Source organism: Nipponia nippon, unplaced genomic scaffold (assembly GCF_047370975.1).
Source record: "Nipponia nippon isolate SJK-2023a ecotype South Korea unplaced genomic scaffold, ASM4737097v1 scaffold_11, whole genome shotgun sequence".
Lineage (NCBI taxonomy): Eukaryota > Metazoa > Chordata > Aves > Pelecaniformes > Threskiornithidae > Nipponia > Nipponia nippon.
Genome location: NW_028262302.1, coordinates 6,757,811 through 6,900,347, shown reverse-complemented (window position 1 = coordinate 6,900,347; position 142,537 = coordinate 6,757,811). Strand labels below are relative to the sequence as shown.

General features: G+C 44.6%; 3 protein-coding genes across 13 annotated transcripts; 1 reads left to right on the top strand and 2 right to left on the bottom strand.

The window, feature by feature from the left end:
- Positions 1-26,256: 26,256 nt before the first annotated feature.
- On the bottom strand, positions 26,257-47,302 carry LRRC74A (leucine rich repeat containing 74A). Its single transcript, XM_087747075.1, has 15 exons — positions 47,222-47,302; positions 45,510-45,606; positions 41,704-41,814; positions 40,293-40,468; positions 39,537-39,644; positions 38,704-38,800; positions 38,220-38,269; positions 37,333-37,414; positions 35,558-35,643; positions 35,017-35,211; positions 33,281-33,376; positions 29,585-29,728; positions 28,358-28,465; positions 27,622-27,707; positions 26,257-26,323 (listed from the first exon to the last, which is right to left on the bottom strand). The coding sequence occupies exons 1-15, from the start codon at positions 47,300-47,302 to the stop codon at positions 26,257-26,259; spliced, it is 1,584 nt and encodes a 527-aa protein (XP_087603201.1).
- A 681-nt stretch (positions 47,303-47,983) lies between these two features.
- Positions 47,984-140,193, top strand: ANGEL1 (angel homolog 1). Of its 10 annotated transcripts, XR_015702254.1 has the most exons (14): positions 48,162-48,328; positions 50,074-50,673; positions 51,205-51,431; positions 52,040-52,109; positions 52,528-52,961; positions 53,651-53,777; positions 54,668-54,778; positions 55,565-55,634; positions 56,065-56,228; positions 57,050-57,214; positions 86,021-86,088; positions 115,356-115,497; positions 131,701-131,781; positions 140,017-140,193. XR_015702254.1 is itself a non-coding variant. In XM_087747376.1 (11 exons), exons 2-11 carry the CDS (start codon positions 50,307-50,309, stop codon positions 77,316-77,318), a joined length of 1,830 nt encoding a protein of 609 aa, XP_087603502.1. In that variant the 5' UTR covers positions 47,984-48,121; positions 50,074-50,306; the 3' UTR covers positions 77,319-78,756. The 10 variants fall into 10 exon arrangements, 8 of the variants coding, with proteins under 8 accessions (XP_087603502.1, XP_087603495.1, XP_087603494.1 ...); XR_015702255.1 differs by lacking the exon at positions 86,021-86,088; XM_087747376.1 differs by lacking the exons at positions 48,162-48,328; positions 86,021-86,088; positions 115,356-115,497; positions 131,701-131,781; positions 140,017-140,193 and adding exons at positions 47,984-48,121; positions 77,224-78,756.
- On the bottom strand, positions 64,194-79,748 carry VASH1 (vasohibin 1). Of its 2 annotated transcripts, XR_015702256.1 has the most exons (8): positions 79,392-79,748; positions 74,250-74,338; positions 73,068-73,124; positions 71,907-71,981; positions 70,489-70,870; positions 69,978-70,090; positions 69,179-69,381; positions 64,194-68,962 (listed from the first exon to the last, which is right to left on the bottom strand). XR_015702256.1 is itself a non-coding variant. In XM_087747382.1 (7 exons), the coding sequence occupies exons 1-7, from the start codon at positions 79,659-79,661 to the stop codon at positions 69,309-69,311; spliced, it is 1,059 nt and encodes a 352-aa protein (XP_087603508.1). In that variant the 5' UTR covers positions 79,662-79,748; the 3' UTR covers positions 64,194-69,308. The 2 variants fall into 2 exon arrangements, 1 of the variants encoding a protein (XP_087603508.1); XM_087747382.1 differs by having other exon boundaries at positions 64,194-69,381.
- Positions 140,194-142,537: the final 2,344 nt, after the last annotated feature.

Below are 142,537 nucleotides of genomic sequence, written 5' to 3'. Positions count from 1 at the left end.
GTCCATAAACCACAGAAATACGCACTGCTCACAAGCGCAAATTGAAGTACTGTGCACACACAAAAGCTATTAAGATGTAGATGCAGCCTCATTAATCTGGGCTGTTTTACAAACCTTATTCCCTAGCTTTCATAGGGGATTTAGGTGATAAATGAGGCCATTTTGAAATCTGGCAAAATGCCGCCTTCCTCAGAGCATACTACAGAATAAAATTCTTATATAATGTGTAAAGCGCAAGGGGGAGGGGGCATCTCCAGGGAGAAACACATGTCTGGGCATGTGTTTGCATGTAAACTGTTAGCTTTATCTCCACTGCAGTGCTTTTGTGCAAGTATTCTGTGTGTCTGTGGTGTGTGCATGGGTATGGATGTACTGCTGAGGCTATGTGAACTGATTTGTGCATCAGATATAGGAAGAAAAGGGACCTTTGAATGTGGATCTCATACCTGCCCCCGTCCCCAGGCTGGAAAACTTGCAATGGCTGACCTTCAGGGTCTACTACAAAGGGTATGGGTTAAGCAGGAATAAGGGCCTTAATTTATCATGGGTGGGTTGGGGAGTTGTCTAGCAATAAAGATATCTTGTCAGCATCATGACCTTTGCTTTGTGTTTGTGACCTTCTACTACTGGTATGAGCAGATATATGGGTACCTGTATGATATGACTATCTTGTTCAATAATTGCGGAGCCGTGTGCTGAAAATATTTACATACATCTTTTCCTTTCCCCTCCTGCATTAATTTCAGAGTTATGGACACTCAGGAACTTAGTGATTAGTCTTTATCAAGGTTGCCTCTGGCAGTGCAGACCCTCAAGCAGCTTTGAACAGGTGCCGCTGACAGAATCTTCTGTAAGCGAGTGATGCTTCATCTCTCAGAAGACTCACGCCCTTCTCCCTAAATTGTACAGTAGCCCATGTCATCTCTACATCTTTAACAACACCCTGTTTGGGTAAGGAACTGTGCATAGGCAAGTTGCCTGGGTGCTGACTCGGCACCAGTACAGGCAGGCTGACTGGTCAGCTGGCTGCTACCAGAGTGTACCACAATTAGATTCTGCCCCCCTTCCCCTCTGTGGAGGCACTAATTTGGGTTGTAATGCTTTATCCATCCATTCATTTTCATGACACTTGCTGCATGAGATTTTTCCTGGGATTTAATTGCCTGAGAATTCTGCGAATTGGACTGCAACTCATCATGGTGTTAAAAAGGTAACAAAGGAGAGAGATGTGTAAGCAGCACACTCACATAAGCCTTCTTTTCTTGGGAAGAGAGTCTAAAGAAGAATATTTACTTCTCTCATGAAGCAGAATTTACCTGGCCTAAGATTGAAGTTAGGCAAGATTCAGACCTGTAACACCAACAGTCTTTGAGTCTGATATCTCCCTGCAGGGGGAAAAAAAAAGATAGCTTTATCCTATTGGAAAGCTATCACCAACGAATAGTGGTGGGGGAAAGACTTGATTTATTTCTTTAAGATTACCTCCCCCCACCCCAGTTTCAGATAATCATTTCCATGTCTGAAATAACTGACCTATATAGTACCATAGTCTGTCTTTCACCAGTTTTCTCTGGGCATACTCTCCTAACTGGATTTGTGGAGGGTATTTGCAGAATGCAGAGGCACACCCAAGGTAGATTTCCTTGGGTTAATTCAGGTTAACCCACTGCTGCTGTAGAAATGTGATCCATAGGTAGCTGCCTCAACAATTACCCCATTCCCAGGAATTCCCGCTGCCTCTGCAGCAACCCGTCCTGCTGCGCTTCCCTTGTCCTCCTCCCTACATGCACTAGGTTAAAATTAGGCCTCTCGCATTTCTCTCAGGCAGAAACGTGTTTGCCTGCAACTGCAGTTCCAGTTCTGCAGCTGCCAGGGCAGAAGGCAGAGTGCTGCGGCAGGGCGGGCACGTCGGGCACACGGGGCGCACAGAGGCCAGCGGCCCGGCCAGGCACGAGCCATCTTCCACGCACAGAACGATTGCACAAGGCCTGCGCTGGCCATCTGTGCGTGCACGGAGCGACGGCTCAGGGCACATGCTCTCCATCTGTGCGTGCCCGGAGTGAGCGCACAGGCACGCGCCTTCCACCTGCCTGTGGGTAAAGTGGCCGCTTTCTCGGGACCGCCTGGCATCAGGCGCATTGTCAGAGCTGTGGTGGGAAAGGGGGCTGCTCCCAGACAAACAGCCTCCATCCTCTTTTTTCACTTGTGCAAAATTTCTGGGTGAAGAAGAGTGTTGAGGAGCAGCCCCAAAGGTAGTTCAAGTGTGCAGATCTGTGATATGTTTATAGGTGCTGTTTACAGGATGAACTTGGTCCCCAGGTATATCAACAGCCTGGTTCCAGGAGGGACTGCAATACGGTGCAGAGATCCTACAGCCACTCTAACAGCCCGGCTTGGGTGCTGGGAGCAGTCTGGCTGCAGCGGCACCGAGCTCGACTCACAAGGATTTGCTGTGCTTGCTTTGTCATGTATAGGTTTGGTTTTGTTTTGAATCAGACTGTTCATCACACATCTCTTCATTTGAATTCAGTGTCCCCAGTGTAATGGCATCTGGATCCTGAATAGGTCCTTGAGGTGTCGCTACTGCGACAATAATGCCAATAATGATAACAACAGCAAGGGGAGGATCACAAGTGCAGCACAAAGTACTTGCTTCTAGCCTTCAGATGGATCAATACTCTGACCTTCAAAGTCAAGGCATATTTATCTACTGAAGATCTTTTTAATACTTATTTGGAATTTTAATGTGTTTTTATACTGCCCCTCTGCAACTTCAGCAATTCGGTTTGTGGTACCAGGGTATCTGTGAGGCTCAGTAGGTAGAGAGATTCAAAATAGCCTCTGTAAAAGGTGTCAGAAAGCTTCACACTCTTTCTAAAATGGCTGCTCTGTAGCACACATATCTTAGAAGGAATAAATGGCGATAGGTGGTTAGAGATTTGTCTGCAGTGACCTGAATGATTCATTGACAACAGGGGTGTGTGTGAGCAGGTGCAGAGAAAGCCACGCAGCTTGGCCTGCCTGTGAGCCTGCCGTCGGCCGGCGAGCGCCGCGCCATCCCCCTGTGCCCAAACCCTACTTGCAAAAGCCCCAGAGCGTGACTGTTCAAGCCTGCTTTATCCTCCCCGGCCCAGGTGTCAGCCAGGCTGGTGGGTGTCACGTAAGCAGGACCTCGTCTGGGATGCATCTCGGGCAGCTGGGCTGAGCTTCAGCTGGCCGTGACAGTGTGTCATGATCTGTGTCCCCCGGGTGCCTGATCTGCAGAGGACGCTGGTCTCTCTCTTCTGTCTGCTAGTTCAGCTCAAGCAGCTTTAGAGACTTGCACTTTACATTTTGGAGACAGGCATTGTAGTCCCGAGGGGGAGACAAAATGGCTGTCGTGGGTATTTGCGTATATCCCTATTTATATGAGGCGTTTTAGGCATGGATAATGTACGGTGCAATGCAACCTGTACGTGCATAAATGGAGCCTGCTTTCAGCTTCAGCACGCACAGCAGCACGCACTCAGCCTTTTCTTTACAATAGTGCTGGTCCCCGGCTCTGGCCAGTGTGCAGCGCATTCCAGCGAGGAGTGAGATTTCACAGCTGAACCCCCTGAGGTGGCCCTATTCTCCTGCCTCCTGTTGTTGCACAATAAGGGATGGGGTGTCTAACCAAGACTTCAGCTCTCATGTTGCTGGGAGGGGAGTGGAAACAGCAGCAGCGTGATTTCTAATAAAATGTACCCCATGACCTGTTCTGTCCAAAGCAGGAAGCCGTTCCCCAGCGGCCTCCTCCTGTCCCTGTGTCCCTGGGCTAGCAGGGGGACTCTTTGTGGTAGGCTTGGGACCCCCAAAGTGGATGGATTTTCCATGTTGTGTACACAGCCTGCTTCCTCCTTTTAGAGGATGCAAAACATGTGCCAGGGGCTGGGTCTGCAGCGTTCCCAGGAAGATGCCGTATGTGACTGCACGTGTGGTGGTGGGGTGGGGGGCAAGGAGATGGGGAGGGAGCAGAGGATAGACAAGAATCTCCTTTCTGCCATGCGAAATCTGTCCTCCTTCCTCCTCCCTCCCTGTCCTCCCCCCTTCCCTCATATTTTGGTATCTCCACATCTGTGCAGAATTTCAGGCACTTGGGGCTCCCAGGAGATAGCGTCATTTTTGTGTTAAAGATGCTTATTGAATTTGACAAACGATGATTTATGACAGGGCAACCCGCATGGGGCGCGGTGAGGAGTCTCAGCGCCTCGTCACGGACCGGGAATCTGTTTCATTCCCATCTCAGCTCCTCGCCTGCCTCTCATTGGAGCGCAGAGCAGATCAGACTCGACAGATGCTGGGAATGTATTGCTTAGCTGAGAGAGAGAGTGTGAGAGAGACCACGACAGAAACAAAGAGAGCAGAGTGAGGAGCTTGTCTCCCAGTGTCTCTCCCTTTAACCCATGACCACACCTCCAAGACCTTGTAGGACACTCAGAATAAATAAATTAGCTTTAATCTCCCTGGTAGCCTGGGTTTGAATCCAACTTCACTGAATTTTCTGCATGTCATGACAGTTTAAATTCAGTTTTCAGGCTTCGTTTACTGTCCTCTGCGCCAACTGAGGGCTGGATCTTCTGGATGCAGCTTACCCAGATCTGCAGCAGTCCCTCCTTGCTCCTGTCTCCTCTGGCCATTCCACTTCCACTGTGCACCTTTGTCCTCCAGCATCCTCGCTGTTCTGGTCCTTGGAGCCCACACACAGCTCTGCCTCTGCACTTCAGTCCTCACCGCAGATGCAGAGAAAGTTGAGCAAGGCCAGGTCTGGCAGGACTTGGAAACTGAGGCTTTGTGCTGCACTGTGCGACTATGGCTGTGCTGCTTCCAGCACCAGTTCAGGTCTCTGAGCGGCTTTGCCACTTTTGCAAAATGCAGAGTCCAGCCTGATGAACTCGCCCCAGGAAGAACCAGTGGGGTTGTTTCAGGACCACACTGCTGGAGCTGCGAGGGCTGGGAACTACCATGCAAAGACACCTGAGAGATTTCACACAAATCCTGCCGGATCCAGCAAGGCCTGTTAAGCCTGGCTTAGCACCGACCTGGCCAGACCTGGGCTCCCTTACAGCCAAACAGGTGTCTTTCCACTGTGCTCTGAGCACGGTGAAGCTCTCTTAGTTCAAGCACTATATAGATGCAGAAAGGCAGCTCATGTCTGGCAACATGCCCAAGCTAATAAACCCTCCCAAACCCAGAGTGCTGGGAAGAACAATGTGGAGACACTTGAGTGGTCCTGTTGGGAAGAAGCCCAGGTCCAGCAGGGTTGATGCTGAGCCAGAGCTAATAATCCGTGCTGGACTCAGGCTGAGCTTGTGCAGAATGACTGGGTGTCCCTGCACCGCATTTCCAGCACATCCTGTGGGCCCCACATTAATGGGGCTTTCCGCTGTCTGAGGTATATCCCAGCCCCCTTATCTTGGGTCATGGAAACTTGACAGTACTGTCTCGCGGGGAGATGGCGCATGCACCAGTCCTCTTGGTGACAGCAGCGTGTGAGAGGCAGGAGGGTGGGAAGGTCTGGAGGGAGACACTCCTCTGCTGGCAGGGACCTCAGCGTGGTGAGGGGGAGGCTGGGCAGCACATGGCTGCTCCAGATGGAAGCCATTAACTGGGAATGTCTGTGATGTGGTCTGGAGCAGTGTAAACAAGAGCCATGAATTATCCAGCACCTTGTAAGCAGGGCTGGAAAGGATCCCCTGCCATCCACTCCTTCCCTCCCTCTTTTCCTATCTCCCTCCTTCCTTTCATCTCCCCTCCCTTGATTCCCCATATTGCTGTAGACGTTTCTTTATTTCCATGTGTGGTTAAGTAAGGCTGTGCTTTCTTCAGTCCTGCTTTTAACCCGTGCCGCTATTCCTGAAAGAAGGGGGAAGGCTAGAGCTGGAGAGGGGCCAAGGTCTCCTGTACCACCTCTGAGCTAAATCAGCCCTCGGGTGAGCGAACACAGCTCGCTCGCTTGCTGGGTACATCCACCTCCCCAGACACTCCTGCCATCAGCAATGCCCTCCCAGTAGCCCTGCCAGCGACTACGACTGGTCCAGTTGCCTGTTATTGTTCAGTGGGCTGACTCTCAAGGAAGGGGAACATCATCAACCTGCTGAAGGTGTAAAACAACTCAATATTCTGTCACAGAGTCTAAAACACAGCTTACAACAGCGCTAGTGAAGTATCCTGTCGTCTTTAGGCTCCAGAGTAGTGTCTTTCAGGGCATCTGAATACAAAGATCAGTAGAAAGGGTTGAGGAGAGAGTGGCTGGGCAGAAATGTCCTTTACCTGGCAGGTGCTGGTGGAGTGGCTAAGCTGACCATACTGGATGCTCCTCCCTATTAACATAGGGATTAACATAGATTTATGTTTATACATCTCAGTGATCCCAGCTAGAAGCTCTAGAAACTATAAATACTAGGATCTCTTCACTCGCTATTGAAATGCAGCTATTTCTGGCAAGGAAGAAGGAAGTTATTTAACAGAGCATAGCAACGCTATGCAACATTTGAAGTAGCAGGATGCTGCATCCACCCATCTATGATATGGAAAATTTAGGAAGCAAAATGAAATTGGTCAAATTGGAATACCAGTTAGCACCACGGTTCTCCAGCGGAGCCATGCGTTATTTCAGGACCAGGAAAAGAATTCCAGTTTTGAAAACAAGATGAGTCTTCTAGCTATACCATGTGCCCAGCACAGCACTGGTTTGTGGGATCACTCCTCACCACCTGCTGAACTCTCAGCACCCATCCTGTAGCACCTCTTTACCTTGGACTCCTCTGAGAAGGTGTCGTCCAGTCAGACACCTCTGCGTCTGAGCCCCGATGAGAACACTGTCCTGAGTTAGATGGCTTCGGAGCAAATGTCACGAGTGTCTGCATTTCTAATTCTGCAATAGCAAATTATGAGTTTGTTCCATTTTAGCCAGCCAAATGCAGAGTATCTCCATGGGGGGGAGATCTTCAATGCTGTGAATAAAGGCATCGTAACCCACGCCAGTCTCTGCTGCTGGGGTGGATGTCATCTCTCCAGGACGATGGATGGGGCATGGTGGGCTCCCCGCAGCGACGCACGTCCCAGGAAGCTACACAGCTTGGTGGCAAAATGGCTTTTGACGGAATCTAATATGGATGGCAGTACCTCAGAAAGCAGATGTCAGGAGGAATAAGCCCTGGCCAGCTGGACTGCTGCATGATTTAGACAGCAGCCTAATGTCTGTTCCTTACCACCTCCAGGAGGGTGTCTCTGCTAATAGGGCTTCTTCCTGTCAACAGCCGTTCTCAGTTTCTTGAACAGTAATGAAGCAAAACTGCTTTCGGGAGAAAAGTGTAGACGAGAGTGGGCAACGCTCCAGACCTTTCCCAGGGTACTTGCGAGCACATCCAGAAGGTCACATCTACATCTACGCCATGGGGCCACCCACGACACGATTCTTCTAGCAATCCCATGGCCTAATCTTTATTAGTGGGGTTACTCTGTCCACTTTGTGGATCCCTGTCTTACCGCCCACTGCAGAGCCGAAGAGTCAGAGTAACGTTGTTACAATTCTAGCGATTTCTGTGAGTTCAATTAGGATGCACCATTTTACGCCAGGAATGAAAGTGGCCTGTTCATTAGATCTGGGCTGTGAAATGGTCTGGATAATCTCTGATCACTAGCAGTATCTACCTGGGAAAGGAGTGGTAGTCAGATATGGTAAACACAGTATACACTTAAAGCAGATAGAAGTTTCAGGTTTTAGAGATCACTCCCCTGGTTTAAGGAAATTTCATTCACTGTATACCACAACGTAGCCTTGGCCAGATGGATTACCTGCTATTCTCACTGTCCTCTGAGGCTTCGTCAAGTTGACAGCGTTAAGACTGGCCTTCATGAACAGGTATTCCCAGTCAATCTGGTAACCCTGTGCTCATGTTTTCAGGGATTTTAAGGACAGAACAGATCATCTACTCTGGCTTTTTACATAATGCAAGCCCTGATTTTAATTCAGCTGGGGCACACCCTATTCATTTTCACTTTCAAAGATAATAAGGATAAAGTATGTCTTTGCACAGTCCTAGTATTTAGAGCTGGAGAAGCCCTAATTGGTCTCATTTCATGTGTCTCCTGGGGACCGACAGAGGATCATTTCCTTTACCAAGTGCAGATATAAGTTCTAAATGATTCAAAAGATGGTGTTTCCACCACTTTCCTGGAAAAAAATCTCCTTCTGCAAAAAAGATCTTGCTTAGTTTCTCCACTATTCCTAGTATTATCTCTAGAAATACAATAATTCAAACATCTGAAAATGTTTTCATCTCAAAACAGGCTACCACCTTTCTTTGTGCACTGCATCTCGGGGGTTTGTACAGCTTGTGCCTGCCTCCAAATTCACCTCAGTCTCACTTTGACATCTTTTCAGGTGTAAAATCCCTAGATCCTTGGGTCCGCCACTTTCTAATTTTCTTGGCCAACTCGAGAAAGCCCTGCCTGTCATCCAAGCTGAACCCTCTGCTTCAGAGCGCACGCAGCAGTGAGGAGCTTGCACGCGTACCAGGCCTTGGGCGTCTCCGCAGCCAGGAAGCTGCTGCCGCCCACTGGGTACATCAGTGCCAGAGATACTGTCTCCATAGCAACGCAGGGCTTTTTGTTTTTCTGATGAACAGTTTCAAAGAATAGAAAAAGCACATCTGGAGTTGCCGTATCAGCTGCACCCCCCTCCCCAGCCTGCTAAAGTCAACAAGAGACAATACCTCGGGTTTAGCAGGCTTAGGGCTGAAAATCCCAGGAGGCAGAATGAGAGTGAGTGAGGTGTACAGGAGAGAGGAGAAGCATAGTGGGGTGTATTATTGATTTAAGGGTGGGTTTGCATTGGTTACCTTACTGCTGTCATATGAGGGGCTTTACATGGGAATAGCTTAACCACATCAGCCTGCTGTGTATTTTCTAGCTGCTACATGTGTTGCCGAACATCTGAGTAGGACTAATTTTTGCATCCCTCATTTGTAAAGCCAGAGTTTCTAAGTGCCTGTAGTTCAACTGCACATGTCTTAGAGGGTAGAAAATGATCATCTAACGGTTTTTGGTCAGTGCTTTAAAAAGGTTCTTTAGATATGTCATTATTTTTTCATTTTCTATGTCTAGTGCTAGCAGCAAGTGCGTTGCTGCTGTTGTCCACTGTGCAAGAAAGCCTCTTTTTGCAGCGCTTCATGGCTTATGGGGTATCAGGCAGGAAAGCTGTTACTGCCATGGGACCATCCATAGCCCATTCTGGACTGTACGCTGTTACTTTAACTTCTTTGACTCCTTATGGATCATCCTTCAGGTAAATTTTTGCTCTATTCTCAAAAGGGAGAGCAGATGATCCTGTTCCACACCACCTTCTGTTGCATACAGCAGTTTTAGCAGACAATTTAAAAAAGAGGTGATGCTGGCTGGCTGTGTCCAGCACAGGAAGAGGCAGAGGAATCAGGCTCCCTGCCATCAACCTCTAACTTGAGCAGGCGGGATGTGGGAAAAAGCAAAGCCCAACCCCAGCCAAATAAAGCTGGCCTGCAAAAGACCTTCATTCCTGAGGAATTTTTGAATTAAATACTGGCTACAGCCAGCCAGATTCCACTGAAAATTACTATGTCAACTGGTTTTAAATAACAGTCTTTCATGTATATGTTTTTTATGTTGCTTCCCATTGTCTGTTGATTTCCCTGTAGACACTGGGAAATTAAATCTTTTGCTCAACACATTTTTGTTCCTTCTTACTTGGCAAAGATGGATTTTTGAGTCTGACTGGAAACAAGATGGCTGCCTATGCATTGCTCACCGTCCGCTCCCCGAATGGCTGGCGGGAGGAGGTGACAGCTGCCCTTGGGCAGCTGACAAAATCAGTGCCTCCTTTGGGTTTTCTGGACGCCTACGACTCATTGCTGTAGCAGTCCCTGTTACTCTTTCTGTTATTTTAGCAGTACTGCTGGAGTCCCGCTGTACTCCTTATGGAACAAGCCAGTCCTGACTACACTGGGCTTCCTTTGTAAACAGGCAATTCATTTCTAAACCTTCTCCTAAGAGTGCCAGCTCCAGTGTGCAACAGTAGCCACCGACTGCAGAATTATTTTTGTAACTTACCTACCTTCAGCGTTGGGCCAGGAAATGAGAAGTGGTCCCTCCGGGGGACACAGTGCCCTTATTACACTGTATTAGAAGAAGTCCGATTTCTTTGGAAAAAAAATGGAACAACTAAAGCCACCTGAATCCCTCTGTCTGGAAGAAAGTCTGACAGAGACTTGGAAAAGGCAGCTACAGTATTCCTTGAAATTACTGAAAGCAAATGGTAATGAGGAGCAGCTGGAAAGAATGAAATCTTCCACATGGCTCTTTGTGCCATGCGTATTGGCCCAGATTGTAGGGCTATGGCCTGAAAATAAAAAGATGGATCCCTTACAAGCACCCTTGCGTTCCATACCATTGCTACAGTATGGATTTATTTTTAATGGCACCCAGAAGTGCCATGAGAAAGCACACAAGTCTGCCTCCCCACAGGACAGGTCTGTTGCTGTTGATGTTCCTGCAGCACCTAAGAGTTAGTGGCTCTCCTGTTGCCAGAGTAGGCTGCTGCTTCTCAGGGTCAGTAGCACATGGCGCTGTTATTCAAACATTTCTGTAATACTGTAGGTCTTGAACACTGTTGGTTGTCTTCCATCTGTGTCACTGCTTTGATCTATAACATCAGGTGAGCATAATGTCCCTCTGGCTTTTGACTGGCAAAGATAAAATAATATTCTACAGCCCAGCATTGTATAGAAAGACCTCCAGGGCAAATCTGAAACCTACCCTTAAACCTTGCCAGTATAGCTTCTGGCTTGGCCTGGGCCTCCTGTGCCTGGAGAAGGCGCCTCAGTCATGATCTGCCATTTGATCTGCTGATTCATTTCAGCATCTTGGATTTAAGGAGGAAGAGCAAGGAAGGGTTGACTGCATTACCTCTAGTGCCATAATCTGGCAGAAGTGGGCTTTTCTAATGGTTTCTAATCCCTGAACTTCTGGGTTTTTTTTTTCCAAAACTGCTTGATATCTAAACTGTTCCCTAGGGTGTGGAGTAAAGTCATCTGTAGCTACCATATCATACTTGGAGAGAGACACAAACCTAGGAATGTCACTTGTTTGAGTTTGTCTCACTTGCTAGGCCAAGTGTTTGTAAATACATAGGAAGTAATACAAAACATAGTGGGTTCACTATCTTTAAATCATTAGAGTTGGTATCTAATTCATAGAGACACCACGGCAAAGGGTGAGCTGAGAAGCAGTTTGAAGGAAGACAGGTTCATGGTACCCTCTTCGTAGCAAGAAAGAAGCATATCAATACTTGCCAGAAGGACACAAAGCACGAAGTGAGAGCTGTTCAGAGGAGTGAATGGACAATACAATAAAACCAAACCTTCCTCATGGGGTGAGAAGGTAGCTGGTCTTTCAAATCCAAAAGCAGTTTCTGTTTCTGCGAGGAATTAAGTATATGTCTTATATTCAGTTATGCCTTTGGGTACATAGTCTGGGCTCTGAGCAGGAGGAGGGAGACCATGGTTATGATCATTAGATTGTTTTTGCTTTACAGTGTAGTAGGGGTGGCATTAGCTAGTCATCTTTGGAGTCTGTCCTTTCTTCTTAACATCCTGACCTGTAGGAAAGAGCCAGGCAGCTGCTGCTGAGCACAGAGAAGTCGGTGCCAGGGGACAGCAAGGGCTGGTGGCTCCATGGGGACAGGGTGCAGGGAGTTGCAGGGAGCCCCGCAGGGTGGCAGGGCAGGGCCTGCCAGCCCAGGCTTGTCCCACCACCCCAGCCCTGGGCATCGTGCAGCTCCCTGGGGATGGGGACAGGCCAAGGCTGGGCTGCAATATCAGCTCCCCCATGGGGAGTTGGAGACCAGCATCCTATGGTGTCGCTGAGGCAGGGACTGATGGCCCTGAAGGGACTGAAATGGGGTCCTGGGCCATGGGCAGGGTTGGGGAAGCCCCAGGTGAGGGTACCAGCGCCCTGGCAGTCATTATTAAAACACCGTGAGCTGTTTAAAAACAGCATCAGAAAACTCATGCTGTTTTCCTGGTTTGGGGTCTTCAGGTGGCTGGGGCTGGATCTGGGCTCCCTGAGCTCTTCCTTTAGTGTGAGTGAGCTTGGTCTGAGTCAGTTAACTACATTTAAATCTTTTATCCACCAGTTTTGTGTAACTTCATTGTCAATCCAGAAGGAATTTGGCCTCTTCTAAGTGATTTCCATCTGTAAATAAAATGCGTTCCTGGCACCCTTCCAGTAGAGAGAGCTACTGGTGATGCCTGTGTAGCACCAAGCAGTATCATACAGAGATGCTCAAAATTAGATAGGAGAGCTAATTTGGGTCAGGAAAGAAACGTAGCTGTGTTAGGTGCATACATTTAAAAAAGAGTATAAGGAGCCCAGTGAGAGAGCTACATTAATGCGACTGCATTGCTTTGGGTACTAGGATTGACTTGGACATCTCTTAACTGCACTATATGGTGGACACCCCTTAGAGGCTTCAGTTTACATTTCTAGCTGCATACATCCCTCGGGTGCTTTAAAATGCTTCTGACGCAGAAGAAATACTCTCTACTGAGTCACCCCTTTCACTTCCATGGTGCCACAGCTCGGGCCCTGTGTGGGGACACCGGGGACTGACACAGACTCTTTAGCAGCAGCACCCCAGTAAATCACTCCTACGGAAACAGCCAGAAATTCTGCGTTTGACATTTGCAGAGCTTCCAAAGATGTAGCTCTAACTATATTCAGCCCAAGCCACGCACGTATCTGTGAGGTTTCCACTGTCTTCTGCCCATGGTGCCATGTGTGTGAAATTGTTCCGACTCCTGTTTTGACTAGAGGAGGCCTAGCCAGTTTCAAACTAAGAATAGCCAAAATATAACTGTCAGCATTAAAAAATATATATATACATAAAAAAATTAACTGCTAGTAAAAGAATGTAAAAAATGGAGCGTGTCAGTAAAATATTTTGGCATTTCATTGGTATAAATACCCAGACTCCCTAAGCACTTTCAATGCATAATCTAGATTTACTGCCTTTTCGAGATGGCTGAAGTGGTAGATTCTTTAAAGCTTGACGTGACTGACCATAAGCATGAATTGTACAAATCCAGAGTTACAATTTTACAGCCTGTGTGAACACTTTTAACTGTGTGCTTTAGAGATTTATTGAGGTTCTCTATGTTTGAAGTGTTTTTGTGAAGAAAATTAGAATGTCGGTTAAAAATGTGAAAATGACCAATAAATTCTCTTCAGTTTTGGGAGGTCGAAGGAAAAAATCCCTTGGTTTGCATCTCAAATAAAAGCCCCCCTCAAAGGAAAATATTTTTTTTCCCTCATCTTCTATCCTATTTTTTAAAGTTGATTCAACTTAATGAAGGTTACCAGGCCAAGAACTTTAGACCTGGAGGATGAAAAATGTCTAAGCTTCACATAGCCAGGAAAATACAAGTAGTGACAGGACAAGCTTCCCCTGTGTGCTGTTCCTCAGCCAATGTGTTGGTGCTTTTATGCAGTTCTCGGCTTCCTAGATTACTGCATGAAGTTAGCTAGTATTTGAATGGAAACCCTGTACCTCATTTCAAGAGAGCATATTACAGCCATCACCTTTCAGCATCAAGAAGACCTGAACTGGTGACTTAAACAGAAGCCACATCTACATCCTTCTAGTGCAAGGCACCATATTTCAGACTTGACTCAGCTCATCACCTCCCACCCTCATTGCCTCGGATTCCTGCTGAGACTGACTGCAGAATGATGAAAACAGCAAGACAAGGCATTTCTTGTTACATTTCTGATCTGTAAGGAAAAGCAAAGAATAAGAAATGTCAGGAATAAAGGAGCCTTAGGAGATATCCTCTTCCCAGACAAAAGAGATTTGGAAGCACAGTCATCTTTATTTTAATGCCTTTCTGAATAAAACCTCTGAATCTCTTGATGCATGGGCCACCACTAATGTGATCAAATCATACTTAGACTGTCTGTGGATTTCTAAAGCACCTATCACTGCCGCAGCTAGGTGACAGATTACAAGAATTAGAAGAGACATTGCTGCAGTTCCATTTATACCGTATTCTTTGTCCCCCCTAAGGCATTTTAAGATGGATTCTCTGGTCTCTGCTAAATTTGCTTTGCACTGGTTATGGAGCACAGAGAGAACTCAAACAGGCAGGAGAGTCCCACAGGAAAATTCCCTCAATACAAGGGAGGTCTGTGCCAGTTGTATAGCTGTCTCTTTTCTGCTGGCTGTCCCTCATCCCTCTACTCTCAGCAGGAACAGGATGAAGCAAAGTGCTATATTACAACAGATCTTTCTCTGGTATAAGGTCCATTATCTTGTTTGTGCTGGTGGTGTTAACTGGAGTATGTGATTTATTGTTATAGCTTCCAGTTGGATAAGGCGGCCAAGATTTGGACATCTGCCTCTCCAGCATGCCTTAGTCAAGGGTCAAGGTCTCTCTTATTCTAAGTGTTTTGCAGGATAGCCACAGGGAAAGACACCCGCTGTCTGTTTGGCAAATGACTTCATAGAGAAGGATTACTGCGTGCAGAGGCACCACGTATTGGTCTCAGCCTGAGGTCAGGCTGAGCTGTTACTCCACCGGAGAACATGACAAGATGTTCTCATAGCTGAAGGTTTTCTGGCTCATGAGATCTTTTTGCCTCTGAGGATGGCAAAACAGAACTATGGGCTTCCCAACCTCAACCTGCTCACAGGAAAACCAGTTGTTATTTCTTTTCTTCTTTTCTCTTGCCTCTGTTTTCACACGAACTAATCACAGACTCTTTTTCACTGACTGTTGTTGATAATCTCCTCCTGCCCCCACAATCCTCTCTAAACCAAGCCAGCCAGCCTAGTCATTGGGGAGGGGTTAGTTCAGGTTCCAGTTTTACCTGGACTGATAATCTGCCTGCTATGCAATGAAAGTGCAGGTTAAATTTCTCAGGTTTTATTAGTCTTCCAGTTCTTTCCCACCTTGCTCCTGCTGGGCCCTGCAGCTGGTTAGCCAAAACTCATCCTGTACTTACTGCAGCCCAGAGAACCTCAGGACATTCCTTCTGGGCTTCTCGAGTCCAGCTCCTTGATTGCACAGCCAGCCATTTCATACAATCAGTTGAGTAAATGTGTCTGCCTCTTAAAACCAACTTGGTTTTGGCCTTACTAAACCCATTGGGAGGCCTTCACAGAGCGTCAATGCTCTCAGCATTAGAAACCTGACAATCCCTAGCCTAAATGTATGCATGGCCAGTTTATACCCATTTGTTCTTGTGCCAGCATTGTCCTTTATCTTTAAATAGCTCTTTCCTCCTCCCCATGTGTTCACCCCCTGAAGTATTTATTTATAGATTGCAATTATATCCCCCTTTGCTAGGCTAAACAAGCCAGGCTCCTTAGTTAATTAAGCTCTGGTGAATGATGCAAGGCCAAGCATCGTGGATGCCCAAAATCTGCCTCAGTCAGGGCTACATTAACAGATCATCAGAAGCCAAAAAAGGACACACCTAATTTTTACCGGAGCTGATTCTAACTGCCCTCCCACTTAATGGGAAGCTTCTTAGTTCAAGCTGCGATCAAGTCTTCACTAGCCAGTCCTCCATTTCATCTTTAAGGTAAGGCAGATGTGAGCTGCCTTTGATGCACCCTGTTCCATCCTGCTTGACATATCCAAGCGGCTGGGTAATCCATACTACATTAATCACATCAGGGTTGATTTTTAAAATAGAATTAAGAAGTGAAAAATACGGGAACCTCGGTTGCTTGCTTGTTCAAAACATGTCCAGACAGAAACGGAGGAAATGTGTGAGAAGCAACAGTCCTGCATCAGCTCTGGGAGATGGGCTGGAGGAGTTAACAGGGCTTTTCCATCTCTAGCCTGTAGGACTGTTGTAATTCATCATTTATATAGCACCATAAATTAGACGGCACTTTGCAAGCACAGAGGCAGTTCTTGCTTCCCCGAAGTCTATAGTAGGACTCTCAGGACGGGGCGCCCGGCCGAGGCATGCTCTTCCCCAGAAAGGCTTCCACTGTGAATACCATGCCTACAGGACTATGTGACAATACTGCCCCATTGTCCCATTTGAAGTGGGAGTAAAAAAGCTGGGGAAGGCAGAGGGCTTTTTTCCCAACTCCCCCGTATCACAGCTGGACTTCTCGTCTCTCCACGGCCTGTTTTAGCATTGCCCGGGTGGAGAATAGGCTTCTTGGGGCTTTGATTCAGTCTGGCTGTCCTCCAGCAATATCCACAGTACTCCCTCCCCTCCCATATGCTCTCCATTAACATCCTCCTGTCTGCTGAATAAGGAAAGAATAACTCTCCCAGCCCCAGCCAGAGCCCCTGAGCCAGGGGAGTTCATCAGTCAGACTGGTTTCTCCTGAACCCAGAATAGGCCTCGTTAATGGGCCAGGAGGGGATTTTATTTTGCCTTTCAGCTAGTGGCTGCCCTGAGCCAGGAGTAGAGTCAAGTTACTGTGTCCGGGAATCTCAGCTATTCCAAGAGTAGGAGCAAGTGAGCTGCTGACTCAGGAGGTTTCCTAGTATTTTCAAGCAGGGCTCAGTCCTGTCAGAGCAAACTGAACTGTTGGTCTTGCTTTCTTCTAGCCCCAGGACAGGGATTAACAAAAGTCACAGCCGACTGGAACAGGCTGGGGAATGGAACTGGAGCAGGACTGTAGATCACACCCTTTCCTGGCATGGACACAGGCCCTTGCAAAGACTCGTATTAGTCCTTTCCCCTTTTTTACTCCTCTCCTTGGAGGGCTGTTTAGTATAGTACAGACATCCACAAGCTCTGAGGCAGCTCAGCTTTGTTTGCACAATTTTCTAAAAGGGAAGATAAAATCTGAGGGAGAAACAGACTTATGAGGCAACATGTTTAATTGCAAATCAGTGTCAAAAGGGAGACTGATGTTCAGGGATCCCTGCCTCCCTGCACCCTGCTGTCACCCAGAGACCACCTTGCTTCTGTTTTGTGCAGGGATGTGGGAGGATCCCTCCTGTGTAGCTAAATCTTCCTTTGGGCTTCCCAGAGCCTGGAATGGAGTCCCAGCCTGTGTCTGGGACAAGCAGTTAGAAGTCACGCTGAGTTCAGGATTCTTGTCCTCGATTTCAAGTCTGCCTACATGCTCTTATCTCTTCAAAAGGAACCAGCTTCTACAGGTTAGCAAAGAAGATGCAGCTACTAAAGCAGTCCTCCACACTCACCCCTCGTGAAGCAGCGCATACTCCTTTGCACAGAGAGTGAAGTCATTGGAGAGCATATGTTTGCACGTTTGCACCCCTCCATCTCCCAGCACCGCTGTGACTCCAGCCAGCCTGTTATAATGTGTCTCCTCTCAAAGGAGCCCCTGCAAAGTTCTGCCAGCAGAGAACCTCAGCTCTTTTCTTTCAGGTTGTGTTGGTCCCTTCTTTTTTGCTGCCTCTCTCCGTGGGCTGTTTTCTCTTGCTGTCCTAGTCCCTTCCTCAAACTCACTTCAGCAATGAATAACCAGCCTACTATGTAAAGGGCAGTGGGGTACAAGCTGGTATTTATAAAACAGAAGGTTTCTATCTGCCTGCAGCTATTGGCAAGTCTATCCCAGCCACGTCCCCTAAGACTAGGATCTGATATAGGGGCAAGGACAGGTAAGAGCTTCTTTTACTTTCCTTCGGTCTTGAAGATACGAAGGTCCTCATTTTGAACGGCTAAGGAGCTCTTGGATTGTGGCCCAAATGCCACCTGTCTCTGCAGTATGGCCAGATGGATAGGATGGCTCTCTTAGCTAGCATCTCACAGAGATTTCCCTATGTAAGGAGAATTTTCAGCTACCTTTTTGAAGGACTTAATATCCCTTTAGAGGTGCTCAACATTACAATGGTGACGAGCTGCAGACTAAGGCTCTGGCCCACTTACCTTTGGCGTGCTGCTTGCCTTAGATCACGAGTTCTGTAGAGGTCCACAGGTGGTGCCCGCGAGTTGTGATGGGTACAGGGAAGCAGCCAGGGAGGGAAGAGCATGGCCTGGGGCATTTTCTTTTCTGGAAAACTGACTAGTGCTGATTTTTCTCCATCACTTCTTAACATACCATTTGGATTAGGATGGGAGTCCCATCTACAGTTTGTCCATTGAACAATGACCCCAAGAAACCTAGGTGTCTTCCTCCCAAAATCTTTGAATCAGAGGGGACTGAATGGTTTTGTTCCAGCTAACCAGGGCATGAATTAAGTCTGTAGGACTGGAATAGAGTAAAAATGAACTGCAGAGAGCAGTGCCTGTAGGAATAGATTTCATTTGGCCTGCTTGCTACCTGTGAGACAGGGATCCCTGTAAAAAAGGCAGGACAAACCTGCTCCGATAAATATGACCAGGTGAAATACCATGTTACTTGGTCTGTCATCTAGTTCAGTGAGTCACATGTGGTATCTCTAGCAAGTTGGTAACACCCCAGAAGTCACTAACTTAATACATGTTTAACTGAGGTCTTGTCTCATATTTAATAACAACTCCAGCTGGGCTTGCGTGACAATCTAGAGAAGGGTGGGGATTGCCAACATGGGCCTGAAGAGAGCACTAATAACCCTTCAGTATCCAAGATGCCTAAGAAAAAAGTCAGCAAAACATTTGTATTTGTAGCCAAGGCTTATTTGCAAGAAGTGATAGAAATGTAATAAACAAGACACCATGCTATGGTTGTATTGGCTAAAAAGCAGGAATCCAAGCTGAGGGCAAAGGATGGACACAGAGAGATGGTGGGGATGCCTCGAGCAGGATGGCTCCCATCTGAGGGCAACGTTCAGAAGATGCTGTGAGCTCCAAATGTCCAGCTTCAGAGACAACGACTGTCTTGAGGGTGTCTGGATAAACACAGCTAAGCTATCAGGATGCTTCATCTCCTCGCAGGGAGGGAGCCCAAATGCTGCAGTGTTGCAGGCAGCCAGAATAACATGTGCTGTGTGACGTGAAATATTTAAGCACACATGGCTTTGTGGCGTTTCCTGCCAATCTGCGAAGTATCAGTGTGGTGACTTGTGCTGCAAGGAGCTGGGTTAGGGAGAGGAGTTCCCTGGTGGGCATAACCTAGCTGCCGTCCTACATGGGGCACGTGGCTGAAAGGCACAACTCGGCTATGGGGAAACCCTGAAATGTCACACTGTCCCTTCCAAAAAAAAAAAAAAAATATATCCGCCCCATCTCTGTCTTCCAGAGATTCCTGCTCCTCCTCCTTCTGTAGCTATATGCCCGAGGAAGCAGAAATACTTTCCAAGTTCCCCAACTTGCCCCAGCTGTGCAGAGCAGTGGCTGTGACAGGGGAGGAGCACAGCATGTAAGGGCTATGTTCTGTGCCCACGGACTGCCCTTCCCTCTGGATGACTTCTCCCCCATGCGCAGGGGTGGCTTCTGGTGAGGCAATCATCCAGCTGCTTCAGGCGATGCACATGTGCCCACTTGACTCTCTCCTGGAAAACCTCACGCCTTCCTTAAGCGTTGCTCACACCCATCCATATGCATACACATGTAAACAGCATGATACCACATTAACACAGTTGAGACCTATGATAATGGCAACGAAACATGAAAGCTTCTCCACTCATCCTTGTTTTTCTGGTTTGAAAGAGAAGGGTGTGAGTCCTTGAGTGGATGGGAGAGAGGTAGGTGCTCCTTCTGACAACTTTGCAGCCCTGCTCCAGCACTGGCAAGGCAGCTGCACTGCAACTGCTTGTATGCAACTCGAGAGCTTCAGGTCACTTCTGACCCGAGGTGGCATTTAGCGTGGCTGCTAATTGTTACTTCCTTACGCAAAGCAAACAAAAAGTCCTGCAGCACCAGCACAGTCACCTGCTGTGGTTTACCCAGGGGGAAAGGAATGGGCAGTGATGGCCCGGCAGCGCTCTGTGCTGCTCCGTGCCTTTGGGGGAGATTAGGGACATTCAAAATCTTCCAGAGTGCACATTAGCCAATTTTCCTCTCCCATGCGTGTACACTCCACCCTGAACATGGGAACTGTCTCCCTGCTAGTCTCGTGGAAGGAGGTAAATGGGAGGGCTTATAGGTGTGTGACTTGAAGTGCACAGGACAGGGACGTGCTGATGTCCCTTCCCTCCCAGGCCAGCCGGGAGGGGGCTGGAAGGGGCTGGGAGTGGGGAAGGGGAATTAGCCACAGAAATGACCAGGAACTGTAAGGGCACAAACCAGTGCCCCAAGGTTTTTGCAAATGGCTTCCTCCGCTCTGAACACGAGGAGCTTGCGAAGCGGACGGAGGTAAATGCCGTTTGCAGAAGAGAAGGGGTTTTTTCGCCTTGTTGCAGGCAGGACCAGCTGCGTTCCAAACCCATGACTGCAGCAGCCATGACCCCTCCGAAGGGAAATCTGAGCCCGCAAGCAGTTGTGCTGGGGAGGGCTAGCTCTCACGTTTCTCTGTTTTGTTTTGGAGCCTCTGATAAGTAGTGGGCTTGCTTTTTTCCTTCCTTTCTTTTCTTTCTTTCTCTCTCTCTTTTTTTTTTCCCTGAACGTATTTCCACAGCCTCAAGGAAGGAATTTTTTTTTTTTTTAAAAAATGGTTCTGGAATGGGAACAAGTATGTTTCAAATTACAGAAAGGATGTGAAAGGTTCAAGAATTTGAGCCCTGACTCCGCCTGTGTCTGTCTCCACCCCCCCAGAGAGCAGCTCGCATTGTGGCTTTTCCACCGCGCTGCACAATGCCGTGGCAGCGGGACCAGGCCGCCCGGCGGCCCCGGGGAGGCCGGCAGGGAGCGGGTGCCCGCTGCCAGGGCGGCAGCCGCCTCGCCGCCTTCCAGCGCCGCCTGCCCGCTGGGCCGCCCGGCCTCGCTGGCCGGCCCGCCGCCTCCCGCACCCCCCTGCCTCGCAAGCCGGTTGCCTGGTTGGATTTTCAAGGGTTTCAACAAACCTTTTCTCAGCGCGCAGTTTGTTTTGAGCTTGGGGGTTTTTGTCTCCTAGGGTGTGTATGTGTGTGTGTGTGTGTGTGTGTGTGTGTGTGTGTGTGTGCGCGCAGGACTTTTTCCTTCCAGTGGTTAAGCTCCATCCGAGGAATGTGCTGAGGAGCCACTTATGAGAGCGGAGCGCCCTCTGCTAGGTGGAAAGGGAGGAAAAGCAGGCAAAGGTGCAGGTCTGCGGTGGAAAAACAAGTTTCTTGCTGCTGTTGCTAAGGTGTAGGTCCTCCTTAGACACTTGCACACTGAGAGAAGCCAGTGCATGGTGCATCGGCACATCAGTGCCCTCACGGTGACTCAAGGGGAGGGCTGGTAGCTATGCTGAAAGCTGCACAACAGCGGTAAGGCTCTGATCCTAACTGCCCTGCTTGGACTTCTCAGCACACGTACCCGGTGTAACAGGCGCCCGTACCAGCTCCACAAAGATGAGATGGGGAGAAACCACTGGCAAAGTGGACTGTTGAAGTGGCTTGATCTTCCCTTACTGGGGAAGATCATGATTGGATCTGGTCTCAATCCCTTATGGAGGACCATGTTCTGGAGACCTGCTCCATCGTATGAACTCTTTATCCTATGACCCCAAATGCAAACATAGACCATCAGGGAATGCACATGCTCAGTTTCCTGGAAGGAGGATCCTGTGGCTAAGGTTATATGGTAGGACATTATTTCCTTGTCCTCCTGTGACATGATCAGATACCCCCTTCCCATGAGGCTGTGAAAGCTAGCATATTTGTCCCTTGAGAGATGCACAGCTAATAGCATGTCAGTGGAGGAACTAAGGTCCTCATGAAGTATCTGGAACAGAGAAGGCTACCAGAGAAATCTGTCCAGCCTGTGGCGTGTGTCTGGCTGCCATCCCATCTCAGCAGCCTGCAAGAAAGAGGGTGTCAAGGAACGAACTATGGGTTGATTGCATTCTTCTGGCGGGCCAAATTCAGAATGCAGTCCTTTGGCTGAGGTCTCTGGATTAAGAAACTATGAAATAGCTTCAGTATTGTTGATGGATAAGGCATCACCCACATAAGAAGAAAAGAACAGCTATAACATACATTTTCAAGAACTGAGATGTCCATTATGATCTTGACCTTTTCCAGTGTCTTTTAAAAACCATTAGCATCAGTCAATTGACCCAAATCCACTGCCTCCTGCTGAAAAAATTAAATGTTGTCCTTGCAAACTTTCACTCCATCATCTCTTCAGATTCTATAACATTGCTGTGACAGATCCAGGTGAGGTTTTACTCAGTGAATGAATGGACAGGGGACTTAAGTATCTCTGTTGCACTGACCAGCACATTGTGCACGGCGTGCTCCCAGTCCCATGATGCTTGATTTTGTGCATGGCTGCAGGATGCCCCTTTGTATAAAGCATGTGTCCACTGATATACACTGAACACCTTTTGATATACTCGTTATATGGATGGGAGGCCACTGGAACAAAGAACTATTGATGCAATTTTAAAAGATGAAGACTAGTGTCAGTGTACCTGTGAGATTTCTCCTTTGAAAGTAAAGCCAAAAACCTTTAGGCCAGTTCAGCTAGACAGATCAAAGATCTTCAGCGTGAACAAGCTGAGATAGTTTGGCATATAACGTTAGCCTTTATACTTACTCTGAGATTTCCAGAGATTCTGACTAGCAATGTCTTTTTTAATGCAATGATATGTTGTTGTAAGTGTAGGTGGCGCCTAGGAAATCAGTCTGAATTGGGTCTCATTCTGCTGGATGAGATCCACAACAAAAAGATGATTTCCCCTGCAAGAGATCCAAAGGTTCATCTAAACTAGCTAACACATTCAATACTCTGGTGTGCATGCTGTGTTTCAAAACATGTTACTTAAACAGTGTTATTTTGTTTCTAATATTGAAGAGATCTGACAATGTCACTCGGCTCTGTCACTCTCACAAGCCATGGAAGATGCAGAGATTATGTTTAGCCAGCTTTCTGCACTGTCTAATTTTGTGCTGGCAGGCTGAATTCCTGGGGTGTGTTAGATGAGTCTCAGAGCTGCCTTAATTTATGCTGGCCAAACCATTTCCTTCTGCAGCATTTCACAGGTGCGGGATCAGCAGAGCAATTCATGTTCCACTCCCCCCGCCCCTGCTCAGTATCTACCACAGTTTATCCCTGAATTTCCAGCAAGGGGACAAATGCTGCCACCAAGCTTAAAAAAGCTTTATTGATCTGAGAGTGCTCAGAGAGACTCGGCAACAATACAAACTGCGACTGCCTCCCTCTACCACACGGCTTGCATGTGAATTTGGAGAACTAAAATTTTCACTAGCACTCCCAGTTTTTTTGCTAGTATTTTAATTGCATCAGGCCACAGAGTAGGATGGAAGGTTGCATGTAGTTCCTTCCCAGAGATCCAATCTCTTTTGATTTTGTGTTTGGCAAAGTAGATGATTTTTATTTATCAGGCTCTTCTGGAATGGACATTTTGGCTCAAACTCTTCAGCTGAAAGAAACCAGCCTATCTCCCTGTAGGTTTTTCCTGGTGTAAAGGTACAATCTAGCTGCCACATCATTGTTGAGTCTGGAGTTTAAATGGACACTCAAATAAATAAAAGCCACACCTGCTGCAGGCCAGTACCCATCTCTATTTGATTATGATGTTTCCTTACAGAAGATTTTTGATGGCTGTAGCTAATCTAGAATCTTAAAGGTGATAATTGGACAAATCAGTTTAGTTGGGCAGCCGATTCTGTGCAAACCTAAACAGAATAGTAATGTGTGACTAATACACAACAGCACTCTGCGTAAGATAAAGATGCCTGGGTAACATATGCAACACAAACCCAAGACACAGTGGGAAGAAAAGACAAAGATATTTAACAGTATATCCATGCTACTCCTCCACTCCAAAGTGCACCCTTTTCTGCAGGACACAGTGCTGTAGGAACAGTGAAGCACGAGCTTCGCTCTCTGCCATCAGGTACCCTGGGATCCCATTGTTCTCTCTTAAACGTTTTCCAGTCTGGAAACAAGTGAGAAACTTCTCACCCGTGATCCAGCGTAACAAACTCATAGAGCATCTGCCTGCTGGTAAGCCAAGAGGCTCGTTTTTGAGGAAAATCTGGGATGCTGTAAATCTTGTTCTCTGTCAGGTAACAATAGTTGCTGGTCATGCCAAAAAACTCCACTCTTTTTTTGTGCAAATACAAAATCGTTGGGTGTTCCCAGCTCCCTGGCCTTAATTCTCAGCCTGCACATGTTGGAATTTACATTGTATGCCTCTTAAGCTGAAAAAAAAGACTCAGAAAAGGATTTCTTGGGGCTGAGAGGGAGAGCAAGGCATAGATATTTTAAACTGGCACGGCCACTGGATGGTGAACACTTGGTCAACAGACTTGGAGCCACTGAAGAACATCCTAGAAGATGACCTGTTTTAAACATCAGCCCCCTCCAGAAATGACAAGTAACTACACTCAGGTCTGTGGATCGTGTGCAGTAACTTCAGTGGATCCAAGAGGTACTAGAACTGTCCTGCAGCAGTGACACCGCTCCATGGTGTTGGCGAACATGGGCCAACAAGAGATGTCAGAGTTGCCACATGGGTAGGTACCAATTGTCAGGCATCTCCGGCCCCTCAGCCACCGAGCCAGTGAGTCTAGCACAAAATGTACCACACGCACTGCCTACCAACCCACCAGCCTCTGGAGCAGGATGGTGGAGGAATGTCTTACAACAGCTAAAATGATGCTCCTGCTGGTAGTACTTTTCAGAAAAGAAGCAACAAAGCCATTTTCAGAAGAGGAGCTGAAAGCAGGCTCCGGGCACAGCCGGCGGGCCCTTGCGCTGCGGCGGCTGGCCTGGCGCCTCGGGGCCAGCAGTGGCACTGCCCTTGCTGGTGCCACAGGAGAGACCCCAGGCACCAGCTGAGCCCTGCACCACAGGAGTGTCCTTCCCTCTCATGGGAGTGGTGTGTTAGTGTAGGTCTTTCTCAGGAGTAAGTGAGCTGGGATTGTAAAATGGTGGACTGCTCGCTCCCTACCTCCTCAAGCCTTAGTGCTCAGGAGTAAGATCTTGCAGGTTTGGTGTACGTTTCAATGAAAACATATGTCAATGCTTAGGAGCAGTCAAGAAAAGCTAATTACATTTTAAGAATGATTAGGAAAGGAACAGGAAACCCCAACATCTCAAATGCTCTCTGCTGCTCTGATTCTTCGTCTCAAAACCCCACATATTCTGTATGTGAAGGAGACACCAACTGCAATCACAAACAAATTCTAGAAGAGTCACAGACATCAGAAGGCACACTGCTGGGGTAATGAGTCAAAGCCTAGCAGTCAGTCGTGTATTGAGGATGACTACTGAGCAGTCATACCAATGCCATCATGTCGACAGTCATCTTGACCTCTGATGAGGCACTGGAGCCACCTGAACTCTAATTCAAAGATTTTTTTCCAGGTGGTTGTTCTGCTGGGAAACACGTGGAGACTTACCAGATGCTAACCAGCTACTTCTTTCCCTTTCCACTGAAGGCTGGTCTTCCCAGAGGGACCAACATTTCCCAGTTCTCCAAGTTTCTTGGTGGTGTAGTCTAAAATGGCAGTTGCACATGGCAAAATATACTTCCTGTGGCTCTGCTCATCTGTATATTTTTACATTTTATAAATTCTATTTATGTATAAATTTTAATATATACAAGGCTTTCATTCCTTCTTAAGAGTTACTGAAATCTTTGTCTTTTTTTTAACTATTGCTTTAAAAAAAGCAGTTTAATATCTGAGCCATTTAAAATCTGTTATGGTTTCCACCCTTCTAGCATATTTTTTCCCATGGAGATATTTAATAAAATTCTTGTTACCCATAACTTTTTGAGCAACACGAGCTGTAGTTTCTTATGAATTTAATTCTTCTCCTGTTGCAAAGGTCCCTGTGTCACAACCGGTAAGTCTGGTAGGGGTTGTCTGCAGGGCACTTCCTTCAGTCTTTCTTTGTCCATCTGCTCTCCCTCAAAAGGGGATAATAAAAGTAATGAGTTTTCTTGGTTTCCCCATTCTCGCTTTTTGTCTCCGTCTCTGCAAATAAGTTCAGCATCGTCAGCATGCAGAGTGAGACAGATTTGGTAACCAGCTCCACAGGACCAGCCTCTTCTGCCCTTAACCAAAAAGACCAGGCTGTATAGGGACCTGCTGTGTAGTGGAACATCAGCTTTATTTCTACGTTCAATAACTTAGACTATTAGAGCTCCCTAGTGTTGGGCCTCCCCAAGCCCAGGGCCACTCTGAGCTTTCTTCCAGTATTTCTCCTACAGTCTTTCACTGTCTGACCTGCCTCCTTGCTTCATTTTTATGGCTCTTCCTCCTTGGTTTCCCCTTCCACAGGCTTCTGTGCCAGCTTCTGCTCTTTTAAGTGACTGATTGAAAAGAAAGCGGTGAACCAGTATTAATTTCGTAAAGTGAACCTTCGCTGTCAGGTATCTTAAAGCTGCTGAGAGGACCTTGAGGAAACAGTCTGAGGTGGGAACAGTAAGAGTAAGGACAGCAAAGGTCACAACGCTTCTGACTGTTGTCTACAAGGTGAATATTACCACTACTACACATGCTACAGTGCTAAAATACATTAGGCAGCCAGAAAAAGAGTAGATATTAGTATTTATTTTTCCCCACATATCAACTCAGCATCATTAATGGCACCACATGAAGTCTTTGCTGACCATTGGGTTTTAATCATTCCTAATTTGCTTGCTACTTAACCACAGTTCTGTAATTTTTGCCTTGGGAACCCCATGTAACCTCTGATTCAAGATTAACCAGGCTAAGGCCTGTCTAGTGTCTGAGTATGGGTGCTTTTAGTACAGGACCAATGTATGCGAAGGAATAAAGACCAGATCTAACAAAGTAATTTGCTTCTCTTTGAAAACATTAGGAAGCTAAGAGGTGAAGAGATTTGCAAAATTGACCCATTGCTTCTAGCCTTAAAACTAGACTACAGCATATATTTAAACCCATCAATATGTGCTGAGGGATGGGAATATTTGGGCATGATTAATAGGGCTTTCAGCTGATGAGTCACATGTCAGAACTGATGGGAAATCTAGGGGGAATTTTGGGTCCAATGACAAGTGGTTTAGCCTGCAGTGACTGACAGCCTCCAAGGAGTTTGCTGCTGACTGCTCAGGCTCTCAGAACTTGGACATGATTGCTACAGGCACTAAGGAAGAGGCACTTACAAGAGAATGAAAAGTTCTGTAGTTTGAAGGTGGGTTTCCAGGGAAAAGTAGGTCTCCTATGAAGAAGGATCAGAGAGAAGGAAAAAACCTAGAGTCCCTGAGGATGGAGGAAAAGGTCTGAAGGCACAGATACGCTGTCTTTGCAAATCTTACCCTGGCTTCAGGGAGAGAACAGTGCTCAGCTGATGCTTCTCACACAGGCTTACAAGCATGAATGAAAATGCCATTCAGCTCTGAGATCCTTGCACTCTCACAGCAAGTTTATCAAAGAGAAAAATAAGATTGACTTCTAGTTTGACTCAACAGGGCTTCTAAGCATGCAAGGTGTTATTTCATCTATCTTTTACTTATGTAAGTAATGGACTGGCCAAAAACATATGTCCCTTCACCTTCTAAAGTGGATAAGGATATGTTCATTTGGTGTTGAGCCAAATTAAAAAAAGAAAGACAAGCCAGGGCAGTAAGTGGTGTCACTCACTCACCTATAGTCCACGACCCCTGTCCGATTCCGGTCTAACTTGCGCACTAGTTCCCCAATTTGGACTCGATCCAGTGGGATGCTTGCTTGCTAAGAGGATAAGATAAATGTTAGCAAACCTGGACATTTTCAAGCAGAAAAATCCTCCATATCATACTAGGACCCATCATCTTCTAATAGGTGAGCAGATGGCCTGGTGCGTGGAAGAAGGAATGGAAAAAATCGACAGGGTGGTGCTGGGGAGGCAGTTTCACTCTTTTAGGATTAAAATAACAATTTTTTGCATTTTTTTGAAAATAGCATCATGGCTGGCTGACCATTGCTACTGATCTCAAGCACCGTGGTGGGTTTAGCAGGAAGAGAACTGTCTACTCAGTGCGTAGAGGCAAGGGTTTAAACCCCTCTTTTTCACTTTCCCATAGCTGTAACACATAATCATCTCTCAGGATCCTGTATATCCTATCCAAACAGCTGACCTCTGTGATTTTACAAGAATCCCGTGATACTCTAAAGTTGATCCATTATCACTGATGCCATCTGCAGTATTTATTGGATGTCCTAGCATTTCTGTTGGGTCTCAACTTTTGTTCAGGGCTCAACTTTCGCAATGCGTGAATTTAGCCGTTTAGTCTGAAGAGTGTCACCAGCAAGGCTGGCTGGTGGCTGTGCTGCAGCAGAGGGGTTTCCCCAGAGCAGTACCCTGCCAGAAGAGCATCCTGGCCATGCTTTCAGAGGCGCACCTGCATCATGGCTCTCCGGAAGGCTGCCACAGGGATCTTCATATTTCCATCCTTGTCCATATCCCTAAAAAAGTCCCAGAGTCGTAGGTTGTGCTCTTTCAAGTAGTTCTAAGAGAAGCAGAGATAAAACATGGGCATAACCATGGAACAGCCACTAATACCTGCCTCCAGCTTTCCCCTTATTCTTCCATCTGTCACCCTGCCTTTACTTAGCCTATCACTGAGATATATGAGTCCATAACTCCTTGTGCAGCCACCCTATTGTCAGAACAACATCCTTTTGTTCGGGTTAATCCCATTCTTCTCAGTTAGACCTCTTTCTCTCCCTACCTTGAAACTAGACTCAGTAGTAAACCTGTTTCTTCTGGTAATTGCATATGGTTATTTGGTCCTCATCCCAGCAGCCACTGCTTGGCTAGGCTGTCTAATCCAGAGGCAGTACTCTCCCCCAGACCTCTGATCACTTTAGTTGCTTTTCTCTGAATTCCCGTCTGAATGAGGACACGTCTGAGTACCATAACTGCTGTTAAAAACTGCGAAGCATGCTAGCGTGAGTGTCACTAGCTCTGAAGCACAGCAGCGTTGTTTGATGGGAGCTAACAGCACGAGATTTTGCTTAAGTTCATCTGAATCCATATCTACAGCAAAGTCTCACCCAATTAGCTAAAAATCTGCACAGCAGATTTTAACTCAGCAATGCTCAAGTGCTTGCATTGCCTTCCAGCAAGGAGGACAGCACCATCTGCTGCTCTCCATAGAAATTACAGACCTTGCAAAGTTAAGTCAGTTCTATTTAGGACAGTACTTGCTTGTAATACCATATCCTACTTTTATGAAGCACATTAATTTTGATGCTAAAGCACAACTGTCAGTGAAGGGTTCTATGAAAGTCAGCTGTTGCCATGGGCTTGTGATGAGGATGGACACTCATTTGGATCTGACCTGAAATCAGTTTGTTTTACACAGCAAGCAAATACCTATTCAGATTCTTTTTTTCCCCAGTGCGCTCAGATCCCAAGGCATTAGCTTCTCCTGAAGATCAAAGGATTTGCTTAGTCAGTCTGCGTGGACTGAGATAGGTGAACATTGTGACAGTCTTTGTGAATATACTTTTCTGAAGGAACTTGGCTGAATTTCCCACTTGGAAATCTAATCTCCATCCCTCCAAGTGCTTGGAGCATGTGTACTGTATACAGGGGAGCTACGGACCCAAATTCAGTAGCTCACCTGGATCACTTTCATGGGATTTGGATGCTGCTTGGGGATCTTGGCGATGCAGCCTTCGACCTCACCATAGATGACATCTAGTTCAGGACGCATTTGACACACCAAATCCAGCAACTTGATGAAAGTTTCATTCACCAACACATTCTGGTACATAGGAGGAAGGAGAGTGCAGTCAGCATGGACACCCGAAGAACAACAAAGACTTGTTTGTTAACAAATCCATCTAAAGTCATCATTAACCATTCTCTCCTAAGGGTCGTGCCTTCTCCTATCTCTACCCTTCACTTTCAGGAATCCCATGGAGGCCTGACACTAAACAAGTGTTCTTCTTCTTTCTCTTTTCCTATGCCTGAGACAGAAAAGGATCTACTAATTTATGTAGAAATTAACTTAATGCAAGCTAGATATTCATCAGGTAAATGTCTACACTGAAGACCTCTTATGTTAGCTTATTCAAGTGATCCGTGTTCATCCCTGAGATAGGTCTACATGGGTCTCCTCTCCATTCCGTTAAGATGCAGACTGCAAGTCGAACAGTTAATGGCCAAAATGTGCCTTAGAGTTCTGCAAAAATAATAATAAAAAAAAAAGTAATCCAAGGCCTAAAAGGATTAGTATCTCCAGCAATGTAGCTCTGTGGCCCAGACAAGAAAGATGCGTCTATCTGTCCAGCTGTCTCCAGATGAAAAGAACTTTTAGTAAAGCTCTGTTTCATTGTGTAACCCTAATAGGAAGCTCCAGTCAGCAGTACAAGACCTGATGTTTGGTTTTTCCTAGGGCTTTCAAACAGGGCAGTGACAGCTCAGCGTTTCGGAGCTCACACTGTGAGTTTTCTGGTTTAGTACTTATAGAATGGGCAGCAGCACAGTGTCCTGATTTAGGGTTTTGTGATACTAGAAAGTAAACCATCGATGCAAATATTGATGTCACTGCAATTTATTCTTCTAAATTTAAGTTATGACAAATTGGGCTTTGCCTTGACGAATCTTTTGAAACCTTGATTATGATTTTGTTCATACCCATGATGGCAGAGGAATTGTTCATGTATTATGTTAGCTATATATTTAATTGTCGGAAATTTCAAGGCAGTTCAGGAAATTCATGAAAGCTTCTGTTTTCTGTCATTGCAAGAGGTTTCCAAGGCATCAAGCACCATATTTTTTTCCCAAAGTATATTTACAAGGTCTCCCAATGCATTCTTACAGCTTCGTTTTTGGAAGCTTATGATCTACCATTATTAAGATCCATCTAGAAGCTTATGATCTACTATGCAGTGAGCTCTTGACTGTTACTACTCAAAGCTCAAAGACAGTCTTGAACGAGTCTGGGTCTGGCTGGGTTTACTAGCTTTCATTCAGCACCAATGATTTTATGGACGCAGAGTGACTCTCTGAAGTAACCATTCAGACATCCCTGCACTATGCACACTAGCAGAGTGTCCTAGTCCTGGGAACACAGCACAGGAGAGCTTGAGCTGGCTCTGCTGGCTGCCAGCTCTCTCCAGGGCTTGCCAGCCTGGGCTTGACCCCATGAGAAAGCCAGTGAACCACCAGTGCGGCCTCAGGAGCAGCATAGCCAAAGCACCGTGCTGGCCTAACAAACCGTGCTGGGGTTGGGCGGCACCTGGAGGGAGCCAGCTTGTGCATTTCTGCATCTTTGACACAGTCAGTTCACAGTCCAGAAAAACAACACACGGACAGCTGACAAGCGATGGTATTTTCTTTTGTACTGTGACGGTGAAGATGGGTATGTGCTGGCTATTTTGATTCATGACTTCTATTAAATGTTTGATAGTATCTGCAAGTTGAAACCCTATAAAGACTAGATTATGAAAAGACTGTGGGGAACAGTCATGGTTAGAAATGTTGTCAGAAGCAATAAACTGTTGTTAAAAATGTGCCTTTCTATTATTTCACCTTTGCTGGTGCTGTCAAACCCATGGAAAGGTTTCTAGATATGATCCCTATTAAAAATTCCTCTTACAGTCACACTAATTATTCATTCTTTAAAAGTCAGGATAAACATTTGTCACTGGGAAAAGGGGCAGAAGAAGCTTTTGTTTATGTCTTCCCTTAAGTTTCCTATAAAAGATTAAAACCTTTACTAATTTCTTAAAGGTTTAAGACAGCATAAGATCTTTGGAGCTGTATATTTGCAATTACTCTGAATTGAAATGCAAGACTCCCTACATCACAGGTGGAATGAAGTCTGTCAGACAGATTAGATGTTTGCCTACAAGCATTTGATTGGGATACTGAAATGTCATTGTAAAGTTATGCCATTCACCATTTATCTTGTGAAATGCCAGGTAATTTAGACTGTTTGAAGGGTGAGGTGAAGAGAGCATCTGTTAACCCTAAAAAGCAGAAATGCGTAGTGAGATTTAGGCTGGATTAAAGATTCTTAATTAACTCCTTGCCTCAAAATTTCTCAAGTGCCTCCTTTTAAGTAAATGCACTTCAATAATTTCTTTAATTTCTCAGAATTCAGCTAAAATATATCACTCTTTCCAAGTGTATGAATTGTTTAGGTTATTAGTAATAAAAGTAGCAGAACTACATATAGTCTAATGAAGTCCTTTGTCCCCACACAACCCATTTTAGTTTTCCTTTGCAGAATGAGGCCTGACTCCTTGCAGACTTGGCAAATAATTCTCTTTGATCTTAATTTATGCAGGAAAAATTGTCTGCCCTAGAGGAACGCCTGTTCTTCAGATGATCTCTGTTGAAAGCCCTCAATACTCTCAGGAAAGGCCATAGATGAATATTATTTATTCTGCTTTGTTTTAGTTTCTTTCTTTAATACAGTAACCACAGGACAAAGAAACACGTGCAGAGGTAACTTAAATACAACCCATTATGTGGGTCTCCAAAACTGCCCATGAACTTTTTTTTAGCTCATTTCAAGTGTGAACATATTATTTATGTTCCAAGTCCCAAACCCAATCTTTGTGAAAATGCTCTCTCCTTTAATCACGGTGCTCCCAAAGGTGGATGGAGGGCCCTGAGGCCCCTGACACCTTCTGTAAGTGCTCCCATGAAGCATTAATGCATGGATGGGAGGGCCAGTAGCGGACTGATGCGTGCGCAGGTCTCTTCCCAGCATTGGTCTGCAATGCAACCCCTGCCCCAACCCATTTTAGAAGCAGCACATGAGGTTACAACCATATGTCTAGTGCTCCTGACTTGCTACAGAGTAGCATACTAAGATTTGGCCTCTCTGATTTTTTTTCCTTCCACACCAGCCTTTTAATGGGTTTTGGTTTTTCTTTTAAATAAAATTGCTTTGCTTTCAATGCCTTGAAGCATCCATCTTCTACTCATACATACTGACAGGGTATCAAAGCACTTCACAGTATCTTAGGCTACCCTGGAGGGAGACAGCTCAGGGGATGAAGAGAATTCATCCAGTAGGAATTCACTCCTTGTTCTTGTTCTGCTATTGCAAAATGGAAGGGAGCGAAATGCGGTGATACTACAGGCACCTCTCTCCAGAGCTAGACCAAAGCCCTCTAATTTCCACATGGCTCCTAGAAGGGCTGTCACAGAGTAGCCTCTTTTTATTAATGGCTGTGCATAAATGAAACAAACAGCAAGTCTCAAAACAGTTTTGGAAGGGGGCAGCTCTGCAACCCACTCAGTTCCTAAAAATGTATAGTGTATGGTCCTGGAGGCTTTCCAGCACATAAGGTCTTACTGAGATGTTGATCTCCTCCATCATGGATTTGGGATTCTTTCTGACAGATGTGACTAGCGCAGTGGCACCTTCCATGGTCAAGGGATTATTGTCCATCTGTGGAAGAAGAGACATAGATCCAGACATGGTGAGAATGAGGATTTAATGCCTGGCAGAAAGCATGCTGTAACCTCAAGCATGACCCTTTCTTCCCATTCTTCAGCAGAGCTCTAGAATAACTGTGGTCTGTTTCGATGGGTTTGTCTGTTATCTCACCATCTCTTGTCTCTGTCCTACAAAACTCCACAATGCAACTTCCCAGCGGAGTTGCCTTCTCAGCTTCTCTCTGTCTCGTTGTGTGAAATTCCACGTATCAGGTCCCTTACATGTGTCACGCAGGAGTATGTGATGTGGATCATGTTCACTCATGTGATGGGGAGAGGCTGAGGCAATGGGCTGCATTTGAATGTGTGCTTGCTAGTAGGGTCCCTCTGGATAGGGGTATAAGCCTCGGGGCATTTCCCATACCCTTGGCTCCTCCGGGCAGCACAGCAGATCAGAGCTCAAGCCAATCAGCTGCCTCTAGCCTACAAGGTCTAGCTATCTGGCGTTATGGGGTTGGCATTGCCATGTGCATTTCTCAGTGTGTGAACGTCACCTCTCCCCCACCTTGGACTTCATGTGCAGTCCCCACTCCCGCTATTTGAAAGAAAACTTTCTTGGTTAACATTGGCCAGCATAAGACATGCCCTCCTTTAAGTCCTTTGTGTTACCAGCTCCTAACACAGTCTGTGCAGCTACATAGAGAGAGGAGTGCCTTGGTGTGAGTTAGTGACCTTAAGCCAGGTTAAGTGCAAGGCAAACAGACAACATTTATTTACATAATCTAAAACAGCAGTCCCAAAGACTGGTGTGGTTGCAGTGATTTGCAAGAATAGGTGTGTCCAAAGACAGGCCTACATGAACAGCTTTAAAGATGCCCCACAACCACCATACTGCCATTTGCAGGCTCTCAGGATGATTATGTTAGATCTAGCTGAGAATGCAGCTCGTAAGCAAGCTGACTTTTCTGAGCTGCATTCCTAGAGAATGATCTTGGATTGAGAAGACATGTTAGCTCTCAACCCTAACCTCTGAAGCCAGCTTGGCCGGTCATTCAGTTTTGCCCTTTCCAAGATTATTGATCCCTAGCTTACTAGAGGGCAGTTTTGGCTTTCTTTTTCCAGGACTTGGTAATACTCCTTCAGGTAGTGCTGTGGCATTGCCATGACGTGGCAGTGACAGTTTATCCTGTGTTTGAATAAATTTTTAGCAAATCCTTAACACACTGAGAAAGGCACACTCTTGCCTACCTGCAAATGTCACTGTGAACCTTTGCCTTAGGTACATCTTACGTATACATACGTACCTTCACAACTACATTTTATGTATACATGCAAACTTGTTGAATGCCTAGGTTCTCACTTGACTGAGACTAGACATGACAGGAATCAACCACTTTGGGGTGATAAGGGGTGTGGGGTTATGTCAAGCCAACCCCTGGGGGATTTTTTGCTGCAACAGTGCAATTTAGTTGCCCTGGAAGAAATTCATGTGATGATAGAATTTCCTTCTGCTCTGCTCACCTTCAACCCAGAGCAATACTCATTTCCTCCAGTTCTAGCTCAGACAGCTCACCTCTGTCTTCTGTCCCTCCTGACTCAGATCTTTCTATTCCCTCTGTTTATTTCTCCAGCCATGCCTGGGCTTTATTTTACCTTGAGGATTTTAAGTTTTCCATTGACTTCAACGCCCCTGCAGAGCTTCTTGGCTCCCTCGTTGTTGATCTGGTTGTTGCTGATGTCCAGGTGAACCAGCACATTATTGACTTTGAGAGCTTCTCCTAAGGCCAGTGCTCCCTCGTTGCCAATGCCATTCCAAGAAAGGTTGAGTACTTTCAGTGCACCATTGCCCTCCAGAGAGAGAAGAGGGATCTTAGCTACTGCATGCCCATCTTCTGTACTACTCTACCCCTTCTTGTCTGGCTGACAGGAGCATCCCTCAAGTCACACCCAGGCAGCCCCAATGAATCCAACATCTCTGCAATGGCACCAGGGTCTCTCCATCCACATAAGTCACCAGGCCTACTCACTGCTTTAGTCTTTCTTCCAGCGCTGACTGCCACTGTCAGTAGGATGAGCCTTGCTAGAGCTACTGAATCCTGCTCAGACCTCAGGGATTTGAGTTCCCAATCAGTGTTTCAGCCAGCTCCTGGTAATTATCACTGTGAAGGGTATCACAAAACAGGGGCATTCCTACCCTGAGACCTGTGCCCAGTGCTACTGTCCCCTTCCTCCTCAGGTGGTTCCAGCTCAGGTCCAGAATCTCCAGTGTTGTGTTGCTGGCTAGGAGAGATAAAGTGAGATGTTAGCTCATGAAGAGTGGTCTGGACACAGCTGCTGACCCACACTTAGGGACTACGAGAAAGTTTGCTGGGGGTTCAGCAACAGCCTTCAGTGATTGCAGTAGGAGGAACCTACTGAGTACCTACAGAGTCTTTGCTGTCCACAGCACCCAAAGAACAGAGAATAGGCTGTTGATCACAAGCAGAAAGGGAACACAGTTTTTTCTGGCTTAATCAAAGAATAAGTTGTGAAGGAGGAAGGTAGAGAGAGGGAGGATTTCTTATATTAATAGACACTGTCTGTGTTTCTCACTGTGAAAAATGGCTGGATTTTCCTTGCCACATCTAAAATATCAAGACTCACTCTGCGTATGTTTGATTAGCAGAAGAGAGGAATTCAGCTTCATATGGTGGCTGTGCCCAGCTGCATGTGTGCCGGTGCCAATTCACATGCATAGCACACCTCACGGTGTAAGTTCTACTTAGAGCAGGGTATGTGTGAATTCATTTGTGTCTACTGCGACACTGGGAAGGGTAGGACTTGCTGCCAACACTTGCTTCTCATTCTCAGGGAGAATTTCTTCTCCAGATTTTCCATGGATGGGAGGTTGGATGGAGGCAGATGGTGAGCTTAGCTGACTTAAAAATATTCCTTTAAGAAACAAAACAGAAAAGTAACAGATTCTCCAGTAATTTCTGCTGCTCCTGCCTCAAGTGAGCTCAAAGGAGAGAAGAGCTGTAAGACCTTTAAGTTTGGAAAGGCATTTTTCTTGTCTAGGAAAGTCACAAGTTTTAGTACTGATCTCCACGTTGCTGTGGGCTTGTCCAAGGCAGGGGCACGGTGCCTTGTCCCTCACTGCGGTTTTAATTGATCCATCTTTTAAAGACAGGGACTGTAATTAGAAAGAAGTTCATATCAGTGGAAATACTGAACCAGGAGAAGGAAAGCGTTAATTAAACTGAAGGCATTGTGTTACCAAAATGCTCAAGGAACACTGGGTGCTCACAGCACAGGTTTGTGGCCTTATGGTAGCAGCCGTGTTGAACATTGAGGGAAGAGCCGTCAGGTATTCATGCACGTCCTTCCAAGTGCACTAATAGCACCTGACATTACTGAAGGACTGTAACTGTTTTGTTTGCTTTTCCTCTCCAGGGCTAGTGGCACACTCTGGATCTCACTTTGTCTGAACAGATAAATTAGGCAGCTTAATTTTATTTCTTCCTAATCTGTTTCCCTTGCTGCTTGCTGTGCAATGGCTCAAACCATTAGGGTTTGGGCTACTTAAGAAAAATTGAAATCACTCCTGAACTTTGTAATCAAAAGCTTAAAACAAACAACGGTTCTGATCCTATTAGATTTTAGTAAAATGCAATTTTCTGCTTTATACTCCCTGAGGGACTTCTCTTTCCGATCTCTTCTTTCTGACACAGACTGCTCTGTTACTGTGGTTTCCCATCCTTCATTTGTGTTCTGATACATTAGTCGTAGTTGCTACAGTCACCTGCGGTGATGAGGGTGAGCCTGCGGACCAGGCAGGAAGCTCTAGATCTGGGCACCCCATCTTTTGTACTACCCACCAGCTCATGGGGCGATTTTGTTGGAGAAGGAAATACATGTTCGCTGTGCTGACGCCATCAAGTGCCCCAGTGCCTGTACTCCTGGCTTTGCGGGAGTAATAAATTAAGTTACCGAGCATCTGTCCCAGGAGCTGTCCTCCCTTCTCATAGAACTCATTGTGGCTGAGATCCAGCTCCTTCACTTGGTAATTGCCCTGCAGAGAGACAAATGTGCAGAGACAATGAGATCTCCCAGCCAGCTGCAACCAGCTGCCATGCCAAGGCCCCCACATGAGGATGAAACAGATGGGTATCAGACACACTGAAATCTCCAGTGCATGGAAGATCATCAGCACGGAGATTGCGGCACTGCGTGTCCCAAAACAAAGCTTTGTCAGGCATATAATATCACAGTGATTACCTTCCCAAAACAGCAAAAGCAATGGGACTTTGTGTTGTGCAAACTTCCCTCATACATCTCATGTCTGGCCTGCAACACATCCTGCAATTCTGTTCCTGCCCCTGTTTCACTCCCACCATTGCACCCTGACCAAGAGCACTTTCTGATATCAGGTCAAGGCCTTGCTTCAGGGCAGCTTCTGGTGGTCCCAAATTATGCAGAGGCTCTGAGACAGGAACTAACCAGAGAAGTCGAGCATCTTCTTTTTACCGGAGAATTGCAAAATGATATGAAGTTGGCTTACTTATGCTTCTTGAAAATTTTTTGTCACCCAGATGTTGTTCTGTTGTTCTGTTGTTCTGTTACACAGTCCTGAAGGTTTGTTTCTCAGTCAGACTCACACGGCTGTCCTGAGAAAATGTTAATGCAGTCCATCCTGCTCTGTGTCCTCCCAGACTCTCTCATTTCTGAAGTAAGCAAGAGGCACTCAGCGAAATTATGCCAGGAAATCATAAGGGCATTGCCAAGTGAAATCACGCCAAGTGAGTAGCAGCTTCGAGATGAGGAGAGTCTGTTACACAGCCGGGGCTGTAAATGACCTTGGATTTCAGGTAACTCACCATTAATGCCTCAGCAAAGTATGTTGCAGCCTCATCTCCAAAGTTGTTTCCTGGGGAGGAAAAGTATGTTAACAGTGTGCTGACCTCTCCCTTGGTGCTGTGCTGGGGTCTGCAGGAAGCTGTGCTTTTAGGTGGATCCTCCAGTTAATCACGGCCCATATCAGCCTGTAAGAAGTTAGTCACTATTCCACTTTGCTCCATAGAGTAGAATTACCCCAAGATGTGGGAGACACTCCAGCAATTATCTAAGTAAGTTTCTTGTAAGGGACTGGTTTTCAGAGGTGCTGAAGGTTGAGCAGGCTGAATATTTAATCACATCACTATAAATCTAGGTTTCCACTGTTACACTGGGTTCCCATCAGAGACATAGCTGAGAGACTGATTTTGCCCATCGTCTGACTAATGTTCTCAGGATGAGAGACTGGGATGAAACGCATGTTATTTCACTTCCGCTGCCATCACTGTTTGGGTGCATACAGCCCACCTGAGAGCTGAAGAGCATGGAGGTAGGACATGTTATCCAAAAGCAAATTGGCAATGGCTTCAGCTCCTGCTGTGTCGAGGTGGTTATTGGAGATGTTCTGGAGGGAAAGAAGGGAGGATAAGAAGGATGAGTCCAAAGAATGAATTAGCTTTACTGTCTTCTTAATGCCCAAGATATCAAGGGAATAATGCAAGACAAGCAATATGAGAAATGTCAGCCAGACAGTAATTAACATGTGAGTTATAGGTGTGTTTAACCCTGTATCCTTCCTAGCAGGAATAAAGCCCTACAGCCATCAGTTTCACATGGGTCTTTGTCTTCAGTGAACCAAGAGGCATTTGGCCAAGAATCTTTTCTTCCAGTGTAACACAGATTCCATAGCCTATCAAAATGCATTTTGTATACCCCAGTTTCAGATCGAAGGAACATTCCTACCAGTTCATATCTGAAAGTTTTGCATTATTCCCTTAATCTATTTAGAAAAGTTTCCCCATGTCATATTGGAGAATGCAAGTTCCTGACCAAAACATTTTTTCCGTTGGCTAAGCATGAACTAGAAATACTTAGTTATGGCAATTATTGTCACATCTGCTAATGAAGAGAACAGTTCCAGACTCACCAGACTGCCATCACATGCACACTTCTGCTTTTCAGAAGCTTGTACTTTTTAAAAGTAGAGCACCATAAAATATAATGACTTTCAGAATGTGAATATTTTTGCATGGGAACAATGGTTATTTGGTTAAAATCACAACAGAATGAATTGGGTTTCTTTCAGATGATTGAACTTGGTGAGCAATAATTATGGCTACAAACTACGTCAGATTGGATACCAGTTCTTGAAGGGAGGAATTCTCTCGTAGCATCTCTACTATGCATATGGCTCCTTCTGCCAGAATGCAGTTGTCTTCCAACTCTAGATGGGTGACAGTTGCATTGGACTGGGAAGACACAAAGGTAAACAAAGACACACACAAAACTGCTGAAAAGTTAATGAAGGGGATAATTTCCTCAGTTCAACAGACACTGGACATTTCCTCCAAACCTCAAACCATTGCAGGTCCTGAGCAGGACAGTGATCAGGGGACGTGGCAGAGCTGTGGCAGAGCCATGGCAGTGAGAGTTGGCATACAAGACATGCTTTTCTGGAGAGGTTTTGAGTGGGTAGGCCTTCCCATTGCTTTCTGCCAGCCTGGAGACCCAGGTTCCGATTCAAGCTCCAATTCAGGCATCCTGGGCCTGTCCATTGGTGAGTGTAGGCATATCCCTATGGAGGACCCAGACTGGGGGACACCAATCCCTCCAGCCCTACCTCTGGCCCTGTAGGGGTTAGGAGCACTGGGGACTTGTGTCCCATGGCAGAGCACCAGTTTTCTTTTGGGGGTAACTCTAGCAAAGGCCAGCAGTTGCCACACGAGACTTTCCCGTGCAGGGGATTAGAAACATTAGGGATGCTCAGAGCTCCTATGGGGAAGATACATGACTTTTTCTCCTACACTGTGTACTCAGTGATGTCTTCCAGGCCTGAGAGAAGCCTAAAATGCCTATTGTTCTTGAGAACAGTGGCCCCACTCTTACTGGCTACTCACCACCAGAGCAATAGCAATGGCTTTGACACCTTTGGGTCCTAGACCATGGTGGTTCAGGTTTATATAAGGCTTGGCCAAGTTCTGAATAAAGTGTGAGGCAGGCACCACCTCCATCAGCCTGCATGCTTCCAAGTACAGCTCTGTGCCCGTAATGCCCACAAAGGCCTTCTCAGGATCTACAGAGAAAAAGTATATTGATAAGTGGTGCATTCAGTGTTCTCCCTCCTCTTTTAAATAAGCTAAGTAACTTAATAAAATTAAGTAATGCTATGTAACAACACTAGGATTTTACTTTTAAAGGGTTATCGTTCCCTGGTTCTCCCCATTCCTTTATCCCAGACCTCCAAGAGTTAATGTACCCTCCTTGCTTCTCCATTTGGCATCCAGTGACTTGCTGTAGCTTCTCACCAGTCTGCAATGTGACTAAACCTTTCTTGGTATAATTGAGAATTCTTGACATCAGGCAAAAACATTTTCATCTTTTATTTTTTCCTTTAAAATCTTAATTGAAGCACGCAGCTGATATTGCCAGCAGAGCTAGGGCAGCTCAGAACATTTTGGCTTACAACCAGCAGAAAGAATCCCAGCATCCTCATCTTGGCCATTGGGTGTTGTTGACACAGCTGCAGTGAGACAGATCAGTGCAGCTGGCGGCTGTATTTCCACAAAAACCTGTCATTTGGAATTCCTTCATCAAACCCCATACTTAGAGCTCATATTTCTCCATGTTGTTATATGCATTCAATGGTCTGACCTCAAGACAAATTCCCCTCTCCTCAAAGCCATTTTCCAGTTCAATCTGAGGCCTCTGACAAAAAAGTCTTTTTTTTCTTGCATTCTTATGGTTTTTTATTTTCCTTCCATTTATAACAAGTTAAAAAGTTCTCATCCTAAATTATGGACAAATCCTACTGATACAAAAATGAGTGCAAGACTTGTTTAGCGAGAGGACTGACTTCACTACGCAGGAGATAAGAGGAGAGCCACCACAAAAGTCTAGGACAGTTGTGGCAAACCTATGGCACGCAGACTGCAATTGCTATGCCAGGTTTCATCAGGAGCACGCAAACAGAGCCTCAGTTCCATCCCTGGCTTTAGCTAGCTGCTCCTGCTGCCCAGGCAATGGGCTGGTCTGCTAATGTTGGTTTATTAAGGACTAGAGGAGAGAAGAAGGAACAAAGGAGTAGTCATGGTGTATAGAGAACAGTTGAAGGAAGATGCTTGAAGTCAAAGGGAGAGCTCTTAGAGGGAATTTCATCCCCCCTGCCTTTATCAGCTGCCAGATTAGGTGTGGTTGTCAGGACCCTGGCAGGGTTGTGTACTTGGTCTCCCTTTCGGATACATACCAGTTGGTAGGTACAGATCTGTAAGGGGAAAGGCTAGTGAGGGCAGATGGTCAGAAAACATTCACCTTCAACCTCTAGGTCAGTGTCAGAGCCTTGTGTGGCCTTCTCTGCTGAGGCATCAGCCAGCGACACAGACTCCGGAGACTCACTGGTATTGGACATCTCTTCATTCTGGTCTGCCATAAAACCAAACAGATTCATTTTGTCAATGCAAGCCAAGCACAGGTGTGACTCCCTGGATGTGACAGACCTCCCATCACTCTCACTGAAGCCTGTGCCCCTCTTCAACATGCTGTGGATGCACTCCTTCCCCAGCCCTGCTTCGTGCCCACCGCTCCCTGTGCATTGTATGCATGCGGTGCTGGCCCTGGTGTGGGGATGGACTCACTCTGGGGCTGCAGGTCTGCAGACTGGCCATGGCTTGGCAGCTTTTGGGAAGAGTCTTCCCCAAATTCAGCATGCAGCCCATGTGCAGGGGACTCACAGTTCTCCTGCATTAGGTCTTCATTCCTCATGAGCTGCCTCTGTCCCTTTCCTCAATTTCTTAGCCCACCAGGCAACAGCAAATTTCCCCTCTCCATCCCAGTTTCCCACAAACCTACAAGCCAAACCCATGCTAGTTCCTCCTAGCTGTCCTGAACTGACTCGCCCTTCCCCAGGCACGGGCAGGACACAGCTGGCTGACTCTGATATCAGCCTGGGAATGCTTTGTAGTACTCTTCAAGCGTGGCAGAAGAGAAAGTGTTTGGATGCTATTGTACGTTGGGACTGAGTGTAGCTAGACCCACTGGAAGTGATACAGCTTCTCTTGCCTACAATTCAGAATTTATTTTATAGTTAGAGAGAAGAAGAATTTGGAAATTTTTTTTTTAATAGGAACAAATGCATACAAAAATAATGAAGAATAATTTTGCCAAAATAATTTCTGGCTAATAACAAAATACATACTTTTTTCCAACTCTTAATCTTTCTTTTCATTCCCAGTCACTGCTTTTACTACCTTCTTCTCTTACTCCTTATTTCCCTTTAGACTTCCAGGCTATTGACCTGTAATTTTGTACCCTTCTTGAATGTCACTTAGCATCGATGTGTGACGTGGAGCTTGCGGTTTGGCTGTTCATGCCGACTTGTGTGAGGGAAAGACTGGCCAGCTGGCACCCACATCACCACATTTCAACCAGCCCTGCAGCTGCAGCTCCTTCATTAAGACCACTTCCTTCTGCCAGACTTTATTTGTTCAAATGATGGGTTTACTTGCATTACTTTAGCGTGAGAAAGACAAAAGAAAGGGTAAAAATAGGTCTAAATCCCATGTAAAGAGTTCACGAGACAAGTAGAACCAAAGATTTGGGACATTATGATAGTACCCACTTTGCTTAATGGCCCTACAATGCTGGACATCCTGATAAAAATAAACTTCCCACTCTGGGGAACAGACTATCTATGCTATACAAAACCCATCCAGCCTGCATTATCTCCTGATAACGTGGCTGTCGTGTGCCCAGTCCATCAGCTATCCTACAGTGTGTGGACCGAGCCTTCTGAGGTAGATCCAGAAGTGTTCCCTGCACCCCTGTGGAGCTGTAGAAGTTGGTACTGGTACAGAAAATAATACTGTTATTCAAGCAGAAATGTGAAAAGCACTGAATCATGTTTATTGGTGTTAAAAAGTGATGGGTCTGGAGACTCCTTTATCACCCTCTCCTTTCCCCAGGTGTTGGGGCAGCAGACACAGCTTTTTGGTCAGCCTGCCTCACGCATGGCTTGTACCAGTCACGAACCACTCTGTGGTTTGATGTGCGACTTGCGAGGGATGCATCCAGATAGCTGCAAATCCCTTCTCTCGTGCTATGTTATGCCTGTTCTCTGGGTACATTGCTTCATGCCGTCCCCTCATTTGTGTTGTACAACTATTTGATAAATCACACTATCAATTTATACTTCAGTAGCTCTGTGGAGTAGCGAAAATGTTTATCATCTTTTGCCTCACAGTGCAACAAGGTCCTAGTTCATGCCGCTAAACTAATGAAGTGTTCTTTCTTAGAATCACTAATAACAGTGATGGACATAAAGGTCAGATGAAGATTTTAATACATTGTTCTCTAATTGATATATACTAAGGAATTTGAGCTGTGAAAGAAGGCTACCAAGGTTGTCTTCACTTCTTTCGTTCTCGATGTCTGGCATAAGAAATGCATCAGAATGACAGCAACTGGGCAACTCATGAAACGGAACATAGCATTTTGCAGTATGCAGACAAAATGATACTAATGCAAATGCTCAAATATAAGCACTTTTTTGCAGTCTGTAAGGAATCAGTTATTTCAGTGATGTGTCAAACTGTACAATTATACTAACTTGGGAGTGTTAAGTGATGAAGGAACCTATGAGGAAACAGCTACGAGACATGTGCTTTTGTATGTAAGCAAAGTTTAAGCAAAGTATTTAGGAATTAATATCCTAAATGTTGTCATTTATTGAAAAATTGAGAAATTAGGTTTATTGTGGTTTGGAAAAAAATGTGTGTGCTTTGGCTTGGTCAAGGATATCGGATCTTTATCTCCTATTTTAAGTCATGCCACTGTGGATATCAAAAGACTTCTAGAGAAATTATAAACAAATATGTTAGATATTTGTGGAAAAAATAAATAAAAAATGTTTTTTTTCCTCCCTCCTAATAGAAATAATATAGACCAAGAAAAAAGCAAAACAACCAGACATTTTGACAACATGTTGCCTCCCGAATAGGGTAAGATTAACAATTCTCTTCACTGCTACTGTCAGTCAAATTCAGCCAGCATTTTACCCACAATTATTTAATCCAATATGTAAGGGAAAATGGCAACCAACTATTAACTGACCAGGTATTTCCTAGTGATAATATTTTTGAAGTTAATACTGTCAAAAACCCATGAGAAATACTAATTTTAATATAATCATTTGGGCTTGATAGCGGGTAATTAATTATGTCAGATCCCACTTAAGGAGTGAAAGTTTCAAGAGTTCATAGCCAAGAACAGAAACCTTGTTTGCAGGAAAGCTATCTAAAAGGGACTAATTCCAAATAAGCAATAAATTATCATTGCTGGATCAAAAAAAACCCCAGAGCTACCTTTACAGAAAAATAAGAAAGGATATTTAGACAAAGTCATTTTGAAACAATGGAAAATATTCTGGTAAAGGATCTCATCTATTAGAACATCCATTAGGGAAAATTGTTATGTAACACTTCATAAATTGCATTACGCTCTATTTAAATACAGAAAAACAAGAACCAAACAGAGAAGTTGTCCCACATATCTGACTACCTTACAGTAATGGTTTATGAAGGAAAATAAGAAAATAATTTGTAATGACTAAGTGACAGGCCAAAGAGGCTTTGAACTTTGAGAGGAACTGTTAGGCTAAGCTAGGAAATCAGGCCAAAACGCTGCGAGCAGACCCGGAGCCTGGCTCTGCTGCATACAAGCACAGCCTGACAGCGGCAGGTTCAGAAAACTCTTCTGCCCCTCATGCCCTGCCTGTCCTTCTGGGCAACGGAGGGCTCAAACAGGATCTGGTCTCACAAGGTGCTGAGCTCCCACATCTCCTGTGGGAGTTAGGGGCAGCTGGGTGGAGTTGCCTGGAAGCTGGTACTGGCAAGCCCTCTTCTGATGCGCTGTACTTTTTCCGAGCTGCTCCTGGATGGCATCTCCCGTCTCAGGGCACTGGCACCCCGTTTCTCTTCATTGGTGCCTGGCCTGGGGAGAGGAAGCCTTCCCACCTGGTGAACAGCCTGCAGCAACTTCAGTCCCTCTTGAGTGCTGGAGATTTTCCTTTGGCCATTTCTGACTATTTCTGAAGTGAGTTTGCTAGTAACTGAACACCGCACCTGTGTCCTTCTCGGACTCGTTCTTCACGTCATCACTAGTGAGCGGCGGGTTCATTTGCTTTTTCTCTTCTGTAAATGAGGAGTTCACAGCCACCTCCTAGACCCTGTAAGTTCCTCACACCTCCACACAAAAAGCACAGCCGCTCAGCTACAATTAAAAAATCTTCAGGAGAAATGGTGCCACTTGTAAGATCTGTGTTCTTGATTTATACTGCTTGTGAACAGGAGAATCCCGCTGCAGGGGCTGGCTGGATGTCACGAGAAAGCTCTGTGGAGCCTGTGGCCGCCCCACTCCCCCGTCCTGCCACCGCCACCCTTCTGTGACCTCACCTGTACCTTCCGACTCCGAGGGGCAACATTCAGTGCTGGAAGCCCCGTCGCCCTGGGATCCCATCGACTCCCAAAGAAGAGATGAGGTTTTGGCTGTGAGACCCCCCTAGATGTATCAGAGAGTCGTGCCAGGCTGCTGGTAAGGGTTCTCCTCTCATTTGAGCTCGTATTCCAGTTTGTACAATTTCATGAGAAAGCCAGGCTGCAGCAGTTATAGCCTTAAAGGAGACGAGGATTAAAGGAGTGTATTCGCCTCACTGGTCTTGAACAGATTCAGACTTCTCCACTGCCAAATTCTCCGTCTGTTTGGTAATAAAGTGTGGCTTGTAAACATGTCAGCACTTAATGGGGCCTCGAATCAAGTACTCATTCAACCCACCAACTACTATTGGTGCCAAAATTGGTTCAGTACTTATTATTTTGCATCATTTATACCAAGGACTCTGTAACCTTTCCTGAGGGGCTAAAACCAAAACTGTAACAGAAGAGGCTTCCTGATAAATGTTGAGCAGAACTCATACATACACTTAGAAATCTTTCAGTTATGGGCAATGCTGAGTGAACATTATCTCTTGTACAGATTTTGAAGTTTATGTAGCCTACACAGTGTAATATGGGCTAGGAGAGGAAGAAAAAGTTTATTTCCCCAAGGATAGGGTATTTTTAGCGGTTTTATTCCCCTAGGTTCTACATAAACCTTTCAAGTAGTCCAGTCATTAGAGGCCATGGTAGCGTTATATTTGGATATAGAACAAAATGCCGCAAAAGCCAGTGGAAGGTTTGACCCTGAAGCAGACAACCATTGTCAGCTTTGATTTTATTGCCAAAGTTTGTAAATATTTTTTCTAGTGTAGGCAAAACAACTGTGGCTGTCCGGATACTTGCTTGTTTGTGGCACCGGCTAACATTCTTCTCCGATTTCAGCCTGATTATCCTGATGTGGGTTGGGTCTGGAGATACTTTCTTAGATCTTTCCTTTTAAAGAACAGCCTTGTTTTAAATGGCCCAGTTATCAGCCCTTAATGTTGCAGATCCTTCCTCTGGAGAACACCCTCCGTTTTCTGACAAGAAACCATTCATGGTTCCAGAGGTTTGCTTACTGCAGCAGGAGATGGGAGACCACAGTCCAGTTCTGTGCTTTGCCAGAGACGTCTGTGGGATTTGAGACAAGTCACTGCGTCCATGGTCCGTGGTGTTTTATAACTGGAGATTGGAAAACGAGACTGGTGGGATTATTATTTATATACATTGTAACATCAGCTCAGGTCCTAGCTGTGGACACCCATTGTGCTAATCACCATCCACAAATAGGGTAAAAGAGGCACGTTGTCCCTCAAAAAGTGTTTTGTCTAAGTATAACCCATGAGGCAGCAGCTGCTCACCATCAAGGGAGCAGTTTGGCAGCACTCATCAGTGCAGAAGGCAGGGATGACACGAGTCTTGCCTTCATTGCAAGTACCCATCTTAAAGGGAGTCTGGAAGAAGGCTACTGAAATCACACATTAGAAGTGTGTATTTGGTGTAAAAAGCTGTAGCGGTGCTCAGTTGCCTCTGCTGTACACAGTCAAATGCGGAACGAAGCAAAACATTAAAAACGTGGACTTCAACCAGGACTTCTCTTTTCACATGAAACTGGCTGGTTTTAACACGTGACGGGTCTCAACTTGCAAAGGCCACAGCGTGCTCACAGCCAGGTGAGAGGGAGCGATTTTGCAGAGCTGTGACGACCTGTGTGCAGCACACCAAGGGAGAGCACGCTCCCGCACCGCTATTTCAGCCATCCCCAGTGGCGTTTGTCCACAGAGAGGCTGTGTTCTGCAGAACCTTGACTATCATCAACTGTGTCTGCAAAGCCTGTGTAATTATTAACTCATCTGGAGCAAATGGGAATTTATTTGCTCGGTGGCCTTCCAGGGGAAAAAATTTCTGGAAATTTTCCTTTCTGTTTGGATTTCTGGAGAACAGGGGGTGTGAAAACTTTTGTTTGAAAACACAGATTTCAGGGTGGCGGGGCCAGAAAGCTGCCGTCACCCTGCTTAGGGTCACAACTCCTGACCCCCCGGGCACAGCAGTGCTGCCGGCCCCGCCGCAGGGCCTGCGGCCCCGGCTGCGCTCCTGCCCTACGGCGGGGCGGGCGCGGCCCCACTCCGGCCGGGGCCGCCCCGCTGGGGCCGTCCCACCCGCCGGCCGCGGCTCCCGGAGGCGGGCGGCCCCGGAGCGGCGCAGGAGGAGGGCCAGGCCCGAGCCGGCCTCCAGGCCCTGCGGCGCGGCGGCCCGGCGCGGTGAGTGCCTGCGCGGCGCCGTGGCTCCCTCCGAGGCCGCGCCGTAAGGCCGTTGCTGAGGCGGGGCCGGCGCGTCGCGTCGCCTCGCTGGGGCCGGGCCGGGCTGGGCTGGGGGCGGTGGAGGCCGGGCCGCGCCGGGCGGTATGATCGGCACCGTGCTCTGCTACGTGCTGCTGCCGGCGGCGCGGCTCCTCCGGGCCCTACGAGGTAACCCGGCCCCGGGCGGGCGGCGGCGGGGGCAGCCGGCGGCGGGGGCCCGGAGGGGCGGGGTGCGGGTGCCCCTCGCCTCCCCCCGCCCCGGCCTGAGCGGGGGGCGGCCGGAGGGGGCGGCCGGAGGGGCCTCGGCGGCTGGGAGCCGTCCCGGCTGCCCCGTCGCTCCCCGAGTCCCTCGCCCTGGGCGGCAGGAGAGGCGGGCAGGTGGGGGCCTGGGGCTGCTGCCCGAGGTGGCGTGGGCACTTGTGCCGGGCCGGGGCTGCTCACCGCCGGGGCTGGGTGTTTGGAGGAAACAGCTGCCGCCTGTTGTGCTGCAGTGGCAGACTGCCGTCTGCGTGGAGGCCCGGGCCTCCTGCCCCGGACCTGCGCTGCAGGTTTGGGAAGGTCTTTGGAGATGGGCTGCTCTGAGGTCTGTGGCTCCCCGAGGACCTGCAGGTGACTCGTGGATGGACTCGCGCTTTGCCTGCATCAATATTTCACTTAGATTCCTAGATCCTCTTGCTATTTCACAGTCCCTGGTGACTGCGCTGATGTAAAGCCACCCTCCTGCCTGAACTTGTCCCCAGGCCTGTAGCAGCCGCTGGCATGCTGTGGCCGTAGTGAGCAGCTAGCTGACTCCTCTCAAATTCAGCTCCTATCCTGTAGTAACAGGCTCTTGTAACAGCTGTGCTTGCCTAGTGGTGTGCGAAAACATTACCTTGGTGCTTTGGTGTTTCTGATGTTCATGAACTTAATTACAAAACTATAGCGAGGAGTTCCGTTCTTAAAGCTCCATTCCTGACACATACAGAACACTTTGATGCGAAAGATACAGCAAAAGCATACACGGATGTTGCTGACTCTTGTATGTTACTGCTCTGGCTGACTGACTGTCACAGGAATACAGTACAGAAAAAGTGATTTGCAGACAACAGAAATTGCTAGTCAACAGTAGGGACTAGTGTCTGTGCAGAACTCATAGCAAAATGTAAATGCTGTCATTTCTTATATAGATACAAGTGAAAAGAGTCCCTGACTTTTTCTGCTTTATACCACCAATATTAGTATACTCAAGTGTTACGTTAACAGCAGGGTTTTTTTCATTTTTTACCACAGATGTCAGTCATCAGGTGATCTGTAATTCTTACCAGGACTATTTCTGTGCATATATTCTCTCTAGTAAGGCTTTTAACTGCACATGTTGGTCTCTCTGTGTCTTTATTTTTTATCTCTTAATAACAGAACAGTTTTTTCTTTTACAACACATTCTTGTGATATGTTCCATCTTCTTAGCTGAGCACTGCTTTCTTACTCAATCCCTGGAAAGAAACTTGCTCCAGGGGGTCATCTACAAGAGCTTGGCTTCTCAGCCCATGCACCCCATCAGCTAACTTCTACAGACTGTGCCTTTACATGTGTTGCTGAGAGCTGATAGTTTCCACGAGGCTTTTTAGCTTGGCTGACTGGCTGTGGCACTGCATAAGTTAGAATTGTGTTCCCTAGAGTTGGTAAAGCCATTGCCATCCCGTGCCGTTTCAGTGACTTTGGCTAACATAACTAAAATTGGACTGTGGGCTAGCATTCAGGCAGAGGCAGAGTAAGTTATTCAGGCTGTAACTGTTTTTCTTCAGGTTTGTTTGGGTTCCTATACTGAATGGTTGTATTGCACAGTTACCGCAAATGCATAGGAAAAAGAAAAGAGTAAGTAAGAAAGGATTTCCATCTGTCTTATGTTGGTTTTGTTTGTTTTTAAATGGCAGATGCTTTCTTTACCTGTCGAAAGAATGTGCTTCTGGCGAAGAGCACGTCCACCCAGATAGAAGGCGTCTTTGCTGCAACCAGAGGAAGGTCGGTCCCAGAAGAGCAAGAAGCCCTTCTCCAGCAGTGGCTGGAAGAAGGAGCAGGGAATTTGCCAGCCAGTGAGAGTGTTCCAGCAGTGGGGAAAGTATCAGTTACACTCACTAGTGACTGGTTAGAAGGTTCAGAGCTATTGATGACTAGCCTCAGTGACCTGAATTCGGCTCCAGAAGTCACGCAGTGTGCTGGTCAGCAGCTCACGGAGCTACACGCCTTGGCTTCTTCAGAACCGCAAGATCATGCAGTGACTGAACTGGCAAAATCACCAGCAGAGGAAACAGTGGCTGTAGCAGGCAGTGCCCCCTGGGCAGCTCTGGTGCCACAGACGGATCGCCAGATAGCTGGCTGTGCCGCTATCGATATAGAAGTGGAGAACGAAGACCCAGCTGTGCTGGCCTGGAGTTTAGCGCGTGATGCAGAGACAGTGCCAACAGAGCCCCCAGCCTGGCCCGTTCAGGATACGGTACAATTTTGTCCTCTCCCGACAGAGGTACCCTACCATGGTCAGTAGTAACAGCTCTGAATCTAACGTTCGGGTTTGGCTTTGCATTTGTAGGGAATGTGGTCAGGTTATTGTGTCTGGGCTTGCTGTCAGTAAGACATTGATTGTATCTGTCCATGCAGAATTGACAGGATCTTCTAGTGAAAAGTATAAAGTGAGCTTTTGCTGAGAGAGGGCTGGTCACAGCTAATACTCTCTGTCCTACTAGACCATTTGCTCTGAACATCAATATATGTTCATTTCCCAGGAACGGTTCCCAAGTGCTGGCTTTATAATATAAAAAGCACCCAAAAGCTGGTTGAGTGTTTCAGTATGCTCGACTCTGGTCTTCTGTTATGCCATCCCCACTGACAACTATCCAAAGGCATCCAAAAAGAGCACCAGAAAAACAGAATGGGTGAGGGTTTGCTCAGAGGCTAGAACACCCTAGCTTAGAGAATGAGAATGGCTATTTTCTGGGTCCCAGGGGAACAAAAGTATCAGCAGGGTACCCAGCGTGGCTGTAACTTGGCTTTTTGTCTCTTGCATATAGAGATTTTATGGAGAGACTGGGAGGATCTTTCTGTCCAGCCCTGTGTGCTAGAGCAGGTCTCGAAAAACACTCCTCTCTTTGAATTTCGAGTCATGTCTTACAACATCCTTGCCCAAGACCTGGTGGAGCAGGGCCTTGACCTCTATCTGCACTGTCATCCAGACATCCTGAATTGGAACTACCGCCTTCCAAACCTTCTGCAGGAGATCCAGCACTGGGATCCTGATGTGAGTATGACTGAGCCCTTCCCACATCAGTGTCACCAGAATTTGAATTCCTTGTTTGATCTAAGAGCATTAAAAAAAAAAAACAGATGGGGAGGAAGTCCTAGGAAGATACTGCCTGCTTGGTAACTGAACACTGATTCCTCTGAGAGTGTTTGAGGCCTTGTGCATACTTTTTTTTGGTGTCTATCTTGCTTTGATTGTGTTACTGTAGAAACTAGTCATACTTTGATAGCAGGGCTTAACTTCTTTAAACAGCAGAAGTAGAGGAAGAAGAGATAATGTGTGTTTGGGGAGGGAAGGACCAGGTTTATAAGGCAGCACAGGAGGGGAAGCCTGCATAGAAGAGGACTTCATGACTTTCTCTGTTCCTTGAGTCCTCTTTGTGTGATGAAGGATCTTCTGCTTCGTCACTGGAAAACTGATTGATAAGCTAATGTGACCCAGAAAGTTATTGCTCTCTGTCTGGAAAGTACAGGATAGAGTTGCAGTGATGACCTTTCTGGTTGCAGGGTTGGTATGTGAGTGCACTTTTCCGCTTTCTTCCTTCCCCAAAACAAGGTAACTAGCAAATACTGGTGGAGCGAGTGAGATCTCTGCCTTCCTTCCAGGTTCTGTGTCTCCAGGAGGTTCAAGAGAACCATTACTGCGAGCAGCTGGAACCGACGTTCAAGGAGATGGGTATGTCCTGCTTTTGTGTGTCTGTACCTCCAGCTCATGGGACTCGCCAAGCAGTGCTTCCTGCTTAACGTCTTCACTCACTCTTTGAGAGAGCTATTCCTTTTTGTCAGGTGGCTGCTGGCCCTGCTTCTGAACTGTCTGCCTAGACCTTTACCCTTTCTTTTGTAATTGATCTTTCTCAGAGTTGACAGATCAGAGTAACAAAACTGAGAGGGTCCTGGAAGGACAAGGAGAGAGAAAAATACCCTCAGTGATAAGTGATAGACTGTGATTATTGGAACAGAATTGGGTATAATGCTGTACCCACATGTAGTAGGAACCTCTTCTGCTACACAGACTTTCTGAACTCCCCAGGTGATGAGGAGAGCCTGAGGTAGTGACTGGATAAACCTTTTAATAGGCGACGGTTTCTTTTCAGGCTTTGCGTGCTTCTATAAACGGAGAACTGGGACAAAGACAGATGGCTGTGCAGTGTGCTATAAGCACAGCAGGTTCCAGCTGATCAGCCTCAGCCCCATAGAATACTTCCGGCCTGGCCTGGACGTCCTCAATCGGGATAACGTGGGCTTGGTGCTGCTGCTACAGCCTCTGCTCCCGGAGGGCCTAGATCTGAAGGCAGTCAGTCCTTTGTGTGTGGCCAACACTCATGTGCTGTTCAATCCCCGACGAGGAGATATCAAACTGGCCCAGATGGCCTTGCTCCTAGCAGAGATCGACAAGATTGCAAAAACTACTGAAGGCAGCTACTATCCTGTCATCTTGTGTGGCGACCTGAACTCTGTACCTGATTCTCCACTCTACAAATTCATCCGGAACGGTGAGCTTTCCTACCACGGAATGCCAGCATGGAAGGTAGGTGACAGCCAGAAGTGGGATTGGGTAGCTCTTTGTTGCATGCTGGTAAAGAAATGCATGGCTGCATTCTTTCTCTTGTGAGGAAATAGTTCGAATATTGAATTCAGTTATTCAGCAGTCTTCCCCAATGCCTCCAGCACTGCTGGGGAAAGAAGCGGACAAATGTGTGCGTGTTGTTTCCACCACTGCTCTTTTGGATTCGCTTGAGGCAGACCAGTGATAATAGACCACTTAATTTCAGGTCCTGGTGACTGAAGTGTAGGGGAGTACAACTCCACCACGACTTACTGAAATTTTAGGTGGATATTTGATCTGAAAACAGTTTGAAATGGGCACCTATAATAGAGTCTCTTGTGGTTACCTGTTACTGTGTATCCATGATCAAATATATCATTGGCTTTCAAGCTAAATCATCAGTTCATTAATAGATGCCTGCAAAGTATCTTGTCAGGTGACTTTTACTGTAATTGTAATACAGTAATTGTAATAGCTAATTGTATCCATCCTCCACAGCTGAAGGTTTATTGTATCTGCACCATATTCTGAATACCTCAGTTCATGCCTTTCTATGAGGGCGTTCTCCTGTCTTTCTCTTGGCAAGTGTATATATGTACATTGTCTATAGCTTGCAAGAGTTCTGCTCTGTGTTGCTGATGTTTCCTCTCCTGTTTCTGGCCTCCTTGCAGGTGTCTGGTCAGGAAGACTTTTCCCAACAGTTCTATTCACGGAAACTGCTGGCCCCACTGTGGCCGAACTCACTGGGTGTAACGGACAACTGCCAATATGTCACCCTGTACCAGCCAAAGAAACTAGGTGAGCTCCAGTGTACACCGAGAACATGAGTTTGCTGAGGTTGGACAGTTTGTGGGCCTTGCTGTCTCCCTGAGTAGCTTGGGCATGTGTTGCATGAGGCACTTAGCAGAGATTCTCCTCTTCTCTCCATTTCCTTGGTATATGAATTAAATTTAATTTTTCTGGGGTCTATTGCTGTAGCCCAATTTCTGCCATTTTCTTTCTCTAGTCAGGAGCTGAATGTTCCCCTACCAGTAACCATTGCTGTACGTCTCTCTCACATTCCCAGACTTATGCTTTTGTGCAGTTGTAAACCATGTTCAGCAGCTACAGCTTTCAGCTGCAGGTGTTTGTGGGAGCGGTTTTGGGCAGTATTTGCACACCACTATTAGGAAATCATTCCTAAGAGCCCAGTTACAATCATGACTGTTCTCTACTGTCCTTAGAGAGGATTAAAAAAAAGAAGGATCCCACACTAAATAGCTTTTGTTGGAATCTTGGATGCAGAACTTGTATTCAACCTGATCTCCAGAATTGTTTTTTCTTTTTTGGCAGACATTTCTCTGAGTTGCATACTAACTGATCTGCTTAAAAGTCCCTTGAACTTGTGTCTCAGAGGGGACATTCTTAATTTGTTTCATCAAGGTGCTGACCACAACTGTTGCATTAGCTAATGGGATAGCAATAACTGTGCTCTGTTCTTCTACATTTACGTATCTGTTCCGTTCTATGTTTAGGTTATTAAGTGATTCTTAACCATTCTCATGGTATCAGAGTGCTTGGGCACAAAATCTTCTCTCAAACTAAAGATGTCTAAGAGGTCTAACGGTCTAAAGAGTATGCAGATGTTCCCTGTAGATGTGACTTTGCTGCAGTTATTTTCTTCTTTTAACTTTTATTTTTCTCTGCAGGCAGACATAAGTACAGCCGGGATTTCCTGCTCCAGTTTCAGTTTTGCGATGTTGCTTGTGAACGACCACCACAGCTGGTCTTCTTGGAAGGTGTGACAGATGCTAAACCAGGTAATAATGGGAGATTTTTCAGCTCGTGACTCTCCTAGCTTGATTTTGATGAAAACGTGAGGTGGAGGTAATGCCTGGTGAGAAAAGAGGAAGGCAGAAGGGTGCCTTCTGTGGCGGTGGTATTACTGATGGATTCCATGAGAGCTCAGAGGAGTACAATCTTACCACCCTCATGCACACTGACCGTGTTCCTTGAGATGCACTGAGATTCAGCCTCTTTTGGAGGCTGTTTCTTATAAAGTGAAATATATATATATATATATTTATTTTTTTCTGCTTCAAGATTTTTGGTGGGCGAGAACAAACCTGAAGACTGTAATGTCACAATGGCCACAACATAGATGTCTCTGGATGCTGGTACCCAGTAGATACTGCCTCACCTCTGGGCCTTGTGGCATGGCTGGTTCTGCTCTCTCCATTTCTGTTCTGCCTTTCTAGACACCCTTTGAGTAAGCTGTAGGCTAAGGCAAATGAACTTTCTTTGAGAGCAAAGGTTGAAGTACCCTGAGCTTTGATAATATTAAATGCTTTAAGGACATGTCCTTAGCAGGACAGAATATGACTTCTCAGTTGTTTGCACTGATCTGCTCTCAGGATGTTCCTGTAAGTCTTAGAGCTGGGGTTTCCTTTGAATATTTTTCTTTAAGGTGCCTGTGACTGGAAGCTATCTGCTCTTCTTGGGCAAAAAGATTCGTTTGGTCTCAGGAGAAGCTTCTCAGACTTGGGATGAGCAGCCTGTTCCAGAATCTGTGTAGGTCTGGCTGGAATCTCTTTGCTCCTTTACAGACCGCCCTGCACACTGGCCCAAGCCTGCTGCCATGGTGAAAGACCCTGATTCCCAGCCGTTCATCCCAAGGTAATTTGGTGCGCCTTCAATGGCCCCACTCTTCAAGCCCGGTCTTGTTTTCCTGAGCACTGAAAATCTGGCTGAAGTAAAGGCTGAAATAAATGTGAGGGTGGAAGAGAGTAAGGAGGGCTGTATGGAAAAGCCAGCTCCACCCAGGGTTGTCCCAGCAGCTGTTCTGTCAGCATTGTGTTGGTGAGGTTGAGAATGAAGGGCATAGACAGGACTGGGTATTGGAGACAAAGGAAGTTCATATTCCGCTTTGTCATTGGTGTAAGTGGAGTGAATAATTCTGAAAGACTGTCTCTTATGTGTTCACAAAGTAGAAATAGTTTGGACAGTTGCATCAGCAAGGGAACATCCAACTTCAGCTGTGACTGCAGTACTGAACACTGCATCATTGTCTTTCCTTCCTTGGTAAACGGTGGCTGTTCTTGTGCAGGTCTTCCGGTGTTATCCAGCATGGCCTCAACCTGACCTCTGTCTACAGCCACTTCCTGCCACAGCGGGGACGCCCGGAGGTCACAACGATGCCCATGGGGCTTGGAGCCACCGTTGATTATATCTTCTACTCGGCAGAGCCTGTGGAGAATGGGAACAGGGGGGGTGAGTGTGGCGGTGCGAGGCTTATCCCTGTGATGCTGGGAGAGGACTTTGAGGCATGCCAGAATGCAGCTTGGTGTTGGGCAGTGCATTTTGTTAAGCTGGGGTGGATCTACAGGGTGTCACTTTGACTGAAACGATGCACAAAGTGGAAGCAACATTTGCTCAGGTATCACGAGAAGACACTTTATCTTTGCAGTGGAAAAACTGAAGCTGCTTAGCTTAGGTTCACGTAGACTTTTGAGGAAGCGAGAACAGAATGGATTCTGTTCTTTTGTATCTCACTTGTGCTTCTGATAACAGGCAGTGCTGGGTCCTATGTTCAAGGCTTGGACTTCTGGTCTGACTGAGACCACACGCTGGCCTTAGAAGGTGGTGACTCTTGTTACCTTACAATGGCACCACCTCTCTGCTACCTGAAACAGGAGCTATGTTGATGAAAGACTGCATGTAAATGCATCCAGGAACTGTCTCTGAGCTGGTTTGGATCATGTCAGAATCAACTTTTGAATACCGCCTCAGGGGAGAATCTGAAGCTATTGCTGGGGCTTAGTGCCATAAAGGGAACTTCCCATGTAAGCAACTGCCTGGTGAATTTAGTATATTCCTGTGCCTGCAAGTATATGAAACCACTGAACAGCAGTTTTATAGGCTGCTCACTGCTTTCACATCTAGGCTCAAAAGTGCATGCAGTGTTTGTGCAGGCTGTCTTTGTTCATCAGGGAAAGAATAGGAAAGCATTGCCAAGCATCCCTCTGTGAGTGTATAGAGTTAATCTGCAGCACCAGTCTTTGGCTGATGTTTCTTTCCATTTTTTTTGTTAGGTCGCAGGCTGTACCGGGATGGAGCCCTGAAGCTGCTTGGCCGCCTTTCCCTTCTCTCTGAAGATGTCCTGTTGCTGGCAAATGGCTTACCAAATCCTTTTTGTTCATCTGATCATCTCTGCCTGCTGGCTAGCTTTGGCTTGGAGATCTCCAGCCTCAGAGAGGGTTAGTGTTCGTTCCCTTTCCGTAAAGAAAAGCTGTTCTGAATACAGCAGTTGAGGCTCTGGATTGCACAACCTGCTTGCAAGAAAACTCTTTTCCTTGTCATGCCCGAAAAGTCCGTTTCTCCCCTCACACCCTTACAAAAAGCAGGGATGGGAGAGTTGGAGCGCTTTTTGCATTGGTATTTTGTGGGTCTCTGCAAACCTGAGCTGTGTTCCCAGTGGGCTTCCAGTTGTCTTCAGGCATTACCATCCCTTAAAGGGATCCTTGTTCCACTGCTTTGTTTAGCAGATGTTTTAGTGCTGCAGGAACCAACATAACTCCCATGTTTATTTGTCTGTGTGAGATCTTCAGTGAGCTGGGAACGAGAGGGGCAGTGCTGCCTACTTCTGCTTAGTTAATTGCTACCAAGGAGCAGGGGATGTATACACCGATATTCTTTCACACCAAAACAATGGTTCTTTTAATTTCTCAGTGATAGTTTATGAAGTATGGTCCTTCCAGGGCTAGTTGTTGTGTTGCCTTTGAGAGTGTTGGCTCTGCTAACTGCTTGGAAATGCCTTTTAGTTAATAATGTGTAAGGGCTGCCTTGCTGGCAGAAGCGTTTGTGTAGTTGAACAGTTTCTACAAGAAGCTGCCTGCTGTGACAAAGGGACCAGGGAATGGGATTGCCAGGAATGAAGTCAGGGGTTCTACAGAGCCACCCACAGGAGCTCTAGAACTGCAGCAAAAGCCTAGAGACCTTGGGGAAGGCTCCCTTCCTTTCTAGCAGTCTCAGAAAGGTACCTAGTTTGGCCCTTGTAGAAAAAATATGTATGATCCTCCCAGTGAATATCAGGTGGAAAAAAGCGTCCTGTAAGGCATGGCAACCCCAGGAGGCTGTAGCTCTGGGAGGTCCCAAAAGAGAGATGAAAGTGGAAGGCATGTGAGAGGCAGCAGAGCCATCAGATGGAAGAGCTGATACTTGTCACTTGCCCTACTCTTTCTCCATGCCCTCCCTATTCTTTTCAGCCTGCCAGGGGTCAGGTAGCCAACCTGTAGCATCCTCTTGCACCAGACTGAAGTTCATGCCTTCTTCTGGAGCCACCCATGTTTAGGTAGGTAGAACCTGTAGGACTGAGTCCTGTCTCATGACAGGCATTGGGAGGGAGGGGAAGGCTGTGTAACTTGGAGCCAGATTGTCAGTTGCTTGGATTCCAGTGTACCTTTGGTGTCCTATCAGTGTACCTTTGTCAGCAGTGGATTGGCCGGTACCAAACCAATAGAACTGTACGTGTTCCTAGGGCAGATTCCCCAGTTCAGCCTGACATTTGGTGCTCAGTTTTTCCGTGAGAGATGAGAGCGATATTGTCAGAAACATTATCAATCAAATGATATCTTCACAAATGAGGCAGGGAAATCTGGTCCTGCCTCAGGTTTTTGTGGGAAGGTACAAGGAGACTTGAAATATGGATCTCTCTTCCTGGGTTATATTGGGGGACTTTCATATTTTAAATGTTACTTTCTTTATTGAAAAATAAAATTTTTCTAATCTAAGAAAAAACCATAATGGAACTGCAGCACCTTGTGCTCCTGCCAGCTGAACCCTCTGAGGACTTGCTCAACAAGGCTTTGCTGGCTGGGATGTGAAAGAGGAGAGGACAAATTAGCTACACAAGATAGTAGTAATGAGGGTGGAAGAGAGGGAAGAAGTGGGCCTAGCTGTTGTCTCCCAGCACATCCCCAAATCCCAGAGGTGGTTTATTTGACATCGGACTTGTCTTGCAAAATAGCTTGCATTCAGGAACCCTTCCCCTCCTCCTAAAGAAACCAAGTACTGCTGATCTTCTACAGCTCGCTTCTGTAAACCGTGCAGAAACAAGGGGTGTGTGTGGGGATTGTGTTCTGTGCCCATATGATTGTGTAAGGACTGCATATTCCCTTCTTGTGAGATGGTGTGGTATTTGCCTGGTGACGTGTGGATGGCTTTTGCTACCCCAGTTGGGATAACATGTAAGAGTCTGTATAAGTGAACAGCTGTCTGGGGGTGAATTAAGTTTGCAGCTTTGTTTGCCCTTAGTTTCACAGGTAACGGTTCTGGCATGGCACTGCTCTTTGTACATTGGGAGGGATGCAGAGCTGTGTATTTTTATGGCTCTGTTTATCTGACAGTTGCACTAATTTCCGCAAGTATTCTTATTCTGATTTTGTAATTGGTTGTCTTTGTGAAGGAAGGGGAGGAAAAGAAAATCGGTGAACTGAGAGCTTTATTTTCTGCCAGGCTTGAAGGGAGGTTGCCAGAAAGCAGCCTGGTTGCAGATAACTCCCACCAGCTGGTAACATTGTAATAGGAAACTTGGAAGATACTAAAGGTTTAAAAACAACCAGCCAAAAGCAAAACAAAAAACACTGTGACACATAGTGTTGGCACTTGGAACTTCGACTATCTGTGTGTTGTAATTGCTGGCTAGGTCTGATGGTCAGTCGAGGGGGGGGGTGTGTGTGTGTTTGTGTGAAAGCAGCCTTCCTGCCCCACCTGTTGAGACCCATGAGGTGTGCACAGTACACCATCAGATGAACTGGTTGCCCCTGCACTGGCTGAAGCACTTTACCAATCCTGTGATGTAACTGAGGCATAGGAGCTGTGCTTCAACATCACAAGTGCTTCTTCCATTTTATTTAAACCAAAGACTTGACTTTTCTTTTGGGTAACTTGCATGAAGGCATCTCTCAGGGAGGTTTAAGGTTCCAGCTATATTTTGTTGAAAAATCTAATGTTCCACAGGGCGAGCTAATGCTTTCTCTTTTGATACATGAAATAGTGTGGTAGGAACTTGGAGTGGTTAAGTTGTTGAACACTGGATATGGAGTTATGTGCTGAGGAACCCCAGGACAATGCCTGCAAGTCCTCTGATTCTTCTTTCTGAAGGTTAGAAAGCTCCCAGGGGAGCCTGCAGCTCCCAAAGCCCTGGCTCACACATGCTTCCTTGGGCATTCATAGGTGAAACTATTGCAGAAAGGCAGGACCATTGCTAGTGACTGCATACAGACACACAAAGGCAGAGTTGAAGAGTTGATCGCTGTGGTTGTTTTGACCACTGTCCCTGAAGCTCTGGTATAGACTCCTACAGAGTCGGCCTGTTCCAGGAAAGAAAAAAACCTGTGTTCTAGAGCAATTTGGAGTTAACATCAAATGTATCTGGAGACCTCTGGCTGTGGGGGACTACAGCAGAAGTTTGGAGGTGGGGTGGGTGGAAAGAGCCCCTACCTCTAAAATAGCAACTGATACATAGTTGTAGGGAGAAAATAATGTGTTCTGTGATGCTTTAAGAATGGCACACAGTGATAAAATAAGAGGCTGTGGTAATGTGCAACTCGTGGTGGGATGCAGAACTAAGATTCCAGATGTAGCCCTTAACACTGTTTCCTGACGTAAATGCATGACTAGCTGTCATTAGCACAGCTTTCTGATGAATTACAGAGAGGTCTGTAAATGGATATGAAAGTTGAACAACAGGAATATCTGCGATATTCAGAAAGGGAAGGTATTCTAGAGGTAGGATCATCTACATCATCTTAGTAGTGATGTGGAGCTCTGGGAGACAGGTACTTAGGGGAAGGGATGCCAGGGACCACTGGCAGTGTGTATACGTACCCTGTCATCAGTCTCCTAAGCTGCAGGAACATGCAGCTGTAGAGGCAAACACATACTTGACAAAGTATCCTTGCTAGACAACAGCTTAGATTGCACCACAGCTGCTAGGCTGTATTTAGTTATGCTATTTTGATAGAAGTTGGGCTTCCTTCACTTTCGCAGAGTTTTAAGTAAGTTTATCACTTCAGGAGGATGCCCTTTATAATCAGTTTTCCCAATTACATGGGATGGGAAGAGTGGTAAACAATATAATTGCTCTAGTTTCTTTCCTTTTCTTAATAAATGAAACTTGGCTGCTGCTTGAGGTCGTCTTTCCCCATGCCTTTCCCTTACGAGGTATCTCTCTAGCAGCTGTTTTCCCACGACTGCCATATTCAGTTATCTTTCTGAGTTACCGATGTTTATTTTTTTCTGCAGCTGTATTTCTTCAGTTAAAAAGCTATGGATGGAACTCTTTAGGGCTAAGTCTTGTTATAAACTCAATATTTAAATAGTATCAAGCCATAAGATAGTGGTTTCCCTCACCCCTGAAGAGTTAAGTGGGAGGGGTGGGAGCTCTGAAACCAACACTTAAATGGGAATAACTCTTGTTATATAAAACAAAAAAAAAAATTAAGATTTATCATTAGTGCCCTGTATGCCACCTGCTTTGTGAGGCACAGGAGAACTCTGAAATATACTTGACCTTAGTTCCTCGTCTCTGAGGAGTCTCTTAGAGGCTCTAAGAACAGTTCAGCATCTCAGAGAGAATCTCTTTTAAGAGTGGATCAAGGTATGTGTCCTGCTTCTAACGATACTTGAGAGTGGTGTTGGCAGTCTGCAAAGCAGGGTGTTGCTGCAGCGCGATTTCTCCTCCCGTTGCCACCACCTCGCTAATGAACGTTTATTGGATGTGCTGTTAGGAACTTGCAGACATATCCATGGTTCATCCAAATGCAGGTGAAGCCTTTTGCGGCTCATGGAAAGGAGGAGCACACAAGCCTTAGTGGGATACCATCTCCTTTCAGTAGGCTTCCTGTTGTGCAAGTGAATTGAATTGCTGGCTATGACCTGCTCCTTACCAGACTGTAGCTGCCTGGCCTGTGGTGCTTTCCATAGCGCCCTCACGCTGAAATGCGCAAGATGCATGATCACTGCCACTGAATGTACTGTATAGTGTTTCAAAGTATGATACTGAGTTTCTGTACAGAACTCACCTGCTCTAATGATAACCAAGATGGCTGATTTAACAGCTGACATGCCTCAAGCTCCTTCCTTTTGTCAGCTGTACAAGTTTGCCTTCTCCTGTCAAAGCAAGTTATCCTCCAACTTCCACTGAAAATGTCATTCTAGTCTTGAAGCTCTTTTTCCTTTTATTTATTTTAAAATTTATTTATTTTATTTCAGATCTAGACTGCACATTTTTGTGCTCTAAGGGAATAGGAATGCTGTATAGTAGAGCTGAAAAATTTTTTCTAAGTTTGGTTAGACAAACACAGCAGCTTTCAAGGTGCTGAGGTGGCAAATGGGAGATGGACTAGACTATACACTGGCATGTGCTACAACAAAAGATGCATTTGTTCCATCCAGTCTTTCCTTTTGTACAGAAAGACAACTTGACTTCAAGCCTTAACAACGTTATTTAAATTTTTAGTCTTTTCTTTCTGGATGGAAAGCCTTCTACAGCAGTCTTAAGTTTATTCAGTTATTGGCCACTTTCAGGAGCTGCTCCTGAACTGGAGGTAGATGAATGCAGTAGTTATTCTAAAGCTATTCCTCTCCTCCCTTCCTCCCCTAGAGTGAGACTGGAGATAGGATGGCAGTCACTCTTTGCCAAAATAAAAATATAATTCAGGAAAGCCAACTCAGCTGAGTTAACTTAAGTCTGTAATGGCCTGCTATCCACAGCGTGTCATATGCCTTTACCTTCCATAATCCTGCGGTCTCTGCATGAATGGTGCTCTCACTCTCTCATGAATGGATTTCTATATGCTTTTAGGTATGTGAGAGCCTTAGGTTTTGCAGTCTTGGGCTTCTCAGCATAGTAGCTGAATGGGTTTCTTTTCCTTATTTATTTTTTTAATTACTGCTTTGCTGAATTATGTGTCCTTTCCACAATAAAGGTTTTTCACTAAGGTCCAAGTAGCGTAATCTCTGACTGACTTAAAAACATAGAACTGCGAGAACTATCAGTAGCAGGGGGAAAGCCTGATCTAACAGGGAACAGAAAGCCTTATTTTAATCTCAGCTGTGGCCAAGTCACTGTTTCGCCATTCTCACTCCATTGTCTAGCAATCACCCTGACCTATACATCTATAGGCAGTTTAGGAGTTACCTGATTTTTAGCAAAATCCGTAAGACGTGGAACAGAGGGTATTTTCAAGCAAGCATCTGAAGTAGAGGTTTATAGAAGTCACAGCCTTTTAGTCTGTTTTTGTTAATATTATTAATCTTTAAGTATTTAATCGGGGAGCAAGAAGCCTTCGACTGCTGCCGAAGTCTATTAGCTCCTGGGCTTCAGCACAGGCCATGCAGGTTTATGAAGTGGCTACTTTCTTCTTTTGTGTCTTCATACTATCTACTAGGTGCTGTGCAATTACTTCTTCTCAGGACAGAAGTTCTTCATATAATTGACTTAGCTAAGAGGCACTATTGCATATGCTATTCTCTTTGGAGTAACAGGTTGGGGGATGTTTATTCCTTTCCTCTACAGGCTGTAGGCTTGCCTACATCCTGGCCCTGGTCCCAGCTATTACTCATTTCCCTAGAGAGAAGGGGTATGTTATGCCTGAAAGATGATAGCCTGAATAAAGTTGGATCCCCCTTGCTGGGGAAATGCACTGAATCTTGCAGCTGACTGTCCCTTATTAACCCAGCATTTGTCTTGAGAAGTCCTGGTGAGGTCATTAGTCTGGAAGGCCACTAAACTACAGACCTTAAGCAGAATTACTTTTCAGGCCAGGACGGGAGACTGGATCATATGTTGAAGAGTAGAGCAGTGCAAGCAGAGGCTTGTGTTAACCCTTACAGTATTGTTTCAAGACTGAAATTCCTGTGGCTGCATCCACTAACTCTTTTTTTTTCATCCAGCCTGACTGATGGCAGTTCAAGAGGAAAAGATGAGTTTTAGCCTTTGCTACACAGCCACATACATATTTCTTACTCTCTGGCAGCTGCCTCTGTGTGTACAGACATACTCACCTGTTCAGATGATTGAAGGAGAATGAGAGTTTTTCCATGTCCATGGTGTTGCAAGTACAGGGCATCTATACGTAATCTGTCTGATACCATGACTCAAGCCTGTGCCTTTGACTTCTCAGCTGACTGACAACGGGAAAGTTTAGATTGGAAAGAAACACAATACAGACATCTTGTTTTCTCTGCACAAGCTGAGAGCAGTACAGAGGGAATTTTATTGTCTAAGTGTCAAAGGAAGCAGAAAGAAGTATCAACATGAGGGCTATGGGAAGTGCAGTAAGAACTAAATCTAAATACAAGTTCTGTGTTGGCTACATAAGAACACAGAACCACACTGATTAATTACAAAAAGACATACGTGATATTGTTCTTAAACAAAGAAACCTCCCATTTCTTAGTTCTGAGCTGTACCAGTGATAAAGATGTAAATGGTTTTGGAGCACCCTATCAGTGCTAGAGTAGAATACTGATGTGCATGGAAGGGGACCACTCTGGTCCCACTAGCACCATCTCAACCCTGACCTGGAGGGAAACTCTGCTCTGCAGAGATTACGGGGGATTCAGTAGCCTTCTGGGCCTAAGTTGAGTTGTTCTTGAGCAGACAGGGCCAGGGCACCACTGAAGGAGAGTGGTTGTGATACAAGTAAACACCTGCTCAGAAAACAGACAAAAATGTTAAATTCCCTAAGGAGTTCAGCTTAGCTGAAGAGGGACCATCTCCACCTTGCTCTGGCAGAGCAAACACCAAGCCAGAATAGCACTTGCTTTCTTAGGTTAAGTTATAAATCCATGATGCAGGTCTTAATGTTGACAGGACAACAGTGCAAGACCATTGGAATATGTGGTGTTATTTCAGCCAGACTTGCACACACAGTACGCGTGGGACACAGGGCACCTCCTGCTTATATCTAGTTCCTGATCATCACTTCCTGATTTCTAGTTCCTGAAATACTTCACTTAGACGGCACAAGTGGCTAAAGCAACCACCTGAAGTGGTTAGGCAGAGCCACTGGAGCAAGGTCAAGCCCATCTAATCCAGACTCTCGCCCTTTGGCAACAGGAGCATTCTTCTGTTCATTATGGTTTCTTAAACTCCGCAATTTTAAGGACAGACGTTTTTCAGTCTATACAACACCACATGTGAGCCTGCCTTAAGCGACAGGCACCTGATTAAGGCTTTCACCTGAAATACTTAAAAAAAAATAAATTCTTCATGTTAAGCAGATCTGATAACAACAATACAGCTACTGCACGAACAGAGACTATGTTTCAACCACAGTTCTGGAGTCATTTATTCCGGCAGATCCAAGCATACTATGTATTGACCCACACAGTGGCACACAGGTAAAATAGTCAACTGAAAAAAAGCACTCCACTCCCAGCTAAAACACTTGCTAACATACCTTAAGTATCTAAAGACTCATTGAGCTTATCATATCAGAGTTTAAAAAAAGGCTAGTATGTCACAGACTGATGGACACCGAACCCCGCTCTTTAGTATATGAAATTTATATCAGAGTGACACTGTAGCAGAAAGTTTTGCTCACTAATCCATTCATCTGTTAAAAAAATTGCAGTTGGCCAGGTATCAAGGGACTTGTCTACATAAAAGTATTAAGAGGAACTCTTATTTCAAGGTTTGCGTTACATTTAAAATAGTTTTGCTAGTAGTAGGTCAGCATTTGTTCAAGTCTTTCAAAGCTCACTTAGACTTCACATACAGCATAGGCAGTGTCTATCCATTCCTAGTGTAGGGACGCAGTTCCCTTCCACAGAGCTCAGAAGGGCTTGTCCTGCAGAACGGAGATCAGGTGAGACCTACTGAACAGTGAAATTTACACCCCAGAGCTACATGAGCGATCATATTAATATTTAACATGAAATAATTAATAGGACTCTTCAAGATCCATCTTTTTTGTTCTGCAGGCACTAAGGAGTATGAGTTACAGTCTAGTTCCTTACTTTAATTCCTTCTCTGTAGCTCTAAAGACTACAGAAGTGAAAAAGACTCATCTCCAGCCTTTTTTTCCTTATGGTTAAAGGCAGACAGATCAGAAGCCAGAGCAGGTGGAGGAGGGAGGAAAGAAGTGGAAGTGCAAAAGTTTACCTTTCATTGTACCCTCAGGTTTCTTACAGCATAAAACCGGATTGCACTAATCCTCTCGGTCACAGGGGGATGCTGTCCTGTTTGTTAGCAAGGAATGTAAGCTTTGTATTGAAGTGATTCATCTTGTTACAAAGATGCGGGGAGCAAGAGCAAGAAGGGGAGAATTGTTTGGTTATTTTCTGGTTTCTTGTACCATCTGCTAAACTGGAGATGGAGAAACAGTAAGGGGCAGGAATTCTACCACACAGAGAAACATAGTAGAAGGCTTGAAATAGTAACCCTAGTACAAGGCTCATATCTGCTCCTGCGTCCATCTTGAGAAGTCATCAACGTTTGATACATAAGAATTAAATGCCTCCTAACGTACATAATTGTGCAACTAAATCTTGAAAGAGGATACTCTTGTCTGGCTACAGCTGAGGATTAAGAGTCCTTGAACTCTACCTGTTATTCATTCCTTAAACATCCACTTCCTTTGGTTTTCTAAGCTATTGGCCTCAGTTACATCCTGCAGGAAAGTACTTCATTACCAGGTCAAACAAAGCATTTTGTTTTAAGCCATTCTGCCCTGGTGATCTAACACTGCTGAGCATCCCTTTTGCCCCGCTCTCAAGAAAGCATCATTAGCTTGCAGCTGACGCCTCACTTGCCCCATCTGTTGTGAAGTCTTCCTCCCCCCAACACACTTCCCGTCCTGTCCATCTAAAAAGGCTCAAGTCTGTCCAGCTATTGAATGTGCTCTGTATGAAGCTCCTAATTATTCTCAAGAGCTTTCCAGTTACTCTGGATTAACTAACCAACCAACCAACCAACCAACGTCATAGTGAGGATGCATCCTAGTTTTATCTAAGTGGCTTTTATAATTTTTTTTCTGGATTTCATCCACTTTAATAAAACCTGACATTCAGTCTCCCTTGCTGACTGCTGCTCGTATTTATCATATGATTCACAGTGGCATCTGAACTTTCAGTCCGCTGCATAGCAAACGTTATGCAAAGGCAGTTTGTGGCTTCCAAGTGACCCATATTATTTACAGGTGACTGTGGTACCTTTACAACTAACATCATTGTTAGCCTCCAGACACTAAATATCTTAATTTACAGCCACACAAAATTGACCAGAGGACACATTCAAATGGATGCTTGGCTTGCTACTGCTGTCTAATTTCAATTTGTTGCGTGTAGCTGGAGTGCAAGGGAGGGGATAGGTGTTGCACTGCACTGTGGAAACTGGCATCCTTTTCTGGATTAACCTTGTCTTGGATCAGCAGCAAGTTCTGCCAACACCCTATGGATTGTCCTCCTCGTTGTACAGCATAGCAGAAAAGTACAGACTACAAAGAGCTTGGAAGGACAGACTGCAGTGGTATGGATACAGTGCCTTGCAAGTTACATCACAGTTAGGGATGTACAATTACGAACCTGTAACGCCTGAGTTAAATCGCTTGTGGGTGGTGCTTCAGGGATTAACACTGCTTTAACTGGACAGAAGAGCTGATTTGTTTGGGGATAAGAACCCATTCTCTGCCACCAAAATAGCACTGCTTATATGAGGGTGTGGCACAGCAATACTGCAACAAAAAACCTGGTAGAGCTAAGCTCCATCATGTTTCTCACAAGTTCACAGGAAAGAATAAGCCCAGTTCTAACAAAATTAAATATGTAGTATTTCAGAAAGTTTAGCTCCTTGTCAGTGCTGTGATAGAACAAGACTCAGTTTCTCTCAAGGATACTCCCAATGCCAAGCTCAGTTTTTGCATCCCCTAGATCCACGCACCCAGATCACTTCAAGGCCATACTGTTTTGACTTCTGGCAACCCCACTGTTTCCAGGCCCTAGGACTCAAAGACAGGTCTGAAAACACTCCAGATTTCTGACAAGCATTACACTGCTTAATCAGTAGTACAACACTCCCCTGAAAAGAAGTGTAGGAAGAGTCAAGGCTGTAAGCGGACAGAAAGGTCCAACCCAGCCCAGCCCTTTGAGGAAGGCTAGCATAAGTGGTGCTGTTAAATACTGCAGCTATCTGAAGAGCCAGAACACTAGCACAGCTCTGGGACTGGGGTGGGGAACTACTTTCAGGAGGCTCCAGGCTGAGCTGTCAGGAAAGCAGCTGCAGTTTCCTCGAGCAGGGCTTCCCACCAACAGGTGTCTGTAACTCTAGCACTAACACTACAGTGAGGAAGGAGCAAGACCCTTGTGGAAAGGAAAAATGCTTGTAAAACCTGTTCACATCATTAAATCCTTCTTTAACTATTTACTGTTAAAACTCGTACCTCAGTGACTGAAGTGCCTTCCGCAAGCTTTCACAGTAGCAGTCACTAGAAGTTAATAGAGAGAAGGCTGGCGAAGAGATGACTCAAAGTTCAGGCTTCCTACCAGCCCCTGCCTGCCCCTGCTGGGACGATTGAGGTCTCTGTGCCTGTTTTCATATGGCACTGGCATAGGCATATCCTGACCCACTCAACCACAAAAGGACTTACAGCAACAACTCACCAGCATTGCAGTGGGTGAAGAGGATCATCATCCCACTGTCTACCCCCTCAGAGACAATGAAATGCTTTGAAATAGGCAGGACTAAACATACAAGATGTGGTTTCTCTGGATGAGAGGCCCTTGCATGATCAATAAGGCTGAGCAAATTCAGCCCTGTCTCTCACAAGAGCAATGCTAAACAAAGTGTTCATAATGACAAAACCAGGAGTTTTTGCACAAGATGCGGGGCCATCCTATTCCAGCATCGCTCCTCCCTCAGCTCTGCAGGCCTTGCATGGGTTGAAGAGTTCTGCGCAGACAGGGAAGAAGTACTGTCGACAAGATGCTTCATTTACTTGCTGTCAACACAAAAAAATTGATAGCAAGTCTGCTGACCCCACTCACTTCATATTCTCCCTGCAGCAAACTCCCACCAATGTACAGATCTTTTTTATTTTTTTTTTTTAAAAATACTTGTTTCGGTGAATTAAGATGGACACCTCTCCCAGAAACAGGCAGGTGAATCCTCTGGGACCCATGGGATCCAGCTCTGGGACTGGCCCACTAGGAAGTACCTGGGAAGATCAGCACTCCGTTCCGTTCCCGCTCCCCTGTCCCCTTTGTCAGAATCCCTGCAGGTGGATCCAGGTCCCAGTTGTGGCCAGTAGAAGTCTGTGGAGCCAGACACACAAGGCACAGCTCTCTTCACACCCGGATCTGGTACCCATTGAGGTCTGGCATGGCTTTGGAATCGGCAGGCTTCTTCTCACCAGACGGCCTGTGAGCAAAGAGGGTAAGAACTATTCAGAAGCTGTTTTTTCAGTCAGGAGGTGCTGCACATAGAGATGGCAGCACAGGAAAAGGTACAGGAAAGCTCCAGATTTATCCTACACTATTGAGGTCAGGATTATTCTGTGACCTCCAGTAACTCTCCCAACGATCTCCACAGAAGAGAATGCAGGTTAGAAAGAGTAGGAAGTCCACGCTGGTACTCCAGATCAGTTTCAGGGAAACAATCTCACTGACAGCAGTGTAATTTTTGGAATCTCTTTGGGGCACAGGTCTGTGAGACACCAGAGCTCAGACCCCTGTGTAAGGTTAAGTATCAGCTACCAAGATCACTGTCTATTTGAGCTGCCTTTCTCCTCCCTGCCAAAACGAAAAAAAACCCCAGCTGTCCCCCGCTCCCCAAGCAATGAGAAACTCACAAAGGCACAGACTAGGGAAGAAGGCTACTGCAGGTCAGAGAAGTATCCCCTGTTATAAAGAACCTCAATAAGACGTCAGAAGGATCCAAAACCAGACAGCAAGGTGGAGTCTGTGAGTAAAACAGAGATGCCCTAGATAGGTCTCCTGCCCAGCAGCCCCACTCACCGTCGGTCCCCACGGCTGTTGCGCCGATGGGGGCTGGCCTGACCTCTCTGTGGGGAGGAGACATCTTTCTTTCTGTCCTTGGTGGGAGATGGTGGCCCAGTTCCTTTGCCAATCTGCCAGAAAAATTAAAGTAAGAGCAACATGAGCAGAAAACCAATACGAGTGGTAACCAGAAAACACAAAGCCTAACAACGATTAATTATATGGGAATAAAAGGAAAAAAAGGACAGGCAAGTGCATCAAAAATGCAAAAGCCAGAAAAAGCAAGCTACAGTGACAGCTATGCCTCCAAGGACTGCATACTGTAGTCCAAGCTAATCGCAACTGCAGTACTGCACAAGCATCCAGTAGGGGATCAGCCTGTATACAAAGGAAAAGAGCCCCCAGCCTCCAATTCACCCTTTACTCCACCGCCATCTAGGAGAGCATCCTGCCACTTCATTCCCCAGCAGACCATCAGCCAGGCAAGACAGCGGATGCAGCAGCAAACTACTCCATCCTTGCTGCTTACCTTCAGCCTCATATCACGGGCATGTCTCTCAAGCTCTTTGCGGAAGTCTTCCCGGGTTAGCTTGTCTAGATCCAGGATGGAGTGCTTCCACTCAATCTGCTCCACACTGTGTGGGTCATGGGACACACAGTGGCCCAGCTTCACCTTTTTCAGAGTGTGCCAGCAGCGGCGATACGCCTCCTCGAAGTCAAAGATGAGTTCGCTCAGCGTGCGGAAGACGGGTGCTTTGTACATGAGCTCCTCGCGTCGGCTGATGCCCAGTGCCCCATAGCGGCCTCCAAAGTTCACCCCCAGCACAATGTGTCGGAAGTAGTTCCCTGAGAAGTGGGTTTTGAAGCTGATGGGGAAACGGTCCAGCGTGGTCATGTTGTTGGTGAGGTAACTGACAGCAGCCACTATTCAGGAAACAACCAGTGATACCATTTTCTTGACAAGATACTTCCTTCCTGCTCCAAACCCTCCCAGCCTGCTCAGCAGAGACACCACTGTTTCAGGCATCACGTAGGCACGATTTCTCCTCCAGATCAAGAGCCCAGCTCATTGCAAGCTGCCCTACTTTCATCTGGGTCACAGGGAAACCAGCCTTGGCCTCTTCAACAAGGCAGCCAACAAAGGGGAGTTAATTCTGAGGCAGTTTTGTGATGCAGAAGTTGCAGTGCTAACACCTCAAGTGTTCCATAGCTCCCAAACTGTAATGCTGTGGCATTATTCCTCAGTTTGTTTTAATCTGTTTTACTAGCTACTATTTCACACACAAACCGAGGAACCTGCAGGACAAAATACTCATCAGACTACCCTTCTGAACCATTCACTTGCCATCTCTGCCCCTCCAGGTGGCTTTGCTAGTGTGCCTCAAGAATCTATAGCCCGAGTGACATAGACTAAGCCTGGAAGATAGCTAGGAAAGATGTGTGCTTAAAGATGACACATATCTAGAATTAATAAAGGTATTGCCTAAGCTGGCAGGCAGTGTTAGACATAATAGCAAAGTGACATACACCATAATTAGAAGTTGGGGAGGATCCCTAACTTATTTTAATGTAGAACACATGCAGGCAACATTGTAGTAAGGGAACAATGTTATCCACAAAGGATTTCCTGACCTAACTCTAGCCAGTACTTTTGCCCCTCTTTAGATGTTCCTTAGATCCTTCCTTTATCTTTTACTCACTTGTAGAGTTGTCCAGAGCAGCATCACCCTTCTTGGGGAAGGAGGAGCAACTCCAAAGAACTAGTTCTGATATTTCAGAGAATTGCTTGGATTTGGATTTTATTGGTGGGTTTTTTTGGGAGAACTGGGGAGGGAAAACAGAGGGATGTGGGGCTTGATGACAATATTATCAGCAGACTGAAAACATCATAAGAGAGCAGAGGAGAAAGGATGGGCAGACATGCACGATTCCAAGAGGAAAGGATACATTCCCAGGATCACAGCTTCCAGGCATTTTATTGGCAGGGCCTCTTTGGTCATTTCTTTGGCCAGGTCCATCAGCCTGTAGAGTGGGACAAGGGAAAGACAGGGACAGTTAGAGGGCTTGTGCTGTGCAAGTACAGCCAATTCAGCCCTTTTGCACTATACATGTAAGGCAGGTTTCTAGGAGAGAAGGTGGCCCACTGAGGGCAGGGAACAGAAGAAAATATCTTCTTTAGGAAGATATTAAATCCAAACCAGGTCTCTACCACATGCTGTCGCTGCTTACAAGGAACTCCGTTCAGTAAGTTACAGCAAAGCTGCCTACGAGGCTGACCTCTGTTCTCAGGGAGACCATAGTACTTGGCTCAGTGAGTTCTGGATGGACACCAGTGTGACCACAAGCAGAAGCCTCAAAGGACCAAAACCCAGCAATGTTTACCTCACAAGGTTTGAGGACAGTGAAGCCCTCTTCTCTGGCATCAACCCTACTCTCCGTTCAACAAATACTGTGGAGGAGACATTGCACTGATTACAACACAGGGCATTTAGGGTCACATAAGCCTATGGACTAGACCAATAGTAAGAAGCCAGTCTTGGGAGACTCTCAATATGCCGGCCAAGAGAGTCAATGAACATGAGGTGGTTATCTCCAGGAACTTATGGGGCACAGCTCTTTCCAAAATCGGCAGTCAGAAGAATCCCCCTTCAAACTATGAGACACCAAAAACTTAGCAAGTCTAGGTTCTGCAAAGGCACTCACAGGAGCTATGAAGTTAGACCTGTAAAGATACTTGGCTTTTACAAAACTTGTTTAGGGCAGTACCTAATTTCAGAATCCATCAGAAGTTCATATAGTTACGTTCCAATTAGAAGCAGGCAGAATCTGCACATCTTTGAAATACATTTTTGTTATTTTACTGGCTTTACTGATTCATGACAACAAAACCTACTGTTGTCCTTGAGAAAGGCCAGACACCCAGACTGCCCAGCCATGCCCCAGGCAACAGACAATGAAGTCACAATGAAGTAGGATGGAGCTGCAGTACTGAAAGCCCTGAGTGCCACCTAGATCTTGGCCAGGGGATGGAAGAAAAAGCAGTGGGTGTAGCAAGGCCCCAGCATCTTAAAGCAAGGATTAAATGCTATAGTGGCTGCCAGCACTTACCCAGTCAGAGGTCTGCTCTTCTTAATCTCAAAGAATTGTGTCCCAGTGTGATTGTACCTGGAGGCAATAAGTTAAGGGCTTGGCAGCTTGGAAAGTAAGAGCTTGAAGAAAATCTGTCTGAAGAACTTTCATGTTACTTACTATTCTCACAGCAAAGTCATGATCCCACAAATGCAACAGCAACGCAAGAAAGTCCTCACCTCCCTCTCCTGCATTTCTCCCATTTATAGCCCCTCCTTACTTCCACTGTATTTCTTTCTTGTGAATTCTTCTCTTTCTCCTCCCCACATACAGGTTTCCAGTCCATTTCCCAAAGGTCCATGCTGACAGCACATGCTCTGCTCAGCTTTCCAGTTACTAGGGCAGAACTAATAGATAGATAGATCTATCAGTTGATAGATCTCTGCCTGCTCCGGCCTGCACAGAATGCACGGAACATAGAAACATTTGTGGTACCTTAGTCTGAGGCTGACTGGGACCCAATCCAGAGCATAACCACCTTAGATGGGTGAGAGGTGCCAAAAGGTCTGCCGCCTTACCTTGTTTTAGGGCTGAAGCCAGAGCTAGCTCTGTATCTCATCAGCGAGATTAGGCTGTGCTTGCATGGCACATACCTGCTGTCCAGCACAACGGGGATGGAGAAATCTCATTCCCAGGACACAGTCACACAGGCAGCTCTGCATATAAAGGGGCAGGATACCACAGATGCACAAAAGCAGGGTGGCTCACTGTCCTTTACACAGCTACAGAGAAGAGTGTTTGCGTAGAATGACCTGAGAGGCAGTTTTCTCACGACCCCAGCTCACCCATGCCTTAACAGTGAGGTGGCACAGTTTGTAGTCCATCAGAGACCCAGCTGTCAGGGTCTAAGATATGCGTGTTTTTAATGAGATGGCACTGTAAAGCCACTGACCTAGAGGGGTGGGTAGTGGGGAAAGGCCCTTGACCACATGCCATTTGTTACATGGAGCAAACAGGATCAGAAGGTAACTTGGGCAGAAAAGAAAAGAAACAGAGCAGCAAAACAAACCGTCATCCCAAGTCCAGCTTCCCGTTTTCAGGGAGCAAGTTTCAGTTCCCCTCCAGCTACAGAATGAGCTTTTCTGTTCTTCACAGCGAAAGTCCCCTTGCTCTCTCTTCCTCAGTTATCACAGCAGTGACTAAGGTAACAGTAAAGGATACTGAAGCTCCCTGATGTAGCGCTGTACAGCTTCCAGGCGCTCAGGGATGGGGGTGGACGGCTGGAACGCAGGCACACTTGGTATGGGAATCTGAAATGCAGAACATAAATCACTGCTTCCAAACCTCTCCAGCTTCTTGCTGAACTCAGTAGCACATAGCTACAGGGAGCACGTTCCTCTGAAACCAGCCCGTTTTTGCCGCCCAAAGTGGCCACACCAGGAACATTCCTCTGTTCCCACACTGATAACTGGGAAGGGTTTCAGAATGAAGCACCACTACAGAGCTGCAAGAGAAACTGTGTGAAAGGGTCCTACATTTAGGCAATGTTACATTGGGAGAATTAGATAAAATTAACTTAACAAGGCAAGATGTAAGACAGGAAAACTATCACCTGAGGGAGCTTGGCCTCATTTGAGTATGCAAACTGGAAGGCACAAAACAAAAACAAGAGAAGGAGAGAGAGAGGCAAAAACGGAGACTGAGTTTCCCCAAAGCCACCAGAGCATGGAAGAGTCCTGTAAGCAAGGGTATAAAGGTCTCTCACTGCCTCCTGGCATCTCAGGTGAGCTGGCACTGACTAGGACGCAGACTTGACAGCATCATGACTCCCCCCCTGCAGCGTCCATTGTTTTGAATTACGTGGTCAGAGAATGACTTCTGAAAGTTCACTGTTCGGACTGCTGTCCCATTCTGAGCCCTTGGCCTTATGGCTCCAGTCAGATTTTCCTCACCATTTGCTCCACAGGGGATAACTGCAGCCTTGTCAGCAGCTGAGAAAATGTGTCTAAGGAAAGAGAAGGGCCCTGTCCACAGGACAAATAAAATGGAGAAGACACAAATTTGGTGTGACTGACAGGCTTGGAGAAACAACCCAGCATTTTCCCTCTGAAGGATAGCTCCTGCCTTGCACATACCCCTCCGATACCAGACTGCAGCTTTTCACAGCAGTTTGGTTTTTAGCATTTCAGTTCCTCCTCAGACTTCCCCCAGAGCTGGGCTATCCCCAGCTAAGAAAGAGTGAGTCAGAACCAGATCTTCCCTTGGGCCTTCCACTCTGCTGTGCAGAGCTGCCTCTGCTGGCCATGGTTTTGTAGCCAGCAGTGCTGCTTAGCCACTCATCACCCTCCATGTGTATTTTTGTGGTCACTCGTTTCCATACCTCCTTCTTCTGCCCTGGGTTGGCACAAGTGACTGGTGAACCAGGTCAGGCACCTGAACCAGCTGAAAGCTGAGCCAGCAAGCATGGGTAGTTTTCAGTCAGATCAGTTCCCTGTCCTGGTTTGCCACATGGTCGCACTCTGCTTGTGCCCGCACAGCACAGGGGCCAGAGACCGCTTAACCTTGAGAGATGGGCTGTCGCTGCCTCTGGAAACCATAATCTGTAAGTGTTTTTCAGTCTAGCTCCAAACACCATCAGCAAGTAAACACTGAGCTAAACTCAGTCTCTATCCATTTTCTCTCCCCTGTTTTGATCTTTTTCTTGGAAAACTAAGCAACACTATTTGGCCACTGGTACCCATTTTCCTAGCACCTCTTGGAGGTGCCAATTGCCACCTCCAGTGCCTCATTTCCATACCCTGCTTGGAGCAAGCAAAGGCACCGGCTGGCTCACTTGCAGGAGACAGTACAGGAACGGCAGGAGCAGATGTGAAACTGGGTTTGTTCAGCCGCAGCAGGAGCAGGGAAGGCTCCGGAGAGCGGCACAGGGATGGAGCCGTCTCTGGAACCGCACGAGCTGAGTCAGTTTGGATGCTGTGAGCTGACATACTGAGTCACAGGAAATCATTTCCAGGCAGAAACAATGAAAGAGGTAACAACCAGGACGGGCTGACTATTTAACTTTGTTTCATTTCTTCAGCATGGGGACTTTCATGCTTTTTGAGTGGAGACAGACGAATTAAGTGCATGTTGACAGCACAGGCTAATGATTCGGGGTAGTTACTCCTCCCTTTACTAGTACAGACCCTCAGATCCCCTTTTCCTCAAAGGACTGTGCAACACCGAGGCAGCGTAATGGCAACCAGTTCAGCAGGGGACTAGTTAATGCAGAAGAGCCTCCTGCACCTCAGGTAATTAAACTGATGAAAGTACAGCATGCTCTCTCTCTCAGATCTGGGCCTGCAGCCCAGACTGGGCTACAGTTTCTTTTGCATCAGGTCTGTAGCATTTTAATGGAGAAATAGAAGCAGGAGGAGAGGAATAAGGTCTCCATCCCTCAATCCCACACTGACAGGATGGGAGACCCTAATGCTTTGTTCTTACCCAGCATCATCCACTGCACATCTCAGAAGGGCTATAAATATTAGGCGGTCTTCACAATCCTCCAGAAAGCAGAGAGGAATTTATTTGTAACAGAAAAGATAGGAAATCAGATCTATTTTGCTTTCCCTTTTGTTATTCTGAAAGCTGGAGAGAGGGCTAGGAAGAGAGCCCAGATTTCCCAGAGCACATACCTCTGCCAGGCTTAGCAGACTGACTGAACACCTCTCCTTGGTCCCCCATCACTTGTGTGGCGGGGTTGCATCACCCCACTCCTAGACTCGTGCACCCCAGCAGGCTGGCTGTATGCATGGGATTGGGACTCTGCTTTTAGAAAGGGGATCCTGAGAACAACAGGGATTTTCATGTACCAAGTGGGCCATGCTGTCCATGAGACGAGGCAGAGGGGAGCAAGGCACAGACAAAGCTCCACCCTTATCCATGTCACAGAGGTGCTTTTTTGGCCAGCCTAGTTTAGCAATAGTTTCTTTTATGGTTCTTACATGTATCCAAGCTCCTCCCTAATCTTCCTTTTGCAAGCAACATGGGAGCAATACCAATCCCAGTTGTTAGCCTGACTAAAGAAACTGGATTTTTTCCCCTCTCTCTCTATATGAACCCATTAGATGCAACTTTCCTGTCTTTGCCCGCATAACCACCTCATTTAAAATCCATCATTTCTTAATGATGCAAACATACATCACTGTATTTCCAGTGTGCACCCATTTGATGGTCCCAGCAGCTCCAAGCAAAGCAATACCCCACCCTGTTGCTAGAAAGCAACCAACCTACAGGAGGGTGGCACCCTGAGGCCTAGCACGCATGGCCAGTCAACGATGTCCTGCCACCGTGGCACGGCTCACTCATGCCCACTCACCCCACATCTACCGGAAGGAAATGGAGACCAGAGGAGATCTCCGAGCTCTCACACCCCAGTGAAAGACACAGCCCCTGCAGCTGATCTGTGAACAGATTTATAAAGTCTGATCACAGCCTCCTGCAGTCATCGTTTTACGGTATTAAGTTTAGTTTATGGACAACTCTTTTTTGAGAGTTATTTCCCCCAACACCCAATACCGTTCAAGGCCAAAAATTTCAGAGTAGGCAAACCACTGTCCAGTTCCCAACACCTAAAAAGGTCTATTCACCCTCCAGCACATGGAGAGTACCTGGCTTTTCAAAGGAGCCAGCCCTGTAGAGTACACTCATTGCCCTAATTCTCATCTGTTGCATCAGCCATTCAAAGAAACTTGATGGCACTGAGATGGGTGGTGATGTAAGCAGCCCTCAAAGATAAAAACACATCCCTAGAGGGGGAAAAGGAGCTAGGGAAACAGAGCCCATCCATCTTTGCTGCTTTCTGCATCTCAGCATCCGTCATGCCTGGTGAGCTTAGGAATGGGATCTCAGATTGCGGAGCGCTGAATAGAGTTTATAGGTCTGGTTCCCAGGGGTGGTAGCAGATGCCAAAAAAATGGATAGCCCAATTTCACCTGTTACTGCAAGAGCTCATACCACTTGTGTCCCCTACCTGTAACCCTTTGGCACCAAGACTATAAAGTAAGAACAGTGGAAGTACTTCACGTTTTGTATCTCCTTCCCCTCATGCACTGGACTGTTGTTTGTGAACATCTTTCTTCCATTTCCCTCACCTCTCCTGGCCAAATCAGCCCTTTTGGTCAGGAAATTAAGTAGCGCATATTCTGATTGATCTGAAACATGTTTTCAGCCTTCACCCAGGCTCAGGACAAAGTCAGAGGAGGAAGGAAATCTGAAAAGGAAGGAAAAGTCTGGTGGGTTTAGAATAGGGACTGTAATCAGGATTCAAGATTTGTTCTGGTTGCTGCCACAGATGCCTATAACTCTTCACTGCACAAAGGATGTTGTATCACACGCTTCTCCAGAGTTCCTCGTGGAAAGCAGTACGGATTGCTTGTGCACTCTATAATAGCATGTTCTTGCATACTTCAAATTACCTTCCCGAGGAGGTAAGTCCTTGCTAAAAAAGCCTGAGCAGAAAAACTTCATCTCTTTGTATTTGAATTTCCTCTGCTAGTGTGATGGGAGTACTCTCATAGCCCACCAACGGAGTGACACACCAAATGTTTGCAGTGGCTTTTGTTCAGAGGATGCCAGTGAAAGGGGGAGATTTTTCTCCGGCTGAGGTGCAACACAGATAGCAACAATCACAGGAATTCACATGCAAATGCTTTAGTATGGCACAAGGGCACAAAGTTCGGTTCCTCTTTTTGTAGAGTTCTCTGCAGCAATGCCAGGAACGCGCTTGGAAATCACAACATCTGACCCTCCACCAGCGACAAGCTCTGCAAGCGTTCGCTAACTCCTCTTAAAACTCTTTGGCACCAAGAGTCTCTTTTCTGACAGACACCATTCTGTGCAAGAATGCCTTGTGGTGTGGGAGGCTGTACCCACATCTAATTTCTTCTGGTTCAAAGACTCACCTCTGCCTGTCTCGCTTACCCTCCCGCCTCAAGTATTCGGACTCTTCTAAATTTAACTCTCCTCATCTTTTCATCATTTATCCAGCCTTCCCCTTTAGGGCAATCCATCCCCCTCCCAGGGAGCTCGCCCATGAGCCACCTGAAGTCTGTTTTCCAGCAAGGCCCCAGACGCAGCGGGTGCCGCTGGCGCCGGGCAGAGCCCCGCAGGCACCCTCCCGCGCTCCCAGTTAACGCCCGGATTGCAGCCTGCAGCAGCACCCCCGGGCCCTCTTCCCCGGGGGTCGCGCCCGAGCTGGCGAGCCCGGCCTCCGCGGGGGGCCGGCGAGCCACCCCTCGCAGCGGAGAGGCCACCGCCTGCCCTTCCCCTCCCGCGCCCCGCCGGGACCCCGCGCCGCACCGGCCCCGGGGGGTCGGGCCTCACCTTGGGCAGGTCGGCGGCGCCCCGGATCCTCTGCGCCACCCGCTCGCCCTCGGGGTGGATCCTGCCCACATGCCGCCACATCCGCTCCCAGGTGGGCTCGTCCACGGGCAGCCCGCCGCGGTTGACGAAGAAGGGGACGCCGCCGTCGCGGAGATCCTCCTCGCCCTCCTCCTCCTGCTGCTCCTCGTCCCGCGCCGCCGCCGCCGCCGCCTCGCCGGACGGGGGGCGCCTGGCGGCGGCCGCGGCCCCGCCGCCCCCCGGCATCGGCATCGCCGCCGCCCGCCCTCAGCGCCCGCCGCCCGCCGCCGGGCCGCCGGCGGCCGCGCCCCGCATGGCCGGCGCACCGGGCCCGGGGCGTCGCCGCCCCCGCCGCGCCCCCGCGGTTATCGAGGCGGAGGGGTTTCGGGGAAGCGGGGAGAAAACGCCGGGCGGGGCGGCGCCGGGTGCCGCATCAGGCCGCCGCGGCGGGGGAGGCGCCGGCGGCCCGACCGCCCGCGGCAGTGACGGCGGGCACCGCGCGGGGCGGGGCGGGCCTGCCGCCGGGGCGCCCCCGCCGCGCCGCCTCCCGAGCGCTCGGCGGGGACAGCCGCCTCCCCAGCGGGTGCTGCATGCGGGGTAACAAAGCCCCCGCGCCGGGCGGGGCGGGGCGGCGCGGGGCGGCGCTGGGCCGGGCCGGCCGCCGCTCCCTCCCCTCCGCTCCGCCCCGGGCCGGGCCGGGCGGCGCGGGGTCTGGCAGGCGCCGGGTGGCGGCGGGCGCCCACCGCCCTGCCCGCAGCCGGCCTGGCGCTGGCGGGCGGGGCCGTGCGGCTGCCGCGGGCGATAAGGCCGGGGGGCTGCGGCTGCGGCCCGGCGATAACGGGGGCGGGGCGGGAGGGCGGGAGCGAGCCGCTGGGGGGTGCTGGGGGCGGGGCCACCCGGGGCGGGGCCACCCAGCGACCGTTTAACGGTCGCCGCGAGGGGCAGCTCGCGGCCGTGTGCGGTGTCCGCCGGGCCGCGGCCTTCGCTGGGGGTTTAGGTGGGCGAGGGAGGAGGGGAGCGGGTTTCCCTGTGAAGGTGGCCGTGAGGAGCAGAGGAGCTCGCGTCAAATTGCCGGGTAGGAAGCAGCGAGTGGCTGAGGAGGTCACTGGGATGCTCCTGTTTTGACTCACCAAGTGGCACAAAGCGATCCTGAGGGATGGCCTTTCTCCAGGTGGGAACCGCATTGCTGATGGCGGGGTGTGCCACATGAAGCGCGTCCCTCTCGCGGAAGGGGCCCAGCAGGGCTCTTCTGCCCGGAAAGAGACAAAAATGCACCTCTATGTAGAGTCTGGAGATGCGCCGTGAGTGAAAGGCCGAGTGCTTTGCTCCAGCTTCATGGTCTGGTTCCCTACTTCAGCCCTCCTGTGGCACTGTGAAGCACACAGCTGTGGTGGCCGGTTCTCCACACACCCCAGGAGATGTGGAAGCCTGTTTTCCTGTGTGTTCCTGGCACAAGGGTTGTGTCCTCATCCATGAGAGCCAGGCTGTGTCTTGCCGTGGACAGGACTGCTGACTGTGTTTTCTTGCCACCCTGCAATATTAATCCATTATGAAAGCTCTAGTATAAGAGAGAAGTGTTCTGCAACTTAAGCACCAAGTAAACGGAATGCATACAAAGTAACGGGTCAGCTGTTGAGGAACCTTCTGAAGGGCATCTTGAAATGCTTGCATTTAGCACTCCAAACAAAGGGCTGTTGTTCAGCATCAGTGTGGGGAATGAGGGAAATACATCCTGGGTCCGGTTGCCATGGGATTTGATGCTTCCCAAGAACTGGCTATAATCTTTACGGAGTCTGGCAGAGGATTTCAGAGAGAAATGCCACTTCTCCTGTAATGCTTTGTGGGCAGATGTTCACATGAGATCATTTCTGAGGCCAAAATACTTGAACACAGCACCTCTATTGAACTCAACGTTGCCCAAATTGCTGAAAGGTTGATTTCCTTTCAGGAAAATTAAATGCATATCCCTGCTTCTTCTTTCTGCCTTCCAAACAAATCGCCAGCATTGCTTCCTGCAACCTACACTGATGTCTGTAATACTTAAACATATACTTCTTTACTGAATAAGGATTTTCTCCTGAATGGGGACCTTGAGCAGTGCTGATTTATCACTTCAGTAAGGCTTTTAGTGTCTTTATGGCTGTCTTTGCCTTTTACCTGTGAGCAAGTGGAGATCGGTAGAAGTTGACTCCTTATATCTAAAGAGGCAGCAAAGCCTGTGGCAGGAATCACTCTACAGCTGCTGAGAGGACACATTTTGTAAGAATAGTTCATACCCTCCCATGTCCTCGGTCCATTCTTCCCCAGTGGTCCCCAGTTCCTCTGCAGGCACAGGACTGGAAGTGTGCCAGTCATGCGATGGCAGTGCACAAGCATATTGGGGGACATCACCGGCATTTTGGCTGAGTGGCAGGTACATTTCCAGTAACAGCACTGGGGAAAGGACAGGGTGCAAAGGCTTTAAATGCTTCTTTTATTAGAGCTGTATTGCCTCCCCTGGCTGAAACTAAGTGCAGCTGTCCATAGAAGCAAGGATGCTCATTTCAATTTTGAGCTCCAGAACTAGTTCAGGGCTGGCAATTTGCATTGCCTTCTATACCTCAGCTTTTCTATCTGTAAGAGGGAAATGCTAATAACCCTGACTTGCAGCCAGAGATTTTGTAAAGATTAGTTAGCATTTTTGGCACGTTAAGAATTATTCTTTCCTAAAAATGAAAATAATGTGTTATAGTAGAAGTGAAATACAATCCTTGTATCTTTAATGCTTTAAAATATATTCTCAAATCTCGGTTGGAGGAAATGTAGCTGATAATCATCAACAGGCCTCAAAACAAGGCTTGTCAGGGGATTTTTGCTTCAGTTTATATTAGTTAATTATTAGGCAGTGTCCCTCCCTTCTGGCCATCACTTTAAACAATTTGGCAGCAGCAGGGGATCAGTATTTGAAGGTAATAACACAGCCCTACATTTTGTTTAGCTGGGAAAGAACAGAGCACAGCCACGCCAAGGGAGCCAGTCCCTGCAGCGGGGGCTGAACGTAACTGAGGTGACAGCAGCAGACAGAGACTTCACTGCCTCTTCTGCACAGCTAGTGTTTCCTTGTCTGCAAATGTTGTTACCTGTGGTGCAGGCTGTGTAATGGGCATTAAACACTGCCTCTAATTTCTGGCAGCAGATTATTGTGGCTAGGACGACGAGGGACCAGAAGACCATTCAATTTTTGTTTAACAACAATATAAATCTTTAATTTACCTATGCTCTGTAGAAGATGACTGTGCAGACGCTCTGCGTGAATCACACCTGAGAATGGTTTAAATGGGTGAAGCTTTTATAAGATAGAGTTAAGATTTGCTGTTAGTGAAAGAATAAATAACATTGATAAAGGATTGAAATCAAGTCAGAACTTCTTTGAATAAAGAAGTTATTTTATAAGATATAAAATATTTGATAAAAGTATTCAAGTGGTGTAGAGAGCACTTGAAAAATAAATTCTCTCCTCTGCTTTTCTGGGTGAATTGGGAGTTTTGTCTCTATTGGAGGGGATCCAAAATTTGTTTCTGTAAACAGGGATAGTGAGTGACAGTGTTTACTTTCTGTTTTGAAATGTCTTTTACGTTTTGATTAATATTTCTTTTTTTTTTAATTTCTGCCAATCATTTGTTATTATGCTGTCATTTTGTTTAAAAAAAAATCTTCAAAACCACCAAACTGTTCTTTAAGCAGTGTCTTTGTGAACTTGCATAGGATCAATTAAAACACTTACCAGAGATTTCTAGTTCTCAATGGGAATTTTAGGCCACTATTTCCATAGTTTAGTTAACATACATTTTCTTAGTATGAACTGGAACCCTTCATTTAAGATCTCAATGATCTTAAAGGTCTTTTCCAACCTCAATGATTCTATGATTCTATGATTTAGTTAGAGTCGATCCTGCTTTTGGGAGGAGGGGGAAGAACCTATATGACCTGTTAAAATCCCTTACGACCCTTTCTTCTGTGCCTAGAAATCAGTGGTCTAATGACCACTGAAGGTAGGGAGAGTTTTTGCCGATTTGAAGGGCTCTCTTGGTGGTGAAGTAAGCTTAACTCGCTTCCATGAATGACCATTGCTCAAACAAACAGCCTTTTGGATTCCAGTTACTGCACTTAAATGAGAGAAACAGTGTATATTCAGAGTGAAACATCAGAGCAGAGTGGCTTAATGGAAGTTTTCTTTGTAATATCTTTTTTACACATTATGTGAACTACTTTTTTTGAGGGTTTGATTTTTTTTTTAAAGCTGCTTTCAGTTAGAGGGTTGAAACTCATGTTTTAAGTGGTGTTTTTTGTTTGTGTGGTGTTTCCTTTATCTGTGTTTAGTTTTCTCCAGCTCACAACTGTGCTGCCTTTAGCCTGTTCTTACAAATGTCTTTATGCATGACGAAATTCTTTGCTGTGCAGAAAACCCCAATGAGGTCAGTATACTGCTGAGCAGTATGCATGTGCTGCAGCAGATCTTTGCCCTGAGCAGGAATTCTACCTTTGCCCCTAATTCTGCTCTTGCCTGCATTCTAATCAGGACTATCTCTGAAGATAACAGCAAAGCTTCTGTTATTTGATTGCAAAGCTGATGTAACCTTTAGTCTGTCTGGGAGATTGATGGGCATAGCAGTGCCAGAATAGCCCTATTCTGTGGGCAGCTAAGAATGACTTCGTCAGAGACTGATAGAGTGACTCCACACATTTTCCTATTCAGGTGCAGTCATACTGATTACTTTTCCTGTGTAGGTCAGGTCTATGAGAGAGGAGACTTAGATTCAATCAAGTTTTCAAATGTCAGCAAATATTTGTGAAACTTCAGCATTTATCTTCCTTTATCATTGGCCTGTTGAGTTGTCACATAACCCAGCACATTGTGGCACGGCATTCTCCGTCTGGTCTGTCACATGGTTGATACAGCAGCCATGCATCATCCAACATGTGGAGACTCACACACCGGGACTCAAGAAGGCTGAAAGGTTAGGACTTGCTGGAATGAGGAGAGGACTATAGATGGTGATTGGAACTTTACAATTGGACTGTTTTATCTGGAGTTTCAAATTTGTTCTTAATAATAACCCTGCTTGATGAAAGGGACTTGGAGGGTGCTTGGGTGTGGAGTTTCAGGGTGGGGAAAGGAAGCAAACAGCCCATCATCTTGCGTGCTCTGTGCCACCCCAGCTTAGAGGCAGGGTGTGAGACCAAAAGCTAGACTTTTGGGTTGTGTGCAGAGCAGGCATCTGAAGATTTATTCATCCAAATAGGGAACAGAAAAAGCATCATGATACCTGGGTGACAAGTGAAAGAACTGTAAGTAGAAATGCTTTCTGAAGTTCAGCTACCTCCTTCAGAGAAAGACCATAGACTGGTATGGTTTCACAGCAAACTTCAGTGAAAGGAAGTTGAACAGCTAACAGGTATAAAGTACTCTACTTAGCTGGGAAGGAAAAGGGGCTTTGTTTTCTGAAGTGAGTGGAAAACTCCAGTTTTAGGAGTCACAAAAGAATTAACAGAGCTTTCTTCTTAGCACTTATGAGTGCTAAGCAGACATAGCTCAGTTAAAACCTGAAGTTACACTAGCAAAAAAATTGTGGAACATAAATTGAAAATAAGTGTACCTGATTTTAAAGTTATCATAAAATTCTTTATTTCTTTTCTGTCTCTCTGATATTTTTTCTAGAGGTGGAGAGGAAACAGGCTCCTATCTCATAAAACCTTTTTCCTGTTCCACACTGGTACAGAACAGACACTTCTGAAAGATTTAACTGGAACAGAATAATGAATACACCAACATGCAGGGTATTTATTTAGATTTTTGGAAGAACTGCTTTCAAATCCTAACAATGCTTTGTGTGAAAAAGAAATTTAAACATACATTTCTCACATCCAAACAGGTGTGCTGACCTTGGGCTATAATGTGAGTCTTTCTTATATGAGTCAGAGTGAGCATTCAGTTATGCATACAAAAGACACTACTGCCAAACTAGCCAGGTCAGGAACTCATATGGAGCCTCAGGTTCAATTCCCTGTGCCAGGTCTCGTCATGCATGTGATTTGAACTTAAGTCTGTCTTATCGTTGACTCTGCAGATCATCAATACATTCTGGAATTGGCACCTCTCCCTTTTGGTTTGATCAGAAAATCTTTCCAGAACCTGAGTAACCTTTCTTAGCAGAAATTTATTGTTCTTCAATAAATTTAAATAAACTGGCATTTCCCAAGAGCCAGGGTATTTCCTCAAGAAATTTTTGATTATTTTCTCAGTCAAATTGGTCCTGAGCAGTTTTCTGTTCACAGCTTGGTCCTTAGTGTTTCCAGTTTTAACTTTGTCATTTAGTGGTAATAGACGTTTTTTGGTTTTTTTTTCTGAAGCCTGGGATAAAGTTATTGCAGCAAAGAAACTTTCAAGTGCTTCATAAGTTTTAGAGATCCGTGCTGCATTCTCTCCTCTCTGGTACTCTGTTCTGTCCATGCTTCCTCAGTTTTCTTGCTCGTATGCCTGCAGCATCCTTGCAAAACATGAAAGTGCTACTCTTCCCATTCTGCAAATGGAGAAATAAGATCAATAACTTAAGCATGTGCTTTTACTGTAGGTGAAAAGACAGCTGAGCAGGCTGTGTGATCACTGACCTCGAGCAGTACACTCAGCGGAGTGAGCCAGGTAACTGGTTTAGAACCACCTCCATGCAATGATATCTGAATGTACCAGCGCTGACTCTGGTTCATACTGGTACAGCAGTGCTGTGCCATGTGTGGTTCCTGGCTTGGGAACCAGCAGCTCAGAGAGCTCTGCATCGTTCTCTGCTGTGAGGTGTGAACTTGTCCTGAATGACTTGTCCAAGATCACACAGGAAGATATTGGCAGAGCAGGGACTTAATGTGAGTTTTCTCCTAAGCAGCAAGCCAACCTTCATTAATTTTGTTTCTAGGCTACATAAATTGTGAGTAAATAAAAATTCTGTGCATCTGGAAAGATTTCTTCAATACTTTTTGGAAAGTGGGTTAATTCCTATAACAAGATGGGTTTTCGGGACTGGAGAGAATTGGTTGGAATGGGATTAGTTATGCTAAGGAAATGCTTAGTTTGTTTTTCACTGTTGGAAATGCAAATAAAATGTTGATGGATCAGACTTCCATCTTGGGTTTCTTTATTGAAGTTAGAGCAGGAATGCATCAATCTGCCCTATTATGTCATAGACTGAAAGGAATTATTATATATTGAGGAATGTATTAGAGGAATATTAATAAAATGTTTCATTAAAAATGGGTTTATCTCTATTAAGAAATGGTACATTCTTTTTGTCAGTGTTCATCTCCTGGTTCTTGATTCCACCCCCTGTTACTACTTCATAATCCTATTGTGCCCAATTTATTAACTGATGACAACGTGAAGATGGTGTTGTTTTGAAGACGGTGTTATTTTTTTGTGCTCTCTGCAGCGTGGAAGCATTTTCTTGTTTGCACAATGCATTCATCAGTAGCGTTCTACCCCATCTTTGAAAGCATGGGAAGTGTGAGGAAACTGGAGCGTTAGTGGATGCAGCTGCAGTGTATTCCTGATGCCAAAATCCCACCTTTTGCCTTACCAGTAATATCAACACTAAATGTAGAGAATGGCTGAAAAACTCAAAATGCAATTTTTTAAATTGAGTTCCATTAAAATTTCTCGTGAGAGGGGAACAGTTCTCTGACTGAAAAGTGGAAAAGCTTATGGAGAGAACAAAACTTTTTGAAAAGTGTTGTAGGAGTTGGCAGCATTTCCTTCTGCAAACTCTTGAGTTATACATTGCATGTGAAAAGGACCAGAGAGGTTGCCACGGTGTCCTTGTTTGCACTTTGCTTGAGTTCAAGAGTGTTTGTGCACTTCTTCTTTGTTAAAAAATACTGAGTTTTGAAGACCTAAATTTAACCAGGTTGATGCAGACCCACAGAATTAACATTCAAGCTGGAGATGCTCAGACAAGGTGATTTATAAGTGAGACCTTTATTATTGGCTTCTTTCTCCAGTCTATTTCCCAGAAATAAAACATATAGGCCCTTAAGAAAAGAAAATGCACTTCCCAATATGGAAGTGGTCTAGAATACAGCTCTGCTTTTATTTTACTCATGTCTCAGTCTTTTGGCTTTGCTTCCTTCCCTTATATGTCTCCTTGCTTAGAGGAAAGCTGGCACATTAGGATGCCAAACAAGGACCAGAAAACAAGGCACAGGAAGTATTCTGAAGAGAATTCCAGCCAAATTACGACAAAACCAGCCCTATCCTTGAAGAATTTTAAAGTGCAGTTCTTCACTATTACCCTGGTTTGCTGAAATGTGCTAATCTCCTAGTAATGATACTTTTGCATTCACTAATGCATTACTTTTTTTTTTTTGTTGTAAGTATCATATTGAATGTGCTTGATGCCACACAGTGCCATCATTCATACAGAAGAGAGAATTTGTTACTGCAGTTTTTGGAGGTAGGGCTGGGTTTACATGGAAGCTAAGGTGTAGTAAAGAGATGATTTTTTTTAGCTGGCTGTGGACTAAAAAGATAAGTTTTCCAAGGGAATGTCATATAAGGAATATAGTGCAGGGCTCAAGGCTCACACCCTGGGAGTATAATGGACTCTGCAGAGGCTCGAGAGGTGTTGTTTTCCACCCAAGTTGTTCACTTAGTTAGTGTTTGAATTGGAAAATAATTGGACAGTTAATAAGTCTGTACCTATAACTATGGATATTATATTTTTCACCTCCTCCAACTGGACGTGGTGCTGAATCTAAGCCTCAGCTCCAAAACACCTTGACCTGTGAGTATTTGAAAGCTAGATTTTTTTACTTCAGGCTTACAAAGAGACTGTGTTTGTGAAAGCTTTGTGCCATATTTGATCATTTGTCTATGTCTCCATAGAGTGATTATTTAGCTTTTTTTCTAGGTAAAAATGTTAGAGGTTGCAGCCATGAGAACAAAATGGGAGGAGTGACATCTAGTGGTTAGGAATGAAAATGTGCATAATTAAATTTTTTTCCCTCGGCTCAATGAAGAGCAAAGCAGTTCCTAATAAATGGCCTGGAATTCACTTAGAATTTATAGAACTGGAAATTTAGACATCATTTCTCATCAGTGAAACTTTTTCTGTGTGCTGTCAGCCTCTGGTAAGCAGTAACTTTCTTGCTTGGTGGCTGATGCCAAGGAGTGAGTTTGATGTCTGATACCAAGGCCTGGTTACTTTCAATGCGTTCTAATGACTTCCTGTTTCTGTTTTCCATTTAATTATTTGTTTGTTTTTAGGAATATTTTTACATGGCTATCCCTTTCCCACAACCAGAATGACTTTAGAATTATATGGTTTTAAATTTTTTTTTTTTTTTAGGGCATTGGAGGGAGGTCATCTCATGAATAGCTCAGTTGTGAGGAAAAATTATTTGAAAAGAAACTGATCTCGGCAAAGATCAACTGTTTTCTTATGTTGAGAACCTAACTTTCTCATTTATTGCTCTCAGTGTTAGAAGAGTTGACACAGTTCACTTCTACTGGGGAGGGTTCTAGTCCTGGACTGGATTTCCATCATCCAGCCCAGGTCTCTGCTAGCTCAGGCAACCTTGTCGAATGGATTCTGTCTAAGGGTACAGAATGGCTTACACCTGTATGATGCCTGGTGGAGGAAATGGGTAGTTTCAATAGGTTTTTTGCTGTTGTAATTTCCAAGGACTCATTTTCTAGGCTACTGGACCAGTGTAACTAATCTTGCTATCAAATACTTACAGACAAATTCCAGCTGTCCAGTTCCCATTGAAGCAGGAGTTAGACAAAATCTCTGTCGCTCCAGGGCAGTGCTTGGCTTCTTGTGTTACACAACACTATGATTTCAGGTTATATTTGGAACACCAAGAAATGAGCTAGTGTATGGTCATACTTTTTAGATCTCAGTAACGAAAAATGTTGTGTTGTGCCTTCCCACTGGCCTGGCAGGCTTCAGAGAGAATGGAAACAGACATTTCCTCAGACTTGAGAAAGGAGTGGACTCCACTGAAATTAGATCAGTCTCTCTCTTATCTGGCTTCCTGGGAAGTCACAAGCATATTCAGAAATCCCCCAGCCCATCCATTATAGTATTAAGCTGGGTAAGTTGTTGGGTCAAGTTTAGACTAGTGGCCACTGCAGTTGAGCCAGTAATTAAAGTAATAGGGCAAATTCCATGCTCCAGAAGGCTTTTGGGATGTATAGTATATAAATACATATGTAGCTATGGAAAACTCTGGGAAAACAGGTGACATTTAATACCTAGGAGGAGCAGTAGCTGTGTCAATCTGTCAGGTCTCATGAGTTTTTGATTGGCCCTTGGATACATCCAGATGACTCTGCCCAGCTTTGTTTCCTTTCAGTTCTTCAGGGGTGCAGAAATGGAGAGAGGAAGATAAAGGGATGTGTGGCACATGTGCTGTGTCTGTTAGTAACATATTGGTCACAGCTGTGGGGTCTGAAAGGAGAAGGAAGGGAACAGGTGAAATCTGTTGTGCTCAGAGGAAGTCAGCATGTGTTTGAATGCTAGCAAATGACAGATTTTTCCTTTAAAATGCTGTGCTTTCATACTGTGAGAAAGAGATAGGCTTGTCATTGTTAGATACCTCCTTTACAAGGCTATAAGGTGAGCTTGTTTGGATGCAAGTGTTGTGGAGAAGTCTATGCTACAACAGGGACAAAGCCCAGTGCCATCATTTGCTTCCTCTGGAGTGGAAAGTGTTATGGACCAGAGCTGCATGCAGAGGACAACAGCAAAGGAATTTTTCCAAAACTTCAGTAGTTACAGCTACTGGGATAGGACAGAAACCATGCTGAATTTAGCTTCAATACTCTAACAGGTAGCAGAACTTCTTCAAAATGTATGCATATTGCATTATAACTTCTGCAGGTATTTTTCAAGTATGGTATGTGATATGACAGCTATTACAGGTGAAGCCACACCAGCTTCTTTTCTGGCAGTGAGTCAGGCCTCTTAGGCCCATAGTGTCAAAGACCTTTCTTCAGCTGTGGCTTCACACGTAAAAGTGTAAGAAATGCCTTATTGTGTCAAACCTATGGCCTACCTAGACTAGTATTTCTGCTTCAGACAGTAACAGCAGGCAACGCTATATGGGGCTAGGATGTGATCCTAACCATTTCATGTCATGCATTCCCATCATCCACAGATATTGGATTAGGATCATTAGGAGGTACACTTGTGCTCATTCCCTTACCTGTTTTGGAACTGCTGTCCATAAATTATTCCTCTTTGTGTAGCCTGCTCTTTTTGTATAGCCTGCTGATATTATTGATCTCCTCATTCCCACGTGGGCAGAAATTCACTACTTGCTCTGTTTGTAAAGGAAAGGTATTGGTTTTGTCTGTTTTAAACCTATCTTGCACATAGTTTAAGTAAGTGCCCATACCTCTAATATCGCAAGGTTTGGTGAGTAACAGTCCTGCTCTCACTTTCTCTACTGCCTTCATGATTTTGTAATTCTCAGTTGTATCCCCCTCAGCCTGCATGTCTCCACATTAAGGAGAGAAATCTTTCCTTGTAATGCAGCTGCTCCATCCCCTAAATTCCTGTTGTACAATCCATGTGCTTGCATGAAACACAAGTGCTTAAATGTGGACGCAAATCAGTCTCTCACTAGCTGCATTTCCCAGCTGTCTGTCACACGGCAGAGTTGGCTGCCCAATTAAAGCACCCAGAGCGATCACAATGTAACTATTTTTTTAGCACCTTCTATTTGACCTTTTTTTAAAGCTGTAGCAAGCAGATTCCAAAACCACTTGTGGGCTGAACTGCAGCAGCTTTCTGTGTTTGTGGAGGGAGACTGGCCAATTCACAGCCATCTCTATGGATGTCTAGCTTTTTCTTGGCCTGAAACCAGCTGTTAGAAAGGGCCAGATCCTCACTAGTTGCATGTGGAGTTTCTGGTCATTTGGGTTACAGTGCTGGCCAGTCACCCATTTGTACTTTTTGTCATGATTCTTGCCTGTCTTGGTGCTGAATGTGTAGAGTTGTTTTTTAATTCTCGGCAGTGGATCTTTAGAGGAAGTTGATGCTGTAGGCAGCATCTATCAGCTCATGGGTCTCTAAAAAGGGTGGAGGTCACCTTCAGGTGGTGTGTTTATGACAAAACTGGTTCTTATATGTTACTATTCTTGACTTCTGGCGGTTTGTTATAGACAAAGTTGTCTTGATTTATTGAAAATAATCCAGATATTGTCTTTAATCATAAACTGATGAGTTATTTCTTTCACAGATGACTGAGTAGCTCTTCTTGGGACCCATATTGAGCAAAGATCCTTTTCTCAGTTTTAAGTCCTGTAACTGATTTGACTGGATAGTGAAGGGAAGGCTGAATGTTTAATTTTATTCTGTTGGTAAGAATTAAAGTGTGTAAAAGAAAAGATAACTAAGACTAACACTTGGTCTAACTAAACACGTCTGACTATATAGTCTGGTAAGCAGAAGACTGCAAAAAGAAAATTTGCTATATTTTTTTCTCTTTTAGAAAAGTAAAGATTTAAAAAACGGAATGAGAGCGAGTGTTGTTTTCAGATATTATTAAAAATCACTGAATGTGTCCATCTACTCTCATTTTATTGCTGATTTCGCCATATTCATGTGGGAATACTGTGAGCTATGACAGTTTTGTGTTGCAGTGACCCTAATTGTGTAAGGCATGGGGTACATTTTCTCTTGCAGGTTCTATACACACAGTGCTATGAAACCTGCAGCAATTTTCTGGATACATTCTGTATTGGAGAGTCTTCCTGTCTCTTAATGAGAATAATACTCGCCAGAGTCGATCTTGTGTGTCTCTAGCTGCTACATTTTCACTGCCAAGAATGTAACCTCATTCATCTTTTGCACCAAATGGTGTCCTGGAAACTTCATGGGTCAAACTAAGCAATGACTACAGACCAGAATAAACTCTCACAGACACCTAGTGAAGAACAAACACATACACAGTTGGTTCACCCCTGATCTCTCATTCCTTGTTCTCAAAATACTTTCTACAGACAATCTTAGGAACTAAAATTGTCACCATAAACTGTGTACTCAGTGGAGGTACTGTTTTTATAGTGAATAATAATCCTTCTTCCCACAAACTCTCACTGTTTCACACTAGCAATTAACTCTCTTTTTCCTTAACAGAAGCACACAACGTTCCTCCTTCACAGGTACCAGCTGTTTTTTCTCTTGGGTGCTTTACCAATGCCTATCTAAGTAAATGCAGAGTTTTTGTTCTCAATATATACTCAGCTATACTCAGAAAGGATTTCTGTTCTTGAAGGCTTTTTTTTTCAGCTATTGTGTTTGGTCTAATAAAAACTACTACGCTGGTCTACAAACTCACCTTAGAATGATTTGCAGCTACAGCAATGCTAATGCTGGAAGGAAAAAAAGTGACTCAGGGAAACTGCTCCCTCTGCTGTGTAATCCTCCTGCCAGAAGCTCTGCACTTGCAGTATTCAATTCAGCTTTGTTTTTCCTGTGACACAGTTATGTTGTTGGGTGTTGATTCCTTGCACATAGTAGAAATTTGAGAAACCCTCAATCCCTGGGCTTTCAACAACAAAACATTAATTTTTTAGTCACACAGATGAAAAAGAATCACATTTTTATATTTATAAATATTAGCATAAAATCAGAGTTTTGTAACAATAAAATAACTATAAAATATTTCAAATACCATGGTGTCACATTTACGCATCTTTTAAATACAGTCTTTCTAGGATTTTGGTTTTATGAAGCGACACTACACAAGGAAATTTTTTATTTAAATGAAAATGGAAACATCCATTGCTTTCAGCAGTTTTTCATGTACAGTAAATACACTGCTACTTGAGCAACTTGCATGTAGCACAGATAGCATTAATAAAGTTCCTCACTGGTATTTATGTAGCATAGAGCTAATAGGCTAATAATTCCTTGGTGGTGGTGAGTTTTGTTTTTGTTTAGGTTTTACTGTTTTCATTTTGTTATCTTCCTTCTGGGAAAACTTGATTTTTAAAGGATAGACAAACATGTCAGTATTGTTAATGTGATTCCTGTGGTAGACAAGGCATTTCAAAGGGGAAGCAACATTTCCTGGAAGGTCATGCAGCAATCGCCTAATCTCTTGAAGCCTGTTTTCCAGGCAGATGCCCTAGGAAGAACACTGTGAACTCTCGTAAGTTCCTTGTCCTGGTATTTGTGAACTGAATTGTCCTAGGGGAGTTCAGCTTCAGAATGCTTCAAAGATGGATATTCAGTCTTGACTCTAGTTGAGACTTGATCCACAAACTGTTGTAGAGATAAAGACGGTGGCCTTAAACAAACATTGACTGCATCTATTTTAGCGCTTTGTTTCTGAGCAGTAGTGTGCTTTTAAAGCAGATCCAGTTGCCCTCATTTACTGCATACTGGTTCATCCTACAGGGTGATTCTGGTGTGTGTTAACCACATATGAAATCCTTTGGAAAAAATGGAACCAAAAGCTGTGGTTCCAGGTACGCGCCAGATGCATCCAACCCACAAGGAGCTGCAAAAGTCTGAAGCAAAGATTGGTTCTCACTGCTGAAAAGCTCTCTCAGTGTGTCCTGAACAATCCTGTACCATTAGGAGGCTCTCAAACTGTGGAGAATACTTGCAGCATAGAATCATAGAATAGTTTGGGTTGGAAGGGACCTTTAAAGGTCATCTAGTCCAACCCCCCTACAATAAGCAGGGACATCTTCAACTAGATCAGGCTGCTCAGAGCCCCATCCAACCTGACCTTGAATGTTTCCAGGGATGGGGGATCTACCACCTCTCTGGGCAACCCGTTCCAGTGTTTCACCACCTGCATTGTAAAAAATTTCTTCCTTATATCTAGTCTAAATCTACTCTCTTTTAATTTAAACCCATTACCCATTGACCTATCACAACAGGCCCTACTAAAAAGTTTGTCCCCATCTTTCTTATAGGCCCCCTTTAAGTATTGAAAGGCTGCAATAAGGTCTCCCTGGAGCCTTCTCCTCTCCAGGATGAACATCCCTAACTCTCTCAGCCTTTCTTCATAGGAGAGGTGTTCCATCCCTCTGATCGTTTTTGTGGCCTTCCTCTGGACCTGCTCCAACAGGTCCATGTCTTTCCTGTGCTGAGGGTTCCAGAGCTGGATGCAGTACTCCAGGTGGGTTCTCATCAGAGCAGAGTAGAGGGGCAGAATCACCTCCCTCGGCCTGCTGGCCACGCTTCTTTTGATGCAGCCCAGGATATGATAGGCTTTCTGGGCTGCGAGTGCACATTGCCGCCTATGTCCAGCTTTTTGTCTATCAGTATCCCCAAGTCCTTCTCCTCAGGGCTGCTCTCAATCCCTTCATCCCTCTGCCTGTATTGATACCAGGGGTTACCCCAACCCAGGTGCAGGACCTTGCATGTGGCCTTGTTGAACCTCATGAGGTTCACGTGGGCCCACTTCTCGAGCTTGTCCAGGTCCCTCTGGATGGCATCCCATCCCTCAGGCGTGTCAACGTCACCACTCAGCTTGGTGTCATCTGCAAACTTGCTGAGGGTGCGCTCGATCCCACTGTGTATGCCATTGATGAAGATATTAAACAGTACTGGTCCCAGCAGGGACCCCTGAGGGACACCACTTGTCACTGTTCTCCATCTGCACATTGAGCCATTGACCACTACCCTCTGGATGTGACCATCCAACCAATTTCTCATCCACCGAACAGACCATCTATCAAATCCATATCTCTCCAATTTAGAGAGAAGGACATTGTGGGGAACCATGTCAAAGGCCTTACAGAAGCCCAGATGGATGACATCTGTAGCTCTTCCCTTGTCCGCTGATGTAGTCACTCCATCGTAGAAGGCCACTAGGTTGATCAGGCAAGACTTGCCCTTCATGAAGCCATGCTGGCTGTCTCATATCACCTCCCTGTCCTCCATGTGCCTTAGCATAGCTTCTAGGAGGGTCTTCCCAGGTGCAGAAGTGAGAAGTGCTTCTTCATATGCACTTTCATATTTGCCATTAGCTGCCATCCCTCATCTCTGTGTCTTTGCTGCTCCTTTCTCCATCCTCATGGCTTGAAATGTGTTAATTTCTTTAGCTGTCCTATTTCTGTTTCAATCTACCCTTGCTGAACCCCTCCTGTCTTCTAGCAGCCTCTCTTATTTAAGTATTTGTCCTTTCTGCTGCAGTCTTTTGCAGTTGTGATAAATTCCTTCAGGTTCCCTGAAGATCCAGTGAGATATAACCTGAGACTCCAGAGAAACAGTGCTTGTCATCGACCTGTGTAGTAAGAAGCCTGAAAGCTTCTCTGGTGAAAAGATAACCCTGTAGCAAAATCAGGATTTCTATGCCTCATGCAAGCAGACCAACAAGTAGTGTTATATTATATCCAAGAAGATAACGGCTCAATTCTTGAAAAATGGGGAGAACAATAATTTTTCGTGGGCAGTATGCCCTGTTTCAGAGATTTGAAGAGATCTTCATGTCAGAACACACCACTGACCCTACCACTGACTTTGGATCCTGGGGTCACCTGTGGAGGAGAGCATGTTCTCCAGTGGGCTCTGAAGTGTTTGCTCCAGGAGCTTTCCAAGATCTCTCTGATGGCAAATTCAGTCTTAGCGGTTGGGCCTGCTCCCCACCGTGGTCTGGTGGGCCACACGGTTCAGAGCTTGTTTCTCACAAAAGTTAGGACAGATGGGTATGTGTCAGTTCTCCTGTTACCCTACAGAGTGCTCAGAGAATTGCATTGTATCCAGAGACATATGTGGCTGGCCAGCTTGCTTTTCCCTCCCTTGCTAAGTCCTCTGATGGAGAGATAGGGAGTATGATGGCCATCTACCTCTCCCTGTCAAATAGAGTGATTCTGTAGACCACTTCTTAGTGGGGAGGAGATCCCACTTCAGGTGTGGTTCAACCTTCTTTCTTCTCCTCCTCAGCTGGCTCCCCAGTCACTCCTCAAAGCACTGCCTGAGCTGCTGCAGGCAGGGGGCAGTGAGTGTTCTGCAGAGCCATTCTGCAGGGATGATGTGGCCCTCCCAAAGTCGAGGTGCCATGCATCAGGGGAGGAGACCATGCAACCAGTGTCTGACAACATTGTCCAGTACCAACTACAGTTGCACAAATTGCCCAGGTTCATACTTCTTACTTAGGCTTTGGGATATCTTCGGGCTCACTGTGTTCTTGTTGACAGCTTTCCAGTTTCCACTGCAGGCTGGGTGTATGAGCACAGCATACTTGTCATTGTGCTCTACTTGGCTTATGATCATAGTGCGATCTGGAATGGAAAAGGATATTGCAGCTGTTGTTTGATCTGTTTTAAATACATAAATGCCTGTCTTTGCAGTTAATGCCTTTAAAGTCATACTGTATGTAATATATCCTCACTGGAATATCTTCTTCCACAAGCCATAGCTGGTTACTTTGAAAGTTAGACCAGTCTCCTCTCACATGCATGGGATGTAGCACAACCTTATTCTTATGCTTTTCCCTAGGTATCTGTCATTGGTCTCTGTTTATAGCAGTACAGACTTCAAGATGAATTGTTTAGGTGTCTCTATTCAGGCTAACTCTTTCAGAGTTGAGTCTGTTCTGGGACTGCACATTCAGTGACTATTAGGCAGTGTAGGAGACAAGTTGTCGGGATAGACTGACCTTCTGTCTGACCCAGTACAGTTCTTGTATCTTCCATCTCTGCTCTCTTTGTTGGGTGAATTTTCCAGAATACCTTGTAGGTCAGCATATTTCTTCTGGTTTAGCCACAGAAGGGAAATGTGTCATTGGAAGACCCATCTCAAAGAACCTTTTCCTTTGTAGTCACCAGACATTTGGCTTTTTTACTTCCACTAACATGGACGTAGCCTTTCCATCTGGCTTGTCCAATCATGAAAGGTCTACCCAGAGGGTATCTTATATCTGTGACAACAAGTAAAGATCCACTGTCTGTTTTTATTCACCTCCCCCATTGCATTGCTGGAGCTTTTACGTTCTATGGACTGAAAGAGAAACAAATACTGAATTGGGTCCATTGATAATAAAAAACAGTCATCTCACAAAGGCAGGCACTGAGGAAGTGTGTACTTGAATAAGTGGTTAGCAAAAAGACCAGTGACAGCAGCCCAAGGAGACACTTAGCTTGTAAGTGGTTTGAGTTTTCTGCATTTTGGCTTAGAATAATGCTGTGTTTGCTGGAAATGGTAAAAGTGAAAATCAAGAAAAAGGAAGAGATCAATTAGTGAAAATACTAAACCATGTCCCTGGAGAATGTTGTTTTCTTTTAGATTTACAGTGGTAAAATAACATGTCAAAGTAGCTGAAGGGCTATTTCTACTCAATTTAAAAACTACAGTCTGATCCAAAGGTTCCTTTATTGTTGCATCTGCCTCTTTCTGTTTCTGAATAACCTTCAAGAGTGCAGTGAGTTCAGAACTGACATAAACTTAGCTAGATATCAACATTATACAAATATTTCATGTTCTGCTACTTGGGGAATATAAGGTTGTGATGGCTTAAAAAGTTGAATCAGGGACACTGCTGAACACTTAAATGCATGTAAAAATACATGGGGAGGCATCAGCCAGAATACACAAATAAATGGAACAATACATAGCCATTGATTAAAGTTGTGATGAAATAGAGTGTTCTAAGAAATACCTCTTGTGTCTCTTCTTCTTAGCCCACATCGTGGAGCTTACTACCTACAAAAAGCAATAGATCTGGACGTAGCAGTCTAAAGTCCAGTGGAGATTCACAAGATTGGAAGGGACCTCTGGAGATCATCTAGTCCAAGCTCCCTGCTTAGAACAGGGTCACCTTGAACAGGTTGTTCTGGACCATGTCCAGTCACGCTTGTGAATTATCTCCAAGGATGGACACTCCATAACCACTCTAAACAACCTGTTCCAGTGTTTGGCCAGCGTCACACTAAACTTTTCTTTTCTTATGTTTAAATGGAGTTTCCTGTGTTTCAGTGTGTGCCCATTGTCTCCTGTCCTGTCGCTGGGTACCACTGAGAAGAATCCGGTTCTGTCTTCTTTACTTCCTCCCATCAGGTATTTATATACATTAATAAGATTCCCCCGACCCTTCTTTTCTCTGGGGTAAACAATTCTGCCTCTCTTAACCTCACCTCGTATGATAGGTGCTTCAATCCCTTAATCATCTTTGTGGCCCTTTACTGAGCTTGCTCCACAATGTTCATGTCTCGTGTGCTGGGGAGCCCAGTGCTGGATGCAGCACTCCAGGTGGGATCTCACAGTGCTGAGCAGAATGGAAGGATCACCTTCATCAACCTGCTGGTAATGCTTTCCCTCATCCAGTCCTGGAAGCCATTTGCCACCTGCGCCACAAGGGCACATTGCTGGCTCATGTTCAACCAGGATCCCTAGATCCCTTTCTTCAGAGTGGCTTTCCAGTTAGTCAGGCCTCAGCCCGTACTGGTGTATGGGGTTATTCCACCCTAGGTGGAGGACTGGGTGTATCACTCTGTTGAATTTAATGAGGTACCTATTGGTCCACTTCTTCAGACTGTCAGGATCCCTCTGATGGCAGCACAACCATCTGGTGTGTCAACCACTCCTCCCAATTTTGTACCGTCTGCAAAATTGCTGAGGGTGCATTCTGTCCAATTGTCCAGACCATTAATGAAGATGTTAAATACTATTGGCCCCAGTATCAACCCCTGGCGTACACCATTAGTGACAGATCTCCAGCTGGACTTTGTGCTATTGGTCACTACCCTTAGAGCCTGACAGTTCAGCAAGTTTTCAGTCCACCTCACAATCCATTTATCCAGCCCATGCTTCATCAGATTCTGAGGAATTTCAAAGACTTAGCAAACAAATGCCAAGTATGAATAGGAAAGCAAATCCTCGTTCTTGTAAGATCTATAATATGTTTATTGCATGGACTGCAAAGAAACAAAGTGTTTCTGCTGAATTAGTTTGATTTTCAGTTTACAGAAAAATTCACAATTCCTGCTTTGCTATTTCTGCATGGATAAGGGCAGTGTCAGGTTTATTTTGTTATGAAGAATAGTTGATCAATATTTCATGCATAGCTCTTTCAGTGAAAGTGTGAGTTCTACTGTCATATAAATTGATTATTTGTACTTCAGGTAGCTAGGCCATTGCTAGAAAGCCGTGTAAACAATATTAATAAAATCAATTATGTGAGGATTTTCCCCCAACTTTTAAAATACTTTGGTTTTGGAGAATTTAATTGTCGTTTTTGCCAGGTCAGGTCATGAGTGAGTTCATGTGAGTGAACTAGTATCACTTTATCACCCTGAGGGCAGAGAGTTTTGCATGAGATCTCTGTGCAGAATAAACAGCAGAAACTGAATTAGTGCAAGGTCCTGAATCTTTCTGAAAGTGCTTGCTTGGTATCCTAATCATCTGTCTGAGGGGAATTAAGAGCTATTTCTATGACCCATCTAACTGAGCAACAGCTAGATCTCAAAGAACCAGCTCCTCCAAAATGTGTGGGGATGCTTTCCAAGCAAATTTTTCACTGTCTTCCCTGGCCCAGTTGATGGGATTGTGCAGGTTGTCTCCAGAAGTGTCTCCGTCACTGCTGTTTGTTAAGAGATTCAGAGGGATAAGTACACTGAACTGGGGCTTTCCCTCTCCACCGACTGCACATGTGAAGTGTCTGGGCTTGAGGAATCAGCACCTCAGACCCACTAAATCCTTCTATGTACTCAGCGAAGTATTTGCCTTCCTTCAATGAGTGGTGCTCAACAAAACAAATGCCAGAACCAGGAAGAGTATCTTTCTGCCTGTCTTAATATGCATTTCTTTGTCTCCAGGCCCCCCGGCTCCTTTTTACATGCCAGCCTTAATCCCGGGCATCTGACATCTCTCCAAGAGTTCCTGAGATGCCAAACTCCTCTTAGCTCTAGAAAACTTCAGCACATTTATCTTTGTTTTAATTAACCTGTCTTTACCCTTCTGAAGGATCTCCTCAAGTAGGCTTTCTGTCATTCATTTCTCTTTTTGTTTATGTAGCCCTAGGACAGCAGGGAGGATCATCAGAGGGAAGTTGTGACTCTTTTCCTTCATCCAGAATCTATGTTTTTGTTGGAACATAAAATACATGAATGAAGTTGTCTCAGTATCAAAAGCAGAGGTAGAAAGGTTGTTTCTCAGAGGAGATCTCTTACATAATCTATGAGCACTTTCTTGCAGATGCTGTTTTTATGGGGTAAGAAGGGCATATGGGACTGGCACCTCCAAATTCCTTTGTGTGTCTATTTTAACCACACCCATCCAAACTCATCCCTGGTGTCTTTAACCTTGACAGAGCTTCATACAAATAAATTTGATCCACCATAACATTCGTAACTATTGTGAAGGCACTTGTAATCAACCTACAACAGGCCAAGAGCAGAGACTTTCAGCATGAAGACGACAAGTGAGCACTTGAGCTCAGGTTAGCTGTTAATGCCAGGCTTTTACATTTCCAGCAGCAGGACAGCAGTGGGAGTTAGAAGCATATATAGAGTCTCTCAGAGCACCACCAAGGCAAGGACTTACCTTGTAATTTACAATTTAAAGCTTTATAGGCAAGTGAATATTGTCTGTTGGTGATGTTGGCTATTCATTGGCAATTCATGTCATTCTGCCTTGTCACAAAGATTCCTGCTTGCTATTTTAAAATGATACTTCTGGCCTTCAAACTTGGCAGTGGGAATCTATTCATGTTTAGGTGTTGGATGAAACGATTGAAACACTTTTGTCTCCAAGTGGCAAAGGAAGGTCAAAAACCTTTCGTAACACTTCTTCTAGGAAGCCAATGCAATGCAGCTGGCTCTGGAACAAGCCTTATGTTAAGCCAGTCTGCTTTTGGAAAAGGACTGTGCTTGAGTATTGCAACTCTGGCCTATCTCTGTTTTCAGGACCAATGCAGCCTCAGGCAATAGTCCCTGTTAGACACAGTAAGAGAACATAATGGGCCTGATCTGTGAAAGCCTGCAGTGCGCAGCTGTGTCATGAGCTCCTGCAGCCAGGCTGAGGCAGTACTCAAGCAGGAGGAATGCAGAAGCAGTGTTGCTGTTCCAGCTGCCAGAAGGTGCTGCTCTGCAGGCAGCCTCCCTTGCTCTCCTCTTCCTGTCACCCAGGCTGGGGTAGAGGAGCCAGCAATTAGTGGCTAGTGCTTGCAGTATTCAAGGCTAGGCTTAGGCCAGGCTCCACATGTCTTCTGAGTCAGCAGAACTGTTCTCAGGGATGATCACGTTGCCCACCAAACAGAACTCAGATAGCTTTGTAACCTCACATGCTTTACCTTTATCAACCCACAATACACAGCATGTATGGACGCAATTACATCTCTCCAGTTGACCTCCAGCTGCAACCCTTGTACCAAACAGCTATTTACTGCTGACTTGTACAGTTCTCATCACCCTCCAGTAAGGCCTGACCTGAGCACCTCTAGTACTCACTGGTTTAAGCACCTCTAACCAGCTTTTCTTCTACTATGTGTCTCAGCTTTCTCTATAGATATGCAGGGCCTGCCTATATACTCAGCCCTTCGTACTAATGGAGGAGACAATGAAAATGTAATTGGAAGTGCTTGAATGGATGCTGACCTAGTCCTGTGACTGCCTCACCCCTTATACCAGAAGCCTCACAGAGTATATTGGCTGCACACTGAAGTTTATAGGTTATTTGTAAAATAAGAATTTTTTTTGTAACATTCTCAACATATCAGATGGAGCTGGCCATAACTTGATAACTATGAAGAACGGCTGTTGACAAGCCAGTAGTGCACCTTCTGTGCAATGGGGAAGCCAGTCTCAAACAGCAGTTCTGATGTGATGTTAATGCACAGTTTTTAGGGCATACAGCCATTTCCATTCCTCTTTGTTAACACCCATTGTCAACTTTTCTGCTGCAGTTCAGGAAGCAAGAAGTTAATTCTCTCCTTATTGGAGAGCAGTGAGATGGAGCAGTGGGAATAGGCCTATTGAGTCTCTCTGGGGGTTGTAGGCAAGGAGCTGGCAGGAGCTTTGCAGAGCTGGTTCAGGTAGAAAAACATGGATGAAAATTTCACTTGGCAGAAGGCTTTTGCTGCTAAATCGGTTGGTCTACTTCCCCAGATCAGAACAGATCAGGACAGAAAACATTTTGAATTTAAGGGTAAGGTAATCTTCCTAGCCACAAGCTCAGCTGAGTTGTGAGGGCAGAACACACTGTGGAAAGCTAGGGAGGGCAGTGATTAACAGGACATTATAACATAAAAAGATCTGGGTGGCTAGTCTTGGTTTACTTAAAGGTTGTGAAGTTACTTCATGTCTTTCTGATGCCATTAAAGTGAAATAAATGGTGGCCAGCTGGCAGAATATCAAGCTCATGCATTTAAGTGAACAAATTGTTAAAATACATAGGGTAGTGTCTGTGGTGCAGGAATTATGAAATCTTTGGGTATTTGTACAAACTTTGTGTCTGTATGCTGAATATTTCATGGGAGTAACAATTTTAAACACAAAATTTCTTCCTCAGCCTGCATCATATGTTAAGTTAGTGTATGTCTAGGCCAGCACAGGTGGTCAGAGGGAAAGCAGGGAGTCTTAGCAAAGCAGGTTGTACCCTTGACCAAAGAACTGGTTCAATGACAGGCCATGGGAGCCCCCACAACCTGTGAAACGTAGCAGAAAGCATGTCTTCTCCTCCCTGGGAAGTTGAGATCCTGGCAAAGAGAGCACGAGGCACCTTCTGTTGACACTGGTCTTACTGTGTGGCTAGTGAAGCAGATGACTGCACTCACTTTGGTACAGTCCTATTTTGGCATCACAATGTATTTTTCAGATTAGACTGAGAGCATCTTCTCCCTCCCCTCTCTCCCCACATACAGTGCTCAATCCTTGTTAAATTGCGCACATAAAACCTGGCTATTGGCACTTCACCTGTCCCTGGCCCAATTTCCTTCTGCTTGTTGTGACAGGCCCATCCATGATGTAACCGGGAGAAGGCAGGGAGAGACTGTCATGTTCAGTGCTTTCAAAGGGCCTCTCTGCTGTTTTCTACCAAGATAAAATCAAAGGTGGGGATGCTCTCTGTCATCTAGTGGCAACTCACTACCTTCATTGCCCAGTCTTAATGCTCAACTGGGCTTAGCAGCACTTTTTCATCTTGGTTTGTGTTGGCTTTTTTTCCTGAGATCATTAGAGGGATCCAGATGATCTTGCTACATAAAGGTAGGCAAATATTGAGAGTAGCTCAGGATTATTCAGACAAAATCTGAAATGCGCTTGTCTCTTCACAAGTGTCCTTTTGTTGGTTTTGAAACTATGTTGTTGTGGACAAGCTGATTGAAAAATCTCATTGCAAATAGTGAGTTTAATGCAGAATGGTCCCACAAGTGAACCTGGAGCTTCTTGGCAAGAAATTTATTCCAAAATTACACTGTTTTTGGCTGGAGAACGGGATTAAGATGATATGCGTTGCAAAACGCGTGTAAGAAACTCATTGTACGTAGGCTCCAGATCAAGACTATTCACATGAATTATTCAGTGGATTATTTTACTTGAATAAAAGTTGATAACAAGGGGTGGGGGTGAGCTATCAGATGTTTGGAGACAATTCACTAAGGTGAAATTTATCTTCATGTTTGCTTGACTTTGCTTAGTTTCTCTTCTGTGAGAAAATTCTAGTGTAGTCCTGTGAATAGGGGCCGTCAGACTCCTATTAATTGACTTCCGTAAGTTTTTGTTCCTTTATGAACTTCATTATAAACCAATTTATTTTTGAAATTATTTTTATTACAGTTGTGACTGTTTTCATTATGGAAAGCAGTGGACTAGGATGAAATTGTGAGATTATAAGTGACAGGTCTGAAGCCAGAGAGGGAACTTTTCAGTGGAAAGATTAGTACTGAAGGTTTCTATCACTTGTGAGCAAGAACTGGTTTGGGGAAAAGTCAGAGAGAGTGGGATACTGAAGAAAATAGGGGAATTTGGGAAGGATCAATAGTTTTCCTGTCAAAGGAGAGCTGAGAAATATGCGACCTCAACTTTCTAGTCCTCCATATAAAAAAAAACACAGGAAAGAAAAAATGTAGTATTTTTTCCAGGAAAAATATAAGCAGATGTATCCTGATTCTGCCACCAAGATCAAACAACTTGTCTTTGTATTTCAGTTTCTTCTCTGCAAAATGAGGATAAGGATATTGGGCAGGTTTTGTAAGGTGGTTTGAGAGCTATAACTGTAAGTGCAAGCTAACACAGCAGTACTCTGATGCTGAATGCTCAGTATGATGCAGGACTAAGAAGTTGCTGGCCAAATGATGGTGGGATTTAGGAGCATATGACTGTCACAAATAATGACATTTGTGATTTTACACAAATTCATGTGATTTATGTTGTTTCCTTCTGTGTTTTTTCCTCATGGGGGAAAATGAGGCAATTTTTTTTTCCAGTGCTGAGATATAAGCTACAAAGCTGATTCTGATGAAAAATTAGCCTATGATCTCTTGACGAATGATCAAAACAGCTACCAAAAGTCAGGTTATTTTTGAAGTTGTTTCTGTGGAATGATTTTTAAATGCCTGATTTTGAACTTGGTTTTAATCAATTATTTAAATAATATCCTAAATAAAAAAAGCACTTGATTGACTTTACCTTTGTTTTACCTTTATAGTTCTTAGTTGTTTTCCAAAAAAAGATTCATATTCACTGTAAACAATTCAATTTGTAGCTTTTACTCTGATTTTCGCAGGTCTGTTGGCACCCCTTGTCTCCTTGAGCTACTGACATAAGAGTACAGTTCACATGGTAGAGCCTAATAGCTCTGCTGTTTTCCAGAAGTGTCAGATCTCCTGTGTGTGCATTGTAAAGGCCCCTTCTGTGTGAGCGTGCATGGATTCTATAGGTATTTATGAATGTGGGGGTAGAAATAGACACCAGAAGACAGCAAGTCAAAGAGGGGAAAAGTGTGTGCTGAGAGGTCATGTCTGAAAGTCTCCCAAAACCTGAAAAGCTCCAGAGGTTAGTAATGCTGTTGAATACGTAAGCATGGGTACACTAGTATGCGAGTCAGCCAAATCTGTTGAAGGCCACCAGCAAACACCAGGATCAACAGTGGGATGCACGCCTCACACCACATCCGAGACAGTGGGGGCTGCTATCTGCAGGCGGGAACTACAGGTATATATATAAGGAACTGCTTGAAGCACTTTCTGAACACCTGCCTGGAAGCCCTTGTTGTATCAATACAATCCTCTGCTTCTGATGAAGTGACTGGGGTTGGCCTCCCAGCTGTTGCTCCAATCTGGTAACTACAAGTTAGTGTGTTGGCATGCAGATGAATGAGCTGTGTGAAGTGGAGGTATCGTGTGTAGTTATCTGCTATTAAAATTAACAGCTTGATTTTATTATTAATAACAGCTTTATTAAGAAAAAAGTGTTCTTGTAAATATGGGTTGTGATCTCTGTCTTCCTCCAACTTGATACTCTGTCAGGGAAAGGAAAATTTTCAACATATGCACTGAGTAATCCAGGCACACAGATAAATCTGTGCAAGTTCCTCAATGATTCCTGGCAGGTAAGGAGGCCAGAACCAGCCCGGAGGACCAATCAGGGAACTTCTGCTGGCACATACAGGGTCTGTATGTCATGGATGGGGCCTGCCTGTAGTTCTGTTTATATACATTCATAAAATTAATTGTATAGGCTTATTTAGACTAGTCAGGTTATTTTAATGGGCGGCGCATTTCTTAGGCGCTAAGATGTGGGGGTTTTTTTGGATTTGGCAAGCAGGATTTTTGGATAAAAAATATAATTTATTAAAGTTTTACAATAAAATATTAAAATTTTACTAAAGTAACTGAAATACGTCAGGCACAGGGTTTACATTTTCAAACTTTAAAATATTTTATTAAAATACAGGCATTTTATTAGTGCTTGGAAATTTGATTATTGGATACCTAAATTGTGAAGACCAGAAGCAAGAATGACGTACTGGAGGACAGAAAGTTTTATATGAAAGGAGGAAAGATATCAACAGGTGAAAACAGTGTTTGAATATATATGGGAATAGACTGGAAGACCTAGGCCTAAGTTTGCCACATTTTGGCAGTGGTAGATACCATTTTCTTCTCTCTGGCTCTTACATGTGACTGGAAACAGGAATATTAGTTTCCTTCTTTCTCAGTTCTCAGGTGAGTTTCAACTGTCATTGAGTTAATGTGTATGAAGAAAATAATCCTTCTTCACTTTCTAGCTAGCAATAGCGAAACTAATTGAGGCATTATTTTTTGTACAACAAAAGCTGAAAATACTGGGACAATGGAAATACAAGTTTTTGTTCTGTTGTGAAGACTGGAAATACGCTTGTCATGAGTAATGATGTTTTACAGAAATGAAAGACTATTATGTAAATTTGTATTTGTCAGAGCTGCAAAATGGAGAGTAAGTACCAACTATGCTGGCAGCGCTATGCAGATCTTTGATTATAAAAGGCTGAATTCTGTAGAGCACAGCAGTGCACAAGAGACAGGCTGGTTGGAGGAAAAACTCAAGACTTTTATTAGCTGCAAAGGCAGTTCATTCAAAGAGGTGTTCAGCCTGCTGGGAATATCTATTTCACCCTAGGCATGCTTTTACTGTGTGCTTCACATAGGGCAGAGTTTTAGCAGTCCCCTGAAAATTTTAAATCTGCATGAAACATGGCACAAGCTTGCAATGACAGTAGGATGGCTTTCGGGAGATCATAGAGCAGCTTTTAATATTCAAGTGCTGTGACTCTGTATCCATCAAAAAAAAATATCTGTGGTGAAATCATTAGCCCTAAATTTTAATGGAAAAAGAAAAACCTGTTAGTTCTCCAGACCTTTACAGCAAGATTTCCATTGACTTTGAGGCAAGGATTTTGCTCAGTAATAAAACTAGTAACAGATTCAGCCTTTACAGTTATTACTTGTTTGTGTTTTGCTGAAAGGTGATCTACCAAAGTGGAACATGTCTCTCTACAATTATCAGTATGGTGCTTATAAAGAGCCATTTATGGCTTACCCTAAAATTTCAGAAAAAAACCTGCTATTTTGTTGGCTAAATATTTAATTTTCCTTTTACTCTTACCAGCGTAAATGCAAACACCTTACAATTAATGGAATTATTCATGATTTGGAAAGCTGTGTAAGACAGAAGAAAAGCTAATTTTCTTATTAGGTGTTTCTCACTTATTCACTTCACCGTTGTGTGAATTAATCTAACACTAGACACCAAAGCATCAAATGTGATATTAACTGGTGGAGGATGTTATTTTCCTCATATTGCTCACCTATTGTAATCTTCAATGAAAAAAGCTAATAGAATCCAGCTCTTGAGACACGGCCCTTCACTGAGAAAAAGTCGATGTTATTTCAGGATCCCCCCCCGACTGATCAAGCCACTGTAGGAAACTGAGCAGGGATAAAACTTGCTGCAGCTCTCACAGTGAGGAAATGCTTCCCTGGGTGAATAATTCCAGTGTTCATGAGATCAAAGACATTTAATGTGTGGCAGAACTGTGAGAAGAGAGACAGTGGTATCTAAGAAAACCAGGTTAACCCCATGAAGAGAGCTCTAGGACAATGATGGGTTGCATTACCTTCTGTGATGGCTACAATTGATCCTTCTCCTGGCCCTTACCTTATGCGCTTCCTCCTTGAATAAAAATTATATCAAGTGCATACATATTCAGGAGAAAGGGTTAAATGTTTGTGCTAAGTTGCTTTTATAACCTAATATAAAATCTTCATAACCTATTTGAGACATAAAGATCTAAAATATTGTACTCATTAGAAGTAGAAAAGCCATGTTTTTCCAACATTTGTAACTGAATTCAAGTCCTCATCTTCCAGGCTTGTAGTTTCAGTGTGCTATTCCAAGAAATACAAGATGAGCACAAGGGAGGAAGGAAAGAACTGTTGGCACCAAAATCACAGATTTGCTCACTCCCCTTTGTTCTGGGCCAAGCACCATACCTAGAGAAATAATTTCTCCTTTGTCTTCCTTTACAAATCAAATTCATACATGAAGCATTCTTTGCTGATGCTCTTATTCTATCAGCTTCTCATCTGTAAGTTGGTGGTCCCCAAAACAGATTAGGATATTGGTGCTGTGCACGTCCTTGTGAATCAAAAGACCTTCAGTTTTGTGGGGCTTAACCTGTTTTTACTCAAAGGAGGCATTGCTGCAATTGTATCTCAGGTCTCTCCCATGTTTTTCCCACATGATTGTGCTTTGAGACTGGAGACAAGTCCGTGACAAGCTGTGAGGGGTGGGAATTTGGTGACTGATGACTTTGAATTTCTTCTGATGTTGTGTGGGTCTGTAAAAGGAGAAAATCCCAGCAGAGCATGCTGGTCAGCAGCAAGGTGAAGTTTGGATAGGGTGATTGGGCCCTTCCAAGTCCTGTGGTACCTGTCTGTCTGAGTTAAATGACACCTAACCTTGGTCAGGCCTGGAAGGACACTTTTTGTTCAAAAAAAGAAAAAAATGTACACGGTGATAAGACCATTTCCTTTCTCACAGCGTCTCCTTTAATGTCAGGCCTGAAATATGAAGTCATTAGGGGATATTAAAACAGTGCTGACAAACTAATTAACAAAAGACATTACGCCGGATGGGCTCAATTTATCCTTTTTAATGGTTCTTATAAATGGGTGCCGCCAATTAAAATTAATAAAGATTTACCAGCGATTGCCCAGCATACACTGTTAAGGAGCTCCACTGAAGGTCGCCTTAAAGTCAGCCTTGTCAAAGCTGCAAGTTCAGCTCCCGGTACCAAGCCATGCTGAGTTACTCTCAGTTATGTTTTCCCAGGCAGTTTCTTTGTATTTGGCTGAAGTTTATACCTTTCTGTCTCTGTCTCTCTAAAAACTCATCCATCTGTCCGTTGACTCTATCAAAAATATCCCCCCCATGCACTATTAGATTTGTCAGTTTCACAAAGGAGAATCTCAACAGTCAGTACAATGAGAACTTTGTTCTTTCCATATCTGTCTGTTATGAAGAAAATCCTGACATACAGCTTTCTTTTTAAACCATTCTTTGTTTTCTTGCTGTCTAATTAAGGTACAACAGTGTTCCTGCTTAGGGGCAGAGTATGGATGATCAAGAAAGCCCTGTGTGGCTGTAGCTTTGTTCAGCCTAGACCAGACTGAATTCTGCCAGGCCATGCTCTTAGGGCTGCCAGTGTTCCACCGTGTTTGTTGCCCATGTTATGTGAACAAGGAAGTTTAGGAATTCATCCTTATACTTGGATGGCAGTGAGAGCCCTCGTATTGAAAGGGTTTCAGCCAGCTATGTGAGAAATTAAAACCCTAGCTTGTGTAGGTGATTAGGCATTAAAAATATGAATTAGAAATGGATCAAGGGAGAAGTCTGCTAATATCCCAGTGTCTAAAAATTTATGACAAACAGTAACTTCTTTGTAACCAGTCCACTAACAGGAAAACAGCTAGATAGACTAGCCATGCAGCCACTGACCTGACCAGCTCATCTCTGAGGTTCTGCTCTCCATTTCCATTTTGTAAGGCAGTGGGGCAGGTAAACTGGCTGAATGCCATTCTTTTCTCCCTTACTTTCCTTGAAACAAACACTGGCAGAAAGACCGCTGTAAGTGGCTAGGTGGAGATGCAGCTGTAGCTTGTGCTGGGCTGTGTTGGCAGGTCCGTGCTGATCTCTGTGTCATGGGAATGTATTGACTGTAATGGGCAGGAGACAAACTCTGTGGGAGAAGGTGGAAATGTCTGTTTAAGAATTGAAAGATTTGGCACAATCTTTTGGTGTTGCTGCTGTTAAGGATTCCCCAAAAAGCAGCACTAAGGGACACTTGCTGTTGTCTTCTCATGCACATTTAGAACTAGATTCCCAATGTGAGATGGCACGAACATGCTACCACTGTTGGAGAGTAGCAAACAGTTCCAGATTCATTACTCTTCAGTGCCTGGTAAATGACTGCTGTATGCTGGAAAGAGGAGACCAGAAATGGTGTTCTCTGTTCTGTTCTATCATTTCTTTGTAAAAACACTGATGAAGCACAGTAAATTAACAGTTCAAAAAAAGGAAAGAGACCCATGGGAGCAACGGTAAAGGCACTGTCACATGAGCTAGAGAAACAGCTCAACTGATTTTGTGGGAAACCACCTCAGATTGCCACAACCGGGGCAAAGTGACCCTGCTGGGTCAACTGATGAAACTCCAGGGAAATGAGGATTAAATCTGTGAGAACTTCAAGAGAGCTGAAGCTTCATGTTGTTGTATAGCTGTAACTACCTCACTGGAGCTAGTTTCTTACTTTCTTTACTTTTGCCATCTCACTCCCCCACTTTTGAGCATGCTAAGCACATAGGGGAAATCTATACAGTATATTCCAGGAGTGAACACGTCCTCCTTGTGAAGCTTAAAGGGCAGGATAACAGAGAAAAGATTTTCAGATTTTCTGGAGAGGAATAGAGGGAGTGGGCAGGAAAGAAAGGAAGGAGAAAGAGAAGGAATAAAATCTAAGGAAGAACTGGAGAGAAAACTAAACAGAAACACAGTTACTGAGTAAAGTCTTTCAAATTGCTCTTAACCCTTGTGTGAAATTTTAGTAACTCCTCTAGATGAACATTGATTATTTTTTTTCTCACTTACAAGCAGTATTTTTTGTCAGAAAGGTACATTATTTTTTCTGATTAGAAGTACAATACATCGAGACTAGGGGACAGACTTTGGATTTTGGAAGCAAGTTTTCTGCTCTATTGAAACAAGTCAACTGCAAGATTATAGGTTTAGAAATGTGAGTCCATCCAGGGTTTCTCAGGAATGACTTGTGGGTTCACCCTGTCTCAATTTCCATATTTATTTCTATTATGTTTGCTGTGTGAGAAGACATCAGACATAGGTCTGGAGCAGACAAGATACAGTGGTATGGCAGTTGATGGAATCCGTGAAGCCGTGTATTCTCAGCGGAGAAACATTAAATCTGTTACCAAGCTTTCTGTAGAGTAAAGCTCTCATCTATGGCTAAATCTGATTATTTTGAAATACATCTCATTACAGAGCCCTCAGAATTCCTTTTGAGGTGTCTGAATACCTAAAAGCCCCAGTAACAGCCACAGCTATGAGACCAGTTGTCCAAAGCCAATTCTCTGTTAGCTTGCCTAGTAAGTTGATATTTAAGTTGATGACAAGAAGATATTTGCACACCACTTCAGTATTGATTTTAGTAGTATGCAGAGTCTGGACTCTTCCTACTCCACTTGGTTAAAGTCTCATTTTCTGTAGTGTTGAAGATATCCTTGAAAGAAGTCTTTTGTTGAATCCAGTTCCTACCCTGTGTCCTGTTACACTTAATGTCACAGGACTATAAATCGTTTACTGTCCCATAGTAAAATTTTGGCACAGATATTTATGGCAGAGGTCTTCATCTTTGTAAATCTCCTTAAATGTCTTCTCCTGTGCCAGCCTGTTGGGTGATAGAAAACCTTTGTGTTTATCATGATGTGAATGGCTTTCTACCGTTTAAGGGTATTGCTCTTTTGTTGACTTGTTAATTTTGTTAAAATAACCACAGACCTTTAGACTTGTGTTGCCTAATAATGGTGCTTAGAACAAAGATTGTTTATCTTCAGACAGTTAATTTTTGCTCTTCATTTTCTCTCCTCTCTCTATTTCTCATGCAAATGTAAGAGCTTTGTGGTGTCCCTGTAAACTGTTCCATGTTTGGTATTCAGTTTTCATGTGACTCAGGAGAAAGGAAACTGAAGAAAGGAAAACGCGTCTTCTAATTTAACAAATATTCAGCTAATGGCAAGATATACCTATTTTGCATGTTGAGACTTCTCTTACCTGATCCACTAACTGCCCTTTAGTGGAGGATCTGCCTACCTGGGCTTTGCATTTTTTCTAGCTTTGTACTGCTTGGTCTTCTCAAATTCCCAGTTGCTTTGCAGTTTGGTGTTTTTTTTTTTTTTTTATCTAGATCCCCTCTAAAATAATGAGGTAAACGGGCAGGAAAAACAACATATGAGAACCAAAAGTGTAAAGCAGCAGAACATCGTGATTTCAAAAGTTCTAAATAGCGGGAAAGAAAATACTCAGAATGTGAGATTTCACTTTCTCATCAAGTTTAGCTCATAAAACAGTATCATTTGGAGAGGCTATCCTGGAGCTTTCTTGGCTTCAGCTCCCACGGTGTGCAGAGCTGAGGGGACATAGTGATTAACAGTGTCAGTTCTCTTAGTACTTCTCTGGATCCTTCCATCCTGACGGGCCATACCACCTAAACTCCTTGGCATCCTGGAATCTCCTCATACAATGAACTTATAAAAAACCCTACTATTCAGGAACAGACATATATAACCTGCAGTCACCTCTGGCTAGAACGTGGCAGCTGTTCTGCAGCCCAAAGCAAGACCATGCAACATTTAGAAAATAAGATCTGCCAATTATTTCACAGCATCCCACACAGCAGCAGGATGATTTTTAAGAGATAGCATAGGTATGCACAATAAAAGAAAGAGATGTTTGGTGTTACTCTGCTTTGTCTTTTAAAAAGGGACCACGTGTCCCAAATTCTGGCTCATATCTTCCCTGGTAAATAGTACCATGCCTGACGGAGCGGGTGGATCCTGCTTGTGAGCTGGCACATACCTTCAATATCTCTACTGGTTTACCGCCTCCTTTTTTGCAGGCCCCCAGATTTTTTTTTAACTATTGCTGCCAATTGCCCCTCTTAACAGAAGATATTGGTAAGCTATTAGGTGCAGCACTAAGATTTGTTTTTGTAAGTTTGGATATGAGCTCTGATCCTCCCATATACAGTGACTGCCAATCAGACTTATTTAGGATGCATTAAAGGGGAATATTGGGGTGTATGTGTTGCAACCTGGTTCCAGGCTACTAAGCTTTGCAGTTTCCTCAAACAACCCTGCACTGAGGGATCACCAGCTTTTGCCTGCACTCTTGATGTACAGTACATTAATCGTGCCCTCCCTAATTCCTGCTTCAAGATAAATCTCTTGCGCTCCCATTATTTGGCTAATTGCTGTGGATTATATGGCAGTCGGGTGCTCTTTGGCAGGGAAAGATTAATGCAGGACATTTCCTTTGTTTTGATTTCATTTGCTAATTGCTGTGTGGAGAGGTGGTTATGTTAATTCATCCTTTCTCCCTGTTAGAGAGCAGGGTTTTGTTTAGCATGTGCTGGGAAAGGAGTAGGTTGCCAGGAATCCTAAATGTTTCTTTGTCTTGCTCTGTGGATTTGGGAGGGGGTAGGTCTTCAGGCAGTAGGTCAGTTTTATCGTTGGGTAGAGGGAGTGCTCATATGCTTATGTGCTTTTGTATGTTTCCATGCACAGGAAGCACTAATTATAGGTGCACAAAATGAAGAATAAAGAATTTTCTGCATTTTTGTTGGAGGCTGAATCATCTGGTTGTTGGTCTCTTTGTACCTCTGTCAGACTTGTGGTAGAAAGTCAGAACCCCACTGAAAAACCTGGGCCTTTTAACTGAGCATGTACGTCACCATTCTGGCCGCTGGACAAGTTGCAGGGTCAGAGCCTGTGAGCAGCTAAGCGTCCTTGCTCTCCCACTTAACTTCATGGGAATTGAGTGCTGTTACTAGCTCTATTTTTATTAGGTAATTTAAAAAACAACTGTCACCAAATGTGCAGTTCTCTCAGCTTTAGATAAATGTAAAAGTTTGAGGGAACTGGTCAGAATATTGAGCCATTCACACTTGTTAGCCAGAAAGGAGTCCAAGGCAGTGACTGGTGACTGAAAATTGCTGCCATCTGTTGCCTGTTCTCTGGCTTTTGCAAAATGTCTTGGATGTCAGTCTTTCCTGCTGAGACAGATGCTCCCATTGCACATCTGCAATCAGGTATTTGTACTTTCCATTGCCAGGATCATCCGCAGCCATGAAAAAATCCACCTTCACCACAGCAGAGATGCCTCAGAACAGAGATATTATTGGAGTAACATCTGAAAGGCATAGTTGGGAGGAATCTGCCCAGTGCCTTCTATAATTTAATTGTTCTGTGAATAAATGAGACACCTCAGTCTCCAGAGTTATCAGCTTGACAGTTTTTACTAGAACAAAATTCTTTTGGTTCAGTGGCTGCAGCTATTAATTTAGGGATCCAGACATAAAGTCTTTATTATGGAAGACTGCCAGTCTTTCTACCAAGAAGGCTGTCAGCCAGTCCTCTTAGTTTGGGGAAGATGAACAACCTGGCCATCTTTAGGTCTGGTTGTTTCAAAGAACTTTAAATTGAGAACAATAAAATCAACCCTGGATAGTGATAGAAATAATTGTGCTAAGCTGTTTATGTTTCTGATAGTTTGTAGCAAAATGGAGGGGCAGGGTTTAGTTGTCTTTGGATTTATGAACTCTAATTATTATTTATTTTTTAAATTCCCATGGAAACCTTTCTGTTTTCAATTTATGAGAATATAGACAGGAGCACACTTACCTGCTCTAGACTGTTCATTATTTTTCTATTGCCATGAGAGCATCTTCTTGGCTCTTTGGTAAACTCCTCAGAAGGAAACATTTTGGGGCCTCTCACAATTTTGTTGCTATGCTGTTATTGCTGTTGTTTCAAGGTAGGCTCCCTGCACTAAGGCACCATCTATTTCTGCAGTGCCTGCATATTTCCATTATTCTTTTTGCATCCTTTTTAATTTTCTTCCCACTGCTGTGAGCGTAGCTGTAAGATGAGCTTAGCCTGCAGCAGATCTTCTTGGCTGACCAGTAAAATTTCACCCCCTATAATATCCAGACTTCGAATTAAATAACCTTGCAATGTCATATCTGATCTTGGACATCACTGGATTATAAGATAGGACTCTTCAGGCATTTTCTTAATCTTCTTTAAGATTAAGAAAACCAGAATTTAGTGTTTAGAGTGTGCACTATATGCGTGCTGTCAAAGTTGCTTTGTGTAGGTCTTCTAACTGTATTTCATGTCTCCCAGAAGGGTGAAGATTTCAGGAGGCTACCAGGAGGTTTTAAGATGCTGCCCTGTTTCACGTCTCCCAGAAGATGGCTGGGCAGGCTCAGCTCTGCTTTGTTATAAGTGGTTCCATTTTGAGCTCTTGGAACTCCTCTCATGTCAGGTTGGTAAACTTCGTCCCCAAGTAGGACTCTTGGTGTAAGGTAGTCATTGCCTGGAAAGTGGTTTTCAGAAATCTTTTCATAGCCACTGAGAGCTTTAGGAGTTACTGCTCATGGTCTAGCAGGGAAAACGGCTTTCTTTTGCCGTATGTGTCACTGCTAGAATGTTTCTGTAATTGTGGCTGAGTGTGGTGGAAACATGAAACATTACAGGATGTTTCATGTTGGAAATTGTTTTGAGATAGGTTGTGACTAAGAGTGTTTTACAGTAGGTGCCTGAGAGAAGGCTCACTGTGAACTAAGTCATGGGGAAATGATTCCATAACCCATAATGTATTTTGCAATTCATAGTACTTATTACCCGTGGCTCTCAAAGCACTTTTAAGAAAGGTTAATGTTGTGAGAAGTCTTTAACACAGGGGCTATTTTTTTGCATGGAATAAGCTCACAAAATCACAGAGTAGGATGTTGAATTGGGCAAGGTGACTGGGAAATCCAGAGAGGAAAGTTGGTTAGGAAAAGGATGAGGCTCAGATCCTCGGATGATTGAACAGCCTATAAATGCAAGGGGTACTCATTGCTCCAAGTGAAGTGTTTGAGCTTGGCCTCAGGAGTCCTAGCTCTTAATTCGTGTCTAAACCCTGGCTATTGCTCCCTACTGTGATACCATCAATGAAACAATTGCAAGGCTAGATAGGGGAGGCACTGTTCAGTATGAGGGAGCAATAGCATCAGCAGACCAGGACCTCTCCAATGCTAAGTGTTAAAACAATCAGAGGCCCATGAGGTCTCTTTTATGGCACTAGGAACAGACAACATTGCCATTGTGATGCTGAAGCCATTAAGTCTAGCATACAGTAGCTAGTGCTGCCTTGAAAAAACAAAGAAAAAATGTGTCATGGGGTAACATGTTACTGCCAAGCAGTGACCCAACACTTAGAGAGATGTGGCCTTTATTGTGCATGTGTATGTGCCTCTGAAGATTGAACTGAGATCATAAATATTTTAGTGGGCATGAAGGTTGTTACTGGAAACGTGGGCTTGCATAGACCAGTCATTTGGAAAGCAGTTCTTGATGAAACATAAGTAGCAGCAAATTGACCAGAAGAGTGGAAATGAATTTCATAGGCCATAGAACTAAAAAGGATCATGCTAAGTATGGGGTGCAGTCCCTTGCAGTTTCTGATAAACTTGAAAGCTGTGTAAAGGGAAAGGGGTTAGGACATTTAGTCACATGTCTGCCACTTTGCCAGCTGTTGTTAGTGCTAGTAATAACTGATTCCTCAGGGTGACTTTCCTGATCTCCTAATCTTTTAATTAGCAGGAACTGATAACAAGGAGGTGACCTCCACAGACAGGGCAATGGAAATGATATTGAATCCCAAACAGAGAGGGGACTCTTACACTATTTTAGAATTGAATACTATTATTTAACAAATTTTCCGTACTGCAACGTTGTTCAGGATGTGGCAATTCCCCTCTTAAATTAAATTAAACACAGGTGGAGGACACTAGAGTATGGAACCTTGAAACCCACCTAATCTACTATTCATCCACTTGCTACAGGAACAGAGAATTATAACCCCTGCATACCCACACTACACAGCCATTTTTTTTCTGCCCTGAGCAGGAGAAATACCATCTGTAGCGATGGAGGGATGCAGTTGGAATGATTCATCAGGATCTTGGCAGTCTGCTAACTGCGTTGGATGTTTGGACTTCCTCTGCCTTCCTTCCTGGTTCTGTGCTAAAATCTGCCTATTCATTTCATGTAGAGATTACTCCCAGTAGTTGCTGAGAAGTCACTGGCATCTAATCTTATGCCTTGATCAGGCTGATGCTGATTACCTAAAACATAAAAATCGTCTCATCCATAATGCTCTGGACTGTCTTATCTTCCAGGCCTGCTTGGAAATAACTGTCTGATAGAAACGGAAGACTCATTCTCCTGTTGCTTGGCCCTTCTGATTTTCAGATAGAATTTGCATTGTCTTGTTTTAATTGTGATCTCTCTTGAGTGTTTGTCTTTTTTCCAAGTGTGCATTCACTGTGATAAGCCAATATTAAATGGTCTGTTCTGCTGTTCCCCAGAGGTGTTAGTCTGCCTAAGACTGGGGGTTTCCTTCATTCCATGTGTGGCATGCAAGGCTGTGTGGTTTCTCTCGTGTTGCATTCCCAGCCTACCAGCAGCCCAGAGGCACTGAGCTCTTTCACAGCACGTGAACTGGACATCTCCCTTCCTAAGTCAAAGAGGCCAGAGAGATTGGTACCTGCTGTCTGATGTGCAGGATGCATCCTTGCAGATCCTTGTAAACTAGCAACCTTGTAAAGCAGGCACCAGCTGATATTCCCTCAGTAAGGAAGGTAGCCTGTACCTTTCTAACCAGGAGGAAATCCTGCTGTTTATCTATCGGTCCATGCTACTTCATCTGTAAGAGAACATAACAGAGAGAGATAAGTATTTTTCATACTTCTCTTTTCCCTCATCAAAAAGAAAAAGAAAAATCTGGGCAAGGAAACACAGAAATTATCATCAGGAAGGGTTTCTACCTCTCAAGTATGTGATGAGTGTTTCAGGCCATTTTCTTCTCACTGAGGAGAGACGTAAGGGCAGATATGGGGTCACGTGAAGTCATTCTAATTCCCTAGCAGTGCTGCCATAGCTACAGCTTTGTCTTAACATGGCTGCATATGGCTGTTGTACAGCTGTTCAGTACATACCACATCTCACCAGCTGCTGTCACAGGGTGAGCTGATTTCTGAGGCTCAGTAGTATCTGTGCCTTCTAAGACCAGAAGAGGAGAACGTATGGAAGTCTCCTTTATGTTACAGTACTATGCCTTCCAAGGGGAGTTGGCATCGAGCAGGCAGAGGGAGCTTGGTGGTGGGTCTTTCATGGCAGGATGTGAAGGATGCTGGGTTGTCCTGGAATCCTGAAATGGATCTGTGGAGCCTTTTCTTTGCTGCTATTCCTATCAACCTGTGTTTTAAACAATTTTTAAAGCTGTGTTTCCTGCTTGTTTTTAGAAGAGAAAGCTAATTCCTCATCCCCGCTCCAGCTGGGTTATACACATCCAGTGAAGTGGAAACATGTGTGTGTGTGTTAGTTATTCTTTTGATTTACTTACTCATGCAGAGGAGGTGAAACCACAGGGATGAGCCATGGCCACATGGGTCCAGTCACTGCAGAACCACAGAAGATACTGACCCTTACCCTGAAAGCTGTTATAGTTTATACGTAACTGAGTTGATTTCTACAAGAAGAGGATGACTTGTCACATAGTTTTCAAAGCACTTGATCTTTCAAGCTCTGTAAAAATATATGGAAACATCAATGGAGAATATGATGCCCAGCTGTGCAAAGCCCTGGGTGATTAATAGGGCCTGACTGTGAGAAATGATTTAGAACATGGCAGCTCAGTCTGAGATTCCCAAGGGAGAATAAGCAAAGCAGTCCCATAATTCCCCATAGTCTCAGAAGGACTGCCATTAAAAAATTAACTTTATTGCAAAATTAAATTTAAAATGCAGAATGCAGCTAGGAAGTGTCCTTAATAGAGGCCAGAAAGGTCATATCCATTGATTTTTATTTTTCTTCGTGGGATGTTGCCATCTGAGAATTATGTCATGTCCCAAGTTGAATTCCGAAATAGGCAGTTTGCAAATGCATTTAATCAGTCTGTAATTATTGATTTGGTTTCAGAGAGGAAAGTATGGTCAGTGAAATGACAGGCCAGCTATACTTTTTGTTCTCCTCCCAGGACCTCAGGAAAGGCCATGCTAGCCCAAGATTATTGCCTGAATCTGTCCCAGGAAGGCTTTTTGCAATGACTGCCCTATTTTTGATGATTCCTGCATTGTAATAAGGGACAAAAATGATTTCTTGTTGTCATACATGTTCTGTTCACTTCCTTGAATCCTCAGAGAGAAAATTCCTCCAATATAGCAGCTGGCAGGTGTCCAAAATGGATTATAGCCAGAACCACCACCCCAAGAGAGTATCTGTTCTTTCTGAGAAATAGCAAATGCACATCAATCAGAAGAGCACACACCAAAGGCAGCCCATAAAATGTTAGTAGACCTGACCACAGCTGAAGCTTTCTGGCCTTTCAACAAATCTAACTGTATCTGCAAAGTCAATTCTTGAACTTCCAACTCATCATAACCAACAAATTTCTCTCGGGTAGATGCAGCTCTTCCACCTTGTACAACAGGACAAACCCTACTGTTCTTAAACTGCTTATGGGTCATTTCCTTGACAGATCAATGTTCTGTCATCAGTCCAATGGAACAGGTTTACAGAAATCAAAATATGTGGACTGAAAAAAATTTGGTGATGACACAGTGGGAGGAAGTACTAAGGAATCTGTGAATGACTCAAGAGAATCCTACAGACCTGTCAAATTAAGACTGGATGGATCAGTCACTCCCTGCGAGAAGAGAGTGCAAAGGAGCATAAAATGTCCAACAGAAATTTGCTCACAGACTTTAAGCCTAAAATTAAGAAAGAGCTGCTGAAACATGTAGTGAAAAGATGAGGCTTGTAAACATACAGAATTGGGGTAAAGAGCAGGAGGAAAATAAACCCTCTTATACAATGAGAGGGTTATAAGGGAAGGAAACAGTAGATTATTCAGTAGATTGGAAGGATGATATTAGCTGAGCATATCACTACATCTAGTCAGTTTTTCAACTCACTTGGACAAAATATCAAGAGAGAGAAAAAAGTCTTAAAGACTAACAACATAAGATCAGTCTTCAGAAAAGACAGGGAAGAGCTCCCAGCAATCACACTGTCAATGCAATTGCTAATAAAGTACCACGAACAAATGTATCTACGTTTTTGTTAAGCATCGGCTTGTGTTTGCACATAGATAATATGGACAAAGGGGTCCCTAGGTGAAGAATCTTACTGTCTGCAGTAAAGGTAAATGGCTCCAATGAGGGATACTGAGTGCCTGTTTTTGTAGAGCAGTCATCTCCAAACTATTTTGATCGGGCGTCCCTATCCGTAAAAAATTTTTGAGTATGCTCCCCCAAGCCTGGGCCCTTGGAGTCATTTCTTGAATCTGCCAGGCTCTGAAGAAATTGCCTGTTTTTCTCAGCTGATGTGCACCCCTTGTTTCAGCTGGGATGAAATCCAGGGTGGGCCACTCTCTGCTGGAGACACTATAAGGCCTGGCACGAACTAATGCAACTAAACACTTCATTGTCATGAACTCGGACAAAGAACGACATGAAGTCCAGTATGCCTGAAGAGTAGCTAATGTATGATATTGTTTCTCTAGCACATTGATACTCTTGTCTCAGAACTACCTCAAGGAGAGATTTGTGTTATTTCTGCAATTATGGCCTTGTGCTGACAGGGTGCTTGGCATCCCACAAAGCAGTGTTGTGTGCTCTGTCTTAAAGTGCATAGACTGCAGGCCCTGAAGAAGGTAATGGGGCTTCTGCTTGCTGACTTCAACAGACTCAAAACACAGCTTTTTCTCTAGAGCAGATAAAGCACACTAGGGAATGAGATGAGTAAACTAGTAAGACTGATGCCTTCAGTCAAAAATCAAACTTTCCGTGCTCAGATGTCCACTACTTGAATTGATTCTCAAAGTCCCCTGCCTTCGTTAGGGTGGATGTTTGCTAGGAAGTGTTTTCACTGTTGTTGGAGTCTATGGACAAATGAAAATGATTTCTGCTAACAGATAACAGTTTGGACACAAAACTAACAACAATTCCTTGAAAGTAATATTTCCATCTGATTGTAAATGAGGTATTGAACCTTTCATTAGAACACTATCTATGATCTAAAATGCTAAATCCTGAACTGAGCACAAATAGCAGCACTCAGTCTGTTGTCTAGTAAAGGTTTGACAGTTTAGCATTCAGAATCAAGAAATCTTTGGAAGCTGGAAGTTCTCTGTCCTGTTCTAGTCTTAGAAGTGTAGAATTTGTAAATTTTCAGTATGATTTGAAAAAATACAGTGCCTCATGGGTTTTTTCTTTGTTTAATCAAAATCATGTCTTTTTAAGTTGTATGATGGTATTTTTAATGTTCTTCGTGATTTCTTTTTAAATGCCAGCTATCTGAAAAGTGCATTTAAGTGATTTCAGGGAGTCCTTTGTAGCTGTAGCAGTCTGGCAGATCAGGCCATCAAGTAGCAGAAGCTTAATTTCCAGTGTGTTTATGTGCATACAGCTAAGGCCAAAAAATATTTCCTTGTCTTTCCTATGTGCCAGGAATCCAGAGGAATGTTGGTACTTCATAAGATTTCTCAGTTGTCTGGAGTAAGGAAGGGAGATGGCCTCTGTATTTGCTTTTCTAACTAAACTTCTGTTTTCCTGAGCACGCGTTTGAAAATCCATTGCAAGTCAAGAATTTTCTCACTGTTGAGTACTATGTAACTCCAGAAAGATTAATATAATCCACCAGATTCATTCTCTTGTTCTTTGGATTAACAAATATAGCTAAAATCCAATTTCTTTGTCCAATTTTATTTCCACTCCAGGAGTTTGCAAGGGTATATGGATTCAGATCAAAGACTTTAACCGAGAAACAGGAAATGTGATCTTGAATCTATTTTAATCTTGTCATGCAATTCTGCATTTTAAATTGCTAAGGAAATACTAATTTTATTTTGGTGTTCACCATTGCCCTCTTTTTTGGTAAAATCATACAGGCTGGTATGCTAAGTATGATACTACTCCTGACCAGGAGGATATACTATACCTGTACCAGTTTGAATCAAGCAATGGTGTAGTTTAATGTGCACACATTTAGGATCCTAATTTTAACATTTTATTATACTAGAAAATCATGGGTTCATTTTTATCAGAAGATTAATTTGTGTCAAGATCTAATTGGATTGAAATTGGAATTCAATTACAATGCGCAAATAGCTTTAAACTTTTTTATTAGTTATCTATCCAGACTGTTGAAGGTAGTTTTACTTAAAGCTTAAGAAAATATTTTTTACTGAAATCTGAGTCTAAAAAAAATCCATCTATACTTAGGGAATTGAACAGATTGTTTCTGTTTGTTCATGTCTTTCAGTATTTTAAACTAGCTTAATTTACACTCTCACACCTTATTTTTCTTAATGTTTTGCAAAAGAAAAATAAGCTTTCCTGGTTTTTCAGCTCCCAGTTGGTTTCTCAGCTTTCAGTGAACAAGTCTTTGAACTGAACTAGTTGAATAAACCAAAACATCTCCTTGTACTAAGAAAAAAGGTTCCTGTTGTCAAAATAAGGTTCTTGTTTTAACAAGCCATGAATCTAGAAGTTTAGATGGTGGATTATATGTATTTAGTGGTTTGACTTTAACTGCCAATTGAGAACCTGTACTGCTTGCTCTTTTCAAGTTGAATTTTAAACAAATTATTTAAAAAAAAAACAAACCAAAAGGGAAGATGCTTCTGCACTTCAGCTGCTGTAGTTTAGAGTCCAACGTAAGTTTAAACTGCTGATATCGGTAGCTTATTCTACATGTTCTGTGACAGCAGCAGTGACTGTTAGCCGATGAAAGGAGCAGGTACCAAGTAGGTTACATGTATACATACCACTCTGAAAACAGTAAAAGTGTAGTCTCCATCCTACTATTGCTGGAAGGTAGGTGTTCATAATTTCATTATATTCTTTCTGCCTGGAGGTGAGTGTGTTTTCTTCTAAGCTAATTCTGCTTTTTTTTTTCTTCCCTGTAGAGCATGAGAATTAGACTTTGGAAGCCCATTGCATGTTAAAAGTCTTGGTTTGGCCAAAAATTAGATTAGAATTAGGGCACAGGGATTCAGGTGACAAATGGTACAAATACTGCAAAACCCTGTCTTATAAAACCATCCCAGGACTCTCTTCTCCAGCGTTTCTTCATCTTCAGCCATTCATAAGGAGGTTTAAACTGATTCATACCAAGGGAGACAGCCTGCTCAGGTTTTCTTAATATGCAGCCTGCACTCTCCTTTGCTTTGTGTCACCTGCCAGGTCATCCTCTTGCATTGTCATAATACAACTAGCTGAATTTGGCTTTATTTTTTCTCTCTTCTTAAGTCTGTACCGCCAAACAGTTGATAGCAGGTCCCAGCAGTGAATATGAGTGGAGTAATCCCAGCAGATAGATGGCTGTCCCTCTGCTTCACACCAAAATGTCCGTACCCCTATACTTGGGGTGCCTGCAGTGCACCGTGGGCCCCCTCTTCCTTTCTTCTGCGCTCCACTTTTCTCCAGACAGTCTTACTGCTTCCAGGCTGTATGCTCCCAGTGACTATGGATCATCGGTGTCTTTTTTTTTCCCCAGCTCCCTTTGAACTGTCTCATTTAATGCCTGGAGCTCTTTTCAGTCAGCTATTCAGTCAGCAAAATTTACGAGCACATGTTGCTTTCCCTCAAGTTCTTCCCCTATGTGTGTTTAAAGAGGGGTTTGAAGGAAATCAGGCTGGTGGCTCTTGCTTTTTTTATGAATAAATGCCTCCCATTCACAAAGATATGCTCTCCCCTCCCTCCCGCCTCCCAGGCAAAAAAACCCGTGCTGCCTTTGCTGGGTTTGCTGTGGGAGGGCTCTTTGGAGGAGCCAAACGGAGACAGGGAGCTTTCATCACCCTTCGTAAGAGACAGAGCTGTTGAAGCCTTTTCTGCTAAATAACAGAGCAAACTTACAGCTCCGTACTTCTGCTCAGGAGGGGAAACGGGAGGTCTCCCTGTCTCTAAAGCTCCTCGGAGAGAGTCCAAAACAGTTGCTCTAAGCAGGCAGCTCCCGGGGCCAAAAGCGCTCGCCCGGCGGGCCGGGGCGGCGGGACCCTGCTGTTCAAGGCCGTGGCCACAGAGGGGCACCAAAACCTCACGGTTGGGGCGGCTCGGCTCGGCTCGGCTCGGCTCGGCTCGGCTCGGCTCGGCGGGCGGGGCGGGCTGCGCGGTTCGCCCCGCGGTTCGCCCCGCACGCCCGCTGTTGCACCTCCCCGGGAGAGCTGGGGGAAGGGGGGCCTTCCCTCCGTGGCTGTCCCCGGGCGCAGCCTCAGTTACCCTGCGGAGAGGCGGGTTAGAGGCAGGGCTGCGGAGGGGGACGCGGGAGCTGCTGATGGCCCGGGCGCGGGGGGTTGTCACCTCCGCGGGCGGTGGTTCAACCTCTGCTCACGCTGCTCTGCTCCCTGCACCGTCGCGTCGCAGCCATCGAGCCCGGGGTACGGGAGTGCTGCAGACTCCGGCTCCAGCCTTACATTTGTATTTGGTTACTTACCTGGCGGCAGGCAGGAAGGAGAGAAGCTGAACGAGATAGGGTGTCTTCCTTGGGAAGTTTCTCATGTGCCCACACACAGTACTTGGGTGCGGCCCTGTGTCACCATCATCCCTCAGGATACCACTGCATCCTGCCAATTTCTTTTGTGCATACTTGTTTTGATGCCGCATTTAAAACATCCTCAGAAATCTGGAAGAGCCTTTTGAAGTCACAGTCTTTAAACAATCTTCCTTTTCATCTGAGAATGGCAGACACTCAGGGAAGAGCGGTCCAGGCTCTCAAGGGGGTGAAACAACTATGCAACTATTCCATGTCAATCATGGCACAGACTCATAGAAGTATATGCGCCAGTTGCTGATAGGAGTCTGGCCCATGTCCCTCCCGTAGCTCTACAGGAAGACAGTTGGCAGGGCCTGATTCTGCACAGTCTGGGCTTAACAGAACAAATGAATGTCGGCTGCTCTGGGGACCAGTGCACGCTGAAAGGTGCAGTGGAGACCTTTGAAAATCACTGTCTTGTGGTTTACCTCCATTAAAGGCCACCATTTTGCTAGAGATGTAGGGAAGCCCTCGTCTGCTGGCTACCAGCAGCTTAGCGTACAGCAGCTAGCTCCGTGGCGAGGCAGGACGAGTTAACTGGTGGATGGTCATGTTAGGCAAGGTGGCAAGGGAATCCTTGAATGCAGTTTGATCTTCTGACTGTGTAACTGAGGTAGGGAACTGATTAGGCCTTCGCTTCACACCAGAGGCAGGTTATATAGAAGACAAGCTAACATAAAATGTATTGATAAAAGGTCTTTTTATTGCACAAAAAATGTTGGGTGCTTAGGCTCCTCAACTGATGCTCTGTCTTCAGTGACATTGACCAGACGGTGCAGCTCAGAACACTGATGTTCCTGCTTGTGCGGGGGAAAGGGCTAAGCTCAGAGCCAGCTTTAGCCCTGTGTACTCTTTGACTTCTCAGATCTGAGCTGCTCTGTGGTTCATGAGGGAATCTGGAGGCACCTGGGAACAAACACATCCCTGGACACTAAGTGGAGAGTGTAAAAAAAAGCTGGCATGTTCGTGAGAAAAAGGCTTGGCAGTTGTGGTTATTTTGTGCATTGAAGAGCATGTACCTATAGGTACTTACAGAGAAGCTGCTAACTCAAGCAAGGTTGCGAATGACTTCCTCTAACTTGTCAAACTGGCCCTGCCCGCTATTTGTCTTGCTTTCTGCCTCAACGCAAGGTTTTGTTCCTGAACTCTTGTTGTATAGCCATATAGTAACAGATGGACGTGAAAATGCTGAGTATTCGGCTGCCACAGAGTAGTCCTTCTTTGATAGAGATCCTGAATTCCTTCCTCTCTTGAGGAAAATGCCAAAAGCTGCAGAGACTACAGTGCGGGGAAGTGGGAAGGGCAGGCTGTGGCTTCAGGCTTCCTACAGGAGCCACCTGATGACACCAGTTTTTGTAGTTTTGAAGCCCCCCTGAAACCGGGAAATTGAGAAACATGGTGAGAGGTTAGAGTCCAGAGTACAGGTCTGTGTTCAGGAGATGAATCTGGCAGCAAACTCTTTGGCTGTCTGGCACGTGAACCCTGATATCCTGCAGTCCTGTAGTATCTTTCTCAGAGCATCCCATAGTACTTAGCTATGTTTTTAAATGTCCCACTGTCCTATAAGCTGGTTCAGAGTCTTAAGTCCCGAATTGACTGATGGGGGCCCCAAGGCATAGAACTGAGTTACATGATTGTTGCAAGGTCATACTAGCTTATCTGCTCCTGTTTGATGGCTTAAAACTTTAAAGGTTTTACAAAGCTTCAGAGCTGAAATCCCTTTTCAGTTCTCTGGCTCTGTGATTTTTGCCTTTACTTTTTTTATGTAAACCAATTAAATCTCTTATGGGCAGGCTTCTCTGTTTGGAGAAGATCACATAATCTAACCCATGGTGGGAAGAGACTTCCAAAGCTGTACATGCTAGACAAAGATACTGCCGAGTCTTGTGTAGTTTATTTAACCTCTGCAGAACCTGACACATGCAAAAAATATTTTTGCTCTCTATCGGAAAAGGACAATGTGCTTGTGTATCACATGAGGATCCATAGGCCTTTCGAGTCCGTTAGTTACCACAAGAGAGTGTTAAACAACATCCAAAATGAGAAAACCCTTTTACCTGAGCAAGTTGAGGGTCTTAGGAAATCTCTGAATTACTGATATTAGCTTTTGTTCCATTTGTGGATTTCTTTGCTGTTTTAAGGACTGTGAGATCACCTGGAGAGGATTCACCCTAGATATGGAACGGAGGCTTGCTAGGAGGGCTATAATTTCCTATTAGTACTGTTTGGCGGTGCCTTTGGGAGTGACTACATCACTACGTACCTCCTCTCCTGCGCTTCTCCCATTCCCAACCATGCTGTGACTGCATCCTGCCCTGCCTTTGTACGCCAGAAGTCAAAAAAGAACAAGGGAGTACTGGAAAATCTGATATGGAAGTCAGTTGCTAAAGAATAGGAATATATAATTAATGCCAGTTGACATAGCTTTATGGAAACGAGGTCTTGTCAAACAAACTTGATCTCAAGAATGTAATCTCAAAGAATGGATTGTTGACGGCAATTGTGTAGATGTGGTGTACTTCTACTTTCATAAAGCATTTGACTTAGTACTGCATGATAGTCTGGCTAAAATTTTAGTATTACACGATATCAGTAAAGTGCCTGTTAAATGGATTAAGAACTGGTTAGCTCAAGAGAGCTCAAAGACATCATCTGTGGGAAGTATCGCTGAATGAGAGAGTGTCCAGGGGATTTGGCAAGAACTGATATCAAGTTCAATGCTATTCAACAGGTTTGTCCATGATTTGGAAGTAACTATAAACCATAGCTGAGTTTTAAGTTTTGCAATGTCACAAGATAGAGTAATAAATAATGAGAAAAACTTTATATAAAGCGATTAGCATCACGAGGAAAGCTAATTCTAACAAAACGTGTATTAGCAGTCATATACAAAGTAATACACTTGGGAGCAAGTACTGTATCTTGCCGTCCTCTATTCTGTAGTTATATATTGAAAGAAGGCTATTGCATTCCTTAGAGTTGACCACAGGAGCAGGAAGTGGGAGTGATTTTTAACCTACATGTATGGTGTTGACAGACTGCTAGTAGAATATAGCATATAGCTCCAGTATAGAGTTTTTAAAGGAAGGTTGAAAAACTAAAGAGAGCACAGCAGAGGAACCAAGATGACTTGGAATGAGCAAATAGAGCTCAGTTCGTTTAGTTTCAAAAACATTGAGAACTGACTTAGTGTAGAAGTACCTTCATGGAGGAAAAAAAGCCAGGTGCGCTTGTTTCCCCACCGTGATCAGAGGACCCTTTCACAACAACAGGAACCAACTTCTGGAAGCTAGAGCAGTTTATATTAAAACTGCTAGTGTAGTTTATATTAAAAATAAGGTACATTTCTTTCAATAGAAGAATGATTGAATATTGGAAAGACTAGCAAGGATGTTTTTCATTTTGCATATCCTCAGCATGTATCCAGTGCCTTAATGAAAGAGTCATTTTAACTCATCACCATTGTGCTCAAAGTGTAATGCTGTGGCCTGAAATATAAAGGAGGGCATCCACGTGGTCTTTCTGCCCTTAAGTGTGACTCTGTGAAGTGAAAAACATGCTGAAGAGATTCCTGTTGACTAAGCATCATCTTTGCCCTCGCGTCATATTGCAGTTGTACGCAACCCTGCTGTGTCTCTCTGTGCCAGTATTCAAAAAGAACAAACCGGATAACCAGATGATGTATTGTGTATATGTATACACTCTCTCTCTCTTTATACATGTATATAACTTGCAAGAACCCATCACTCTTCCATCTTGTGCTCCCAAGCCATGAGTGTGTTTCTGGCCATGAGAAGAAGGCTTCTGTTAACAGCTTAGGCTGTATTTCCAACCTGCCACCTTCAGTCAGTTTGCCAAGTCAGACCAATCTCATTTTCTGGCCCTTCAACCTACACCCAGAGCTCCTGACTGTTCTGAAGACTTTGCTTGGTCCATACTGCTCTAGATCCCTCTTCCTCAACCCAGAATGCCGGTAAGCTATTTCTGGCCTTCCCTACCAGCAGCAGTCAATATGGGAAGCTGTGGGAAATGAAAAGGGTGCTAAGGAAGTCTCAGTAGGTCCAAGTAGGAAAAAGCTCTGCTTCGTCTCCCTTCTTTACACCTATGGGTTTGCAGATCCAAGGGTGGGGAAATATTGGAAATGCTCCGAGGCTTTGGATGAAAATTAATAGGCAAAGATGGGGAACAGAGAAACAGGCACAAGAAGAGATGAGATACAGGGAGGAGAAAGAACAGTATGAGGAGGCTGAGGGGAGGTCTTTATAGTAAGATTTCCCATTAGAAGATTTCAGGAGACTAAGCAAAACCCTTTGCAGCCAAAGCTGCTGTTTTGAACACAGAGAAGCTTATGTGTCTTCCTCATGAAAGAACTGCAGCACCATCCCATTTCTTTCTTATAAGGGACATGGGCTTATGTCCTCTCCTCCTTTTTTGTGCTTCCAATGGAGCTGGGTTCGCTGAGCTGAGGCAACAGCTGATCCTATTGGAAATACTAGTGCTGCTTTCCTGGCAGTACCCCTGCATTCCCACAGTAGTTGTGGCGAGGGTCAGTGACCCTTGCAACCGCTTTGTGCCCTTTACCCTTGCCTCCTTTCTCTGTAATGGCACTACCACTGATTTAATAGCATTAATGTTTTAAGCCTTTCTCAGATTGTTCTACTCCTATTGGCCCTCCTCTTTCATCTTAATTTGGCTGGAAGAAATGGCAGCTCTTTCTTGCTGTTTGCTAATGAACCTGGAGCAAGCAGGAAGAATGGCCTCATAAAGGCTTCTATAAACTCAGCTCAGACTAGTACCTGACTAGAGCAACTTTACAGTTGGCAAGAAAAGAAAGCAAAGCCTACCAGAGTCTCTGCGGACCAAGACGTTTTCTCAGATATGTTTCATTTTCTCAAATCCAATGAATTATTTTGTGATTCATATTTTTTTCTGTTCCATATGTGATTAAACCTTGACGCTATGAAGCTTTGTCAGAGGGAAAGAAAAATCCCTGGCTTGTAGGATAGACAGTATCCAAGTGGTCAGGATTCTTATGTGGGATACTGCAAATATTTACTGCAGCAGATTTGATCTGGGCTTTTCCACAGGCTAGTTCTGTAGCAGCTGTAGGACTGAGCCCTTGCCAAAGAAGCACTTATTAATTCACACAGAGTGAAAGAGTTCCAACAGGAGAGACTGTTCCCAGAAGAAGAAATTACACCAATCAAGGCATTTAACTATGCTGGGGGAGAGCCAAGTTCAAGTCTTAGGTCCAGAAAAGTAGACCAGGAACTTGAGCCCAAATCTCTCATATCCCTTGTAGGTCTCCTTCTACATGCAGACTTCTGTGTTGCCCAGTGCAAATTAGGGAGCTTTTTCTAGCAAGGGTTTCCTCAGGACATTGAGTTCCTGCAAAACACACAGATTTCAACAAAGTGAGTATTTCCCAACAAAGCTGATTATGCCAAAGACAGAAGGAAAAAAAAAACCATGAGCTGTTCTATGGATGAGGTGCTGACAAGTAGATAGAGAGGGAGATATTAGGGAGATAATTAGATAGTTGCCCAAGCATGGGCAGACTCGTGGCAGCTGCCTAAGCCACGTCTCTCTTTTCAGTTCTTGCAAGTGTCTTCCTTACTTGGGCTGCGGCGTGTGTCAAATGAAGGAATTTTACTTGGAATCATAGGGAGGATTGGCAGGTTTGCATCATTCTCTCCTGAATGCAGTGCGTGCCTGCAAAAGGCCACACACCCTTTCCTTTGCCTGTTTCCTTTCTGTGTGGAGGAGGAATGGATCTGTTGATTGATGTGTGGTGCTTTCATGTGCAGACGTGAACTTTGGGATTTGGGACTGTATGGAAGCAAGCCCTGCCATTACATTTGCTCTATTTTTCCTGTTTTCAGTGCCATTGTTTTGGAGCAGCTGTTTGTTTCAGATACATGGCCACTTCCCCTCTCTGCTCACTTGGACCAGGGCTGCTAATCAGTGCTATCAAAAGAGATCTCAGTAGATCTTTGATTCACCACCTTCCACTTCCTAGAATTATTGTTGTGCTTGCTTGTAACTGGAAGGATTTGTTCCTTCCAGACACTTGGTATTGCTTCATGTAAGTGCAAGGTCAGTTCTACAGCACTGGTTTTCATCCAGCTCCACTACTGCTTGGAAAGCATTCTTGACTAGCTGTTTGGCCTTTGGAGTCAGTTTGTCCCAGTCTATTGCCAGTGGACATCTGGATCAGAATCACGGCTGGCATTGACTGTCCCCCTTGACAGTAGTCTGAGCAAAGAAGCCAGAGCTTGAACAGACCATTAGATAATTAGAAGCTGCTGCGGTGATTTGCAAAGAGCCTAAAGAAATGGATGCAGAGGGTCCTCTTGCACTCCTACAAGTAGTAACTCTGAAGGAGTAAAACTGGCTCTGAAAGTGTTCCCTTTTCTCTGAGAGACACCCCTGGGTGTATTGCAAGATTTTGCTGAGTTTCCTGACAAACTGCTTTGTACACCTGATGGGGCTTGCAAAGCCAGGAGGCCTACAGGAGACAGGCCTGCATCTTTCTGTGGCTTGTTCACCATCCATATAATGGCTAAATGTTTCTACTGCACAGTCTTCTATTGCTAGTTGAGGAAACAGAGGGAATGTAGCTGGACTCTCAGAGTCTAGACAGGATGGCAGGACTGGTAGCTAGAAAAAGCTTCTCTTTCTCCAGATTAATCTTCATGGCTTTTGGATGACAGGTCAGTCAGTGCCAGCTGCATGGTGTAGTTTTTGCAAAGAACCTGCAGAATTTTTGGAAAATTTTTGAGCATATCAGGAAGGGAACTGTAATCCTACCTCCTGACTTCAGGTTTAGATCCTATAACTCTAAAGTTTAAGCTGAAATTTAAGATCTTTTCTCTCTGTTCTCCAGGTTGAGCACAGAAGAGTGGAGGGTTTTAGAAGTCTGAAAATCCGACAGCGAAGTTGCTCTTCTTCTAAGGAAACAAAGGGGGTAGGAATTGATCAACAGCATCTGTATTCAACCTTTTTAATTTTGCCAATTTTTTTGGTGAGCAACAGGAACCTTTTCCATTCCTCCTCTTCTCTATTGCTCTCCTGTGAAAGTGAGCAAGATTCACAGCTGTGCCTATACACGTGCAGCATTTTGAAACTAACACTGTAAAGTGAAGCTGGATTTTCTTTAAATATTTTCTTTTAGTGAAGACCTTCCTAAACCAGAGGTGTTTGTGTCCTTTGCTTGAGGCTCATCTGATAAATTGTGATGAAAAATAAAGTCACTAGTCAGCAACAGCCTTCATCTGAATGGCCCTTTGGGTTGGAGGGTCTTAAGCCTTCCTCTTTGGAATCAGAGCACTTCTGCCTGTGCTGTGTTAGCACCATTTCACAGTCCAGAATCAGTTTGAACAAACTAAGCAGCATATTACTGTTTTGGTGACATGCAGAAATCCTAATCCAGAGGGAGACCTGACTAACAGGCTCAAAATTTATTTGGAATCGAAGGTCAGGGCACTTGAGTGAATTATGAATTGATAAATGATAAATGTTAAGAACAAGAGTCTTTCTGCATCAGGGTGGGCAATAGGCACTTGCTAGAGGTAGTTCAGACGAGGCTGCCTGGTGACTGCCCCCTGAGGAGATTCTTCTTCAAGCAGCAGGCGCGGACACTGTAGGAGAGGACAGGGGACTGGGAGGAACATGGCTGTTCCTCAGCTTGATAGTACACAGGCTGCCTGAGGACAAGTTTCTTGTCCCAAGTGCTTCCTTTGAGTGAGGAGAAAGGACAGGCTATGGGATGTGAATCCTTGCTGGCATGTGTACACAGAGATGGAATTAAATCTCTCTTGCATCCAAACTGTACTTTAAGAACTTGATTCAACCCTCCACCAAAGACGGACAATAACACACTAGTACGTTTTCTACCCAGAGACAATGAAATTCTTTTTCTGCTTTTGTATTAAAGAGAACGTTCATTCCTTTACTCACGCTGCCTCTGTCACCCAGACGTAGGCGTCAGCTTTGTCCCAGGCCATGGCCTGGCCATCAGATGCCATCTACATTGTTTAGATCCTTCTGTCTAAAAGGTTGTCCTTGGTAGAAGATATTGTAACCTGTTTGTGTTTGGTGGAAAAGAAATTTACTTCAAAATGTGAGAAATGGTACTGGCCCAGGTATGGCTCTAGGACACCGTTGTTCAGGAAAGCAGGATTTGGCAATGAAAAACTTCTTTTTCTAATATGAATTAGTGTGTTTGCAATCTTTAACTATGTGTTTATTAAGCTAGGCATTTGCTATAGAAATGGAATAGCACCTTGTCACTGTGGTTGTGCTGCCTTTCAAGGGGGGATGAGAAGAAGGTGATAATTATCTGGTGATACATGAGCATCAGATCAATTCTGTGGAAGTGGGTGTTTTCAAACATTACTTATTTTTTCACTTCATCAATTGAAAAACACTTTGTGTTTGGCTGACACCAGTTGTACTATACACTCTGGTATCTCCTGATCATTCCTCCAAGCATGAAGGACAAGTGATAATCTTTTTATTTCATCCTATTGCCTTTCAGCCCCTCAGCCTCCAAACACTTTTGCCTTTCCACATGGTGTGCTGGAAATGCTCTTTCCGAACTTCTTCTCCTTTGAATGTTTGTGATCACTCTCAGCACTCATGTCTTCTTATGAAGCCATTAATGTAGCATGTTGAAGTTCTACATGGAAAAAGCAATAATGGCTCAATTGCAGTTTATTACTACTCTCCCAGTCTTCTCTCTCTTCCCTTTTTTTCCTTCCCATCATTTTATGTGTTCATGACCTTATTAATTGGGTATTGCTGACTTGAGAAATTGTGCTTCCTCCTGGAGAAAGATTGCACCTTTGCCTGTTTCAGTGACAAAGCTAGAAAGCTGGGCAAAGTAAATAAAGCATAATGACCAATATGAGATTGTAATTAATAATGAAGTTCCTTCTTAGCTGCTTCAGCACTCTTTTCCTTGGTTTTCCACAGCATCTTCTGAGATGCCAAAGGTCAGGCACTAGTGCTCACAAAATAATGCTGCCAGCCATAACTTCACCAACGCTTTTTAAAACTCAGTCTAAAGCCGGCTAAGAAAGGATGTTTTGGGGCTATGAATACAAGCTTCTTGTGCCGCCTTCTCCTGCTACTCTCGTCTTCCCTGGCTGACCAGCTTCAAACAGCCATCTCTCAGCTTATTCCTCCCTTGCTGAGTTCCTGCTGGATCTTTCTTTTTCTCCTATTTTTATCCCACTGTCCTCGTGCTGCCACTTCAGTGCAGTGCCATGGAGAAAGAGGTTTCTTTTGCTATTTGGAGCACTTCCTGGCCAGTCAGTTGCAGACTTTTTAAGGCATTTAAGGGGCCTGTAAATCATATATTGCAAGATGTCTTCATCAATTATATGTTTTATTAACCCCACAGCCTCTAGCGTGCTCTCAACTTTATATAGAGATCACAAATGATATACTAAAGATACAAAGGATGGGGTTGGTCTTGAAATGTTCTATCTACATGGTTGTTTTCTCCCCACTTCTTTTTGGTTTTAGGGGTTCCTTGTGCCTGAAAAATATTTATTAACACCATCACCTCCTCCTGTTTGATGTCTAATTGTTTTGGCAGCAGTTTATAGTGCAGTTTTCTATCTGCATTATTCCTGTGCCACGTTTATTTTCTTTGCTGATAGTTTTGACTGAAATAGAAACTGCTAATGGATTTCTCCAAAGGGAAGACTTCACACTGCACATAATCACCTCCCAAAATGAGTATCACTTTTGTTGTTACAGTGACCTATGATAGAGACATTATTTTTACTTTAATTGGTGGTCTAGGAGTTAGTCCCTTAACAAGGGAGTTAAACAGATTTCAGGACTGTAGTTCAAACAGGTATTTGAGTGATGGAAATCCAACGAGAAACTCTGTCCGTCAGTGAGCTCATGGGGAAAGGTCACTGTTGGCATAACTTCCCTTCAGCACTCAGAGGACAACAGTGGCAGAGCTTGTCAGATTTCAAGACTCTAGTTTAGAGAAAATATGGAACTACGTTTAGGAATGGTGTATCTAAATCAGCCAAGCCAGACAGAGGAGTTCATGGCGCTTGCCTGAGGTCACAAAGAAGGTCAGTATTGGAGATGGAGTATTGTGACTGCAGGCTTTTGCTCAGGCTGTGTACCTCTGGTATAGAAATGTATAACCTGTCCAATCTTGTCTCCCTGGGGCGGTGTTAATAAGACCAGCAAATGCTTCAGAGTCCTCAGCAAACTGCTAGTGGGGACTCTAACTGGGCAAAATCTGTACCATCCAACCCTATGGATGCAAACTGCAAGCTGAAAGATTTGATGATCGTATTGTTATCTATATTATATTCCATCATGAAAGGTATTAAAATATTATCTTAACACACCTGATCCTCCAAAATGCTACGAGGCATTTGAACAACATCATTCTTTGTGCATGCAGAATATTTTGCTCACATAGATCTTGCTGTTTTCCCCTCATTCTCAGTTCTCTCTGCTGATTGTCACATATCATTTCAAGAGCTAACCCCATCTCTGACTGCAGCTATTCGTTATCAGCCCCTTTGCCTTTACCACTTCCATTTGTAATTTAAACACCCTAATTTAATAGGTTTGTCTCATTATTTTGATTAATCATATTAACTCATATTAATTAAGAGATGGATTTAGGTAATGACAGAGGTTAATGGAGTCAGTTTTCACTTTCCCCTGGTTTTTCAGGGAAGGGGGGACACAGAGGTAGGAGGGGAAAATAAAAAGAGAGACTAGAAAGAGTGAAAAAGAGAAACTGTTGGGGGGGAAATCTCAGTTAGCAATCAGAAATTCCTCGCTAATTGAATGTCTGATTTTATTAATGATGAAATTTATAAAGGTCCTTAAGAAAAGAAAAGAATTTAGCCAGTTCAGCAGTTAAGTGTGAATATTAACTAACTCCGAGATAAAAGTTAAAATATCCATTTTCTTTTCTTTTCTCTAGTTCTTTAAATAAAAACCTCTCTTTGACACTTCATCCCATTAGAGCTTTAGCTTCCTTTGCCATCCATTGCTAAATCGCTGGAGACTGTGCAGAGAATGTAATGTCCTGGATGGTTTAAGAAATGCTGACCTTGGAGGGCAGCAAGTTAATACATGGATCATCATAGTGCTTATTTTCCTTGATGCTCTCTCTCTCTGATGGTGCGTTGGTAAGGGGAAGAAGGATTCCAGCTCTGCCCTGCGCTCTGTCTCTACTCTGTCATGCGTGTTTCCCTGAGGCTCAAGAAAAAACAAACTGCAAACAACGTCTGGTTCAGATTGAACTTTGTGTTGGTGCTGTGGGCTGCATTTCCATCTCAGCAAAGGCACGGTGAATCCTTTGCTCATCGAAGTCCCTCCATGGCAGGGTCTCACGGTTATTACTCCTGGGCATGCCCAGCAGCAGACTGCTCCTAATTTGTCTCTTTCTTTTTCTTTATTTGTGCCAATGCTATATAGGCATAAAATCCCTTTTGAGGAGGGAACTCTTTATAGCCCTACTGCCCTCGTGCAAATGACAGCATGAGGGCAAGTCAGTGGAAAGCTCTTTCATCCTGTGCTCCATGACACTTCAACTGACCTGCTTCAATGAACATTTGAACAGAAAGCCATTTTGGAGCTGAAGCCGGTTGGTAGTGAATTGTGGGGTAACTGTGCAAGATCCCAGAGTAAGCAGTTAACCTTTCTCCTTACCAGAAAAGATTTTTGTGACAATGGTAACATTCCAACAGTAATATTTTTGTGACAGTGGTAATATGGTATACAAAACAAAAGGAGGTAACAGTACAGGAAGAAAAACTGTCATTCAAACCCTAAATTAACAAATATGAGCAAAGAGTTTGTATAAATTGTCACAAATTAAATAAAAAAGAATTAGAACAAGAAAGTTATTTTGTGAACAAACTGTTACAAAAAGAATATTTAATTGTGAGGGAACTTGACATCTTTGTATATACTCTTCCAGGAAATGTTGCTGTTGAAATGCAGTACTCACAGCTGACTAGTGAAAGGTAGCCAGTAAGTTTTGTAAGACCATGTTCTAGTTTGAAGTATAGTGTACTACCAGCCCAAAGATTATTTGGCAATAAATTACAAAGAAAAGCACCAAGAACATGGTGAACATTTCCTGTGAGGTATTTGGGGAAATATTCTTTAAGTGTGACCGACTGTAGTCATTGTATTTATGTTAACTCAGTAGAATACGTTGTCTGTGGAAGGACACACAGTACCTCTTGACTACCTTGACTGCAGTACAGTCCCTTGCTCTCAGCTGCTTTAAGCTGAAGTTTGCAACATGGACAGTCTCATGTGAGTTTTTAATTTCATCCAACTTCAGTCCTTATACCTAACTCGACTGCCACTCAGAAGAAATTTTAATATAAATTCCAGGAGTTGATTACTTTTTCGTGATCTGTGATTAAAATAGCAGAAGACTAAAGTGGAATTTTTCCATAATCAGTATTTCAGAGTGGATGAATGAAACAGATTTCAGTTCAAAAGGCACTAGAGCAGTTGAAATCTGATCAGACTGACTGACCTTTTTGTGACTTTGATGAGAACATCAAAAAACAATTTTGCTTTTGCAATGATGTTTCATAACAGCTAAAAATATACCACGTTTCAAGACTGTTGGCAACTTGAGAACGTTGACAGTCTGTTTCTATGATGTTAGAAAACACTATAAAATTAACATCCTTTTTTTGTTGTTGTTTTGTTTTATCTTTGCTTAATATAAGCATAAGTCAACTAGGAAATGGTTTCCGTGCAAAATGGCAGTTGACCTGAACAGTGGAGAACCAGAAGTTCAAAAGATCCAGTTGGTGTTCCCAGTCTAATATCTTTTGGCTTGCATATAGAAGTATAAGCATGTAGGACTTGCATTTGAAAAGCACAAGGCTCAGAGGAGAGAGAATTCTAGGCATGTAACATTAAGGGACTTCAGAAATAGATGACTGGAAGCGTCTAAATGCAGCCTGACATTATGAAATGACCCAACGAAATTTCACTAAATTGGGAATTAGAACAATAAGACTGGCAGCGTGTTTTTGTTCAGAGAGCTAAGGTCTTGTTCAAGCAGGGAAAGCCTCTCAGGCAGACTTTGTCTCTGTGGAGTCTCCCTGCACGGTTACCGACCCATCACAGCTGCCTCTCTACCTGGGAGTATTCCTCTCTGAAATCCTGCTTTCCCTTGAAGAATTCTCATTTTATTAAAGGCATGCAAAGCTCTTATCTCTATGAAAAGCTTGAAAAAGTAGAATGCTAAAAGCTCAGAAAATGTAAAAGCCTGATAGGAAAATCCAATACATGTATATGCATATATATATACACACACACATATAAAAAAATGTATATATAACTTTCTATATAAAAGACAACAGTACTTCATGATATTTTAAGACAGTTTGGGGATTATTTTGGAACCTGACTCAAATCTGAAGTCTTTCATTTTGCAAAACTGTCAATGATTTCAGTGAGGGTTCAGATGGACAGAGGACACCAGATACAACATTTTCATTGTGGGACTGGGAGGACTGGACTGCTCCTTTTTAGAGACTTCTAGTGGATACTGTTTGAATATGTGTCTAAAGGGCAAGTCTGAATAAAAGAGCTTGACTTTAATATTTATGATTTTTTTTTCATACTCCTTCACTTAAGTTTGAGATACAGACTTTTTTAATTAACAGTAGACATACAACCAGAGATTTGCATACTGTGAGGAAGTACTAAGTAGGCAAAAGCAGATTGTAATACTAGCCTCTGACTAAAAATAAAGATTAAAAAAAATAACAGCACAGAAAAATTGTGTAGATATTATAATTTTCTCGAACAAAGCCATGGTAGTTTAATTCTGATTTTACTTGTGTTGAATTTACACCAAACAAAAGTCAATGGAGTTGCTTCACAGTGTACAGTAGCATGAGGTTAGAACTGAGTCCTGTATCTTAAAATATTACATGTAAGTGTATACACACTTCTTTGTGGGTGCACTGTATCTCTTTGTCTATGCATATTCAAGTGTATATATTTCACAGCTGCTGTCTGCATCATTCACTTCCAAAACCAGCATGCATTCATTTTCATAACTTTTTGTTCTATTACAATATTAATGGGACTATCAATGGGAAAGGACAAGAGAAGCATTTTTAATGTTTATCTGACAGTTGCAAATTTCACTTGAGGTTGTTTACTGGGATCTGATTGTTGGCAAAGAGGAGTAGGAAAGGCAGCAAGATGAATGGGATCACAGGAAGAAGAGATGTATTTATGGGTCCTCTTAGCACCATCTAAGAGTAATAAAAAGTCCTGTCTTACCCCTCCTTTACCAAGTCTTAAGTTTTAAACAGCAAAATATGAGTGATTCTGTTTAATCCAGGTGGCCTGTTCAAAGTGAAACACATTGAATTTAGATATGTGAAAATCAGCTGAAGGTATATGTTTATTCTCATCCAACGTATTTTCCCTAGTGGGGAAAATGCCTGGAAATAAGAGAGAGTTTCTGGACTTGTGGATGAACCTGCAATGTGATGTCAAACTGTGTACCAAATTGCTGTTGGAGGTTGACTTTTTTGACCTTCAGTTCTAGGACTATCCTAAGTGAGGCTTATTTGTTTTGGGGAAAGCTGAACCTTTTCCCAATTTTGCTTTGCAGCTTTACAGACCCTAAGTTTTACAGATCTGAGCATTGCACCTCCAAATTTTCTGTGCTGTAAACATCACTTCAGACAAAAAAAACCCAACAAACAAAACCAACAAACAGTCTTGGAATTCTGCTTGTCTTTTTAGTTCATGCTTTAAAATGTTTAAGTATCAGGTTTTTAACTAGAAATGGAGAGAGCCTAACTTTTCAGTAGCCAATGTTTAAGAACAGAATCAAATATTTATAGGCTATAGATAACACAAAAACGGTAGAATGATAGCCTAAGAGTATTGTGTTCAGCCCTTGTCACTTCTGTCACAGATTACTGCAGAAATAGAATCCCAGAGCTAGGTAGCAGGCCGAGTTGTTTGGAAAAACAGGCTGTTTCACCTGAGGGAAAATCTTTGGAGAAGAGCATGGAAGTGTGAGGGGAAGGTTTAATTTTCCATGCAAAATGAAATCCAAAATAACTGGTTATGTAGATTTGAACTGTTAAATGCTTCTTCCTGGGAATTACAGCTCATGTGTTTCTCTTTCTGTTCTTCTCACTAGGCTGGGCTTTTTTGGTGGATTATGTCTCTGTTGATGCACCTTGACTGCCCCACTGAGACACTCTGGCGAGGACTTAGACCACCACTACAGGGCACTGGCAGATCTTTTTTTTTTAATGAAAAATATGAAGTTTCCACAGGAAGCAGAAACATTCCCCAAAATTGTAATATGTCAAAGGTAATTAATTTGGAGGAAGGCTTGCAAGAACTTTCAGTTGTCAGTATGTAAAATAATTGTCATCGTACATGAATTCTTATTGTGTTTTGAAATATCAGAGTGAGGAAACAATAAATTTGGAAAGGGGCAGATACAAAACCCTTGGAAAGGAAATCAAACGGCTATACAAAATGGGGTTCTCAGCTGTAAAGGATGGCTTCTACCATTTGCTGTCTTTTGGCAAAGCAGTTCTCAGCCAGAGCTAGACTGCTTTGTCCTGTGCTGAAACAGTGTGTTAGAAAGACACATTTCACAGATAGTGCACAGGAAAGACAGCTTGGATGGGTAAAGAGGCAATTTGACAATGAACCAGTCAACCAAATGAGTGACCTCTCCACAATGCTTTTGTGAGCCTGCCTGATCTGTGAGCATTTGGGCTGGATGGTTTTGGTAGGGGCTTTCTTTTCTGGCATACGGTCCTGCCTTTTCTGGATCCCTCTCTTCCCCTTTCTGTGGGCTGGGGAGAGCCATGCAGGCAGACAGCATATAGCCATGCACGACATCCAGCTGCTTTGAAAACTCTCTTGTGGGAATGAGGGAGGAGGTGAGAAAATGCTTTGTTGCTGCTTGTGCCAGGAATCCCGGAGAGACAGAGACATCGGTGGAGTCCACACATCACTGCCTGGTAACTCCACTCACTGTTTAGCAATTACCAGGACTAATTTCTATTCAGTGTTAGGTTTGGGTTAATTACAGTTAGGTTCCTTTCAGTAGTTAGGTTAATTACAGTTGGGTATTCCCTGTTGTCACTGCCCCCAAAAGAGGGGTCTGATCCTGGCCCTGTTTCCTGCCTGCAAAATCCAAATTCAACCTGGGACTAAAGCAGTCCGGACCAGTGCTTTATTAAAAAGCCAATGGAGCAGCAACCATGTTGCACATGCCTTCATTGCCTAAGGCTTCCCCAACACTTTAAAATCAATCTGGGTTTGGTGTGTCCCTGCTCAGAGACACTCCTATGCACTGTACACAACAGGCAGTATAGGCTTAGCTATTCACTTATGTCGGGGCTCCGCATGTAACTCTTGCCTACAGTGCCACTGCTGGCTGGCTGCCTTAAAAGCTGGAGCCTCCTTATTTGGAAGGCCTCTGCAGGAAAAGAAGAGTCCTACCCTTTAATTTAATAGTGAAATTGTTGATGCAGTATCCACACATCTATTAATTGACTGCTGGGGCCGAAACCACTGTAATTTCTCCCAAGTTTCCTGCAAACTAGCCTTTGGCTTCCAGTTCTTTGCAGTGTGACAGCCTCAGCAAGCTACCACCATAAAAGTAGCATCAGCAGGGCCTTTATCGTGTGCCAGAGCACACGACTGTCTACATCCTCCATCCCAGTCATTGCATCTTTCTAAGCTGATTCCCCTGGGAAGGAGCTAGTGTGTCCTTTGGTCATGAACACAGCCATGTGCACAGGGGATGGCCTCATCTATTGGGCTAAGCATTAAACTGAGAGCCCAGGACCTGTGTCTTTAGGCACCCCTTTTAGTGCAGTGAAGTCACTTAACTTCACTGTCCCAGCTGCTTCTTCTGGGGAAAAGAATTCAGCACCCTCTTGCAAGGCAAGGGCTGATGAGTGCAGCTGATAGACTGGCAGAGGGAGGGGAAATGGAGGAGGCTCGTTTCTCCCTCCTGGCTGCACCTGATTCTACTTAGGGCCCCTGTGGTAAAAAGTGCTATTCGGGGGAAGGGATCTCTCACAGCGAAGGAGGCAGATTTTTGGAGGGCTCTGGAAAAAGTTCTGTGGAAGTGCTTTCAAAAGTTGCCTTTGTGGAAGAAGGTAACAGGTAAGGAAAATGGAGAACTGTTACTTGCTGAATTCTACTATGCTAGAACAAGGCAGTGCTCCACAGAGCTGACAGGAGGTTGGTTTAAAGCAGGTAAAGGACAGAGCTTCTGTGCCTGGCTGCTAGAGGCTGTGGGACCTGAGAGCACTGACGTGTTCAAAGAGGGACTAAGCAAATTTGTGGACAACAGGCTCATTAAATGGGTGCTAAAGAGAATGTGAGGAGGTACTGCTGCATGTCACAGCTCTGAAGGAAGAGAGGTGCTGCCAGAGGATGATTTAGGAGAGATGGTACATGACTCTGCTTAGCTTGTTTTGTTTTGGAGTGTTGTGTGTGACAGAAAACTAGTAGTGCTAGGACTTAATGTGAGGTGATCTAAGGACAGAATTACCAGAAGAGCTTGTGATCTCAGTGGCCTGCACGGGTTTTTAGTGAAAGCAAATACCTCTACTGGCCTGTGAGGGGGTGTAGCACCCAGTCAGTTGTTTCCTCAGGGTGACACTGACTTATTATTGTTTATGTGC

What these genes read in the sequence shown, in the direction of transcription:
- LRRC74A (XM_087747075.1), bottom strand. Translation starts at nt 47,302, where the DNA reads ATGGGTACTTGCAATGAAGGCAAGACTCGTGTCATCCCTGCCTTCTGC. An exon ending in CACTGACCTAGAGGTTGAAG is followed by an intron (nt 40,469 to 41,703) that starts GTGAATGTTTTC and finishes TTTTCTCTGTAG; the next exon opens with ATCCTGAGAAGGCCTTTGTG. An exon ending in GCTCCTGGGACAGATGCTCG is followed by an intron (nt 35,644 to 37,332) that starts GTAACTTAATTT and finishes TATCTCTCCTAG; the next exon opens with CCAGCAACACAACACTGGAG.
- VASH1 (XM_087747382.1), bottom strand. Translation starts at nt 79,661, where the DNA reads ATGCCGATGCCGGGGGGCGGCGGGGCCGCGGCCGCCGCCAGGCGCCCC. An exon ending in GAAGCTGTGATCCTGGGAAT is followed by an intron (nt 70,871 to 71,906) that starts GTATCCTTTCCT and finishes GGCTGCTGTCAG; the next exon opens with TTACCTCACCAACAACATGA. An exon ending in AACAGCCGTGGGGACCGACG is followed by an intron (nt 69,382 to 69,977) that starts GTGAGTGGGGCT and finishes CTTTGCTCACAG; the next exon opens with GCCGTCTGGTGAGAAGAAGC.
- ANGEL1 (XM_087747368.1), top strand. Translation starts at nt 48,265, where the DNA reads ATGATCGGCACCGTGCTCTGCTACGTGCTGCTGCCGGCGGCGCGGCTC. An exon ending in TCCAGCACTGGGATCCTGAT is followed by an intron (nt 51,432 to 52,039) that starts GTGAGTATGACT and finishes CCTTCCTTCCAG; the next exon opens with GTTCTGTGTCTCCAGGAGGT. An exon ending in GGAGAATGGGAACAGGGGGG is followed by an intron (nt 56,229 to 57,049) that starts GTGAGTGTGGCG and finishes TTTTTTTGTTAG; the next exon opens with GTCGCAGGCTGTACCGGGAT.